A 103,026-nucleotide genomic window follows, 5' to 3' on the forward strand; every position below is an offset into this window, starting at 1 on the left:
CATAATTTAGCAGAACAGTTTTATTTGTGTATCAGGTTATTTTAAACGTCAGCTGAGGTTATATTCTTATCTTCAGTTGCTGCTGGGTGTTGCTTCAAAGTCATTCTGAGTCACTGCTCTCCATCTTCATCTGCTGATGGGCCCCCAGGTAGTGATGGAAACATAACTTCCCTTGACATGGATAACCTCCAATAAAGGAGTGACTTCCCTTTTGACACACTGATTAGAATGAACGAGGGGAGGCGGAAGGGAAGAGGAAGGTGACTGTAGCTCTTGAAAAGCAAAGACAGTGGGCCACATCCTGCTCCTTGACTCTGTGCCATCAGATTCACTGCAAGTTATTTGCACAACGGCAAGAAACTCACTAGATTGCTGCTAGGACTATTGATGGAAATGCAAATCTTTACCTACAGGACCTTATTCCACAGCAAATTAACAGCAGGCTGGGGAAAACCAAAAATCTCAGGTAATCCCAGGGCTGAGAGTCTGTCAGAACAAGATATAATTTCTGTTTCTCAGATACCAATCAAAAAAAATAAACAAAACCAAGGTCTAACTTCATTCAGACTTTCCATTGGTTGCATCAACATTGACTTAAAAGAAATTCTTCCATGTTTCCATGAGCCTGAATAAGGTGAGGATCAGAGCCTGAGAGTTCCATAAATTAGCCTGGCAAAATATGAAAGGGCTGTGCTCAGAGACACAGCCTGGCTGGCAATTTAGAGGACCAAGGGAAGTCTACTCCAGAATCAAGTTTTGTTTTGGCTTGATAAGATTTTACCAGAGCCTTTATTTCTTTCCATTTTCTCCCATGGGCTTCGGATTAGTCTCCTTATAGTGAATTCAGCTTTGGCTACCCAATGTGACACCTCAAGAGATCATCTAGCTGAAAAAACAGGTAGAGGGTTTTCAGAAAAATCCTGTCCTGGTCTTCCAAGGGATCCTGCTAAGATGGCAACTGAGCCTTTGCATTGTTCCCAGTAAGGCTACCTGCAACAGGATCACACAGCCAGGGGCTTCAGCTCTCTAAGAAAGAGCATGAACACCCCCCACCTCGACCCCTCAGTAGTGCCTGTACTTGCTGTCACAAGCTCATTTTCCACAGAGAGCCAAACATTGTCATTTACACCAATAAAAAGCTGAATTCAGCACTCTTTCCATAAAACGGATCGTGAACCCTTAACACCACTTGCCTCTCCTTGGAATAATAAATTATGAGGACAAATGGCAGAATCATTATCAGTTTCAATATCCAGTCATAAATAGTCTTGTAAGAACACTCAAATGATGGTGTTTTATTGCATTACATATCACTTGCCATTAATTACAGCATGAAACTTTTGTACTTTGATGAAAAGCATTTTAGCCAGCTCAGTTGTAAATTTAAAAGAGTCTTAAAACAAAAGTCACCCCAAATTGTGAGGTTTTTTTAATCTATAGATCTGAACACAAAATAGCATTTTTGTATTGGAATGACACAAAAGACAGGTTTTATAAAAGCTATTTTATTGCCCACTCATTCAGCTTCAGTGCTTACAGCAAACTAACAGTACCCATGACTATGTTTTACAATAACATTTTTGGCAGTCAGACTTCACTGCTACAGATACTTCATAGTTCATTTGGTTTAGTGGGGATTTTCTTCCTAATGATCAAGTGGTGTCGTGAATCAATGTGATCTAGTTTACATTTCTGCCCTGTTTCTTTTGTTTGGATCATTTCTCCCTCCTTCTGTTACCATAACCCTCCATGCAGGACAGAATCACAGCTGGCTGTAGAGCAAGCCTGGCACCACCAGCAGCTGCTGGGACAGTCCCCAGAAAATCTGGGATACACACAAAATCTCACAGAGAGAGAAAAATCTCATGACTTCAGCCTAAGAGCTAAATTTTCAAGCAATTGTGGGATCTGCCTTCGAATTTCCAGTTCAGAGAGATTCAGGCCGAAGCAATTTACATTACTGCTCCACGGCATTGATCACAATTTGCATTCGTTTGCAAAAGGGATTAAAGGGATTATCCCAGCCCGACTCTGGGCATGGAAACCTTGCAGCCACCACAGCCAAATTCCCCAGAGGATTCAGAGCCTCTGCTCAGGTGAACAATAGTTTATCTATTGTAACAACCCCTCTGAATTCAAACAACTATACATGAATGCACAGTCCCAAATCCAGGTGCTCTGCAGCAGTTTTACTGAATCCCATAAATTTCTCAGTAGATATGGAGAGGACATTTTGTTTTCCTTTCCAGCCTGGGAATTCTGGGAGGAATTATGAGTTGCCCAGTATTTAAATTATTCTCATGAGACCTGGGAGACCAAGGTTTGGCTCTTGTCCTACCAAAGGTTCCTGTTTTGCCCAGGGACACAGAAAAACACTCAGTTTCTCAGAGGTATGGTGGGAATCTGCTCAAGCTGAAGAGAGCTAAGCTTAGGAGTCAAAATCCTGTGACAGTCAATGGAGATCAGGTCCCTGCAATCCAGTGACTTCTTGCCCTTTCCATGTCTGGAAATGGTCCCCAAGGAGATTTGTTCTGTGACCTTCATGGAGACAAAGGTAAAGCTGACCAGTCTGCAGTTTTCTTAGGCCCTCCTTGCTTGAGGATGACCTCGACATCAGCCTCTTCCCAGTCACTGGGGACCTTCCACAACCACCCCCACCTTTCAGAGATCACAGTGAACAGTCTTGCAATGGCATCCACCATCTTCCTCAGCACCCTTGAACACATCCCACCAGGTCCCATGCACCCATGTGTGCCCATTTTGCTTCACCAGTCCCTAAACTGATCCTCCCCTACAAGAGGTGGCACCTGCCTCTCCTAAATCCTGTTGCTAGGTATGAAAATGAAGAGGTTTGATGGCAGACCTTGCCAGTAATGACAAAGGCAGAGAACCTCAGCTTTCCCCATGCCCTTTGTCACTAGGTTGGCCAACACATTCAGCAGCAAATCAGCATGTTCCCATTTTCCCTTTCCTGGTGACTTACTTATAGAAATCCTTATTCCTGCCCTTCACACCCTCACCAGTTTCATCTCACTTTTGGCTTTTTGAATTTCATCCATGTTAGAGCATATCTGAGATCTGAGGACAAGTGACATTGGCCAAGACTCATCAGCACCTGTAAAAACAGATGTCATTGTCGCAACTTGACTGCTTCTTGAAAGGGTGACCATTTGCTTTTTGACACAAAAGTAAGAAATTGAAGAAAAACATCCTAACTGCTCATTTAAGGCAGCCTGTTCTTTCCCTTCTGCTTAGCTAGTTAAAACTCATTTGACAATCTGAGAGTTTAGCTCCCAGTGCTCTTGCTTAAAATATAACAGATGGCCTCTAATAAGTAAATTGAAAAGTGCAAATAAGGTTAAAACAATTTTTCTTTATTGAATATCATTAACTTCAAGGCTGTCCACTTTGAAATGCTAATTAAACCTCACTTCCTTTTGCAGGGTTCCAGTGAAGAAAGATTGCCGTGGGGTAAATTCCTCTTGTTTGTAGAGGACCAGCCCAGAAAACCGATAGCAAACTGGGCTATTACATGCCCAAAGATTAAGGAGTTGGAAGCTTTCCATTATTTGTGCCTTCCTTACTTGTTCCTTCCCACAAACCAAACACAGTCAAGAAGAGGTCAAGTGTGAAACCCTGCTCTGTCCACACAGCAAACAGTTTCTCTAAAGGTCACTGTTGGTCCAAACCAGTTTTCACACAGGATTTCTAACACCTTGTTACCACCCTACAGCATGTTGTGCTGCAGGTGTGGAGCTCTGTATTCCTGGCACCACACACAGAGTACAAGAGGTCCTCAAGCACCTCGCCCCCCACCTTGCGCCTAATTTCCAGTGCAAATTTATTCCCAATCAGTATGTGTCATTTCCTCATGTGCCAACACTGTTCTTTGGCTTGAAGAGCTTTCTCCAACCTGAAGGATTTTTACTGAATAACCCAGTAAAATATTTTTACTGAATAACCCAACTTCTTTGTGCTTCTGGCAAAGCAAGTTAAACTTCCAGCCTCCTCTCCTAGGACAGCCCTTCTTTTCCCCTGACCAAGATACCAGCCCCTCCTTCACCTGTTCCAGTTTTAATTCTTCTTTCTTCAGCACAAGAGAGCAGATCTGGCTGTGTCTTACCAAAGTTCTGCATGAGGCAATGCTCCATCTGAACTGGAAAGGCACACAGGTGAAGTCAAGGATAACATTCACCCTCTTCATGGCCAGGTCATACTCACAGTTTTTAGTCATCATGAAAAAAATTATTATGCTTTTTACCTTTCACCTCCTTTACTCCTGCTGAAGGTTGAACTCCCAGTCAAAGGCAGATCCAAGAGGCACCACAGCTCAGCCTCCAAAGAGAGCCTTGTGTCCAGCTGATGCAAAGTAGCCAGCTTTTTTGGACAACAGCCTCAGGATGAGGGCTTTTCACCGTGAGCAGGGAGCTCTGGGTGCTCCCCCTGCCTGCTGGATTTGACCCCAGGTGCCAGTTTGCAGGCCACCTTTGGTAGGCTGCAGGAAGCTCAGGGAGGGAGAAGTTTCCATGTCTGCTGTAAACCTGAGCTGCTGTAGAGGAAAAGGTTGGGATGCATCAGGCCAGAAAAAAGAGAGCCTCTGCATGCCTGGGTCCCCTCATCAAGAATTCCCAAGTCCAGATGAATTCTCCCTCCCCCTCTAAACATGGTTCTCAGTCATCTGAGAAAGTTAATTTACTTTGTAATTTAAAGATTTGGAGTATAAATTACAAAATGCAGAACTTGATACAAATTGTCTGCCCAGTCTCACCTCAGTGATTTCTCATCCAGACAATCTGGCTGAACATTAGCATCCTTCCCTTCAAACTACTCATACTACAGATAATGCAACACTGCCTGTCCAGCAAACCTGAGTTACAACAAAGTTTCTGTGCCAAGAGGGAAGGGAAAAGAGCCTCTTGACATTTACTCTGGTCTTTATTGGAAGCCCTCTGTCCCACAGAGGCTCATCTTTCTTGCTGTGGAAGCCCATGAACAAGGAGGGTTGACAACAGGCAGGGACAGTTGTAGCAACACTTGTTTAACCAGTCCATTTATAAATCATTCCAAAACCACACACAATGCAGATCAAAACAAAAAAAAAATCTGTATTCACTGGACAAACAGCAAAATTATTCTGTGCTGAAAGGTGTTTGGGAGAGTCTGCCAAACAGAGTCACAGAATGGTTTGGGTAAGAAGGGACCTTGAGATCATCTAGTTCCAATTCCCCTGCCACAGGCAGGGACACCTTCCACAAATGAAAAACAACAGCTGTATTTTCTGAGCCAAGAATCACTCTGAGGAAAATAAAACAATTTCACAGCAAGGGAGGGCTTGAAATGCAGCTTATTTGCTTATACACTCAGTTGATCTCTCTGACTAAATCACATATTGGATTAGCAGCATTCAATGTCTTCTCTTTCCTGTGCTTGAGTAGGTGTTCCTTCTAAGGGACAAAATTATGGGGACCCAAATAATTTAACTGAGAAATGGAAATTGGGAAAATATATTGTTGCTTTTTGACAACATCTTTCTTGATGGAAAGGATGTTTCTGCTATGTGCAGCTGTCCTCAAGCAGAGCAGTAACCCAGCAAAGAAATTATTCCAGGAGTGACAGGGGAATGTCCCATCCTAACCTAACAAGCTGTGACAGCCATGTGAAGAGATGCTCCCAGGTGGCATAAACTGTGATATCAAAGTTGTGTGACTCCTTTGCCTCTCACTTGATTTCTGCAAGATGTTTTATTTTAAGATAAAAGTCCTCACCTAAGAAACAACTCCATTTCTGCTCCACGTCCTTCTGTTACACAGCATGGCTTGGACTACTTTTTAAAGAGAAATCCATCTTCCAAAACACCAGTATTTATCAGATCTGGAAGAGAGTTGAGGTTCCAGGAGGGTAGTGCATACATGTCAATCAGAGAGTAAATAGTGTCCTCAAACAGCAAGTTGAGCAGACCTTTGTTTTCCTGTGCAAAGCTTGTCTCAGTCTTAAGGGAGCTGTCTTTCACTGAACCAGGGTTCTGAGCTTGCAGGCATAACACAAATGCCTGAGAGAGTCCAGCTTGAAGGGATACACACGAGCAAGGGCACGCAACTAAAGGACAAAAAGCAAGAATGTAAGTAACAAATCAAACAGTGTCTGCTGGGTACCTCAATGCAGGTATGTGGAGAGGCAGCCTGAGAGGAGCTGGGGAGGTCAGTCTCACAGATTTGACAGTAAAAACAGAGCAGTCCTGGAACAAGAAAGCTTTCCAGCTGTACAGTGGTAGCTGGGGACAAATCTTGTCTCCAAAGTTGAGACAAGCTTTCAATCAAGTCTTCAGGAGTTTTGGCACAAAAAGAGAAATTGGCTTTTTCTGTCCTCTTCTCCACACCACTGCCTTTCTACTCAGTAGGGAGAAACTGCTCACTCAGGAGACAAATCACCTGATCTGTTGTAGACATCTGCCACAAGGTAAGATGAACAACAGCCAGAAACTCCTCTCCCTCGTGGTCTTCTCCTTTGATTGCTGAAGGAGCCCATATGACAGCAGACAGAGATGTCTGCACTGGTCAGATGAATCCCACACCTGAATGACCAGACTCATATTTGGCTGATGAGATGCTAAAAGAGGAATGACAACCAGATGGATGCATCACAGAGTGCTCTGCCAAAATATACCAAATAAAAGTCTCTTAAGAATGTGTCACAAATACCTGTCATCTAAAGATGTTAGAGCAAAAAACACTGCAGGCAGTTAGTAATATCCCCAAAGTAGTCAGGCTGGTGATTGAACATGATATCTAATGGGCTAATGGGCAGGCTGACACATCAGAGCATGAGGTAACTCAGTGAAAGACTGGAACCAGAGATTGCAGCAGTATCCATAGGCTGTGATAGCTGCTCCTTCACCCTTCCCCTCAGGGTATGTGCTTCAAGAACACTGAACAAAGTCACTGAGTTCCCACTGTGGTTGAGACGTTCCCAGATGTCTGGGATCACCACAGAAACATTGTTCTGTTTGTTGAGGCCAACTTTTCAAAGCAGCAGAGAAGCAGAAGAACAAGAAATGAAAAATTACTCTTGGGATTGGATTTCAGCAAAGTGTCATGTAAGAGAACCTCTCAGCATCCCTCAGAAGTGGAAACAGCCAACAAGGTAAATCATCTACAAGAAAAGGTAGTTATCTGCTGCAAAAGAGGAAAAAAAGTGGTTCTGGGGGAAAAAATAATCTAAAAATATTACATTCTGGCAATGAAAGCTGTGATGCCTGAAAGGTAAACCACTTGAACTGACCAACCAAAGAGGCTTGATCCAGACTGCAAAGTATGGAAGGTGAGCAGGGGTTACCTGAAGAATTCATTCAGACTTCTTTTGCCTTGCACATTACATAGTGCTTTTGACATGCATAAAATGAGCTTAAAGTAATAAAGAGGTAAGATTCTTTGGTGCAGACATGATTTTGCACCCAATTTGCACAGGAGTATAAAATTTCCAGCCACATGGAATCAGGATTACAGTCACTTTCAGAGAAGCTTGTTAGGGAAATGCTCCTCACAAAACAGTGATGCCCTGGTATGAGATGAGTGAATGTTCTGCCTGTTTTCCTTTGCCATTTGTTTGGCAATTTCAGTCCATTTAACATGAGGGTCAAAATTTCACCAAAACCAAAATCCAAGAGACTACATGAAAAATCATCAGCTGAGGAGAAGAGAAATCCAAAGTATTCCCTTTCTCCTAAGAAGGAGGTTCTAAACTGGCCTTGCATTGATGACAACACCAGGATCAGACAGTTTAGTTCCCTAAAACATTGAGTTTTTTCCACTTAGCCCCTAACCTGCACGCAGCAGTCTGGGGACCAAGGTAATAGAAATGAGGATAAAACAAATTATTTGTTCAAAGTCCTGCTTTGGCTTTTAGTGGCTTTAGATACACATCCTTCACTGCACTGCTCTGTGATCTGTGGTGGTAGCTCAACTCCAAAGGAAAAGCAAGCTGAAAAACAAAAAGGTCCCCCTGGGATCACACACGGTGGTATTCAGCTCAATTACTTATTAAAGCACCGACACAGCATGGATTTTTTTTTCACTACATTACTTATTCAATCAGAGCTCCAACTCTCTCAGACTGATCCCTTAAGAAAAAGCAAACATCTTTCCCTGTTTGTTTCCAGCTGCATCACAAAAGACTTTAAAGACTTCAGGCTGCAAAAAAAATCTGTTTGTCTTTGGGTTGTTGTACAGCAAGAGCTTGTGGGTGAATCCAGTCAAACTCTGATTGACTGGCAAGAGCACAGGGCCATCGAGCTAGGGAAGGTGCTTGGATTTTTCCATGTAACTCCATGACCCACATCCACCCCACAGTAGCTTTGCTTGTGCAGGACAGGAGCTACAGGCAAGACAGCAGTGAATAATCTCTTTATGGCAATCAAGGGTTGTTGTTTTTTTTTTCACAGGAGGTGAGATCAATTTTCCATCAAGTTATTCTAGACTGGGAATAGTTCATCAGATATTTAAACACAGAAGCTGACCTTCCATCTAGGCAAGATGGGCATGCCATGTTGCTCACTTTGAAGAACAGTAGGATCCCCTGTGGAGGAGGGAGGGAATCAACCTCGATAAAATATTTAGAGGTAGAAGATATTGCCTTGCCTTTAGATTTCTCTTAGCTGAGCTGTTGATTAAGTTGTAGAGTCACTGAGATAGGAAAACAGCTCCAAGATCATTGAGTCCAGTTGACACCATAAGATTTCTCTGCTCCAGATAACCACAGTACCATAAGGTAGACAAGCTGGCAAAAAGCCCACATGGTTTTGGAAACCAAAGGGCACCAGATCCCATCAAAGGGGACTTTTATAAAGGGATGTGCACATGAGAGCAGGAAGCCTGTGTTTCCTTGGTAAGCTAATGTGATTTCCTAGAAGGACAAAAATAAAAGAGTAGTAGAAGTCTTACAGCAGAATTTCTTCAAAGGACCTTTCAAAGGGGAGATTTATTGAGTCTTATTCTATCAGACACTAGTCAGTGAACATGTGCAACTTGGGTGAGCTGGAAAAAAACGGAGCTTGTCTATAAATTCTTGTACTCCAGACACTGCTCCTCAGAGGACAGCCCTAATAAACCCATCAGCACAGCAATACTATAATTCAGTGGTGGCTCACTCTTCAGAGCCCTGCATCCGAGTCTTTTCTCAGGGACTCCTGCAGCAAACACACAGTGCATCAGCTGCCCTGAGGACACAGTGCTCTAATGCTAATGTGGAACATGTCAGAGAGCCCCAGCCCAGCCCAGCAGACAAGGAAGTGTCTCCTCTCCCTATTCAGAGAAGAATTCAGGCCCAGAAAGTAGTTAAATCATCCAAACAAAATCCTACTAGCACCACATAATACTTTGCTAGAAGCCAAGATATTAACTAGAAATGTTCTACAATGTGCTATGAGCTGGGAAATGTGAGCTTTAATCTTCCTCAGCTGAATAAGAAACTGATCCTGATCTTGAGCCTCCCATCTCACAAGCAAATAAAGCCAGAAAGCTACAAGAGACAATAATCATCTCACCCTGACAAAACAAATGAGCTACTCAAGAAATTGTCACCAAAACTGCGCAAAGCTGAAAGATGTAGAGAAAGCAGAGTTATTGAATGCCTTCTTTTCATCAGTCTTTGCCAATAAGACTGATGAATCTCTGACCCAGGAGACCAAGTTAAATGAATGTCAGAAGAAAGACCTTCCTTTGGTCAACAGGGGTCTGGAGAATCTCTTTTACTAGGAAAGGGTGAGGGAGCTGGGGCTGTTCAGCCTCGACATAGACCAGGCTCTGCTCAGTGACCCCCAGCAATGGGACAAGAGGAATGGGCAGAAATTGATGCCCAGAAAGTTCCACCTGAACATGAGGAAGAACCTCTTTACTGGGCAGTGACCAAGACTGGAACAGATCACTCAGAGAGGATGTGGAGTCTCCATCACTGGAGATGTTCTAGAACCATCTGGACACAAACCTGTGCTGTGTGCTCTGGGATAACCCTCTTGGAGCAGGGACATGGCATCAAATGACCCCTGTGGCCCCTTCCAACCTGACCCATTCTGTGATTGTGACCTCTCCAAACCCCATCCCTGTGTTGTTAACTTTGACAGTAACCTGGCAGAACTTCAGGCTACTGATGATGGTAATGCTACTTAAACTAGCAGGCATTGTTTAATTGTATAAATTAATCCTTCTGCATTTCTCTACAGCCTTGCTCAATGACAAAGCAAGTGCTGACAGTGGAGGCCTGCAAGAAATATTATATGTTCTAGCACGGTACCTTTGGACCTAGAGTAATAAGCACATAAAAGAGATAGATGTGTATTTCTAATGCCACCTTTTAAAGCAATTGCTTAAAAGAAGCCTGCTTTAGCAACTTGGAAATGTAATTCTTGACCTTCCTGAGTAATCATGCTAATATCAGGAGAAGCTGGAATTATTCAGTTGTGAACAAAAAAAGGTACTGTTCATACTTAAAAGAGAAGCACTTAAATGTAAAAGTGAGTCCAAAGGAGCAATGTGAGTATTCCCTGGCCACTCCAGAGGTGAGTCATGGCAAGGGCTTCCCACTCTCAGCAGAGATGTGGCAGGGGTAGAGAGAGTGTTCCTATGCCCCCAAAATATGAAGAATATGAATTTGAGTCACCCAGCTCCAGCAGGGGCACAATCCAGCTCTCAGTCAATAAAGAGATCCTCTACTCTCTACAATTCCCTGGCTTATTTCCAAGACACATTGCAACTTCTACATACAGGAAGGGAAGAAAGGCTTCAGTCACTTCCATTAAACAATCTGCTTTATTCCCAGAAGAAATTTTATCCTAAGGGAAAAAATATCAGCTCCACAGAATGCAGTAAAGTGTTCCCACTTGCACAGGGATGTTCATTCAAATTCTGCAACTTCCACACCTCTTTGCAGAAAGATCTCTTGGCTCACATTTTCTAAGATTTTTTCAGCTAGAGGCTACTTAATCTGGACTAAAACATTTGAGGTGAAACAGTAGCAACAGAGCAAAACAATCAGGCTGTTCTATTCAAGATCTCCAAGAAAGAAATGGGATATTGGAGGTGTAAGAAAAAGATTTACCTTCCTGCCCTGTTGAGAGCAGAGCATGACAGAATTTCACAGCCAAGACAAGAAGGACAAAGGAAGAGAGTAACCCCAAGCTGGTATGCAGATGAACTGACTGCTTTTTGAAGCAGAAAGGGGACATATAAAACTTCTCATGTTTGGTCTCTTATTTTTTTACAAAACTGATGTCAAGTAAAACAATGCACAGTGGTGTCTGTATCACATAAAATCTCTGTGCTTTCCACAATCTATAAACCCCTGCCATATCATGTTTTATCACAAAACAGCCTTTCCACAGTGTCATGTGGCTAGAATTTCCCATCTCAGAGGATCCCAGGGAGTCTTTATAAACTTTAATCAGCCTCCCCCACATATTAAAGAAAGATGGAATTAAGTCAGTGTGCTTATGCTTTCTGTGTAGACAAATATATAAACATCTCCAAGTTACAGATGAGCAGAAAGGTAGTCTCAAAATATTTAAGCAAGAGAAGCTGAATAATTAAAATACTTTACTAGACAGGTATGCAGAGGCTGGCATGCCAAACACATGGATAAAAGCTGACAGAGATGGGTAGAGTGACTCACATACACAAGGAACTTGACTTTGTCACCCAGCTCTTCCAAAACAGCAAGTGCATTCTGAAAAGTACCTAAGAAAAATTGAGGCCACAAACACACAGAGCAATATGATGCTTTTTTAATCAGGTTTTCGATCACAATGTAATTTTTTTCCCCACCAACACACTCAAACACAGACATTTAAAAATTATTTGTCTACAAAGAGGAACAAAATGATTTAAACAGCTCCAGTAAATTCTGAGCAAATCTCTTCTGATCTTCTCCTTGGGAGCCCACTCAGCCGACATATAAATTTTGTTTGCTTCTATTTCACAAGACAAGATGAGGCTGGGTTGTAGATAACCTTCTGTTCAAGCTCAGCATATCTTTTCAGAAGTGGACGATAGAGCTAAAAAGGAAAAAGAAATAAATATGTCTCATTGAAAAATTAGATTTTTAAATTACACTACAGTTACAAAACATCTTCAGACATGAAAAATGTGATATCTTCACAGGTACCTGAAGGTTTGGGGTGGTTTTTCCTCAATTTGCTCATGAAAGCACTGCAGAGCTTTCCCTCTTTAAATGTCACAGTCCTTCTTACCATCACCTTTACAGCTTAATTTTATGACATGCACAGGTTGTTCTTATTGTGACTGTGTTCTTGCTATAAGCAGAAGCCATTACTTCCAGCAGAAGCAGCTCAGCTAAAGTCACCTCTCCTGGTGTGACATGCCCCCTCAGTAATAGCTGTGCTAATCACCCAGGCAGAACTCCTGTCCTTGCCTCCCTCCACTGCCCCAGGATGGATCACTGCCTCTGTCTCCTCCTCCTCAGCCTCACTAATCACCCCACTGCCGCCCTCCAGCACAGTCTGATAGGTCCTCCTTGGCCAATGTGCTGACCAGGGCCTTCTAAAATGCACTTCACACTCCCTCTCAAGACTCCTGTACCTTTTTGAGCTGCTTCTCTAATCCACGTCTTTCACAGCTACAGCTTTTCCCATCCACAGTCTGCCCAAATGGTCCTTGCTCCCCAGCCCAAGGACAAATGCAGACCCAGTTTCTATCCACAACTACACCAAGTATCTGAGTTGCTTTTTTTTCTAGCTAGAATTTTCCAGGAGTTTTAGACACAGTATTGTTACAAACATAAAAAGAAGAATCAAGACTCAAATGTATTCAAAACCCCAGACCCAGACATGTCCTGCACTTTTGGATATAGGTGAGATCCATGAAACCCTGATAAAATCTCTGCTCTGGCTCCAACCAAAAACTGTACTTCATCCAGATCTTGGAGATGCATCTTTCCCCTTATCTCCTCCCTCTGGTGTTAACTGTGCCTCTAATAAAATCAGTACCATGACAAGCCATACCAGGACAGCTTTGCACATTTGCTGGCTCCAGCACAAAGCAGGGACTGCCAGGAGCCAGTGCAGGGTCTGGTACAGGCTCAAGCAGTCCTTAGGAGGATGCAATAAGGTCATATCCCTGCCACAGTGAATCCTAGAGGCTGCCAGTCTGGTCTACAAGGCCTCTGCACTGACTCATAATCAGGGCAGCCTCGCTCCTGGCTCCAGGTTCAGAGAGGTTATAGAGCCATAATGAATCATACCCAGCAAACTGAATTACTGCTCTCATCAGTAAGCAAGATCTAGCATTTCAGTGCATTTCGTCCTTCTCAGGACAACAAACAACAGTGTGTGCACACACAGGAAAAATTCAGGAGGAAAATGCTTCAGGTGTAAACTCTGGGGATGTAATAGGAGATGAGCTTGTTCTTGTGCAGGTCTCTGTACAGTCCTGAAGTGGTCTCAGTGTCAGTAACAGCCATACTTTCCCAGATTAAATATATATACATATATACATATATACATATATATACACACACACACACATATATATATATATAAAGAAATCACAATGTTTTCTCACCTAGGAAATAAAAACAATGGGTTTTTGTTTTGTCTTTCAACAGATGGCAAAATACCCAGTTTTTATGTTTCATTTCTCCTGAATGATAGTTTAAGCCTGACCAGTAAAAACTGGATTTATCTGTTTATTTCCATTTCCACCTTCCACAACAGCAGGTGGAAGTGACTTAATGGACACATTCTGCAGATGGATCTAGTTTTGATCAACTCCTCCCTTTTTACAAACCAGATGTTACAGAAATTAAAGTTTCATTTCTGTATTTCTATAACAGATTAAGTATATGAAGAAGTATAGAAGAGAAGGAGCATCCACAGCAAGTGGAAAGAGACACCGTTCGTTAGCCAAGACTTCATAAAATAGTTTTTAAAGCCATCTCACAGTGACTGAGTCTTACAGTGTCTTCTACTGATTAAAGCAGAGAATCCTACTCACTCCTGCCTCTGCAGCAGAATCATTCAGTGACCCCAGGCCAGGCATTTAACACGTGTGTGCCCCAGCTCCTCTTCTCCACAGGACAGTGAAACTGAGATCCTGGAGGTTTATGCAGATTTATGGGGTTAGAAAATAAAATGCACCACTATTATGAAATGTCACATTACTCAGCATGGTATTTTTAACTAACTACATGAGGGCCTGGAGGGCTCAGAGAAGTACATATATATAAATTCTTTTCATGTTCCCAGAGAATATTATTGCTCCCATTTCTGGTAAATATGCACATCAGAGTAAACAAAACATTGAGCAGGCAGCTATGGCTATACTGGGAGTATCAGTATTTCAAGCAAAACCAGCTCCTCTATTCACTGAAGCATCTGTAATGAAGACTGGTTATTTCTTACTTCACTATTCTGTAAATTTGATAAACCCTAAGTGCTCCTCAGCAAAGATTCAGCACAGCAAAGCTGCATTGGTGAGTGAGCTCAGGCACTGAGAAACAGGCTGCATATTATTTGCCCATCAGTATTTTTTACAAAATACACACAATGCATTTACCAGAAGGCTGGGAATTATTATTGTTAATACATCACTCTAAATTAAAATGTGTCAAAATAAATGAACAACCACATTTACTGACACAGTTTCTTTTTCCTGTTTATTGGACTTAAGCACTTAGTTTGCTAATTGAGAATATTCAGGCATTTGCAATAAGATTTTAGTCATTAGTGTAAATGAATCCTGCATTATGGACCATATGAAAAAAAATTGCAAACAAATAATTAAGAATATTTCCTGTACTCTACTCCTGTTGTTTGGGGTAAAAAGCTGTGCAGCTCAGAGAGACAAGCAAAGCCTTAAATTCCTCCTCCTCAGGGAATTTGGCTGCAATACCACCAGTACATCATAGCTGATAAGTGCAGCAGTACCACAGGCTTTTCACAAGCAATATTTTTCATGCCAGCTGAGGTTTGGGGCTGGAGCAGTGCAGCTCCCATGGAACACAAAGACCCAGAGCATGGCCTGAACTGCACTCAGGGGTGTCTGTGGAAGGTGATTCTCCACATCTGTCATGATTGAAGTGCCTCCACAGAATCTTGGGCAACTCCTCCTGTGTGATTTTAGGAGTGTCTCTCCTGAGGCAATTATATAGATGTATTTTTATAATTGAGGTCCAAAGGGAATAAAGGACTCTCAATAATGCATAAAAAACCCAAGGACATAAATTCCCTCTCTGCCATAGCCTCAAACCCAATCTATCAAACCATGATATTTAACAAAAGTAATTACATGTATCACAACACAAACCTTATTATTGTCCATAATTTAATTGTCCTTGCTTAATTATGGCCCTTTCTCCAGCTTATCTTTATACCCTATTCCACAACACTGACAATACTCTGACTGCTTCATTTACAAACCCTAAACTTCTCTCCTGGGACAATTTGGTCACATTCTGACAGTCTCACGACTAAAGAAAATGCTAATGATAAATAATACATTATAACAGGGAATGATTTAACCTGCCCTCTCTGAAAAATGCATTTGTACAATGATACCTTGTTCTCTAGAAGAAATCAAATGTGTCATCCTGTTACTACATCTCCACATTAGCAGCCTATGTGCTCAACAGGCCTTTCACTGTTTACATTGTCCCTGCCACCTTCTAATAGCAAAAGCAGCTAAAAACTATTACTACAAGTGACAATCCACATGGATCCTCCTATCTCCTGCAATGCTCCATTAGCCAATCACTGGAGCAGTTCAAAATTTACAAATTACAAAGATGATGTTGATGATTATCTCATTTTAATCTACCCGAGTACATTTAATCTACCCTGAATAGATTAAAATTAATCAGTCTCTCACAAACACTTGTAACTTCTGATAGGTTCCTTTTTTTTAAACCAAAGTCAAATTTCTCATAGAGATTTGCTTAAGAAATCAAGAGTTGTTTTGTTTTTCATATCATAGCAGTTGTTCACCTTTCTTAACAGAGAAAGAATAAAGCAGAAACAATAAAACAGAATTTTGAAATACTCTGAAGACTTCTCCAAGGAACCACACCTGAAACAATTACATTCTTTACTTCAGCCATTCTGCAAGCCTATCTTAATCAGTTTAACAGGTTAAAAAATTATTGGCTACACAAATCACCTTAATCAAACTTCTATCAATAGCTATTATATGTTTGTGGTTGTATTATTATTACCTACTTTGCACTAAATTACCAACCTAAACCAATTCTAGAAAAACAACCTCCCCCCTCCAAAATCTAACTCAACAAAATATAATTATTTTAAATCAATAAATAGGTCATTATAACCTTCCTGGGTAATAGGGTCACTTCTACAAATCCACCCACTTACAAGGCAATTCACCAAAGTCACAAAAAACTGTTAGGTTTACATTTTCCCTTCCTGAATTTTTGCAAGATTAATAATAATCTCAGCAGAGTCAATAATGCAATCAAAAATCACACATCCAGAGGCAGTGAGCTGCTCTATGCCTTCTCCCTACAAAACCCCACAGGACAATATCACAACCAATCTGGCACTCTGTCACAGGCACACGGCTTCTATAAACACAAGTGACCAACTCCCAGAAAATTGTGTTCTCTCTCATGTTTTATTTTTGCATAATTAACCAACTAGCCAACCATCCCTGTTTTAATGGATCACTCAAATAGATCTGAATTCTAATGATGAAATAACAGATTATTTCTGTCTGTTAACATATATTTATTGCTCTAGAATCTCCTGGTTATTTTTGTCATGCTTAGTGGTTCTGATTAATCTTTTTCCTCTGGGAAGAGAGGAGGCCCCAAAGAGGTGAGATGACTCTTTCATTTTTGCTGTTCTGAAAAAAAAAAAAAAAGGAAGAAGGATTCATCCCACTGATTAACCCACAGATGACTGACTTGAGCTAGTCTGGTTGAGTGAGTGACCAAGGACCATCACCACAGTGGTTTCCACCAGAACACCTCATGACCCATTTGGGTATTGACAGAATTAGAAATAAATTCAGATTAATACTCATATCCTACAAAAATACTGGGAAATCAGGTTCAGCTAAGAGACTTGGGGTCATACCCACAGAGAGGGATTGATCCTCTTTGAAATGGTCTCTTCAAGGCAGGCTGGTCTGCTACAGGACAAAGTCACATTGTTGCCAGACAAGTTGGAACTTTTGAGACTTCAGTTTCCACTAACAACTGATTCATCGCCCGCCACAAGCTCTATGTTCCCCATCTCGTGACTTTCTTCTATTTTACCTGCCCATCAGTTTAATTGTTCCATAAGAGCTGCTCTGTGTGCTCTGCCCCTGCTTTTTTAAATCACATTCATTATCACAAATGATCCCTTAGAAATCAAAGAAAGGCTTTTTGCATTTTTGGTTCCTGGAAACCCCTGCTGTGGGCATAGGCCTTGGCAATGAAGGAGAAGCTACATCAAACTGTCCCATTTGACCTCTGTCTACAGGAGGTTTTCCTCTCTCCAATGATCTAACACCTTGTCTCCAAACTATACCCAGAAGAAAGGATGAAACCAGAGCAGATTGCTGTGTTATGACCTGTTTTTTCTCCACCCTGCCAAGATCTAGCTGTAGCCGTCCAAAAAATGCAAAGAAGTGGTTGGGGGAATTTCACATTGGTGAGCCAGACTCTTTCAGAAGAGCTCCTCAGCAAGACAGGACCTAACCTCGGGATGACTTTGAAGTTTATAAAAAGAACTATAATTTAAGTGAAAGGCTCTAACCTCAACAGAATGAAATTGGATGGACAGGGAGATGCAGCTCTGTATAAAACAGAATCAAACTGACTCATTGCATTATGAATTTTTACTGCACTGTTCATGCTAACACACTGTATTACTGACAGGCCCTCTGGCTTTCTGCAGTTTCACAGCCATGAAACTAGCCAGGGAATCCACCATCAACTGCAAAATTATGAGGCAGGAAGAAAAAAGAAATGGTGTGGAATATGTAATTGCAAGAAGCTGATTTAAATGGAATGAAGCTGGAAAGCTAAGCTAAAGAGCAGGAATGGTTATTCCTTCCCATGCTGTTTGGCCACTGCCTCCCTGTCATTCATTCCTATCTACTGGGGCAACAATTCACTACTGTACAATCATTTAAAACCAATAAAAAAGATGTGCAAGGAGAGCCAGGTCTAACCATGTGGAAAAGGAAAGTATTGAGAAGGAGATAATCAACTCTTTTAGCTTCCAGGCCATTTTATGCAGAGAGCAAAAGAGAAAGAGGTACTGAATTCCCCAGTGATCTCTCCAGTCAGGTTTGCTTGGCCCCTGCAGGGGTACAAGGTGCTTGCAAGGCCCCTGTGAGTGACAGCTGTATTCTCTGCCCTTGAGTTTTATAGCTGAAGCAGCACCAGGGGGTCAAAATCAGGTCTCTGAGCACTTCCCACCTCCACCCCAGCCAGGCTGGCAGATTTTCAGCACACAGCATTTTGGGGGGGACAGGGCAGCAACGTGAGTTTGAATCAGACACCAGGGAGCTGCTCCTGTGGTGTGTTCCCTGCAGAGAGCTTCAGCTGCAACACACGTGGCACAGGCCACTGTTGTTAATTATTTTATCTTTTAAAATGAGGGGGGAAGGTTGAGTAAATGAGATCAGATCAATCAAGTTTAAATTATTCAATGTCTTAATATTTCTGAACGGGACTTCTATTCGATTACTGAGCTCCTCCATCTCAGTTAATAATTAAATAATACGCTGGCAGGCACAATGCAGCATGATCATTTCTGTTATTGCTCATGATGATATCTGGTGCTCCTCTACACATGTAGCTGGGAGTTAGTAGTTTTGGCAGATCATTAATTTCCCAGTTTAAATAAAAGCTTTAAAACCTTGTTGCCTGTAGTTAGGCCACTTCCAAATCTCATAAATGGTGGAGTGTGTGAGGCTGTGCTGATGTAAAAGAAGTTTTTGCACAGCTGAAGACCTTGGTGAGATTCACCTTTGTTATTTAAACATGTGCTCTGCAGGAACCTTGCTATATTGTATTGTTTATTTATTACCACGCATTATATTTCAAAAGCTGTTGTAAACTAAAGCCTTTGGCTGAGAGTGAGACGTGCAGGGCTGCACTGGAGAGCCTGAGACAATGATTCCTTCCTTGGTTTTACAAGAGCTGGAATCACATAGTTACCAACAATGACTATGTCTTCTGCTTTGTCTACGTGGGCCATAAAGCACAAGCCTCACCTTCAGACGTGCTGAAATTCACAGGAGGGGCACAGAACCAAAGATCTGTGCCTACTGATTCCTCCCAGCTGGCATGGTTTCCAAGTGGGAGCTACCACTTGATTATATACAATTGTATACAATTGCTGACCACTCCTTACAGACAAGAAGGATTTTTGGAGGTGTTTTCCAAGAAGATAGAAAGCACAGTCACCACACTTTTCCATGCTGCTTGCTGCAAACAAGTCCAGATTATTTTGTCAAGATTATTAGTTACAACCTGACTGGCCTGTATCCATATTCAACCTATTTTATAACTTTTTCTGTCCCTTAACAAAGAGATTTTTTTCTCTGATCACATCTTGTTTGGAAAATTCATTCTCACAGACCTGGATGGTGGGATCAGGTTATTGTGCCATTACAACACCAAAAATCTCTCAAAATCAAATCTGTCTTTAGAGCAAGGAATAAGAGCTGTGTAACCAAGTGTTTCCTAAATCAATCAGTTTTACCAGAAGAATTAGCAAACCACTACATTTAGAAGCAGATGGGAAATGAAAAGAAAAATGGTATTCCCAAACTTGCTCACCTCCTCAGCCCCTGGGGTGGGTGTAACAGCCAACCTGGGCTCCGGTGCTAATTTCACAACATCAGCCAAGGACACATTCCTCTCAGCTACAAGTCCTGCAATGAGAATCACAATCCTGATCAATGCAAAGAAACACCATGAGGGATGTGCCTCGACTCCCTGGCAAATTAATACATTATATTGATCTTCCCTGGTCAGGTCAGCATTCAGGATTGAAGGATAAATGGCAGAAGGTCTTACATTCCTATGAGCTAGCCTGGGAAGTGGGGACTCTGTGATTGAGTTTTTGCCAATCACTCAATTCATACCCTGGGGAAGAGGTAAGGAGCAGAAATGCTACTCAACAATATCAGTAATTATTTATGGTTACAACAATTCAGTAAACAGCACTGAAAATATGAGGAAACAAAGGATTCAAGGACAAAATGTGACTAAACATAAAAATGAAGAGAAATTAAAACACAAGAAAATATTCTACGAATTATTTATATATTTATATGTAAGGAAGCAGAAAAATAGAGGAGTTCTGCTACGACAGCATTTTGCTTTGTGAGCAAATCACAGCATTTCAGGAGCTCCCTGCACACCTGCTAAGAACCCCAGGCTAACTGTGAAACACCCCAGGTGCACACTGTAATATTTATTAAAGAGCCCTTGCTATCAGTATTTCATTTATATTAGCAAGTCCTCACTCTTCCTCAATTCCTTTGCCTGGCCAAGAGTGAGGCAGCTGAAAGCATCAATCAAAAATGCCATTTAGGAGCACACACAGCAAACCCCCTGGGGCTTGGCTGGCAGAGGATGTGAATCGAGGAGTCCCTCCGTCAGCACGGCTTCCGAAATCCTCGCTCAAACGCTCTGCCAGCCAAGCCTCCACACCTCATGTGCCAAACTGGCAGAGGGAATACCCATCTCCCACAGACACAAAATATCCACATGGCTCCACATTTCACATGCCATTGATGATGGCTCCACATTTCACATGCATTCAAGGACAAGGAATTTGCCTGCAGGATTAGGTGCTGGGAGGCTTCTGAAGCAGAAGGCAAAGTTTGAGTATAAAGAAAAACTGTTTGGAAACTCAACCCATGAGGTACAAAAGTGGTCCCATTGTGGCTTCAAATATACAGATAACCCAAGTGTTTCCACTGTCCTGCAAAAGCCTATTTGGCCTGACAGAAGCCTTTTGCCTTTTCTGGAGTTAAAGAGAGCATGCTGTGTGCATTAAACACACCAGGTTTTGGTTGTGCAATTTTCTGTGCTGTTTTCACATGCAAGAGATCATGTAGTCTTTAGATGCTATAATGTGACAGCAGAATTTGCTTCTAAAATTAAAACTTGGCTGATTTCTTCTGATGGGTGATGCTATCTTTTCCATGCTTGTTGCAATCCCATGGTCTTACATGAACTTGTAGAAAAGTTACCCATATCTTAAAGCCCAAGTCCTAAAGATGCAAATCAAAAAAAAACAAAAACTGAGGCTAACTACAGTTGACCTAAACAAGGAATTCCACACTCCTTGAATTGTTTAGTTGTACTATATTAGAAACCATTTTAAAATACATGGATAAAAATTCAAGGTTGGGATTCAAGTCTTAAATAGCTGACAGCCGACCCTCAACACACACCCACATGCATTAATAGATATAAGTTAATTAACATGTAAATCTTGGGGCTTGGACTGTTATATTACAGTGAGTGATGTAGTACAGCAAGCAAGATGACTGGTCAGCCTAAGAGTATCCCAAGATTCATACTCTTATAAGAGAAAGTGCATGGAGCCTAGGAAACCTTGCATATCTTTCAACTTGATGTTTAAAAGCTGGAAGATAAATAAAGGTTTAATACTGGACAGAAGAATTATAGGTCTTCTTGTCCCTTCTCTCTTTGATCTTCTTTGCTGGGATCAACCTCTTGTTTGGTTTGGCCATTTCATCAGCCCAGTTTACAGCCCAGTCCACAAACTGGGGTGGCAGGCTGCTCCAGCACCTTCAGCTGGCTGTATTCTTCCGTGGATGTAGCAACTCAACATGTGAAGGGCTCAGACACTCCCCAGACAGTACCAACACTTCCCACACCCCATCCCTTGGTTGAGAAGCAGTCACCAGGCTTGGAATTACAATGTAAATTATATTATCTGGCCTAATCCCAGTGTACTAAGAGCAAAAATCCCTCTTTGACCTGTGCGACCTTCCAGTCAGATGTGCACAGCTTTACTCCCCGCTCATGCCCTGTAACGTTAATCCCAAGTATTAACCAAGTGAAATTAAATTCCCTGACTGCTCCCAAGTGTCTCCTGGCAGCCTTACCGTGGATTGCTCTGTAAGCACTTCCCAGACAAGCAGAGTTGGCCGTGTCAATGGTGAACACGGGCGCGTTGAACACATCAGACAGGACCTGAAGAGCATCAAAGCATCCATGAAACACAAAGGGCAAAGAAATCCTTCATCACTGCTCAGGAAAACAGGCAGCTGTCCCAAGCCCCAGCCAAGCACTCAGGAACCTGTGGAAAGAAGCACTGCAGGCAACAATGAGGCCTGAACTTGTCACACAACAGGGTATTGGTAATTCTGAGCTACAGATGTAACTCTAGGCAGGAAATAAAGTCCCATTTCTCTCCAGATCTCTTGGTTACAGTTCAGAGGAGCCTCGGTTCAAGTGTCATCCCTCAAAAGCTCACACAATCAGCCCATGCTGATGTCAGGGCAAGGAGACCTGCTCAGGAACCCACAACTGGAGCCTGTTTTCTTCCATCATATTAAGGCTGATTCAAGTGGGAAGGAAAGAGAGAAGAACCAGTCACGGCTCCTCAATTCTCAGCTTGGATAAAAATAAAACTCCAGCAATATGAAGGCCTGCTAAGCCTTTCTTCTTCATCTCCACCATTCCCATCCTATTAGGATCAGTAGGGAGAGTGACACAGAAGCTGATTACATGGTCTCTAAATTTACCAGTTCTCCTTTTTTTAAGGGAACCTTAGCTATGAAGAAATATTGAGATACTTGGCTTGAATAATACAAATAAAATTTTACAGGCAAAGAATTTATTATGGTATCCAACAGGTACTAAAGTTATTCAACCACTCATCATTCAGCATTGAAATCAACGCCATCAACACCTCACTTGCAGTTAGTACATGTGCTCTTCCCCACAGTTTAGGTTTAGAAAAACAATACAGAAGGGGAAAAATTAAGACATATTTGGATAGGGACATAGGAGGTTCAATAACTCCTTCCCAAAAACATGGTCAACAAATGCTTTCCATTTTGGTTTCATCACTTCTAGGACTGCAGGTGCCCCTCAGGCTGAGTAAGGCAAGAAGCAGGAAACAATTGAGATATAATCTGTGCAGGTTTTATTACTTTTGCCAAAGGGAAAAGTGTCTTACCTGACTTAAATCCATGCAATTGAGTCTAAAATATAGCCAGATTGTCCAGCATTCCAAACCATTTGGATTAGTGCAAGGCAACCCTGATCCTGGAATTTATAACCCTGCTGTAGATGGACCCCAGGGCTTCATAAAAGATGACTAAGTATAGAAATATATTATACATGAAATTTCTAAAGGATTTTTCTTTCTCTGAAGTTTTATGGAGAATCTTCAAATCAAAACCTTTGAAAATCACTGATTTTCACAATGTAAATGAAAGTGGCTGTTTGCTGACTAGAACTCAATGGAAGCCTGAGTTTATACAGTTAAAACTCTGTCTTCTGGTAAGACAGAGAAGTCAGGATTGGCTAATTTCATTTGCAAGCAAGCACTGAGCAACACATGAGCTTCAATGCTAGAGAACAAATGAAAAATTAATCATGGTTATCTTTTAAAAAGTCCTCTGGAAGTCATAAGGTCATGGAGCTCTAGTCCCACTGCCCATCCTGCCTGCCAATGCTACCACTTTGTTTCAACACATTCCCCATCTGCATCTTCACCTCATCTCTAGTAGGTATTTCTTGTCTTAAGTTTAAATTGTACAATCTTTTGGACAACAATTTTTTATTTTTTTTTTCATCTCTGAAGAGCCTCATACAATGCAGCTCTATACTGATTGTTAAGAAGAGCTATAATACTACAAATAACATTTTATCAATTTAACAAATAACATTATTTTTACCACGATGATAAAATGAAAATTATTCAAAATTCATATATTTGGTAAGTCATTTGGAGCTGTGTAATCTCTCACAAATAATTTAAAAAGAAACTGTTAAAGGCTCTACTGCTGAAGATAATTCACTGTGTTCCATGTGGTCATTAATCAAGCAGCACATATGTTATAAAAAGCTTCCTGGAACTGTGGAGAAAGCTGCCCTACTAAATTTTTTTTAACAGATTTTACTAAGTTGTCTCCTTTGTGGTGTAAAATATAGGAGTTCCTGAATGTTGATTAATTAAATGATAGTCTTTTGTAGCCCTGGAACAAATTATCCAAAATTGACCATGATAAGGGTGGAAGCTGTTATTCTTTATGCAAGTGATATGGTTTCTGAGGTTTTGATTAAATTAAAAAGAAAGATCCAATTAACCAGTGATTGAATTAAGTGAATGACACTGTATTGATCATATTATTTTAAGGCACTTCTAATGAGTTTTAAAACCAGCTGAATTGTTATACGTGAAGAGCAAGCACCCAGCCCCCACTCTCCCAATCCCATGATTTTTCAGCTGTGTATGTTACCAAATTACACATTTTAACAACATTTGTTTCTCTGCCTTCATTCTACAGCAAAGAAATCCTCCTAGCACCCTAACTGGAAATACAACTTTAAAAACAAACTCATCTATGAATACAATCTTTCCTGATGTACCCTTAGCAGAATTACTACTGTAAAGACCAATGTTTCAAGCAATTAACCAATCAGTTAATTTTCCAGTGTCACATTCTTAGGCAAAGTAACCAAAGCAGGTGAAGAGAAGTGACATCTGCAGGCAAAACATGCCAAATTTGCTGCTCCCCAATCAGCTGTACAACCAGCAGTTACAGACACACGTGCTTTAGATGCCTTAGGAGAAAACAGCTTTTTGCTTTTTTGCTCTTCGACCTCCATTTAATCCAGCTCAGGTTTTGTGGAGCAGAGAATTGACTGCAATTGTCAAAGAGAATGGTGTGCAGCTGAGGCTGGCCTCGACTCTCTGGAGCTGCTGGGAAGGGATTGGAATCCCCAGAAAACATTTCACCTTGTGCTCAGTGATAAGACCTGGCCCAAGATTAGGACTTCTGGTGCACATGCCTACCTCCAGGTGAGTGTTGGAGGCTGTGGTTAAAGGGGAGCTTGTCAAGGCAGCCCTTGGAGCCCAGAAAGCTCCTCGGATCACCCAGAGGGAGACATTTACATTTGTTAAGTTAAAACACCATCCGCTTTCCTCTGCTCTGCAACAGACAGGATCCCCCCTGACTATTACAGGGTTGACAGATCATGAGCAGACATCACACCACAGATGACTGGGTTTGGGCAGGATGAATCCCAATCCAGATGTCTCGCTCCACGCTGTCGAAAGCCAGGTGAGAGGCCTCTCACCATTTGTGAGCGAGGCTTTGCCAAGTCTCAGTGGGCAGAAACAGAGAGCACACGGTTCTCTGATGGATGAAGGATCTTACCCAGGCTGGATGTGCAGCAGCAGCAGCAAAAGAGGAGGCTGGGAAGAGGAAAGGAATGACCCTACAGAAGTGTAGCCTCCTCCCAGCAAATGCAACAATGCTAATAAATAACACAAAGGCAGGGGGTTGATGTTTGTATGGGGGTGGTTGTTTGTTCATTTGTTTGTTTGTTGTTGGGTTTTTTCAGTGTTTAACACCAGCATGATTCCCCTTCAGTTTAAAGAAACCAATGGTTCAACTTCAACCTGAATGACAAAAAAAAAATTTTAGGTATTATATAAGAAGTTTCTTTGTGATTTCTTTGCTGATTGATTTAAGTGATGAGACCTGGAAATCACCAGTGCTTCAGATACACATTCATAAAACCAGTCAAGTGTGAAAAAACCTCTAAGTTCAATGTAAAATTAGCACTAGGGCAAAGGTTTTCACATAAAAACTGAAGAAGAGCCCCAAAGACCTGAAGCAGATTCACAATTCCATATCCATACCTTCCTGTGCAGCTGCAGTGATTTTGGATTCAGTACAGCAAAATAAAAATGGAAATGTAATTGCAAATTCAGTTCAGGATTTAATTTCCTACTTACCTGTAAGATCTTTTTATTGTGGGATGCACCACCAGTAGCCAAAATCCTTGTTTTAGGCACTGCAATGCAATAAAAAGTACAAATCAGACTGACAGTGCATATGGTCAAGATTTGTGCTACTGAACCAAGCACAGTGAGAAGAAGGAGGTGGGAGTCAGGGATCTCTCTCTGTACCTTTAATTTACCTTCTGTAGAAAAGGAGATAACACTAATTACCCACTTTTCCAAGGCACATTAGAACTCTTCCTCAGAAGAGGCAACATAAATATTGCAGATCTATTATTATTGTAGTGCTATCAATGTCAGGGAGATTTGCAAAGGAGATACAGAGTAAGAAAGGCAGTGTTATTATATTACAGCTCTGGTTTGAGGTCAGATTGGTTTGGCTCATAGCTGTATATATACAAACTGACAGATAACCTTTAAAATCAGCAGTATTTTCCAAACTTATCTCCTCATGACGTTCACAGCCAGAGTTCACTGAAACCTGGGCAATCCCTATGTGCTTGAATGGCAAGGAAGTGTGTCAAAAGGCAATTACAGATGGCCTAAATCACTGCACTAAAGTAAAAAATACATCTGAATCTTCATCCAGTGCAAACCCACAGCTTTGGGGGAGTTAAAAAACGTATCCTGTGTTCTTTAGGCTTACAGAAACCCATCCTTTCTTCCACATTCCTGAATGTCTGCCTCACCATTTATTTGTGTGCATGCAACAAGCCACACATCTATCCATAATCACAATTCAGCAAGGCATAACAAACATAAATAGTCCAAATGGTCTCACTGAAGTTCTTCAAAGGCTTAAAACAAAATAAATGCATAAACACTTTGATAGCATACATTTTAAAAAATCTAAGCACTTAATTAACCTGATTTATGACAATAATAAGTGATACCATCATATACCCTCCCAAAAGGGAAATTTCACAGTGGTTATTGTTTTGTTATCTTAACTTCCTTTTTAATAAAAGCTAAAGATAATTTATTTCTCACAAGGCGAAGTTGGGCAACTTACACTGATGCCCTAAATAACTTATTGTAATTTATCCTTTCAAGTGTCTTAATGACAAAAGCCCCAAAGACAGAATTAGAAATAATCAGAAGATGCAGCTCAGCACACCATTTCCAGACCCCCATCTGGGTGCTCAGGTGGAGCCCAAGACCCAGACAAAGAATTGCATGGGAGACCCTATTTTACTGATAAATTTAATTTTATTTTCTTCTTTGGAGGATATTCAGTGATGCACAAATTGGGTTTTAAAAGCCATTAGGATCTCTGTCAATGTCAGTAAACAAATAAAACAAACAGCAGAGTGATTCCTCAGGGAAAACAAGTTTCAATTATACCAACACAGAGTGACAGATTCCTGCCAAGATTATCACAACAACATAATAGCACAGAAACCAGTAAAAAATAACTAGTAAGCCTCTGTTCCTAGAAACCAAACCAAACTCTAAATTATTTGCCTGGTAGTCACAATCCTGTCTTGCTAAACCTTGTTGCAAATATAAATTCTTGCAGAACTACCACATCCAACATAAAAACACCACATTTCAGAGACAGACAGCAAGGCAGGATAAGAAACAAACACACTGGCTACACTTTTCAGCATTTCAAACCAAAGAATAAGTCAGTCTTTCTCTCCAGTACCTCTGGAAAAGGGCTGAACCCACCACCAGGAAAGAACAGTGGGCAACATAAAAGGGCCAAAGCCAAACAGGAACCAGCCCTGTGAGAACAGCAAACACATCTTAGCTCAGCTGCCTCCTCCACTGTCATCACCATGCCAGCTCTCTGCCTCAGCACTTCTGCTCCACAGCTTCCCAAATGTTTGCATTTGGAATCCAGGAATGGATGGGAGACTTACTCCTTGCTGGGTCAGAACCTTCATGTTTTGACTGCATTATAAATTCATGCCATTGCTGTAATTCAAGCCATTTCTATATCAATAAGTTATCAGAATCATAGGGGTGAATTTACAGTGCATTTGCTATTTAATACAGACCATACACAAGTAAGCATTTACCCCACTATCAGTTGGGTTAGGTGTCTTCCAAGAGGACAAGCCAGATCTCAAGTCTAAAATTGTTTAACATGCTGCCATCTGCACAATCATCTTAATCCAGACCAAGTCTTTTGTGGTAAAATATTAAGAATTATTTCAGAATGCATCTACTTGATAAAAGAAACTAACTTAATTTACACTGTGAAGTTTCTAACATTGGTTAGACAGCTCACATTCTAAATGGGATCCACTCATGAGTACAAACACTCACAGACACACAGCAAAAGCACCCAAAAACCTATGCTGAAGCTACATGAAGGGCAAACCCATTCATTCTACTCCTCTTTGAGTAAATAAGATGTCTCATTTCACTGAAACACATCCCAGCAGGTTATAGCCAAGTGAGCTCTAGCCATCGCTGTGGGATGACAGACTCTGAGCTGCTGTACAGGTGGGACTGATCCATCCAGGCAAAAGCAAAATCTCAGGTGAATGTGGTGCTCTGCAAGTGGCCAGAGCAGAGAGAACGTCATCCCTCATTGAGTTTCAGTCACTTATTACAGACAAGGATTAGGTCCCTAAAGAACTACTTGAATTTGCTGAATTTTAGGTTTGCTTCTTATTTCAGTCTCTCTCCAGAGAATGAGGAAAATACATTGATCACTGATTTCAGGGATTGTCTTTTTAATGCCAATATTGTGTGCTTTACTGAACAGTGGACATTTGCTCTGAGATGTGTAATTGGATACATCTTATAAATAAATAAAGCAAGCCCATCATTTATGTATAAAAGGCATTAACAGAGACATTGTTCATCCATCACCAGCAGTGTTCTCAGCCAGCTGTGTTTGAATCTGTCAGGAGCTACCATCCATCCCCTACAGCACTGCACAAAGAGAACTTCACAGTGTTACTAAAAAAAACCCAACAGCAACTGTAGCAAACATAATTCAAGAATTCAATTCTTTGACAGTTGAGAGAATCAGGTTTAAACATCTTTTAATTAAAAGCTCGCTGCATAGTACCTAACCAACCAGTTTATTTCTTTCTTATTGAAAAACTAATTATTTTTTAGAGAGCTGATGCTGAATTTTAACCCTATGTAGAAAGTTTTTGCAGCTGCACATGGCACAGTGTTGTTCTGCCGTATGCACATCTTCTGGAGATCTCTTCTGTGGAACATGGTGATTGACCTAACAAAACAGAGTTAAAATAATGGTTCCAAGTGGACAGGAGGAGGGAGGAAGACCCAAATAAAGAAGTTTGTTTATGTGGGAAGTCTGAGCAAAAGGCACTTTCCCACACAATGCTGAGAAGGCAGCACACTCTGTGCACATCACTGTGCACACAAAAATACCCCTTGTGCCTTCCACAGAGATCTAGCAAGAACTGAGTGATGTTAAAGTTCATCTCCTGTCTCTCACTTTCAGCCAAAATACTGCTTTCATGGAAAGGTACATAGGGAGAAGAAAAAAATCTGTCACTGAGAAGAGAGGGAAATTACAATTATATATGTCAGCATTATATATTATTATATATTGTTTAGGAATATATATATATACTATATATATTATATATCAGCATTGTCAGTGGTCTCAAAAAGACTGCAGTCTTGCATCACTATGTGTTCACAAACACAGAGGAGGGGCAGACACTGATCTCTGCTCTCTGGTGATAGTGACAGAACCTGAGGGAATGGCCTGAAGTTGTGTCAGGGGAGGTTTATGTTGGGTATTTGAGAAAGGTTCTTCACCCAGAGGGTGGTTGGGCACTGAACAGGCTCCCCAGGGCACTGTCACAGCATCAAACCTGACAGAGTTCAAGAAGTGTTTGGATAACGCTCCTGGTCACATGGAGTGACATCTGGGGATTGGTCCTGTACAGGGCCAAGAGTTGGACTCAATCATCCTTGGGGGTCCCTTCCAACTGAGGGCATTCTATGATTCTATGATGATAAACGTAGATTTTAACTAAAATAATTATATCAGCAAACTCACACCAGTCAGAAGGGCAATGCTAATAATTATCACCAAAAGCCTTCTGCCACATTTGTGCAAGGAGACTGGAGGTAGAAATTCAGCCTCCTGTTCCACCAGGAAGATAAAGGACAGATAAGACTGGTAACAGATCCAGATGCTGAAATTGGTGGGATGACTCCTGACCTCAGGGCTTTTAGATCTTGCTGTATTTCAACTGGACAGAAACATGTGTCTATGTCACTGTGTCACTACAGAATTTTGCTGGCTCATGCACCTCTAAGTCCAAAACTAGAATTTGACTTTCCATTTTGAGGCTGAAAACCCTTCAACTTTTTCACCTAAATTTTCAGTGCTACCCACAGTCCTTGTTTGTACCCAAACTCCAGGCACTCACTGACTTTCAAAACTCTTAAAAGATAATTCCAAGAATTCATCCAAACAGCTTCATAACATCTTTCTCATCACAAATGAATCCATGAATAAAACAGAACAATAGAACATGTATTCAAAAAGCAGCTGATTATGCACATGAACCCATGCCAGTTATAAGCATGATTGCAAATAACTGCAATTTACAATTTGCAAGCAACAAGAAAAGCCCCTCCTTTATTTCTCTGATTAACTTCAAACACTGTAATTTAAAAAAAAAAAAGTATTTGCTAGCTTTCCTTTCAAGGAAAAAAAACCAAAACAAAACAGAACAAAAAATATATGGTTATTTTGTCCCATTTATCAAACAAATATTCCAAAATCATCCTCCTTGCTTATTAACTCTTCCAAAATTCATGCTAATTTTCTTTATTCATATAAAGACACTGAAATCTAACTCCCACTATGGTAAAATATTTCTCTTTTCTAAACCCTTTTGATTATGGCCTTTTATGTCCCTGAGACTTCTCAGACTGGGTCCTAAACAATATCTACATGAATGAGGCAAAAGTAATGGAAACTGGAATATACCCTTTTTATTCTTTTATTTTTATTTTTTTTTTAGATAAATACAACTGCCCAAGTAAAAGCCACTCAAAGACTATTTTTTAGAAGTGTTTCTGACTTTCACTTCACTGAGGCATCAGCTAATTTATTACTGACAAAAACAAGCCAGTTTTGCCATAGAGGATGGTTGTTTTCTAACTGGCAATTGAAGTTTTCACATATTTTGTAACATACTTTAATTTCACTGAGGGTTGCTCAGACGTTTGTTAGGAATTTTCCAGACACAAAATTTAGTCTTATTTTTTAAATGCAGTGCCTGGGGAAGAAAAACAACTTTTACAGATAGAATTGATCATCAGCCTCTAAGGCCGCTGTAGCTGAGCTACCATTAAATCAGCTGTAATTCAACAGAGAGGGGGGGAAGCCTGGATTTTCTCAGCAGCAATGACAAATATGCCTAATATTCTCAACATTTATGCTACTTACATAGATAAAGTCTCTACAATGATGTGGGGGTGACTAGGCATGCTGCTACTTGCTCACACTGATGCAAGGCAAGAACAACACCACTAAAATGAGCAGAGGAGCAACAACTAAGTTGGAACAGAGTAGGAAGAGTTGAGTAACCAAGGCTCAAGTACCACTGATAGTCACAGGCCACCTTATGTTGTCAAGAAATTGTTTTTCATCAAGATGTCAAATTTAGCTTTCCTAAGACCTTATTTCAATCAAGACAAAACTTAGGATTTCAGAACCTGAAGCTTGAAAACACCAAATCACCTTATTGAAAATCCTCCTGGTCTAGCTCAGCTCAGAGATGAATTTAAAATTTAATGTTGACTCAAAGCCTTCACCTTCTTGATGGATTTCAGAAAGAAATAAACAAAGAAAAATATGGACATAAATTATCTCTTAACAGCTGTTTAAATTACTGCAGATCACCCCCCAAAAAAAACACACAGCCCAAGAGGTACTACAGAGAAAACAAAATCTACTCAAGATAAAATTCAACTTCATTGACTGCAGCAGAATTATACTGCAGGGAAAACTTTGGTACATGAGTGGTAAAGACTTCTTTGGGAACAAGCAGATCAATAGTCATAACATTGTTATAACATATACATTGATACGCTCACAACAAGGCCTCTGAAATATCTGCAATTCTTGTAGAAATATTGCAGAGCTGCAACTGCTCATCAATTCAGAGTGATTTTTTAATTTTTCCTTTTTGTTTTTTTTTGAGAAACAGATCTCTATTTGACAGAATATTACAATGAAGCCTGGGGCAAATTTCAAAGGTAAGGTATTAAAAAAAATAATATCTACAACTCAGCACTAGAGCTTATGACAAGGAGGCGAGGAGGAAAGCAGCAGATTCAGACAAATATCTTTTGTAGATAAAGGTTGAATATTTTGGAAACATATCCCACTGAAGCTTTTAAGGAAAGAGATGGAAGAAACAGCAGAGGGATTGGAACTAGATGATCTTTAAGGTCACTTCCAAACCAAGGCTTTCTGTGATTCTATGAACACTCAAAATCTGTTTGGTCAACACTGAAAATGTATTGAGGGAAGTCCTCTCCTGAAGACTTTATTGCTAGAAGCAATTTATTGAACTGTGTTATCTCTTACTCATCTAACTTTTAGGTTCTGAATCAATTCATTAAAGAAAAAGCAGGTAACATGTTTCATGAAGTAGCATGATAAAAAGGATTCATGTACCAATGTAACTGCTTACATCAAGTTTTTGGGTTTTTTTTCTTTGGCCACTCAGTTTTCCTCTTTTGTTACATAAAGGTTGGATATTATAAGAACTGTTTGTTGAGGAAAATACTAATAACCACAAAAACTATTCAGCAGTTGTTCAAACATCAATAAAGTAGCCAAGGCTCCAATTAAAGGCTTAACCTAACAAGGAACAATCTGCTTTGATTTTCCCTGTGTTGCCACATTATCCATAAGACTCTTGGCAACACCTCTACCTTCACCTTCCACTTCAGAATTCCTGTCATTCAGCAAATAAACAAGAGATCTGGAACCAATGTGACAAATTAACTGATCTCAAAAAATGTTCTGAAGCAGGTGGTACCAGTGTGAAAACAAAACCTAGAAGAGATACAAACCAGGCATTTTAAATCTGGCCATCACATCCAGTTTTTTAATAACATACCTGCAGACATCTCCAAAATAGTAAAAGATCAGAGTGGACTATTTGCCTAAACGAGATCACACAGCTTCCACACAGTGATCCCAGAGTCCAGGTCTGTAAGCACTAAACTACAGTGACCTCAGAAAGACACAGAAACTCAGCTAAAATGACTGAGAATTTACTGTGTCTACTGTTTTCATTTTTAATACCTTTAAATAGTTGCACTCTTCCTATAATTTATATTTTTATTCTTTAAACTTCTAGTCACTTGATCTTTGTGGCTTTAGCCTTCCAGTTAAAACGTTATTATTAAAATTAGGTTTTCCTTTCACATGTTGGCACTTTACAGACCACAATTAAATTACATCTTGTATTTCTTTTTAGTAAGCTAAGGATATTATGTTCTGCCACTCATTAAAAGGCATAATTTCAAGACCACAAACCACTGATGCTTGGTGCTGCTGGTCTAATACCATTGGCTTGCAGAAATGTCTTCACTTCTGAAACCATTATCAGAAAAAAGAGCAGAGTTGGTAAGAGCACTAAAAATGCCTGTCCCAGAAGTGTCTGACTGCATGTTGTCAGTTTGCCTATCCAGCTATTTACCAGTCTATAAAAACTCCTGATAAATCACAGAGGACCTTGCACTGGAAAATTGCCTGGAAGAAGTTTTTTGGAGAGAATGTTCTGGCTCTGAATGTCTGGAGCTCCAGCAGGCACATGCCCTGCAGTGCCATGTGAGAGGAGGTCAGGTGTCCTGTGGTCCCCATCACAGTGAGCACAGGGTTTTGGGGAGCTCTGCATGAGCTACATTCCAGTGCCTCTGGCAACCCTGACAATTCCTGCTGCTCAGTTCCCAGGCTAAGGTGAGACATTCACCCAGAGACTGGCACATGCAAGGCATGCTCAAAAATTAGTTTTTATAAAAAGGTCACTGCTACTTTAGGCATTCTCCTCTGACTATAACCAACTTTTTTCAATTGCTCTGTAGACAGCATTGCAGCACAGTTCAGTATCTCCTCAAAGCATTCTGACACATGAGAAACTTGTGCTTGAAACTCAGCAAAATATGCATCCTCCCATGCCTATCACAATTCTGATGTGTATAAGTACCACATGTGGCTTTACAGATGACACATCAGTAAATAATGCTTGTTACTGAGTTATTTAGGATGACAAAAAACACAGTTTTTAACAAAGATTTGTCCTCAAACACCAATACTCAGCCTTGCAAATCTTCTAAGGGAAATAGAAAATTACATTGGCAAATCAACATATGACACCATCCACTGAAGGTTAAAATGAGAAAAGCAAGCAAGGAGATAAATGAGCCACCCAAGGTCACACAAAATCAGAAGAACAACCAAGAATAGAACAAAGGCCTCTTCATTACTTAGATCACAAATGCATTCGATTCTGCATTAGTTAATCTGCAGAGTATGAGCATCAGTAGCAAGACATGTCCACAGGAGAAAATATAATAATAATGAGCTGCAAGTTCAGCACCACCTAAAGCCACAGGATATAATTAAAAGGCACAGGGTGTGATGACCTGACCTTGAATGCTACTCAAGTGATGAGAAAAAAGAACATGCTATCAAGTATTTTGATTCTAGAGAAACCCAAAGTACAACAAACCTGGGGGGAAAATCAATTTGGGATCTGGATTTGCAAAGCAGATCTCTACCAGATCTCAGGTCTGCTCTGCTTCCCTCCACACCAGCCTTTGTGTCCTACCAACAACAGCAATAAAAGCCTCTGGAAATGCAACAGAAAAGAGACAAGCCCAAGCAATTATTTTATTTTTGCACGGATAAGCCTGATAAAAAACAGAAAAGAACTCCCAAATCAAGGGAATTTGGATGTTCTCTTTAAACATTTTTTTAAAAGAAGTATTACAACTGTTTTGACATCCACAAATATTGCCTGTAGCTTTTCATCTCCTAGTCCAGGAAGACTGGTTTGTGTTCATTCAGTGTCTGGTAAAGAATTTTTCTTCCTGATTTTTTTCTTTCATACCTCCTACTCTTCTCAATAGAAATAACCTACAGGTTGAAAAGTACTTCACAAGAATAAAATTAATTGATAGGAGGGTGTAACTGCTCGCCAAACACTAGCTGAGGTAGCAGAAAATCTGTTTATTTTGTTTGTTCAGTTAAGTTCTATATATCAAGAAGAGAAGAAAATGAATTGAGGTGGTAACATTTTTCTCCCTAAAAACTATGTACCAGACTTACTCACAGAAAAAAATCATGCTGACCTGCTCTATGTGACTATGCTGAGTTACTTCACTCCTCTGAACTCATTCTTTCTGTACCTAAAGAACACAGCACTGGGGATCACTTGAACCAGTTTGGTCTCTGAGCAGCACTAAAGCCTTCTGTTATTAATAAACCTTCTCCTTTCCAAGTGGATTATTTATAAATGAATTGTGTGACCTCTGGCAGGCTAGAACTAAACAGAGAATATAGTTTGGTCCCCTTTAACTGAAAAACAAAGGCTGTGGAAAGATGAATAGAGAGAAGCAATTAATATTTCCTAATAATTGTCACAGTGAATGGGAGAACTGCCACGTTTCTCAGGGTTTCTGCACAGAAAGGTTCCAGGTAACTATTCATCCACGGGGCTGGGTTCATGTAAATCAGATGTTGTTGCCAAGCAACTATAGGTGCTAAGGAATGAAATACAGTCTGCAGAAACCTAATAGCCTGGAGAGAAAAAGGACTACAATCAGAGATTTATGGCATATATAAAAGGAAAAGAGTCATTCTCCCACACACAAAGAACACACATACTTTATTATAAATGTCCTAAACATGTTTTTCTAAGGCATAATTAAGCAATAAAATTCCCACTACACCTCAAATCAAACAGGTAAATTCTTCTTTTTTTCTTTTTTTAATGTTTTGCTCGTTAAGTTTTCTAGAAATAGATCTTGGGAAATTAGCTACCAAGACAAAAGGTAAAATTTAACCCAAAGATCTTTCTTTTGCCCAAGGAAAGTGTTAGGTATACAGACAGCACTGCAACTGCCAATCAGCTTTACACTTTACCTTCTTATGTTTTTATACCATGCTCATTAACATTGCATCTGATCATCAGAAATTCTCTTTAAGCTTATTAAGATTTTAAAATATTTTTAGCAAGTTAATTAGAATACATTAACAGAGCTCATCTGTGTTCACCCATCATGCATATTTTATTTCATTCAGGCAAATTACTTTTAAATGAAATATTAGATCTAGGAAGGGTACACTGCTGGGTACTGAACAATACAACCCCTCAGTACAAACATGCTCTCTCTCATACCCTAATAGCTTCATGCCACTGAAAAGTGGGGACTTTCTGATGACAAAGGGTTGTTTTAATTCCTTTTCTTATTACAATCCCCTGCAGCTGTGTAGTGCACACATGGGCCTGGTGTATCATCCTTGTACCTGAACCATTCTCTGCTGCCCTCATGTTCCCATACAATCAATAAAAGTAAAAGACTAAGAGTCCATTGCAACAGGAACCAAAGGTCCAGCTGAGGAGAAGGAGAAAACATTTTCAGCCCCTCACACTGTAATTCAAAGGCTTTTACAAATCCATGGTGTGGGTGGGTTTGTTTTACTCCTGCTGATGGTGTCTGAGGATATCACTTGATCTAAGGGCAGGAGCCCAGTCAGGAGCCCTGGCACGGCATGGCACAGGTTTCTGACAGGCAGGGGTGCACATGGGTTTGGCAGAACAAGAAGCTCACAAAGGATGAACCTGAAATACCCTTGGTTTAGCACTCCTTGTAAATGCCGGCCTCTAATGTGCACTCAATGTCACCAAGTATAATAAAATAATAATTTCTGAAGAAAAAGGAGATAACAAAAATTACCTTGGTACATTTTTGGCTTGCCACTTGCAGAATTTTACTCAAGTCAGATGAAGTCCATCACTGGCCACTGAAACTTAACTATAATTCTACTAATAATATTTTCCTCAAACACCTGACATACCTTCACTCAATCCAGCCAAATAAGACATCTTTGAAATTATTCCTTTATGGCCCAAATACTTCTTATCTGAGGAAGGATGGAAAATCACGCTAATTTCACCAACAGTTCTCAAGTTAGGCAGTTACTTTTAGAGATCTGCAAAAATAAAAGGATAAACAAAATTTGCCAACCTCATGCTTGATTCAGATTTTGCACTCTCACTGCATTTCAATTAACCTGCCACAGATTGCAGAGCTGACATATTTGATTCAGATAGTAAAGAAAACACTCTTGAAAAAAAAAAAAACAGGTCTGAATCCTTTGATGAGTGATCATACAATCCCTATCAAAATACACATTAAAGTCTCAGTCACCACACATTTCATGATCTGCATCATTAACACTGTCTGCTTTGAGGGATTTTGATAATCTCTTTGACAATCTATAGCAGTTCTTTATCTCCAAGGCACTGATGCCTTTTAACCAATGATCATTATTTAGGTATGCTTTGTGCCTGTAGCCTTCCCTGAGATGTTAATCTCCATAATTCAAGAAGCTGGTCTTTTATAAATTGCTGCCATACTCCCCATGTTTTCTTCCACTGATGAACCCCAAAATCAGGTGTTTTTCATTTACTGTTTGGCTGAACACACCAGCCATGTTGACATGGGGATATTTTAAGCACAGATTAACAGTTTTTTGGAAAGTTCTTCCAAAGGCCAAGAGAAGAGAATTGTATCAATGGAGGGAGTCCCTTTTCTGTGGATAAATCACTATTGATTGCACTGAACCCAAACCCACCCTGACATAACCTTTTCCTCTTATTTCTACATTTATTAATCAGATCACACATCAAAAGCATAAGCTGCAGTCTGCACTTTTTTCTCAAGCTTGACCAAGCAGAAGTTTTATGTTTTAAAGGAATTCTCAGCCTTTGACAGCTGGAGAAGAGATTTCACATCCCTGCCATGGAGCTGAAGTCCAGCAGCTGCCTTGGCCACAGGGATCAGCTGGGATCTCTCCCCAGGTCTCTCAGCACGCTGAGTAACGAGGCACACAATCCCAAAAACCTATCTGCTGGCATTAAAAACAAAAACTGGCTTGGTTTATTTTGTAGCATTTAAGCAGAGATATGTCCTATCCTAAGGAAAAAAAAAACCACATAGAAATCAATATAAATTTCTAGTAGCACTCTAATTGCAAAGAGTAGGGCTTGAATGAGCAATGAAGGCAAACCAACATTTAAATGTCATTGAGAGTGACCAAATACACTGAAATATGTTTACAATTAAGAGTATTCTCTAGATAAAGGAGGGGGTAAAGTAAAGCATGACTATGAGACAATAGCAAAATAAAATGCAATTTAGCAAAGCACATTTTTTCATTGGCCTACCCAGGCACACACTCCTTGTTCCTACAACAGGAACAGTGACTCATTTATCCAAGCCAGCACCATTTTAACAAATCCCTACATTATCACTGCTAGAGCTGCATCTGTAGCACAGCTATGCCCAAGCTCACCTGCCTCAGGATTTTAATGGCAACCTGGAGCTCTCCACTGCTTTCAGAAACTTCCCTGTTAACCCAGCCTTCCCCAGAGCATCTCAGTTATCCACCCCAATCCCCTACCTCTCTCATCCCTCCAGAGAAGTCTCATCTATCTCCATTAAAGAAAAACTGAAAAACTCCTCCTGTCCATTCCCTCTCTCTTCCCCTTCTCCCAAAAACACAGCACAGAGGATTCACAGCCAATTCTTTTCTTTGAATTTTCTTCTCCAAAGGCCAAAATCTTCCACTACCTAAAACCCAGCCCCAGATAAGTATGGGACATGAATAGCCACTGAATCTATCAGTCAATTTTATTTTTATTTTTTTAAATTATCATTATTGTTGTTGTTATTTTAAAGTAAGAGGGTGCTCACATTTTCCTTTCAAATGCAAAAGGATAAGGTTTTCCTTTCTGGGTACATCTTCTGGGTACATGAGATGTGGTTCACCAAAATCCAGCATACTCTCTGAGTCCCTTTCACTGCACCACATCCAACCCTCACATAAAACAGCAGTCAACAAAAATGTACAACATCTTTTCCCAATTCCTCACAGTTAACACATTAAGTGGCAATAAAGGGTGCAATGACTTTCCAAGGGCATGTACCTGTTTAATTATTCAAAAGAAAATTGACTCAGGCACCATGGTATGAAACACTAAAATATGCAAACGAAGTAAATTATGGGGGAAAGCAACAAAAGAGAAAAAAAGGGATCATGGTGAGAGGAACATATGGGGGCAGATTCTGATCATCTTGTGTTTCTGAGTTTCTCTATATATGTGTGTTTAAGAAGGAAAACTTGTGAAGTGACAGAGAAATTAATATTTACTCATCTCAGTACTCTGACCAGGGTCTTGAAACAATCTAACCATGCCTAGAATTTCCTAAGAGAGTGTTATTTTCACCTATATACATGAAGCAATTTCAGAAAAAGGAATGTTTACACCTTTCTAGACAATCAAATCTTACTGCTGGGAAAACACTTGTTTCAACACAGGCTGTATAGAATAGAGGAAAATATGCAGGACCTGATCCATGAGTAGATCTCATTTATTCTAAATTAAGGGTCTGAAATAACTCAGTAAAATAATAAGACCAGGTTAACAGAAAGGTATCATAACACCAATTCTAGCTATTTGTCCATAAAACATGAATATCCCATTAAAACAAAGAGCATTTGATTTTATCTTGGACCAGAGCAAATGTCTTTCCAATCAAGACATCCAGTGAATTGAATGTCTCTTGTAAGCAGGTGCTACTGTGTTATATTTTCATCCAAACTGCTGAGAATAAGCTGGAAGAAAATGACAAAGTAAATTGAACAAGAAAGTGTCTGATCTTGATGAATAATTCAATGATACAATGCAACAAATACTGATTTTTTTTTTTTTCCTGGTAAAGGCAGTTTACAACTGTCCTTTGCTTAGAAAAATGACCTTCTGATGGTAATTATACTTTTGTCTTTAGGCACTGGATGACAGTCTTAGTAATGCTCATAATTCCAGTTCGCAGCTCTGCTGCTGATCTCAAAGCACCCCATTCCTGCTACATCATCTAATCCTTTTTTAATAACATAATCCAACTGCTGAAGAACTTCAGCTATAATATCAGGCACACTGGTCACTGACCGTTCTCTCACTATTCTGGTCACTTTTCTGAAGTCCTAAAAGGCACCAGAGAGCCACAGAGCCACAACCACCATTCCCATTCCCCGAGGAACTGCTCGAATGCAGGGCTAACATTCGAGGGCAGACAACAAAGGCATCACTCTGCCACTCCACAGCCAGCACAGGCAGAAGGGAACCCAGCAGTATTAAGCTGTGGCACACAAAAGTTGGGCTTGCTGCAAGGTTTCAAGATAGCAAGACATAGGAAGAGGTTAACCACCATTCCCATTCCCTGAGGAGCTCCTTGACTGTGTGGATGATGATGGTGTGGACACAGAAAACCTTCACTCTGCACAACAGAAAAGTCACTCTGCAGCCAGGATTGCCAGAGACACAGGTGCAGGATAACCACAGCTACACAATGAAAAGAGAATTCACCAGGAAAGGGCTGAGCTGGATACCAGTCTCTGTTCCCAGAAGTATGTTTTTTATTACCAACAATTAAAAAAGGCAAATAAGAATTCACCTGTAGCATCCAGAATAAAGACTACATTGGAAGAGCCCCATCACTGGGGAGATGAACTCAGCCTGGTGATAACCAGAGAGCCAGAGAAATCTTCCCTAGGGCTGTGGAACAGCACAGTGTATTCAGGTCTTTCTGTAAGCCATTCTTCACATATCAATATTAAAAAGGGACTTATTCACTAGAAGATCATGACTGAGAAAGGCTCATTTTGCCTTTTCTCATTTATTCTCCGCTCATTGGGCTCTACATCTCTTCCTTGGTGCACAGTCTTATTATGACAAAAACATACAGCAAATAATACATTCTGCAGTAGGTTATCAATACAGCCAGAAAAAAAAACAAAATTATGAAAAAATTAACCCCACTAAAATCTGTCACACTTGACATAACCAGGACTGTCTTAAATACAAGTAAGGACACAGGCACTCAGGTGCTTCTTTTCTGTCCCCTGCAATATTTCAACATTTCTTGCTCATGAATACTCAATTACATTTGGCAAGTTGGCAGCACTTCTTAACACCTAACAACCTAATAAAAATATTTTTTTCTCTGTGCTAGACAAATCTACCCACCTTCAACCTCTGCTTCCCATAAAACAATTTATTCAAGTACCTTTACTCTGAGCACAGTTAACCTTTGCAATGTGCAAAAGCTTCTGTGCCTCATAAATGAGCAAAGAGCTCCTAATGAACAAAAAATACTTTCCTGACTTAAACTTTAATATTAATTCTGGGAATAGAAGGTATAATATTACTACCCATATATTGTACATAATACAGTATATAGCTCATGCATCTTCTTTTAAAAGGTTTCTCTTTTCAAAATACCATTGTATAAGATTTCTATACACCACAAGGATACTTTAGGTTACTGCAGATTTGCACTGGGAATCAGAAAAAGAATGATTATGAAAAGGGAAAAGCCCACTTGCACTAGTTAAAAAGCCAAGGGATGAATGAAAGAGGAAAACAAGATTAGTTTTGTTTTCTTCATTTTAAGGTTAAACTTCAAGGAACCTTAACATCTCAAACATTGGTGTAAGTTTTCAGTGCATGGTCCATGAACTCCTGGCAGACCATAATGTAAGAGAAGCACATTGGTTGCCAAGGAGACTTGAACTTACCACTCAAGAAGTCCAGTCCCATACTGAAAAATGTAGGGACCCTTGAAGTCTTAAGTTTGAAATCAATGATCAAGAGGAAAGAAAGTGGCATGGGAGCAGTTTTCATCCTCCTTTCCCCGATTTACAGGGATGAGGGATCAGAAGTGGACTGGAAGGCTTGAATTCACCAGTGTCACACTTCTCTGTAGAGACATTTTACATTAAAGCAAATGCTGGCTTTAGTTCTGTATTTTTAGCTGTATTTTAAATGAAAAACTGCACTGAATTCTGCTGTAACACAACTGTTGATCACACTCTGTTTTGTAACAGAAGTCCTGTCAGATATTTAGCCTTAGTTACTAAAAACTATCTTCAGGGAGTACAAACATTTCCCCTCTGGCATCCTGTCAGTCACAGCAAATCTGTAAATAAACTGTCAAACTCCATTCCAATCATTCCTGAATCTACAAGGGAAAAAAGTAGTAAAATTGGTGCAGCTGGTTGTAGTCCCTGTAGAGCAGGGCTGATTTCACAGCTTTAATATGGTTCACTACTTCACAGCCAGTCCAATCTGATATACAGCATGCAGAAATGAGTGACACCTTTGCTAATCATTTTCTTAAACTTATCACATGTGGAGGTAATAACAGATGCAATGACTTTTCAAGGGCATGGACTGGTTAATTTTTCAACAGCAAATCGACTCAAGTTCTGCAAAATTAAAAATCCACTAAGACACACTGTCAAGCTATCTAAATTATGGAAATTCACACAAAAAGGGAAAAACAAAGGTCTGGTCATGAGAAAGAAAGTGTTAGACCCTCTCCTTGTATGGTCTTATGCAAAGTAGGAATATAGCAGCAGCAAACTGCCAAAAATCTAAAGAGAGGCGCTGACTTCAGCAAAGACTGACTAAATAAAATGGGAAACCCTATGTACTTTTACCTGGAACATATTAGCACCTTTGTTCCATAATTCATAATTTATTAAGTAATCCTGAAGGAGCTGGTCAAGAATTTTTCTGCCAGATACATTTTGTTGGACCAGAACTGAGGAGTTTCTGAAGGCCACATTGGAAAATGTGCAACTGAAGAAAGATCAGAAAGGCAGCAAATAAACACTGTCACCTTGCTGCCTATGGACTCAGTTAGGACATAAATACCCTGATTTAGAGCAAGGACAGAACCTGAATCAGGATCCACTTTATCCTGCAGATTTTCCTTCACCATCAAGTTATACAAAGTCACACTGTCTCTCTGGATTGGTGAATATTTCATAAGAGGCAGAATAGCCCCAAGCAGGAGACAGACTGACTCAAAATCCAATAGCAAAGACAATGGCTTGATTTATGTTAAATTTAAGTTCAAGACTCATTTCTGTTATCACTCAAAAAATGGATCTCAGTCTCCAAAGGAGATGTATCCTTCATGTTTCCTCACAAAAAACCCCTAAAATGTGACTTTGAGACAGTTTGAACAGAAATTTTGAAAGAACATCACTTCTTATGAAACAAAACCACAAGTGTTTGATTGTAAATTCTCCCTCAGTCTCCCTGCTCAGGAAAGCAAACTTTTCATGCTGAAATGTACCATAGGAAAGCAAAGAGCACTGAGGTCACCATGACTGCAGTGAGTTTGAAGGTGGCAAAAATTAACATCACCCCCTTAATTAGGGTTGCCATATGGTCAGATTTCTGCTTTCACATTTCCTTTCTTAAGCTCAGATTTTGACTGGCTGGAAAGGGAGGAATACAAAATGCATCAAGGTTTACCATATGGGCCCTGGTCTCCAGTGCACTACGTGTGTCAGAGATCTGACATATTGAAGACATCATGCTCACCATGCAAAGGCTACATGGCCTATCAGCTACTATTTCCTTCCACAAATTCCCAGAAGAAACCATGGGAGCCCTACCAAACATCTTCCATTTTCCTACCATACAGAAATCCAAACCATATGCTTCAAAGTTTGCAGAAGCAGCAACTGCTGCTCTCCAGAGCTGAGTGTCAGCCTGGTTTACTCTCCTCTGTTTGTACACAAACATCCAAGCTGCAAATAACCCTTTGTGAACCTGAAAATTTCAGTGATTCAGGTCTGGAATCTTGTACATGTTGATGTTCAGGGTCCTTAGTAAAGTTTTCATCTGAGAATTAAACATCAAAATAGAAAAAATTTAAAAAAAAAAAAAAGACAGGTCTGAATCTCATTTCCCATTTAACAACTGAGGGAGTGGATAATCCCAGTCTAAAAATAGTCAATTCATGCTCAGAACACCCTTAAAAGACAGGAATTATCAGCATCCTGATTTCAAATGTGAGAAAAATAGAGAACACTCATTTAGATAAGCTAGGACTGCAGGCCAAGTCTCCTGAGGTCAAAGCAGCACTGAAATCAGCCCATATTTTCACTGTGAACTGCAGCCATGGCTCTGCTTGACAATCAATGAGACATAAAAAATCCAGCCTGTAAACTTCTTTTCATTCAAAAAAAGCAACATTATTTCAATTTCCAATAAAAAAGAAAATGGTTTATTGGATTGTCCTTCCAGTATTAAAAAAAAAAAAAAAAAAAGAATTTACTTTGCATACAGAAGTTTCAGCCCTAGAAAAGTCCACAGTGAAATACATCCCTCTCTGGCAGCACAGCATAACACAGCAACTCCTGACATGAAATGAACCCTAAGATAACACCTGACAAAAAAGGGGACTTTAAGTAAAAAAAATGCAATTATCCCAATGGGAGTTGCTCCAGGGCACCTGTGTTAAACCCCCTGCCAAAAGTATTTTGAATCCTTTAATGGCTACAGATGATAAGAAAAGTTATGATGAGGGAAAGTCTGTGAGGCAACACCTGCAAAGTGAAGCATTTTTAAGAAAAATGCTTCAGACACAGAGACGGAAGTAATTAAAAACCCAAAGAAAAACGTGTACTGCTGTCTTTGTTTTCACCCAAGCTGAACTTCCCCTGGAATTGAATCGCTGGCTCACTGGGGCAGCTGGCTGACATCCTGAGCCACGAACAGGAAAAGCTTGTCTGGGAAATCAGCACAAAACTCAGGATTGTTTGTTTGGAAAGGAGCCCACAAGTAAACACACACACACAGACACAGACCAAGGTCTGCAGCACAGACAGCTAGGGAATAGGACGGGGTGATCAAGGACCAAAATCCTTCATGTTGACTTTGCATCAATCTGATTTGCTTTCAGGAATGGCAGGTCCATGAGGCCAGGAGGGAAATCCAGAGCAGAGAAAACTCTCAATGGAACAGAGCAGGTTAGGGAACATTTATATAAACTGAATGCACAGAAGTGTGTGGGACCTCACAGGATGCACCCCTGAATGCTGAAGTGGTTGGCTGACATAACTGTGAGACCACTCTTTCATCTTCAAAAGGTCATGGACATTCAGGGAGGCCCCTCAGGACTGGAGGAAAGCAAATGTCTCTTTTGTCTTCAGTAATGGCAAAGGAGAGGACACCAGAAATTACAGGTCAGTCAGGCTCACCTTGATCCTTGGGAAGATAGAGAAAAACCTCCTGGAAACCATTTCCAAACATATGAAGGATAGAAACATGACTGGCATTAGTCAGCATAGCCTTCTAAGATGACTGGTTTGATGGATGAGGAGAAAGCAGGGGATGCTATCTCTATTTTAGCAAGCCTTTTGACACTGTCTCCCACAAGATCTCCACTGACAAGCTGATCAGTATGGACTAGATACATGGACAGTGAGGACTGAAAAGTGGCTGAACTGCTGGACTTAAAGGTTGTGAACAGTGGAACAAAGTCCAGCTGGAGGAAACTCCCTAGTGGTGTATCCCAAGGGTCAGCACTGTTCTGATATTGTTCAATATTAACAATTTGGGACAAAGTGTATCCTCAGCAAGATTGCAGGTGACACAAAACTGAGGAGACAAGATGGTTTTGCTGCCATCAGCAGGACCTCAGCAGGCTGGAGGAACAGACCAGGAGCCTCAACAGCAACCTCATTCAGTTTAATAAATGGAAGTGAAAAGTTCTGAAACCGGGGAGGAAATACGCCATGTCCCAACTGGCTGAAGATTGGCTGGGAAGCAGCTTAGCAGAAAATGATCTGAGGATCCTGGAGTACAGCAAGGCAAACAAGATCCAGCCATGTGTCCTTGCAGAAAAGGCAGCCAACAGCATCCTGGGTGGCACTAGAAAGAACAGGATGAGGAGCTGCCCAGCACATGGGACACACATCAGCAGTGCTGGGTCCAGGCTGGGTGAGGGAGTGCAAGGACATGGTCACACTTCAGTGGGTCCCAGGAAGGAATGTGCAGATGATTAAGGGACTTCCAACATCTGGCATCCAAGGAGAGGCTGAGAGAGCTGGGACTGCTCAGTCTGGAGAAGACTCACAGGGAATCTTATCAGTGAGCATAAATACTTGATGAGGGAGAGTAAAACCAGGGATTTTTTTCTGTGCTGTCCAGTAATAGAAAAAGAGGCAAAGGGCACAAACAGAAATAGAAAAAAAATCTTTTCAATGATTTATTTTTTTTTAAATTGCACAGGTGATCAAATACTGCAGAGAGGCTCTGGAACCTCCACCTTTGTCTCTTTTGAGACAAAGAGTAGGTTTAGATTAGCTGTGAAGGAAATATGCTTTACTGTGAGGGTGCTTCGACACCCTCTGGTTGCCCAGAAAACTTGAGTGCCCCATCCCTGGAAGTGATCAAGGCCAGGTTGGCTGGGGCTTGGAGCAGCCTGGGATAGTGAAAGGTGCCCTGCCCATGGCAGTGGGGTGGAATGAGATGACATTTAAGATCCTTTCCAACCCAAACCATTCCATGATTCTGTGATTAGAACCCAAACTGGACACAGTCCTGGGCCATCTGCTCCAACTGGCCCAGCTCTGACTAGGCAAGCTCCAGAGATCATTTCCACCATCTTCCACACTGTGATTTGAATTACTCTTAGTATAACACTATATGTAGCTGCAAACAGTGCAAAGTATCCTGAAAGACTACTTTGCAAAATCAGTCTGGGTAAGATATTAATGTATAAAGATCCATTTTTCCTCATCATATGCTTCAGTCTGTACTAAACTGCATGTAAGGATAGACTTTGAAATATATAGAAACTAAATAGCTGGGAAGCAGGGAGTTAGAACAAAACAGAAATGTGGTCATATGCCTCTAATTTAAAGTGCATCTTCAGTAGACTTAATGAAATCAGGGCAGAACAAGCTCAAGATGACAAAATTACTTAAGAAAGCACCATTATGAAGGTAATTTTTTTGACTAGTAAGTAATGACACTCTTGAGGACATCACAGCTATTTTGGAGAGCAAAAGTTTGTGAAAGTAGTCATCTTTGCTTTGTAGGAGCCTTTGACTCCAAAGCAAGCCAACTGATTTCAGTGGGAATTGGGCAGGACCACAGCAGCACAGTGCAACTCTTCAAGCTGTGATGATCATGTCCTAAAGACTTCAAGAACCAAACACATTTAGACCTGAAGACCTTGAAGACAGATAATTTACATTTTGAGATAATATAATTGAGACAATTTTTTGTCCTCCATTATAAGCAGGGAACTCGTCTTCATTTTCAAGGTCCTCATACATTTCATCAGAAAAACAAGTGGTACATCCAAGCATGCATAATACTATGGTTTTTAGGTGAGTAAAAAGGACAGAAAATGTATAAAAGACATGACTAAATTAATTTTCAGATCCTCCTGACTTTGAAGTGCCTGGAATTTAACACTGTGATAGCTCCAGGGAGAAGAGTGGTCCATAACTTTGTAAGGAGGAAACAAAAGGAAGCACTTGGATGCTGCACAGAAACAGACAGTGGACACATTTACTTGACATGCTCCCTAAAAGCCCTGCAGGCTTCATCAGCTGTACTTGTAAGGCCTTTGAAGTGTGGCTGTTGCACAGCTTGTAAGTCACTTCCTCTGGAGCTCAGGAGCTTGTGGTGTTATAAGCTACTTAAGCTCCTTAGTCCAGATCTAAGCAAACAGCTTGACGCACTTACAAGCTTCACTCCCTCTTATTCTGAAGATGTTAAGCTGCTTAACTTACTGTCTTCAACTTTCAAATTCCTACAACCAAATCCTAGCCATATACCATGAATCTGCCTTTATTAGCCTGATTTTCCTCTCTGCTGAGGATTCCGAATGTCTTTTGCCAAGTCACCAGTAGAACAAAATGTTCATTTATAGCTTAGTTCTTCCAAAGTCATAGCCAACACCTGAATGCCCATTGCTTTGGTAACTACCACACTGCATTTCCAGTATCCACAGATTACTGTGTATCAACCATATTCACCTGTTCCAACAAATATTTTTCCATTAATAAAGTCTGTCAAATGTTTCAGTTAGTATTTTAAAAAAAACAAAACTCCATACTGGTGTAACTCTCTCCTTGTTTTTACTATAAACTTTTGTTTCAGTTGGAACTGTAGAAATTTTTGGAAGAAATTCTGCTTATACATAAAAGACGGTTTTCATCCAAATCAAACTGGTATCAAACTACCTGCATTTACAATTAATAATCTTGCAAGAGAATCCTTAAACTTAGAAGCGCAGTAAGGCTGGCACAAATGGACATGATACATTTTCTAGGGCTGAAATCATTAAAGCTTTGTATCTATAAATAAAAGATAGGGCAGACATTAATAAATCTTAACAAGTAACCACAAAGAAGACACAATTCCATTTTAATCATAGCACAAAAAATAAGCTACTGAACCAAGTGTGGAAGTGCTGTTATATTGACACTAGAAATGTAAAAAATAAGATGGAAAGGCTTAAAATGCCTAGTTTTCACTGAGAATATTGATAGAAGCAACACACTGGTGAAAGGCAGGCAATCATTACATGCTGTAAAATAAAAGAACAAATTATATTGCAAAGATATAGGAAAACCACAGCAGTGAGTGTTGCTATACACTAATGAAAACCTGAAGCCAGAGCAGACAAAGCAGTTATTTGTACCAACTTGTAACATAATCCATACGGTCTGAATATCACATCAATACCAGGACCATACTACAGCCCCCTTGCCCAGGATGATGGCAATGATCAAAACACACACAAGGAGACCTCACAGACTGCCTGGACAGGCAATACAGGAACCATAACTACAGTTATCCCTGTATTAGCATAAACTAATCAACTAATAAATGTTAAGCTAAACATCATGTTCACATCTGCTTTATGCTACTTCTCAAGAACCCTAGGGAAAAAATCCCCAAGCAACTTCTGGCTTAAGCACAAAATCCATGATTTCAGGATATCAACATGGGATGTTTAGAACAAATCATATGTTACCCATGCAAAAGTTGTGTTCAAATGGGCCAACTATTATAATGCTACCTGTAGAAAATAAATGCTTTACACAAGCATAAACATAGATTTCCAATTGGTAATTAGATGAGGGCCTTCACCAAAGTTTCTTGTAGAAAGAAGACTGCCACAGGACAAGAATGAAAGTGGTCTCACAAATGAATAATCATTTTTTAAGAAGACATGACACAAAGAGTAGAAGTAAGTGATCAGTTTTCACAGCTGCTCTGTTTTTTCAGATGCTTTGGAAAAGCAGAGAATTAGACAATAATCCCAACATTGAAGAGACACACAACAGGTATTTGCACACCCAAGAGGCTCTGAAGTATTATCTTTGAGTAAAGCACAGTAAATTTTAAAAATTTCATAAAAATACCAGATCAATACTCAGAAAATGGAAAAAGCAAGTACATTAAAAACTTTTATAAAAGGAATAAAGCCAGAAACAGCAGTATCCCATTGGTTAAATAGAAGCTGAGTCTCTGAATACTCAGTGCAGCACCACTCTTACATCTCAAAAAGAACATAGCAGAAATGGAAACAATATAGAGAGACACAACAAGGCTGACCAGAGGTGGGACAGCTTACTCATGAGACATAAGTCCTGATTACAATTGTTCAACCAAGAAAAGAAATGGCTAAGGGAATACCAGGAGGAGGCCAACAGAGCACAGGAAGTCAGAGACAATAAATACAGAATAACTATTCCCTATTTCTCATAGTGCAAATCCTACCAAGGTGCAAATGAAGTTATCAAGTGACATGCTTAACACAAACAAAAAACAGAGACATCTCAGACAATGCACAGCTCAGGTGAAGCTCTCAGCGCTGCAGGATACCATGGGTATCCTGCATCCAAAAACCTACATGCTTTTAAAAAGTTATTAAAGAAATCATGGGGAAAAAAGTCCATCAACAAATGTTACATTAAAAAAACCCTGAGGTTTGGGAAGTTGCTAAGCTGCAGACCAGGAGGATGTTCAAGCTTTGCTTAGTGTGTCACAGACTGGCCACTGTCAGAGGAAGACTTTGGCCCAGCTGTGCCTTTAGCAGCAGCAAAACTATTTCATCTTTGAGCACTCTTGGAAGAACTTCTCCTTAATTCTCTTTTGAACAAAAGCTTGCAAATCAGGTCAAGCCAGAGATGATCCAAAAGATTTTTCGGCTGGGAAGACACAGCTTGCACAATTTTCCTTTCACTGTTACAAAATACATGAAAATATTTTATATTGGGTGCTTAAAAATTTCACTATCAAGCCAACAAATAAAGCACCTTCAAATCTTGCAAAGAAATATTTGATTCTACGAGCCCCAAATGTCCAAGTGTAGCCATTCCCCCCTCAATAATTTTATTTCAAAAGTTATAAAAAGACAAAAGTCTTCCAACCTTAATTACATTTATCGTAATTCTGGAGATTGCAACAATCTTGACCTTTTTACCCACTTGCTAATGAAACTTCACATTAATCTTCTCTGTTTAGCAAGAGTTATCAAATGCCATATAGCATGTGAACTATATCTTGATTGCTGAGAAAACATCTCTTTGCTGAACATTATTTAGGCAGGCACTGAAGTTTCACTGACTTGAGAGGTACCTAAGCACCTTCTTGCATCAGAAATATCTAATCCTGACAGCACTGAGCCAAATGGAGCCAAAACTCTGGACTTCAGCCCCAAAACATTAGTCCATAATACCCCACCCAAAGGGTGGCTGGTCAAGATTCTGCTTTGCCTTCTTCCACTATCATGAAGAGTATTACACAACACAGATAGAAGAGAAAGCATTCTCTGTTTGTCAGAAATAATTAAACTTGTCACTGACTTTCTGTAAAACTCAAAAGCCATCTGGGAAAAGAGCAGTATGTCTCCACATCCATGTGAGTGACAAGGTCAGAGCACCCCTCACTTCCTTGGTTGCATCTCCATCACTGACTCTGTTCATCATGCTGTAAATCAATCCATAAAAATTTGGATGGAGTACCTACTGTAATTAGTTCTATCTGTCCAAAGAATGCAAAACGAGATGGGGTGGCAGCTGAAGGATCCAATTGGCTCATGGCTGCAGAGTGACAGAACTAGGTCAATATACCAACTTTATTCAGAAGGAGGACAACATAAAATTAGCCTTGTCGTGTTCCATTTCCCAGACAAGGTTTCAAGACCTTCAGTTAGCAAGAGCTCACTAATAAAATGTTTTTTGTTTATACCCCTCCGTGTGATCTTTTTTTTTATACATCCCATTAGAAACTCTCCTCTATAAGTGTATAGACATTGTCTCACCTTTGTCTGCTGTGTCCCTCAAACAAGAGCACCTCAATATGCTGACATTAGGCCCCCCGAGAGCCTCCTTCAGGCTGAGCAAGCCCAGCTCCTCTCTGCCCAAAGCAGGTCCTCCAGCCCCAAGGCATTTTGGTGGTTCCCCACTGCACTAGGGGTGCAGTGCAGTGGGGAACCACCACCAATTTATTGACAAACCCAATTGGGTTTGTCAATAAATTTCTTACATTACATTAACAAACCTGGCACAGCACTCCAGATGTCATCTGCTGGGCTGCTCAATTAAAGGACAATAATTCTTCACCCTCAACTGCCTGGCTGTGCTTCTGTTGGTACAGCCTGCTTGTTCTCAGCCTTCCTTGCTGCAAGAACACACTGCTGGCTCATTTTTAGCTAGATCTCCCACATCCTTTTCAGCTGAGCTTTCCCCCAGATCCTTATCAAGGCAGGGAGTCTATGTGTCCCAGGTGAAAGACTTGACATTTTTCCTTGTTGAATTTGATGAGGCTCCCAACAGACCATTCCTCTGTTTAACATGCAACTTACATGATTTATTCAAGTCACAAGCATGAGCTTCTCATCATCACAGCAGAGGATAAGCCTGGAGATAGAGCTGAATGTGTAAGACAGGATTAGGTGTACGCTGGATGGAGAAGTGTGTTGCACAGCTCACCTCTTCAGCCTTTTCTCATTATATCACAAGACCTCTCTCAATGTTTATACTCACAGTGACTGACACACTGGGGGGTCTCACTGCTGAAACTTCTCTGTTCTGAGAGACCCTTTTTGAGGGATTTCTGCCAGGAATTGCTAAGCACACACTTGGTCACAAATGACATGACTCAGTTTTCTCAGGGGCTTTCAGGAGGAGGTGAAAAATTAAAGTCCTGAACTTAGGAAACTGCTTCAGAACATTCTTAAACACAAATAGCATCATTAGTATCAACAAGTCAATGAGATGATAATGTCTGTATTTAAATCTAGGCTCATAAAAAAACCTAAAAAAATGGCCAGACTAGAGGTAAAGTCCATTTTTATAAAAATATGTACCTTTTCTTCTGAAGATGCTTCCTTAAGTCACAGCTGCAATTGAAGTGTAGGGAAGCTTTCACTGATACTGGCTCCACATAACCTATTCTGCAGCTGAAGAAGCAGCTGAATTTCCACCAATGATCCTGTAGAAAGTGTGTTCCCTCTTGGTTTTGCCTTCTAAATTTTCAGTGAACTTTGAAAACATCTCCAGGAGTGGCCATCTGAAATTGTAATGGCAAAGGAAAGGAGACCCACATAATTAAGTGTGAGGGAGAAGCTTCCACTACACTGACAAGTCAAGAAGTTCATGCATTTTTATTTATGTAAACCCATGGATACTTAGGGTATCAACCAAATGTGTCTCAAGGTAAAATAATTTCTGCCACTAGGATCAGGATAGCGGGACACCTGTGTAATTTTAAAAACAGCTTCAGAAGATTTAAAGACTGCCTTTTCACCAAAATACACATCACTAAATAACTTCCAAGGACAGTTTACTAAAATTATTGATAACATTCATACACCTGGGCATTTCCTTCACATCATTGTCAGGACTAACACATCAGATAACTGCTGTGCTTGCAACCTAGAAGCACTTGGGCATTTCATGCATGAGCAGCACTAGGTCAGGAAGAGGTTAATGTGTGGAAACACAAAGTGGATTTGGCAAGAAGGAAGAGGAGGAAACAGTGCACTTCAGCAGAAGAATATGACATTTCAGCACACGAGGATATTAAAACATCAGCTATTTTCTTTGTAGGTAACAAGGGATGTGCACCACTATATGCTCCATATCTTGGCAAACTGAGGGTTACAATTTTCAGAGAACATGGAAGGGAATAACAGAATAATTTCTCAACACAGTGTGGGATTTGGATGAGGTGGTATCCACTAAGGATCTGGGAATGTCCTTTTTATCTCTCAGTCACAAAACAATTTGAAACCTGGTGGGGAGGAAACAGTTATTCCCTTCCTGCTCTGTAGCTGAACCTAAATCAAGACCTGAAGTGTCAATTTACCCTCTAGAATCTTTTGTTGCAGTTTAATTTACTTTTCCTCCAATGTAATCCTGGTGTCACCTTACTGTTTAATATTGAAAGTTATTGACAAAAGAAATGCTGATTCATGAAAGTGAGATTTTGCTCTAATGTATTCATGTGAAAACAAATGAGCCTCTACTGCTACATGGTTTTTTCTCTTGCTCACATTTCATTTCAGCCCTGATAGAATTTCAGATGGGGTGAGTGGATCCTTCACAAATGCTGCAGCAAGTTTTTCTCAGCTGTAGGCCAACAAAGCAGAGCACTGGAACAGCTGCCCAAGGAGGTCATGGAGTCTCTCCCTGGAGACATTCCAAACCCACCTGAACACGTTCCTGTGTCACCTGCTCCAGGTGACCCTGCCTTGGCAGGGAAGTCAGACTGGATGATCTCCAGAGGTCCCTTCCAACCCAAACAGTTCTGTGATTCTGTGAACAAATTTGATTTCAAAGAAAAGCCTCACATCAGTGCAATAAGAATGCTCCTTGGGGTGTAAAAGTGCACAACCACTCACACACTGAAGCAGAGCTGTCTCTGAACTTACTGGATCTGTTTATCTAGCTTGTTCCCTACTCACACAGCACATTCTGCTTCATGATACATATTTGCTGAGGCTTAATCCTGATTAAGATTTATATTCTAATCCAGCACTACTTATTCTCACTATTCATAGCAGCTGCACTATTCATAACCCAGTGCTTTCATTGATACTGTTTTGCAGGAGGAAGCAGCACAAGCTCCTGTTGTGCAGCATGGTCAAACCTTAAAGGTCAACACCAACCATTCTTCCTCTCTGCCAGTGCTTCCAGGGCTTCTCCATAATTGATTCCCATTTAACAATATGCATTGAAAATAACCACTGTTTGCTCTGCCTGGGTGCCAAGATCCTCATTCTTTGCAGGTTGCTGGTGCCACACCATTCAATTCAGTTCAAGTAAAAAATACAACATGGTCCTAGAAGGCCAGATGATCATTCTGGAAGTCTAGTTATCCTCTGACAGCAGTGTGGCAAAAAGGCCCCTAAACCTGGAAGAAGTACCTGAAAACACCTATGCAAGAGGATATTCAAAAATCTTCAAGAGGAATAGCCCAAGAAATGTCAACTTCAAAACCACAAGACATCTCCTGGAAGGTAAAGACCTGTCTCCAATCCAGAAACTCCTCTCTACACACCACCACTGTGAGGAGACACTCAATAGCTGCCACCACCCTCAGCAACAAAGCCAGCAAAACATCCAGGAGGTTTTTCAGCCAGAATGGTCTCATTTCTATTCCCAGCACAGATCAGGGATGACCATGGGAATGGAGTGGGATGAACAGACTACACTGACAGAAAAAAGCACTTCAGAGTCTCATTCTGCAGCCACACTCCAAATATTTGTGCAATGAGAAGCATTGGAGAAAACCAAGAAAGACAAGGATTTTGCTAATTGTATGGTAGCAGTTATTGAGCATTCAAATGCATGAAACAAAGCAACAGCAAATATCCTTAGGGTTCTCATCATGATGCAGAAAACGGGATTTTTAATTCTTTCCTGTAATAAAACATTTTTGGTGTCTTTCAGTGCCTTCACAGAACCATTTTCAATGGCTCTGGATGCAGGATGATTCAGAATTCTGAGAAACTGAAACAAGCAGAGGAAGACAGAGACAGTATTGGAAAAGGGTTGGGTTTCAATATTTGAAGTACAATGGGAAAAAATTTCTCTGGTAACTGGAAAGAAGGACGAAGGCTCACAAAACATGCTCAGTGCTCATTGTCATGTCCTACTCTGCCACATGCCCCCAGTGTAGACACAGACATTGCAAACAACTTAATTCCAGCAGTGGAATCCTGCTTCCTGAAGCCAACAAGCGCTGTGGATACACTAGCCATGCCCACCACATTAAGCTAAATAGAGCAGCAACCACCTCACAAGCCTCTATCACATCAATTCCAGCAGTTATTCTGCCAGGAAAAGGTTAACCATGGGCTGAAGCAGAATCAGTTGTCACATGATTATGGAGCTACTTGCACTGCTTACCTCTTACACTGGGAGAAAAAAGGATCTATGAGCAGTGAAACCAGAGCAACTGCTGCAAACATCAGCTGTCACCACTGCTCTGCCAGCATCCTGCCTGCATGGATTCCCAAATGCAAGTGCCTTCCAGAAGGTTGAAAAACAGTGATGAGGTCTCATGGTTTTTGTCTCTACACCCTGCTGTCAATGCAGAGCAGCCAGATCAGAGGCAGCTCCTCCACTTGGGCTGGACACATGCCTTGACACCACCAGAATAAATTGAACTGAGGAGCACGCTGAGCTGAAAGTATTTTTTATCACTATCCTGACAAGCTAAGAACACTTCTGCACAGAGGCTCAACAGGACAGGCAAGTTCTTCCACAGTGTATAATAATGATTCTTCTCTCAGCTCAAACAGGAGTTCTAGAGAACACCTGAGAAGCCCCACCACCTGATCCAGAGCCATGCAGCACCTGGATGGATGCAGAGGCACAGGCACAAGCCTGGCACAGCTTGGGAATGTTGGTCCCACCACGTGTGCCCAGCTCTCCCAGTCATGCAGACAGACCTAGCCCTGTTGTGGCATCCTCCCTCCACATGGGACCATCACAGGGTAGCCACAGGGAGGTTTGGCAGCTGGTGTGCTCCATTTCACCTTCCTGAACAGCTTCCAAGGAAAACAGCAGCTTAAAAATGAAAAATGAGCTTTTACACAGGCGAGTACCTTGGCTGTGCACAAAGCAGGCAAGCCCAAAATGGCACACATATTTTCCTCTTTCCTCCCTGGATTTCTACTGATTCCAGTCAGTGTTTTATAAATACCAAAATTATAAAAAAAATATAAACCAAATGATAAAGAACAACTCAGATCAATCCAGTTCTGATACGCTGAGGCACGCTTCATTTATTTTGGATGTTTTAATCATAGAGAGAGATATATCATGTGAAACGAGTATTTTCCTCGCTAGCTACCAGTATTTAAAGTTAGCAAAACAGAAGCCACTGAACATTTATTCAGGTGAACTCATGTATGTAATGGAGTTGCCTTCAGCAACTCTCCCTCGCTCCTGGGCCTCCTGTGACTGTACTACCTACATTTATCTTCCTCTGATGATCACAGCTGGGCAGGATTTTCAAACTTTAAACCAGAAAGCCTTGAAGCCTGCATTATACACAGTGCTAACAGCCCAAACAAAGAGGCTAGAGCAGCAAGAGGTTTATTGTAATACTGGTATTTTCCAAGCTCTTATCGAACAAAGCATTTAATCTAATGTATTACACTTAATGAAGAGTCAGGAACTTGTACTGCAAATAACAGATCAGATATAATTGGAATTTGCTCCGCACCACTAGCCTACATATATCAATAAAAACAATAACCACATTGGATTTTGGGCTCACTTCATTTGCATTTCTTAATTTAGTGTTTAACTAATTTAACAATAGTAATGATTTCATTCAAATTAAAATCTAAGGAAAATAATTTTTAAAAGGCATTAAAGATTTCATTAAGTTCCATCTAAATTAATATTAGCTTTCTTAATATTTTCAGTGAATTATTTTTTTCTCTCACCACTGAAACAAACATGAAGTTTTCTCTGTGCAGTGAAGCTTTAGACAAACCTTGTTAGATTTATTGGTATTATTTCAAGCAATTAATTAATATACATTAGAGTTATTTAGAGAAAAAGCACAAAAAAATGGCAGGAAAATAGATGAAGCTGTTTTTAAAACACTGCATTCAACTTAGATAATTGTTCTTTGAGCCTTTTATGTGAAGCTCTTAGGTACACACCATTCATCAGATCACTTTTTCCCTACTTTTGGGGCATTGCTCCAAAGCATCAGATGCACGTGATTATTAAAGGATTTATTGCAGTTCACCTATAAACAGAGTTCCACATTTTCAAACTGATATGCCAGCAATTTCTTATTCTAATTCTCATACTTAAAAGCAATGGTTTCAGATGTTCACCTTCCATTTCAGTGGATACCAGGCCTTTGTGTTCACAAAATTAAGTACCCAATATGAGCTTTGTTTCACTTTCTCTACAGAAAAACCATTCATTTTCAGGTAACCTTAAGTCATTTAACTAGAAGTGCACTTAATTTGAAGAGATTAGTCAAGCAGCTCTTCACTTGTACATTTGTATTGCCATTATAATTAGGACTACTTCAAAATAACAAAAAGTTAATTTTTGACCAGAACAAACACAGGGAAAAAAACAGATCAAGAGCACCTTAAGTGAAGAGATTGGATGCTTTTGAAAATATCCTTCAGAATCCCTCTGGGTCCGTGATCAGTGACCACCTTCATTCCAACACTACTCCCAGGGCTGCTGCCACACAGGATAAAATATACAACATTTCTGTATGTTTTAAGCTGGCCACCAAGAAAATGGTTATGTGCAGATAAATTCTGACTATCTGACCATCTACCCTTCTCTGTAACATATATTGGCAGTGGAGAGGGAAGGAGCTGAGTGATCCAGTCCTGGAAATACAAAGAAGGCAGCCAGGGATGCGCTGGAATGGAGTTCCCAGGAGCCTTCCCTCAGCACGTGGACACCTCCAGGATACAAAGCCCTCTGCCAACAAAGCCCATATTTGAAATGCAACAAAAGTGATACTAGCCTGTTGAAAGGAAGACATAAGAACACCCTGAGGGAAGCTGCTAAATGATGGAGTACCTTGGCAAGATAGACAAGCACGCTGAAACTTTGGCTACCAACTTTAGAAGCTGAATGTGTTTACAAGTCAGTTAATTTCTTAGTGTTACTGCAAAAGTGGAAATAGAAGATTTATATCTGAGCAAGATGCAGCCAATTTCTATAACCAGGAGCTAATTGAACTTTCATCCACCAGAACTTCTGAAAATGTTTAATAAATATGCATTTCAGAAGAATCCACAGAAACAGGCACAGGCAGAGGTGAAACATTAAGTGCTAAGCCACGCTTTAGGAACATTTCAGATAAATATTGACAAGTGCATTTATCTGCAGTAGAGGTATCCTCTAAAGAACTTATTCACTTTGAGACACTATGAAAAATAAAACTATCACAAACCCTCCCTTTGCTTGTATGTATATACATACTTCTATTTTTAATTTCAAATTTCCAGCTTTCAGAGATTTCTTGACATTTCTTATTAATCTTCAGATATTGTCAAATGGAACACAAATACTTTAAAACCAACAAAAGTGGTAGAGAAGTGGCTGTTTTTAAACTCACTTTCTACTTGAGTAGTAATTGATGTACAGTGCTCAGCAGGTACTCCTGAGTTTAGTTTCACTTTGTCTGATGCTTTACAATCACTCTAACTGCAGTCAGTAAAGACAATTTCAGAATCAAGCAAACTTTATTTGTGTTTTTTCATCCATTCTTTAGATTTTCCAGCTAGGAAAGTTATAGCACTGACAAGCTGGAGGTCACTGCAAAACACTGTCAAGTACAGCCTTTTGAATATCAAAGAGAAAAGTTGTATCACTGTCCAGAGGCTGGGATCAGGAATTTCATGTCACCCACCATATCATCAAGGCACTTAATTTTGTGGATGTTCTAATCTCACTCATGCACACACCTGATTTTCTTTCCTTGGGTCTGTCCTGTCACTGATCCCAAACTCCTCCAAGTGCCAAGGTAACACATTTCTGTTCTGACCTCACAGAGACAACAGGAAAAGTACACACTGCACTTGAAGGTTGTTTTTCATTAACTTTCCACCTTTTGCCACCTTTTGCACTTGGACTAAACTGAGGTTGTGAAAGCCTTGGGGTTGAGACCTGTCATTTTACATGCCCCACACACACCTTGCTAGTGCATGTTAGACACATCACATACAAGTTAAATAACATTATAGTTTAAAGAATATTCTTCATGTGTGTTATTGAAAACTACAGGCCAAAAATAAGAAAAAAGAAAAGTTGCCCAAATTAATTCCTCATGTCTGAAGAGAACTGAAGTTATGCAAGTAGAAAGCAAAATAACTATTGTCCACAACTGTGTGAACTTCATTAGGGTCTTACTTAAGAAGTGAGAGAGCTGGTTGGCTATTTTCTTTCTTGAGATAATCTAGGTAAGAACTGAGTAGCTGTCCCCTGGAAATCAAAGTCTGGATGGAAACAAAGCTTTAGATATCCAAAACTGTTTTTACAATTTAGGCAGTTATCTCTTTTTAAGTAAGGGAAAATTGCCTTGCCTAATTTCTTGCAGCCAACAATCACAGCTAAAAATCACTGTATGTGTAAGGAATTGGAGGAAGCAGGGAAAGAATGACTTGTCTAGTAGGAACCCCTGTTAACACTGAAAACCTCAAGTGTGGGTTGATGCAGCTGAAAGCATTGAAACAGTCAATGCTCAGGAGTGATGCATAACCTGAGATGTGTTTAAGAAGCTGAATAACCTTAAACCAGAAAAAAAGAAAAAAGCTGGAAGGACTAGGGAAGTCTTGGGAGAGCTGATTAGATTCACTAACAGGACTGTCACATTTAAGCAACAAAAATTAAAATACAGGAACACACCAGAAGAAAGATTTTTAAGTAATACACATGTAGCATTTCACTAAGTGTCAAAATGTAGTATTTTACAAGCAGAATGAATGTGAAAACAGAGCTTCATTTAAGTGATACCAGAAGCTGCTATAGGTATAAAAGATTGCTACACAGCAATGTTATATAGCTGTGAATCAGATGAACTTCCTAGCAATGGAATTTCTTACAGATTCCAATGTGTCTGAGATGGAATGGACAGCTCTCATCTTTCAAACTCATTCTTCTATAACATAAATTATCTGTTTAGACCAGAGCACCTAGTTTTAGGGAGGGAAAAAAAAAATCATGTTTTAAAACTGCCAGTGCTAAAGAATCCACTACACCACTGTCAATTGCTGCAGTTTGATTTCAGTTTCTGTTAAAAATCTGCACCTTCTTTGTCATTTGAGGCTTGCCTGCTTTCAGCTTCTACTTATTGAACCATAATGTTTCTGCCTGTAAGGCTCAAGAGTCCTATACTATCAAGTTTCCTTTCCCCAAGAAGGTACTTATAGACTGCAGTCATGTCATTCCCTTGCTAATCTAATTGGATTTTAAACTGTAGATCAGTCTCAAAAAACAAGCAATAAAAAGAGATTTAGTAGATAACCCAACTGATCTCCGGGTCCCCAGCTTCCAGAGATCCACAGAGCTCTAACAACCCCAGCAAACTGACAACTTGACTATTTTTCTGGTACTGCCTGAACAGTACATCCACTGACAGAGGCATAAACAATCTCTCCTAACATCAGGGCACAGGAATTGAACCATTTACATATTTGGTCTTTTGCTGACCAAACATTAAAAGCAATTGTTCAAACAATGACAACATTTTATCATTGTGTCAGAAAAGAAAGACAGATAGTACCCTTTCCAATCTTTTTATTAACTCTTCAGATTTTCTGTCCTCATTGTGTTTCCTGTATATGTATGACAACAATAAAGTAAAATAAAAGCAAGACAATAGCCACTGCATGAAAAATTCTAGAGCACGTAAGCAGCTTCCTTATAGCACATGAAGTCATTTCCTTCAGAGACATTTTGTGTAACTCTTTAAAAAATTAGTTAAACTAATATTTTACTCTCCTGAGCCAAGCAATAATAAAGAGCCATTTTTTGTGAAATACTTGGACAGGGAATTGGTAATAAGCTAACCAACCTTTCCAGATCACTGGCTTAAAACCAAGCCTTGCTTGATCGTGCCTTGAAGGCTCAGCTACGTGATAAAAGTCTGATGCTCTGTGAAAAATAAAAGGGGATAGAGTCAAGTTCTTGGCAAGCTATTGCCCATCTCACACTGGCACTCTTATCAGCCAGGAGTTTCATCAGAAAATACAAATATCCTCTGCAGCAGAATGACTGGCTTATCTGGGAGGAAGATCCTGCCTCTGATGAATTTCAAAGTACTTCTTGAGCCAACACTCCTCTCTCAAAATATAGGTTTAAGATATAATGGCAAGGCATTTCTGAGTTCTGTTTGTACTGCATGCCAAGCAGCACACTCTACTCCATCTCTGTTCCACGTTTCAATCTGGCTGTTACTTCTATTCACTATTGTTTCAAAAAGAAAACTTCAATCTGCCACTGTCCTCTAATAATTTTTAAACTGTTTTCACAAGCTTGCTGAAGCGAAAGGCCCCTAACAAAGCCAGCACCCTCATGCTGCTGAAACACCATCAGCACTCTCAGCAGCAAACAGCAAGAGACAAGCACGAAGCCAACACAACATTTTAGTATTGATTTCTCTAAGAAATTTCAATCCCGCAGGGCATAAACATCAATTTAATCTGTATGCAACTACAAAATGGCCTCACTCCCAGTGTTCCTTATTTCAGCCAAAACACTGCTACAACTGGAGTAAACACACACCCAGCAGTGCAGGCAAAGGCTGACAGAACAAGTATCCCCACATTCCCAATAATTCGCAAGAGTTTTGGAGAGCACTGTCACAAACACCAGACAGTCAAGGACACCCACCAGCAGGAAAATTTGTCTCACAGCCAGACACAAAGGCACCCCTGAAGCATCCTGAGGACCAACCTGAGTGGTTTCCAGCCCTGTTAAGCAGAAGAGCCAGTTCATCTTCCAATGAACTCAACGTTTTGTGGTGGAGTAACAGCCTCACCTCTCACCTTTGGGTTTCTGTGCCTCCACGTGACAACAGGAACAATGAAACACAACTGCTCCATGTTGTACTTACTGATAGTTTGGAACAAGCTCCCAGGGAACTTCACTATCCCTGGAAGTGTTCAAAAACATGTAGGTGTGCTATTTCATGACATGTCTTAGTCAGCATGGTGGTGTCAGGTCAAATGTTGGATGTGATGATCTTGGCGGTCTTTTCCAACCTTAATGACTCCTTGAATCTATTTTCTGAGCATCCCTGACTCCATCAGACTACCTTCCCTGCAAACAAAAAGCCACACATTACTGCTACCTCCAGCCTGCTGAGAAGAGCATCAGAAGAAAACACCACCTGAAGAAAAAAAAAATTTATCACCTTGAAGTTTGCCCTCATAATCTTAAACTGAGTTCTTCAGAAATGTAAATCCCCCCTCTAATCACTGAGAAATCCAGGCCAGCATGCTCTGACATTCCTGTTTTTTCTTCTTAGCACTGCAGGACTGCTATTTTTTTCAAGAATGCACCCCACTGAAAAAAAATCAGCTCATTCTTGCAGCAGTGCAAAGCCCCAGGCATGTCAGTGTCACCCTAGCCTGCACTTGAGCACCAATACAGTCACTAGAATTCAAGGCACCAACATTATTTGTGAGTGATGGATTTATGTATGTAAGAAACTATAAATAACACAATAATCACAGACACAGGGTTTTATGGACAAAGCCTGCACTCATAAAATGTGGCACCTTCTATCCACCTGCCCCTGCTGATGACAGGTGGCAGAATCAGATTCCTAAAGGTATAAAGGTGACAGAACAGCACATTGGGAATTGGAGTATTATGAACTCATTGATAGGCATGGAAAGCCCTGTCCAAAGTTAGTAGCTTCAACACAGACCCCATCCCAGATAACAGCCTTCCTACATGGCAGGATTTATTAATTGCTGCTGCAGTGACACAAAAGCTTAATAAACACAACTCTAGCACACTCCTGACCCAACATGTATTGACTCAGGGCTCAGGTTACCATTGACATTAAGGTTCTACACTCTAGAGCAGAATATAATTTAAATATCTATTGACTACATGTGTGATCAACACAGAAACCCTACCTGTGTGCTATTTTCCTTCAGCATATGTGACATACATCATGGCATGTTTACTTCACCTGTCAGTAAGGTGGGGAATAGATTTTGCTCCCAAAATTAATCAGTTTTGTGGGTCTTCACCAGGACAGCCTAACTAGGTCCAAGCAAGGACCATGGCAACATTCTCCAGCCAGTGGCAATTTTAGGATGAATTTTAGGATTGCTTGGTCTGGAATAGGAGCAGCTCTGAAGTGATCATCAAGATTATTGAAGTACATACTGGCAGGTCAGTCTGTACCACTGACAGCTTTATAGCTGCTGTGATCACCTGTGTCACTGAGCTGCAGACACTGTCTTTCCTCCACAAAGTTACCATGGTTTTGACTTCAGAGAGACCCATAACCATGCAGTAAGAATGGCTGTGAGTCCAGCCTGTGATCTCCAGTTGTGAGCTTGGCTTTCCAAGGGGGATGGCTGTAAGCAGTAAAAGGAAGTGAAAAAATAGAATGTTTATGATACAATCAAAATTCAGGAAAATAAAGGCAGTACAGCAAACCTTCAGCTTATCTTCATGAATCTCTGAATGGGAGGATGTAAACAAAAGGGACAGACCAAACTTCACTTGTTTGTTTCTAGATTCAACACTCAGTCCAGCCCTTAAGCACATAAGCAAAACAGGATACAGGGTGTTACTGAATGATTTCCTCTGAAACCTGATTGAGAAAGATTAGAGCAATTAGAACACGGTGACACACACTTTGAAAGCCCTTAAATCACAATTAATATAAGGTTTAACCTTTCTCCTAAGGATCATCTGGTGACTGTGTGCCATTTTCAGAGCAAGGCTGACACGTCCCAGCCTCAGAGACAAAATTCATGAGACAGAATCCCCTGCCCTCTACTGGCGCCAAAGCCTCACTGAAATCTGAGCTCATGTCACAGGCAGCACAAACAGCACCTGAGGAGCTTTTCAGAGGGTATTTTAAACTATTATTTGTAATTTATATCAGATCTATAATGTGCCGGACACATCCAACTGGGAACAAAACCTCACATATAAAAAGCTCTTTCAGCATCACTGCACTCCTTCCCACAGCACCAGCTAGACTGAGGATTCAAAATACTGCTCCTTGCAAGATAATATATTCATTAACTAGAAGCTAATTCTAAGGGATTATCTAATGTTTGTCATGTTCACAGTGCATAACCAAGAACTCTATATGGCAGGTTTTTATTTGTTTATTTTTCCAAAATTCTCTCTCACGTACGCTGTTGCTTTTCTGATTACAGCCATCCAAACTGTATTTGGCCCAAGAACAGAGAGGCAGGTTCATAGCTGCCAAAATCATTTTCCAGCACCTTGGTGCCAGAGCTAGGGAAATTCTTAGCCAGGTTTCTGACTCATAGGCACCACTGTGACAGCACCACACAAACCCCAGGGCACCCCAGCGAGGCATTTGTTGTGACTGACCGTGTCATGTACGTTTCTCTTACACACTGATTTATTAGGTGTCATCACAGAACCTTCCAGATCTTGTGAGCACTTCCTACTGTGTTCTCCCATCAGTGCAAACAACAGCAATAAGAAAAAAAGAAGCCAAGATTTACCCTGCTGTGATTATATTTCTGAATGTAAATCAGCTTGATTCCTGGAAATATCAAAGTAAATCCCCCGTGTAGGCAAGGCCTAAAAGGAATTGAATAAACACAAGGGTCCTGACTGCATATTTAATCCAAAAAATAAATAAGCTTTTAAATCACATTAAAAGGAAAAAAAAAAAAAAAGTAGCCTGAAAAACAGCAGCTATTAAACAAGAGAAAGTCTGGCAATGCTGGAGTAATTCCCACAATGTTCATCCATACCCTGAAACACATTGAGAACACACCCTGTTTTCAGAGCTGTCACACAACAAATGCAGATGTGAGCCTGCCATCACTACACAAACAACAGAGTATGACATTTAAATAATACCACTAAGCAGAAGTGGGAGATGCACACAGCCTACACAATGTACAGCAGTTCTTTTTTAAAGCAACTCATCTGTTAAGCTACCAAATATCTAAAAGGCCCTAGGGATGCAACAAAACAAAAGTATACAATATTCTAAGGAATCCATGGGAATATAATCTAATCACACCTGTCTTCTTTTCATTGTAGGCATCTACAGTATTTTAAAAAATACTAATGAATTCTTAAAGCTTATTAAGCCACATCCTAAAACTATTTGAATTTTTGGCTGTACTACTCAGCCTAAATGTATTTACAGATAATTTATCCCCATTTGTTCCTGTGTCAGGATTGTCTGATATCTCAAATAGTTCTTCTCACACTCTGGTGCTTGTCTAACCCCTGACATTTACAGAGTGCAAAAGTGTCCTCAGCCATGAGCTTTCTAGGCTATATAAGCCAAGATTCTGGTGCAGCAGAATCTAAGAATGAAGGATAAACAGGTATTTTAAACACAGTCTATTTGAAATTCTGCCTGTCTCCATAAATAACCTCTACAAATAAATACAGTTTCAACTATATAAGAAAATATATAACACAGAAACCTTTACAGCGTAAATTTATGAGGTGGTGTTGTCAAGCCTTGTGATTTGTTCCAGCATCTCAGCATTTTCTCAACTTTCAACTCCTGGAGTTCTCTCTTAAAAATAAACAATAAAAATATTCTGTCCTTCATGATTATTGATAAAAGCCTGAGGGTAGGAGTCAAACAATGACTTGTGAAGAAGGAGGTCAGGATGTAAATAAAAATAATATGACTTTTAAAAATAGAATATGTATTAAAAATCTTCCAGAAGAGTTAATTCAGTATGTTTAAGGTACCACTGGCTGATAAACTGACAGAAAACGTCAATAAAATCTTACAGGCTTGCCTGTATTATTTTTGTAGAACTATACACCTAGTAATGAGATGAACCCACCCCTCTAGGTAAAATACTGGCTGACTTTGCTGTTCCAATGTGCTAAAAACTATTAATATCATAAACAGGATATCATAAACAAATAAATATTATAACATCAGTAATAATACCATATAATATCAAGAAATACCATGTATATCTAGGAAGCTGGATCTCTCACTTTCTAAATCACAAGACAGAGAAAGGGCTTCTGCCTTATTAATAGAAAACTGAGGTAAAGAGGTACGTGACCAGCTTATGGCAGATCCAAGAACTGAACATAGATTTCAGATTTTCTGAGTTACAGTCTTGTGCTTCAGGCAGAAGGCTGGTCTCCTTTTCACTAACAAGCTATTGAAGGCCAAACTCTAAAAATGGACAATGAAGCTCAGAAACAATGAAACAGCAAGAATACTTGAAAAAGAAGTCTTCTTAAAGTTAAGCCTCCTTGGTCCTTCTAATGTTAACATCTGCAAAAGCTTGCACCCAGCACAGCATCAATAGTTTTTCCAAAAGACCAAATTCAGAACTCATACCAGTCTCTGTATCCATCAGGCAGGACAGGAATCACAGTACAGACATTACTGCCTTTGGCTTCTAGTGCCATTAGCTCTCATCCTACTTACAGACTTTATATCCCAGCTTTTCAGCATGAATCCTCTTGGCCATGAACTGCCCTTCAATCAATGCTCGTATTTCTACTTCCTTTGGAAAGCTTGAAACCTGCACCAAAGAGGGAATGAATTAACAACACCATACCCAGCATACAGGGCCAAGCTACAGGGTGGTTAAAAACACAAGACAGATTTATTGACAAGACAATTGACTATCTTTGCCTTCACCCTGAAGTCTGCTCTCATCTAGGCCCAGTTCTTCACTCATGCACGCAAGATGGACCTAAAGACTCATGACAGAGAACTCAAGCCATATCCTAAATGCTGTTGGCAAACACATCAAACCTAAAGTTTATTCACAATAGGAAGAAGTTTAAGGCAAGTTGCAAACTTTTTCCTAAGCATTTCCCATCACCAAGAGCGGCTCAGGAATCAATATCTCAAAAATAAAAGCAATTAGATAAAATTCGGATGAATTAAACAATGTCACGGGAGTTTAAATCTGTTTCTGTCTGCACAAAAGTGAAACCATGTAATCTTTTCATTAATTTATTTAGCTTCTACCTGTAACATTTTTCTGTCCTTTCATCAATGAGACAGGCAACAGAAGCAAGAGAACATTGAACTGCAAACAAGTAGAAGGAATCCTTCACATGAAGTTGAGTTTCTCCATGCACTGCAGTAAGTGCCCACATTTGTGTAACAGCTAGAAGTGATTAAGCATTCATTTAACAGCCAACACTTAAGAGAGTAGAGCTGCACTGCAAACACCAGATAGCATCAATCTCTGTTCACCTACGTGAGGTCTAATCGACTGGGAGTCATGATTGATCAAAGGCATCTCCTGAGTTTCAGTACCCCCCAGGCATTTAAACAACATCCATTCCATCCATTCCTCAAAAAAAAAAAAAAAGGGGGGAAAAAGATACAAAGAACTTCCTGCAACTTAATTTCTATTTCATTCTACTTGGACTTGAGCCTGTGCTTACTTACATACCACTATGTGGCTTGTAGGTTACTCCAAGTCATGCAGGACAGCAAAATGAGGTTTTTAGTTCACACATTATATATATATAGACAAAATACTACGGCCCAAAGTTTCAACACACCTTTATCTATTGTCTCTTATACACATCTAATTATATATATATAGACAAAATACTACGGCCCAAAGTTTCAACACACCTTTATCTATGCGTCTAAAAACTTAAAAAACAAGGACTAAGTCATGTACATGTACTAAGTTCTCAGTGAGCTTAAAGTAAATCCTGTCTCAAAGACTGTTGGTTTCAGCAAATCCAAATTTTCCAGTAAAGAAAGTATATCATAAAAAATACTATATAAATTCTAGTTCAGACATTGCTCTGTAGATGCTCTCAAGCTACAGACCAAATACTTCCTTATGAAAATCGTCCCAGGGACTTGCATTAATAAATGAAACTGGAAAGCAAGTATTTCAGACAGAAAGAAAATATATATATATATATAATAGCAAAGATTTGAAGCCTTGACGGCACTCCTTCAAAGTTTGAGATATTAACCAGATTATGACTACCTTCTGGTTGTCTCTGTTGAATCTGTGAATCCCAACTGCTTCAGGAGTAATTTCCATCACATCAAAGTAGAAACCTGTATCAAGAAACATTAAAGACCGTCATGTTTGCTCCCAGGCCCAAAGTTGAATCCTATTTTTGCACACAGCTAAAATGATAATAGATGTTTATCATGTATTGGGACAGATGAGTCACCACACAACCTGTTTCTTTACCAATTTCAGTCCACACATCAACTTCTTAACAGTGTTCTGAGCCATGTGGTTGGGTTCTTGGGGCTCTCCTGTAAAGAGTTGGACTTTAATGATCCCAGTGGGTCCCTTCCAACTCAGGATATTCTATAATCCTATGATTCTCCCAGTTTACAAAATGTGGATCTTAAACATGCCAAATGATGTAATAAACACCAAGCCTACAGAAGAGGATACATCCACCACCATACACACATTTGCAAGTAACACAGATAATACATTGCACATACAAGAAATAGTCTGAGTAAGTAATATGCAAGGGTGAACGGAGAAAAAAAAACAAACACAGAAAAAAATGGCAAGTTGGTAAGAAGAGTACAGGAATATTGGAACATTTCATACCCTGGATTAAATTTCATGAGCCTATTAGAGAACATCAGATATTTTAAGTCACGAAGCAGAGCTGATCTCTGAATAGTTTTGATGAGATCTGAGGAAATGCTGTAATGCTTTGTAGACAGCTAGACAAAGATTCCTCTGGGTTGGTCAGAAAAGATATTTAAGAAAGAAGACCAGAAAAAATGAGGTCAGAAAAACTGAACAGAACAGTTAACAAACTAAGGAGAGTTTTTGTGGTTCTAACATTGTTAGAGCAAAACTGTGCTCCCCTATCAGACCTGTGATTACTGGCAAAATAAAATCCAAAATAATATTGTGCTTTAGCACACATAGCCTTTCTGGTTAAACATTCTGCAAAGTTGCCAGTAAGCAGCTCTGTGTGTCACAGACCTGCAGGCCCTGCCAGGGATGCACATCCCAACCTTCCAATCCTGACCTCCAAACCTCTGCAGAGGCACCTCCCCACACCACAAGGAGTAAAAGGGGGGGAATTTAACCAGCTATGCCTTTGCTTTGTTGCCCCCAGGTACCCAAATTATGGAGATTACTGCATTGTTACAGATCTACCCAGAGGTTATTCTAGTATATAGACTATTGAGGATGATTTCCATCAAACACCCATTTTATAGAGGAGTAAGATATTCAAGTGAATATACTATAACACAAACTTTAAAACTTTATGGCACTGTCCTGGTTCAGTAAAAATATTTTCATCAACTTCCAATTTTTTTAATATTGTCTAAACTGGCTGTCTTTGGGGTTTTAGAATAATTTCTTCCCATTTTCTAAAACACTAGAATTGATTTGTCTTCTAGTGAAAAGAGATTCCCGGTCATTTTAATACCCCACAGAGACTGGATTTGACAGACAACATAACACAGCTTCTAAAAATGAAAAATCTAATCTCACAGTGTCAAGAGGCCCTATCTTAAATTCACTTTTCTAAGGAGTGAAGTCTTCTATAGCTTAAATATCTACCTTTAAAAACTTTGCTGCCTATAATTTTACATTAATTTTACTCATATCAATTCACACCTGAGATGATGGTGATGATTTCAAACCCTGCTCTGCAATGGATCCATTTTAATCTTGATTAGACATGTGCTCACTTTTCAACAGCTTATTTCAGAGCTACGTATTAGACTTGTAAAATGTTAAACTGTGGGAGAGAAAATAATGTAAAATTTCAAATCTGTGAGTTTAATGGAATTTTTAAAATATTTCTACCATCAGAATTTTGTTACATTTCATTCACTAACCATAACATGGGGGAAAAAAGAGGGACGAAATTATTCTGTGACACACACTGGGGAAAATGCAGGAAATAAGGGCATCCCTTGACATCATTGCTTTGTACACATGCATGAGAAAGATTCTAGAGTAATGACTGAGAAAGAAATAATATGGAGCTACTTCATTCACTTGGTTTGAGTCTTCAGAAAAAGAAATAAACTTTAATGAAAGCCTCCTTCAGAAATTACTAGTTTTAAACATTCTATAGCTAAGATGTTACTAAAACCCTTCCAACGACCAAAGGAGATCCATAAATATGATTTTCTTACTCAGTGAATATTCAAGGAAAACACTGTGATGACACTTAGGCTGTCAACACAGCATTTCCAAGTACACATCAGGAATTTCTCTTGCTCTAGTTAACTTAATTCTTGACCTTTATGATGACCCAAGTAAAGCAGGTACAACACCCACTGCAGTATGTGTCTAATCAAACCCTCAAAGTCCCAGCCCTGCTAAGGTTCATACCCAAGTTTCCACTGTTTCCAGCAGCAGTTGATGATAAGGCTTTGGAGAATTCATCCCAGGAGCCTGAAGCACATTCATCTCTGATCCTCTCTCTCATCAGAGAACCATTCTTAAAACTGAAACACACAAACACACCATATGTGTTTTCCAAAACCTTTAGCTCTAGATTTTTAAAGCATTTTGTTCCTTTACTTGCTATTGTTATTCAGCCAAATAAAGCTGGCCAAGTTAAAAGATATAATCACTTCATCATGGAAAGAGATAGAGAAAGAAGAGCAAGATAAGAGAAAACAACTTTTACAGGAGGTGCTGGGGAACACATTGCAGTCATTTCTCCAGTGAGTGGGATTAGACCCAGGCTGGCCATGCCAAACCCAGGCTAGCTCTGAACAGCTGGGACATCTCCTCAGAGAAGTGCCCTGCCACCACTCACTCTGAGATGACTCTGCAAGGAGCAGCAGGAGTGTCTGCACATTGCATTTATGATTTCAGGACCATGGTACCTGCATGGAACCTGCTTAGGTCCAACAAGACTTTATGAGGTCTGGTTCTGTGCCAGGATCTGGCAAAGGAAAGCACCACAGCCAGTAAACAAACCATGCAGTAAAATATGCATCTCTTCATTTTTTATGGTCTTTGCACACCTCATGCTGTCACCTTCTTTGTGAATATCACACTCCTGCAAAATACTGCAGCACTGGACTTTTATCCAGGGGAAAGCAGTTTGAACACTCTCCAGCACAAAGTTATCAGAGCAACTCAGCAGGAGAGGCACAGAAATATCAAAAATTAGGTCAAGGAAATCGTTGAACTTTCATTCAGTAGCACCAACTGAAGTTATTTGTTTTTTCTATGCAAATACTCTGTCTGGTATATCAGGCATTTTTTTTCAAGTGAGAGTCCCCTATTAACTCTAATATTCCAGAAATAAAAAGGCCTTGGTGCCAAAGGGGAAGTGTCAGCTCAGAAATGACTAAACAGGAGGAACAGGAAGGATTAAGTCAGCACTTCCAAGGCCACCACCAAACCACATGTTAGGCTGCAGTGAAAGAACAGCAGTGAAACATTTATTCAGAAAAATACCTCAGTATCTGCTTTCCTATTATGAACAGGTTGTTTATATAGCTCTTTTACACAGCAAAAGTAAAGAAAACATCAAGTAGAAGAAAAACTCAAATGTAAGTTAAAAACAAAAGCAAACAAACAAACAAGAAAAACCCCACAAAACAAAACAAACAAAACCTCCTGGGAAATCACTGAATAAAATTCAGTATCTTGCAATTGACATCATTTTTTTGAACTCAACTTCATGAACACTGTTCCCACTGTCGTCTACTACTGTACAGGTGGGATTCAACACTACAGCTCCAGAGCAGACTTGAGAAGTTCTGAGTTTTAAGCATATAAAATCCAAGGGATTTAGGCACAAAATTTATCTGTATATTACTTACAAATATTTTCCAAAACACTATGACCTGGACTGGAAATTTTAATCCAGAATACAGTGGTTCAGTGAGGGCAAACACAGCTCCAATGCACCAACTTGGCTGGCAAGGGGCCAAACAATTCCCAAATCACAGCAGCCAAAAGCTATCAGGAGGATCATCTTCTCAGCTGGGTTTCTTGAGAGCTCAATATTTTCCTCAAGCACAGCCCTATTACACCCCTGAACAGCCCTGATTACACTCCTCTCTGGAAAGGGAATCCTCACCTACTCCATTATGACCCTGCTGGACCACTAGAGGAGCACAGAAGTTGCAGAGCCTGGTCAGGCTTCACACATCTCACATCCTGTCTCAGCAGGTTTGTTATTCCTGTACATTAAATGCATTACCTGAGATACACACACTGAACAGGCTCTATCTGTATGCCGAAATAATTTCAGCTTTTATTGCCATGAGAATTTATCCCCCACAACTCTGCAGTTTCAGTTCCTCAAATTAAACAATAGGAATGCTATAATGTTGATGGAAATGTTTCAGCAGTAGATTGCCATATACCGTAGAGAATGCTGAATGTTCTATTCATTATCATTTCACAAAAGAAATAAAAAGCACTAACACAAAGGCAAAGAAATATATGTTATCGATCCCAGATGAAAAAAAAATAAATTATATTACCATAAAAGTGCCATATATGTTTGAGAATCAACAGGATTGCAGAGGATATGACCTTCTAAGGCAGGAGTTGGCTCTTGGATCCACAGGAACAATGTGTCACTTGTGCCAAGGCTAATCTGGAGGGGAAAAAAATAATTGAAGCCTTATCACAATGTGCACGGAAAGCAATACAGAAATTAAATTAAAACCATTTGTTATTACCACTAATTGTTTTTAAATTACACATTAAGTCAATTGGATTTGTGTTGAAGCTAGCTCTGACTTAGGCTGTCATGCCAGTGAAATACATACTAGATGGAGACTTGGGTTTTAATGTCTGGAGTATTAGTTAAAAATAGTCACAAGAGTTTACTTAAAATCTTTCAGGCAGCTTACAGATTGATAGAAATAGAACAAACATAAATCCAATAAGCAAATCAACACTAGCAGGTACATATAACTGGCGACCTGCAGCTATTTATATTTCAAGTATTTCAAGCATCCAAGGACACGGACTGTTTTCAGGAGAGTGTTTTGACTTACTGCAATGTCTCCTTCTTGAAGTCTCATCCCTGCCAGTGATGCTGAAAGCAAAAAGAATACCAGGTACAAAGGTAGCTCTTTGACTCAATTACAGACTGTTGTCCAAGACATCATAGGACATTACAAACACCATCTCAAAGTACAATACAAATGGCAAATATGCTCCTGATGGCCTTGGGCTATCCACCAGAAAAGATGGGCAAAGCATTTGGGTGAGGGAGGGATTTTTAATAAAATCAAAATGCTCAAGACAAAGGACTACAGAACAGCATGATTTTTCTAATGGTTTATGTATTCAGGTTTTATATACAGTGGACCCTTGGTTAACAACACACTTTAAAGGAGGAACATTCCCACTTCTACCAGATTAATCACATATTTATTGGACTAAGTTGAATTTGGGTCTCTAGAAGAAAAAATTTGACTTTTGGGAAATGCAGAGTTTACCCAACTCCCAGAATAAGAATGCAAAATATATCATAATGAAGCTTCTATCATTAATCAAACCTGCAAAAGCTACTGTAATAATGGAAGTATTTTATTTTCACAGTCTTGAGAAACATAAATGTTTGCTTTACACTGAAACAGTCTCCAGGATTCAAAAAGCTGACCCTAAATTAACACCTTCCCTAGTACTGAGATCTATCAGTCTGATGAAAGGACAGCTCTAATTCGTAGAGAAAGCCAACAAGGTTCATCTCCAAATTTTTATCTGAGAAGATACAAAAGCATTTTTTAAGTTCATGTTTTCTAAGGGAAAATGTTAGCAGTTCATAGTAGGGATAATTTCTCATAGGCAGGTGAACAAAAACTGAAGCTATCAAGAGGCAAATGAATTCACCTCTGATTACTTGGCAAAAGAGAATTAATTTGTCATAAACAGCCTATCCAAGATAACTCTATCTCAGAAGAACTGGTGATGGAAGGGTGTTGGAAAGAGGAATTAATGCTGATAAAAACAATATTCTTTCATTTTATAGGCAGCACCTGAGAACCAGTAAGATAGATTTAGAATTTCAGTACATACATAATCATATCCACTGAATCTTGCACAGTTAATCATCTCACCTGGATTGTCTCCTGTAAATGCTACTATTTTACAGTCTGGGCTAAACCCATAACGCTGACTATAATATGGAGAAATGGGCCCCTAAGGAAAGAAAGAAAGAGAGGGAAAAAGCTCAAAACAAATGGAATGCAGTCTTGCAATATATGACATAATGTATTGTAACACAGAACTGAAAAACCCTAGAGCAGCTACAAGAATAATTTCTGAACATTTAAGGTATAAATGAATATTTTAAAAAAATTTAATGCACTTTTTTTGTTGTAGTTGATGAGAACCTCACAGAAATACCCTCAGATTAGATTTGGAAATAGGCTAGTAAATAGCAGCATTTTAGCTTTGGGTCTTTCTTCAGTTATTCACATCAAGTAACATAAACACATCTATCTGTTTTGCACATATACATGAATATTAATAGCTACAAATTAGAAATTCAATGCAAACATAAGAGGAAACACAACATTAATATACATCACAGCATCAAATGCTGGAATATGACCCTTATTATTTTAGAGGTCAAGAACTGTATTCTTTTAAGCCACATTTGATAGCCAAAGAGAAAAAAAACAGAGGAAAACTATCCATAAAAAATACAAGGACATCTATAAGGATTTTTTTATATGTTCCTCTCCATTAAAGATCAGTGAATTCAGAGGGCTCAGGTGATGGGTATCTCCACTGCCTCACATGTGCACAGCTAAAGAATAGCTGGTTTTGTGCTGGGTAGGAAGATTAAACTCATTTACTCAGGAGATGTGAGGCTTGATTTGATTTCCCCATTATGCTACGTGAACTGAGGAGCTTTAAATATCCCAAATTATTCACAAAGATTACCTCATTAACTCTACAAACAGCTTAAAACAAGATCTCTGTTGAGAAATGCAAATGTTGGGTTCTGATTCTGCAGCAATAAACACCGTGTGCATCTCTGCAGTGACCAGGTGCTCTGAGGCATGGGAGAGGACCCCAAAAATTCTTATCATTGGAGCATCTACCAAAAAATCTCTCACACAGCCCAGGGCATGCAAGAATCCAAGGAGACCCAAGCTATGATGGGTGTCAGTCTCCAAAGATGTCTGTATTTGCTCTGAAAAACACCTTCAGAATACAGCTGGAAATACTAAACCAGCAGCATTGCACACACAAATGCACTCCAAATGCCATTAGCAAACTCCCAGAAAAGCCCCAGTTGTTATTTACAACTCTTCTGGCCAGGCACATACCAGGACTGAGTGGGATGGCACAGGACATCCTAGCCTCTCCTCTAATCCAGGGGCACAAGCATCAAGGCAGGATTTTGACCATGCCTTTTCCCAAATCTGCAGCAAGTTCATACCAGAACCTACAAGACAGATCAAAAAAGGAAGTGCATAGGGTTAAGCAAAGACAAGTCCAGCAACAGAAAAATTTACAGATGTTTTACATTTAAAAAGGATGGTTTCAGCTCTTCTAAGAATAAAGGATACTGATAATTTAGCCTCTGGAGAGCTTTCACCTGCAAAAGTAGCAGAAAATGCTTCTCTGATGTACAGTGCACTAGGAAATTCAGTCATTCACAAATTATGAGTAATAATAAGAATATCATCCCCATCAACTCCCCCCCAAATCTCCCACCCTAGACAAGGACTTCATACAAGTAACTAAAGGTGAAGGGCAATATCTTGAAGATGTGCTGTGCTCAGAAGAGACCTAAAAGTGAAGAATTTCCCCCCTCACTGGGATGGCTTTACATTACTCCTACCTTTGAGCAGAGTATCCTATGAGCATCTAAATCCACACTGACTAATTTTTCTCCATATCAGTGTTTCCCTTTTCAACTTTTCAAATAAACCCTCTAATTCTGAGGATAATTTGGTATCCAGTTTTGAATACCAAAGCCATGATTTTCAGGAATGCTGAGCAGCCCAACTGAAATCTGCAACACCTGCGAGTGTGCAAACCTCTTAAGGCCAGGTTCTGTGAACTGATTTACAGGATGCAAAAAAACTAAATAACTGATTTGGTCACCTGTTTTGTCACCAGAACTATCAGTAGATCTGAAAAAGGCCTGTGCAATTTTGGTTTGGATTCTCATTGCTCTTTCCTCACTGCTTTATTGCTTGTTTAAAAGTTAATTGAAGTTGATTAGTGGCCAAATCTATATAACCTACTGAGCATTCCACACCCCTGGCTTCTGATTCTAAGATGCCTTTAATTGCACATTTCATTAGACTTCAAAATCTGTATTTTTTTTTGGTTAGTGCTGCTCAGGGACATAGTAGTCTTACTCTAGATTTAGTTTTATTTCAGTTTTATTTCAAATACTGTTTGTCCCACGATTTATGTATCTCAGAAACACAGCCACATCATCAGTTGAGCACAGTGAAAAACCTGGTATTTCCTTTAATTCAGTACATTTTTATGCTTTTTAAATCATAAAGATGGTGAAGTTGATGCCCCATGCAGTGCCTGTGGAACAGGACTTTGCTTGCAGTGCTAGGATGCAGAGGAAGAAAAGGATTCAAGCCCCAGACAGCACATCACAAGGCTCCAGCAGTGCTTCTACACTGAGAAAGGGCCTTTAACACACTCCACACACACTTTGCTGCTGGTTACACAAGCACAAATGAGCTCACCCTACCAACTCCCAGCAGAGTTTTTCATACAGGCTTAAAAACGGGTTTAATAGCATTTATAAACAAACTTTCTATTTATCGGTACAATCCCAAGTGCCACCAGTGTGGTCTGGACCTAGTGCTCCACACGGTGTTGTAAACAGAAAGTGCTGCACACTCAAGCTGAGACACTGGAAAAACTCAAGCCAAACAGCAGGATATTTGGATTATTCTTAATAACATAAAAACAGAATTAATTTTATCCAACTCAATCAATCCCATTTCAGGCAAATTAAACAGATTTAACATATTTGCCCTTTGATGCAACAGCAGGAATTTGACAGAGCATGAAGTGCAACAATCCTCCCACAGGCAAAGGATGCAAATCCCTTTTCTGCCATCAAAATCACAACTACACACCCAGAAAAGGAAAGATGGCAAGATTTACTCCATCTCATCTCAGTTCCCTATGAGACACCACTTTTAAATCCAGCCATCTCCTCCTTCCCAGGGTAAACTGTGTCCTGACAAGGTAAACTCAGCCCAGAGTCACCACCTGCACTTTTCAGAGGTGGAGGGTGTGAGCAGCCACATGTCCCATGCTCTCAGGCAAAACAGGGCTTTCTACAAACATATCCACAGATTTTCCTGGAAAAGTCCATGATTTAAAAGGCCAAAAACTTCTTCACTAAACTAAAGCAGTGAGGAACAGAATCTTTAAATTCACAGGAATTTTCTACAGAAAGGTTAGCTTTGTCGTTTTCTGCATTTTTTTATTGGTTTGGGTTTTTTTAATCTTTCTTGGTCCATACCCCACAAGCCCAAAGAAACATTTCACCAGAATCCTCCAATGCAATTTTACAAGACATTAGGGCAGCCTTCAATCTTTCCTGCTTAAAGCAGAAAAGCCTCTAATCTTTATAACTGAATGTTTACATTATACAGAAACAACTTCAATTTATTAACTGGCAGATGTAGTGGCACAAAGACTTTCATGTGCCCTGAGAAAAGAGAGATGAGGCAATTTGCCCCAGCCTCAGAAGCTCATTTAAAAAATGTGAAACAACAGTTTTAGAAGAACTATTAATCTGTTGAGCTGGATTCATCCTATCCAGCTGTGGGCATGGGAATCTCTAGTCAGTGGAAAATAAAAAACATAGTTGAATGCTCCTCTGATTATATGAGGAGTGATGCACACAGAGTTTCTAACACCTCTGCTCTTGATCTACTTCACAAAGTTTAATATACAAAATGAGTAATAATCTGATGAGTAAGGGGAGAAAACAAACAAAAATCAAAGGCAGCCCTTGTACTCATCACCCCATCAGCAGTGAAGGTCAACAGCCAAGGCCACAGCACAGTAAGAACTGAGGAAAGGGTCAAAACATGGATTAATAGATTTTCATATTTCACTACAACCACTGACTTTTAGCACAGAATGACCAGGAGCATGATCAGGACTTGCTAATATTTATTACAAATACAAAAGTGTGAGTGCTTGAACGCTTAGGGGGGAAAGGGGAGAATACAAACATTTCCATTACAATGGCCCAACGATGCAGACTAACTGGTTTTATTAATCAACAAAGTAAAGATCAATATTTGCATATATTTATAAACAGGTAAGTGCATCTGTTTCTGCATTACAGCACTCTGGATTGCCTTTTCAGTGAGCTAAAGCCATGGGAAGTGTAACCACACAAGCTTCAGGAGGAGTAAATTCAGCCCACCACACTCCTTTTGAAATGGCTTCAGTCCAAAACATCCTTTTTTGATAGAACAACAAAAAACAAGTATGCTAAGCTACAATTTGCCTAAGGCACTTAGTAAAGCATTTCAAAAGATAAAGCTTCTGCAGGTCAAGAGCTGAATTGCTGTTCTTTAAGGTGTCTTCTAAAAGAAACAATGCCCCAAGTGTTCAACTTCTTTAGGCCCCAGATGTATCTTACTTTTAACATCTGCACAATATAAATGAAAATCATTCTTCATTCCACTAGAAGGTAATTTCAGGTTTTTTAAATCAATCATTCAGGGTGCTCAGCCATTCACAAGTGATTTGAACCTTAAAAGATTGGACCTTTAAGAAGAAAAGGAAAAAATCCTGAAACTGAATAGCATATTTCCCACAATGACCTGCAAATTTAGAGAGATAAGTTATTGTGTAGAGCTAAACAATATGACAGGGTCTTTAAAAGACAATATGACCTGAAGTTAAACCTACAGAAATGAAGAATAGGTCTATTATCTGAATATTATTTTGAGAGATGCATTTTAAACTACAATACACAGGTGCTAAGTAAAAGATCAGGTGAATAGAAAGAAATTGTAAATGACAAGAAAACAAGTTTTTCAGCTGCATCCAAATAACTACTGCATCTACTATACTTACATTTTATTACTGGGATTAGAATTTTCTCTCATTACATTAACAGCAGAAAGGAATGAATGAGGCAAAATATAGCTTGCAAAGCCAAAAAATCTTTTGTCTTGTAAAGAGAACAGTAACATCCTGCTTAGTCCTCTTATCTTTTTTTCACACAAAGATTTAATAATCTTACATGCTCTGAACAGCACATAACATTTATTCAGGTTCTGCAAATACCCATAGGTCTAACAGAACAGGCTTTCCTGGAGCTGTTTGAAAAATGTTACTCATTTTCTAAGAAAATTTTCCAATTAAGGAAATTTTAATTTTCTTTACTTTAAAATACTTTGTTTTCCAACATTTTTTCATGTTCTGAAATTGGAGAAGAATGGCTTTCCTACACTTTCTTCCAAGCAGAAAAGGTAAAGTTACATTATTAAAAAAAATAAAAAATGAACACAAATTGAAAATACTTTAAATGCTTATAATTTTAAACATTCAAATCAAAATTAACACTTCACTCTCACTGAAAAATAAAAAAATCAGTATGTTTCTTTATAAGAAAAAGCACCTAAAGATCTCACTATCTCTCTTTGAAATACAATATGTGGCTGAGCAGCTCCAGTGCTCAGTATTTGGACCTGCTGAGGAGCAAAGTGCAAATCTCCAAAGAGTTATTGTTGCCAATAATACACAAAAAAAATAAAATTCAGCTGTGGAAATAGCTGGCTAAAAGGACAGGACCAGAAAACAGATATAATAATCTCACAAGTGTTATGAAATAAGCATGGATTGCTTTGCCATTTCTGAGGTCTCGAGTATAACTGGAAGCTCTGATAGCAAGTAAGTTGTCCATTAGCTAAAATTGATGTGTCTTGTCTTTTCCTGTAAGATTTGATGGAATAACAAAGGAGAAAAAATGAATTGGTTTTAACTCAGGGGTGTGAACCACATCTCTATAATGCAAAAAATTCCACAGAGAGCCTTGTTATCTAACCTTTCAGCTCTGAAATATATCTTCTCTTAGTTTCAGAGCAGAAATCAGAAAAGCTATTTAGAAATAACAGCAGAGCTCCCAGGAAAATGCTTTCCTTTGTAACTGCCATTTAAAATTGTCATTTAAAAGCTGGATAACTGAGATAATATACAACAGAAAAGACAGTAGTCTTGTCACTTTTTTGTCTTTGTTATGATGAATGGAGATATATAGAAGATTTCTTTTTTTTTAACTGGGTTTAGTACATTTTGCTTTATTTATGCTTTTTTTTCCTGGTTCATTTTGAAAATATATTTCTGTTGTAGATCCACACTCCAGTTAGGTGGGGAAAAAAATCATCACAGTATATATCATGTTCACATCCTGTGCTCCTCTGAGCTAAACCAGCAAAACCAAAGAAATATCAGAACTCTGAAGTTTAGTTTAATATTCCACAACTTTCTTATGCTTCTAAACAAACTTTCACCACTCCTGTACACATCACAAAATAATGAAAAAAGCTGTAATTACTTTTAGGAAGCTTTTCTGTGGATCCATTTGATGGGAAGTGGGAATCAGTATGATGGGGATAGATAAACCTAGCAAACAACAAACCCAAAGAAGTAATAAACTTGTCATTAAAATTTAAAGATTGAAAACAAATTCCAGAGACCTTGTCCCCCATCTACATAATGCAGGGATGGAAAGGAAAATTTCCTTGTTAAACTGTTATTATGAAAAAAGCCCACACTTACCATCACTGTAATCAATGGGTGCATAAGTTCCTAGGAAAAGGGAAGCTGCAAAGCTACTGACCAAAGAGATTCTCTGAAAAAGAAAAAAAATTGGGAAATAGTGAGTCACATCAGTATTCACTTCAAAGAAAATAAGTGGAAAGCAAATAAAGTAATTGGAAGCAGCAAATGTTAATAGATGCCTAAGGTTAGGCCCAGAAAGCACTCAAAAATACACCTAGAAGGATTATTCAGCTCTGACCATCACAGTAATACAGTTCATATCAATCTGAAAGTAAACCCATGATAAAAGCTGTTAATAGCTCTGCCTTCTGAAACATGCAAAACACACCTAGTATGTTTGCATATTCTGTTAGCATGAATCCACAACTTCAGTATATCACAGAATCTCATTTTCAAAGAAAAATACTTTCTAAAAAAAAACCACACGCATGCAAAAAAAAAAAAGAAAAAACCCACCTGTGTCTTGATGACAGGGGAAATGCTCAGAACCATGCTCTGCCCCACCCACAGCACAGGTCTGTAAGCTTTTAGAAGCTCTGGCAAAGCTCAGAGAGCACCTTTAGCACCTCTTCATGACCCCTTGCCTTCCTTCCAGCTGAGCCCCAGACCTCCCAGGAGTTTCTCCCAGGAGCTGGTAATAATCAGTTTTGAACTGAGCCACTGCCTGCAGCTCTGCCTCAGGGCATGCTCCAACTGCCTGAAATCCAGCTGTAGGGCTGGCCAAAAAATGCCCCATGTGACACAAGACACTGATCCACCATGAACCTGCTTCCTCTTCACATCTGCTGTGTGAACTATGAAGTTAACCAGCCACCACCAGGCTTTCTGCATGATCAAGTATTGTCTGTTCCCAAGAAGCTAGCACAAAAGCAGACAAATTTCTCATTCTGTGCTATGACTTGCTCAGAAGAAATATGGTTGTCACCCAATAACTAAACAGAATCAAACCTCTACTGGTGGAGTGAGCCAGAAGTGACAGGTTTTTTTATTAATGATCACAAAACCACTGCTTCACACAGCATTCAAGGGCAGCCTATAGCTAGAGCTCTAAGAGGTGATTGTAATGGCCAGGAAATTTAATGATGCACTTGCTCTTCATGCATCTCTCCTCAAGAATATATCACATTGTGCTCAGATAACAAAGGCTACCTTCTGTGGTGCCCCAGTGGGTAGTAGCTGCCTGAAATGGAAGGAAAAAAGGATGAAGTTAAACTGTAAATCAGCCAGTCAGTTTAGCAAGCTGACCTACAGAAGCAAAAACATCCACCTTCCACATGTCATTGAGACTGCCAAGCTGTTAAGTGCTCCTTGAGGGTCCCCAAGACCAGCTGTGGCAGAGAGATATTTTGTGTTTGAACACACCTTGCATAAGCTTTATTGCTAAAATTTGCCATCAGTTCAAACAGGCCCCAAGGTCCGAAATCGATCTAACCAGTTCTCAGTTCCATGGACCCATGAAATGAACTGCTTCATACAGAGGTGAGATTTTAAAAAAATAAAACACAAAAAAAAATTATTAATGCTATCAAGAACTGAAGGAATGGAAAACCATGTCTCCCTTATTTCCTTACTTACTTCTCTTTGTACAAAAGGGGTCTATGTTTCTCCTTTTCCAGTCAATGGGAACTTCACCAGACTGTCACAACTTCTCAAATACGATGGATAGTGGCTTAGCCACTTCATCCATCAGTTCCCTCAGGACCCATGGAAGTATCTCATCAGGTTCCATGGACTTGTACATCTTCAGGTTCCTTAGATGGTCTTGATCTTCTCCTACACTGGGTGGTTCTCAATTGTCCCAGCCCCTGCCTTTGCCTGCTGTGACAGGTGATGTGGCTGGAACTCTTGCCAGTGAAGGCCAAGGCAAAAAAGCCATTGAGTGCCTGGCCTTCCTCACAGCCTGGGTAACCGGATCTCCCATTTCCTTTTGGAGAGGGCCAACATTTTTCAAAGTCTTCCTTTCACCACTGACATACCTATAAATGCTTTTCTTGTTGCCCTTGATGTCCCTGGCCAGATTTAATTTTGTCAGGGTTTTAGCTTTCCCAACCTGATCCCTGACTGCTCAAACAACCTCTCAGTATTCCTGCCAGGCTACTGCCTTTATTTCCACCTACTGTAGGCTTCCTTTTTGTGTTTGAATCTGTCCAGAAGCAATTTGTTCATCCACACAGGCCTCCTAATGTTTTTGCCTGACTTAATCTTAGTTGGGATGCATCACTCAAGAGCTTGGAGAAGGTGATCCTTGAATATTAACCAGGTTAAGAGAGCCTGTATCCTTCCATTCCAACACTCCAGGAGGCATCCCACCACATCTCCATGATGCCAAAAGGATCATAACCCTCTAACTTCTGTTTATTCCCTGGTCCATGTGTGTTTGCCCAGATATTTAATCTGGATTGCCAATGAAGGTGACTTTACTGGCTGCTGCTGTCCTTCAGGGGCTCTCCTGCTGACTTGTCATCCCTCTCCAGGCTTTGGGTATATCTCTTTCTGGTACTGGCATCAAACTGGTAGGAGTGGATTGGTCTGAGGTTCTCCTCCCCCAACAACTTCAGTTTAAAGCTCTATTCACCAGCTTGAGAAATCTAACACTCAAAGTAGAATTGATGTCTGATTTTTATCTGCCTAACTACTAATAATTTAACAAAATTAAAAAATAAAAAATTCAATTTTCATCTTAAATTCAAACACAAGGAGCAGAATAATCTTTAGCAAAAGGTCTGTAAAAACATCTGTACAAAATTAATTTTAAAAGATTTTCAACCGTGTTTTCCAATAAGGGAATTGAAGTTAAGCCAACCTCAGTTTGCTTGTAGACCTCAGGATTCTGGCTGTAAATCTTTGCTATCTGGTTTCCTGTAAAACGCTGAGAAAGAAATGCAAATGCTTAGAAACACAAACCCTAAATGGAGTCAATAATCATTAACTCTGTGTAATGAGTTCAGAACATTGCACTTTGGATATTTAATTTGCCTGATGCATGATGAAAGTCAGTGCACAGCAGGCAATCTGCACTAAACAGGGTATAACACATAGTCTCATTATGAGAATTTTGTTCACCTTTTGAAAAAAAGGCATGTGGAAAAGCATTACTATCCATAATTTACATTTCAGAAATGACAGTTCAATGGAATGAATCACACTTATTCTGTGCACAGGAACCAGCACAATTCAAATGCTGCCTTCAAATCCTTGAAAAGGTTTAAGCTACACAATCTATGTACCTGCCTGTGAAGCAGGTGAATTGAAATTAAAGCAAGAAGTTTCATACTCAAAGCAGAAACTCCAGCACAGGCTAAAAACAGCTGTGAGAATATTTATTTTTCATCCACGTATTATGTCAAAAAATAAAAAAAAAATCTTGTATTGAAACCTTAACATTTAACAAGTAAAAAATAAACTGTTAGTGGTACACAAAGTCTGATTTTAACAGCGACCATAAACTTTGCATGATGATTGAGAAACAGAAACATCAGTTTGGGAGGTTAAAGCATTATTCTGTTGAACCAAGAGTATGAGCAGCCAGGTGCTGAGATGCCTGGAGAGCAGCCCTGCTCCCACTCCACAAGGCATTGCCACAGTTACAAGAAGTGAAGACTCAGGCAGAGGAAACAAGTAACAATGTACCTCTGACAGTGTCCCAAACTTCCTAATCACTTCCCTTAGGTCAACAGCTGCTTGTTGGCCTCCAGGTACTATTAAAAGACCAATATTTTAATTGCAGAAGTTTCCTAGAGCAGCGATGCACAAATAGGTGGAAGGATTTACCCTAAACAAATCTGTAACACAAACTGGGTTTCCATCCCCATAGAAATGTGGCTACACAAGCTGTTCCCAGGGAACAACCAGCCCTGAGACATTAAGCATGGTCACCCAACCACTGGCCAAATGCTCACTCCAACTGCCTCCTGCTTCAAAATTTCCAGTGTTTGGTTCATTTCACCATAAAATTTCCATATCTTCCTTTGTGAGACTAATGCAAAGCAATGTTTGGAGTTTCTTCAAAAGCTCTGTCTTTCATAGTTAATGGCTTATGGTTACCTGCTGCAGTTCCCTGTGAGGATAGAATTGTTTCTATCACAAGATTCTGCTGGGAACTTTCTCCCCATCCATTCCTTACCTCATAGGCCCGGGAGCCAGTGACACTCGCCAGGGGCTGGGCTCCCCCCATGGCTTTCTCCAGCGCTCTGCACTGGGAGGTTGTGCTGGAATCCATCCAGATGGGACTGTTACTGACTGAGAAACAGCCCTGTCATAAAGAACACCCTTTATTAGGAAGTCTGATCTCTGAGAAGTCCCTGCTAGAGCAATAAAAATACAGCAGCCCTATGTATCAGCTCCCAGCTCAGTTCTCTGACATGCCTTCTGCCATTCTCTCAGCAATTACAGAAATCAGATATCAGATATTGGGTAGAATGTTGGCCAGTGATGAAAAGTTCAGCCCATATTTTACCTCAGTGGGAAACAACATTCTTTTTCTGCTGTCACTTCACAGACCCTGCAGCATGATGTCTCAGTACATCCTCTGGTAGCCAAAACCCCAGCCCCTTTTAGAACTCTGCAAACCATCAGATTATCTTCCTACAGCTCTACTAACACATTTGTCTTTAATGCATAGCCACCTGGAAATACAACTGAGGCTTAATATGCCATTTATTCCCTCATTTTAATGCTATTTCCATGAGTTTTGCACAGATGAGATGGTTACAAAACCAATGATTTAACACATCAGTTACACAAAAGTCTCCCTTTCAACATAAATCTGTCCTTTCTGACCCTGAAGTAAGGAAAAAAGGGTCTTCCAGAAGAAAGCTAAGTCCTCACAGGCTTTTTTTTTTGAATAACAGCTTGTCAAGTGTGTGTTCAAAGCTCAGCAATCAGACACATACAAAATGCTGAGGTTCAACAAGGTACTTGGTTAGGATTTTAAGTCCACACAACATTACCCTTACATTTTTCAGAGGTAAATGTAAACTGGTCTTTTTAAAATAGATATATTTTCTTATGAAATCATTTGCACATCCTCCAAGGAAACTCAGTTACAGTGTGGTCTTTTCCACCACAATTTTTTTGTTAATATCAATATATTAAAAATGTAAAATATTTACAGATTGTTTACAAAAATATTACATTTTCTAGAAGAACAAAGAGACTGTTACTTTGACACAGAAAGATTCTGTGGGGATACCCACTGGCACCTGCAAGCCTTTAAAGCAGAACATACTGTCATTCAGGAAAAAATAAAATGTCAAAAGCCCTGCAACTGAAGGAATAACTACTACACTTCATTTATGCTGGAGGAGCTTGCAGCCCAGACAAATAAGAGGAAGAAGAAAAACAATGTGTAAGGATCAGAAAAAGGACAATGTAGCCCTCCCTTCAGAGCTTTTGTGCATCTTACCTTTAGTGATTGATGTAAAGGCAGTTCAGATGATGCATTCTTTAAAATCTGGATGCTTCCTTTTTTCCAGTACACACTCCCATGTTGCTGTAGGAAATACAGAAACAGGGGATGGAGATGCCCTCCCAAGCCTCAAAGTTCATACCCTGATCTTACACTCTAGGGAACAAAAGAACTTTCTCCAAACTAGCACCAAAAAATGGCCCATTTCAAATCAAGGGTCTCATTAAAAACTCTTATGTAAGACTGAGCAAAGCAGACACTAAACCAGAACATTATTTTGAACTACAGAATTTTCTAGTGGGAACAATTATTGTACTGCTAATGGCATTAGATAGTTATTTGAGGGTTCTTTGAGCTGCAGCCAGGGCTCCACAGTCAAGGTTTAGTTCTGTGCTATTACAAGCCTGCCCCCCTTGCTGGAGGAAGGCAAAATAAAGGGAATAGGGGAAGTCTGGAAATGTGCTCCCTTTTTTCACTGGAGTAAGGTGGGGTTACTTGGCAGTCCCCAGCTTGTGCTCCACTGAAGAATACCAGCTCTGATTTTCAGACACTTTGTTCAGACTTTCAACTGCAATCAATGAAACATGGAGATAAAAGCAAGGGTTTTGATTAATTAGTCACAGATACATCAAGATGAATAACCTAAACCTCGTACATCAGAATTAGCTATTGCTTTGGTGCTGTCTTCACCCTGAATATCATCTGTGAAAGTTATAAAAGCTTTAGTTGATTCATTGGAGTACCAGGAGGAGACCAGACAACTGACTAAAAGTCAGGGTGGGTTTTATAAATCTCAAAAAAAGGCATTATGCACTACAGGCTAAATCACAACAGCATTTTTGTAATTTCTGCATAATTTTTGCTGTTTCTGGGCAGATGCCTGTCCTAGCCAACAAGAAACTGCTCAGTAGGATGTTACTGTGCTTTTAGCAAACTGCTCCTTGCTGTTTCTCCTACCCCATTTTCCACAAGCACCTGGATCCACTAAAATTCAAAATGAACAAAGAATTAAAACAAAGTGAAGCCAAGCAGTTCTGCACTATGCTGATCTAAATAATTGCACAGCAATAAACCTCATCCTCCACTCCCACAATCTTCTAGTGATTGTTGTGTGTGCTTCAGGTATCTGGTTCCCCTGAGGAATGTCAGTGGATGCTTATGTAGAAGTTGAGATCTTATTTTATGCCTTTACAGTCTTCTGCCATACAATTGTTTAAATTTATCACTCTACCTTATACTTTGTCAAATAAATGCAGTAAAACTGAACTTTTCTGTACAAACTAACCTGGCCAGCACCAGACAAAGCTCTGATCTGAGAGAAGTTAAAGCCTGAAGACTTCATCTTTTCCAAGATCATATCCAGAGCCTACAACAACAAACAGAATCACGAATGACAGTAACGAGCTATCAAATTATGCATACTCACAATCTGGAATTAAACAGTAAATTCATGTCATCACTGATAAGAGTTCATTGGCAGATAATGAAAAATTAGTTAATGACTATGGACTTCTCAAAAATCTGCATAAATTAATTTATTAAGTGAGAGTCCATAAAAGAAAAGTTGAGTCACACAGGAAAAATAAGATCTTTAAAGAAACTGAATCACAAAGATCCATTCTTTAAATCCTAAATAAGAGGCAAAAAATTTAAGAATTCCAATTAATTAAAAAGCACTTTAAGAGCGCTAGACACAAAGCAAGATTATATTTTTCTGTTCTTACTTTTGAAAATCCATGAAATCTTAATAGGGTACACCCTTCACCCCATCCTACAAGATGACAAGCTCAATATCAGTGCCTCCAGTGTCAACAAATTCACAGATTGTTTAACAGACAGATAATTCAAGTGATTTTAGCATGTGATTTCAAGCATCTAGGTAAATTTTGTTCTTTACACATTTTCCTGAAGTTTAAAACCATATCTTTAAATAGTTTAATTTAGATCAGCATTTCCCAGACTCTCTTGACAAATGAACCACTGCAAGACTTCCAAAGAAACATCATATATACCTATCTCATCATATTATTAATTTAATAATTACAACAGTTCCTCTTCATTATGGTTCAAAAAACCAGCTGCAAGCAAATTTACCAAACCTTTGTCAGCTACTGTGGATCACCAACTGGGGGTTCTGTGACCTTTCAAATATTTTAACAATTCAAATCCCTCTAGTGAGACAAATTTACATAGTACCATGTAAGTGTTGCAGAATCTGCACAGAAGTAAGGAAGGCCTTATTTTAAAATAGAAAAAAATTGGTACTTCAAAATAAACATCAGTCAAACTTACTGTGGATCAGTGAATAAATTGCCCTTTTACCACTTACCAGTTGTAACATCAACTGGTGAGCAAAGCTTATTCTAAACAAAATAGTTTAAGTAACCTGGGAGCTACAAAAACACAGATTTCAGGAAGGCAAAGTGACAGCTGCCCTATTTGTGTATGGGGGGAAAAAAACAGTCTTTATATCAAATGAAGAAAAGTCAGGAAGGAATATCTCACACATAGAATGCTGTAATAGTAGTGAGTGAAGAAACAAACAAAAAAAACCCATCAAAATGTTAGCAATTTCTACTATGTTTGTTGATAGCATTACTATTTGCATACCAAAGACATAGAACAACACTTCAAAGAAACAGAATGTAAGCAAAAGGACTATATTGATTTGAGTGATGGGTTCCACTATTCTCACAATAAACTTTCATTTCTGTAACAGCAAGGAAAAATTTGATCCATATAAAGGCTATTCATACCTTGACCCACATAAGCACTGGTGAAGTGACTGTCAGTCTGTCACTGTGAATATAGACTCCACCTTGAGTCCTACAGAAAAACAGGATTTTCTCTTGGTAAATTCAGCAATTTTTTTTTTCCCTTGCCAAGCACAGTTCTTCAAGTTCATTAATGACCAAAGAGAATTTGCAATGCTTTTATGTTAAGAGCACAGATCGGTGTTTGAAACATGAAAAAGTAAAAGCCAGCTCCTAGGAGGTGACATATTTGACCCAATTGCAAAATAAGTGATTTTCAAGGAAAGGCCCTGATCCTGAAGATCTGGGATAAAATCCATTGCTGATACTGCTCATTGGCTCCATGTAATTCATAGTTTTTTCTGTCACAATTAGTGACTTGAACCTCAAAGATGAAGTTCAATTTTTGCTGTTAAACCATCAAGTAAATAAATGTGTATTATAGAAACTCGTGACTGGAGGATGACATTTGTCAATTCTAGCCTATTGTTTAAGTAAGCAAATACTGTCATCCTATATCTTAACAACTGAATTTATCTCCAAATGCCTTTTATATGTTCCCCTCATGCAATTTACCTGCTGTTCTGAGAGCATCCCACACACACATGTCCACAAGTCTGAAGTTCCAAAAGAAAATTAATGGTTTATTTATACATAATATTTTGGGGTATATTTTCTTAATTTATTTCCTATTGGGAGCTCTTGTTACATTTAAATGCAAGGAAGGCAAGAGCATATACTACCCTTGCAGAGTGAGAAACAGGAACTGGCATGACTTTTTCTATTCCTCCACACATATCAGTGAGACCAAATAGGGTAACAGTCCCCTCACCCCAATCTCCAAAGCTTTATTATTACCCAAGTAAAATATAAAATGTAAAAAGCCTTACTTAAATTCTGGAAGGTCTTTATCAAAATGAACATTATCCTCGTAAATGACCCTCAGCTGTTCATCAATAGCAATGACTTTCAACTAGAAGAGATAAAACAGGAAGTTAACAAAATCTAGCAATAATTGAATAGCACTGATGACTCATTTATAATAATTTAATTCCCACAGACAAAATGAAAAGAAAAAAAAATCACCCCAATCCATACAACTCACTGAAAGTAGGGCATAATTTTACATTAAACAAGTTATTATGTTATTTTCCAGCATGTCACCTACTCAGAAACATGTGGGGTTTTTTGTATTTTCTTTCTCCTGCAATGCACAAGATTGGGCTACAGGCATGTGTTAAAGAACAAACATATTACCAGGTTCATAGCTTGCATCACAGTAGCCAGTTTTTCCAATTCCTCCAAAGAATACAGTATCTCAGATTAAAGGCGTCATACACCCTCCTTTTTTGTCACCTCCTTTTTTTGCCTCATCTTACCAAGGAACCTTACAGACCCTTTAGGGTATCTTGAACACTTTTTCTGCTCCCCAGATGGTGAGTAAATCAAACTCTGCCCATTTGGCAAAGCTCAGAGGGCATTACACAAATGTATTTTGAGCTACTGCAACAGAAAGCAACATGGCCAGCTCCATAAAGCTGAGCCCTCTTGTAAGCATGAATTAGAAGGGTACCACAACCTTTCCTCATCTGTCTTTATTTAAGTTCACCTAGTTCTGAAGAAAGACAGTAAGAGCTGAGAAGAAAAGCAAGAGGGAAGCTCACATTCTGTGCCTATTTCAACCAGGGGGAAAGTGCAAACTGCTGCTAAAGGAATTGATAAAAAAAACCCTACAAAGGCTGTCATTTCAAGGAGCTGCATTCAAATAACAAGGCCATCCCCATTTTTACCACAGTAGCGTAGAGCCATTATCTATGCCCTGGCACAACTCATTACCAACCTGCACTAGCTTAAAAATGGCTCTGACCCACTGCAGCCTAATTGGCTCTCTGCTTGCAGCACGTCCCCGTGAAAACACTTGATCAACCTAACCTGGATGTGTCTTTTCAAGCTCCTAAACTTCAGCACAACCATAATGGTGATTTATGCTTGAGCACCTATTTTTAACATATTCAGACCTCTGCACAACTTGGGCAGAGTTTCTATTTGCAGTGCAGCAATACCCAGCTGTGCCAACAAATCAGAATTTCAAGCAGAAACCTGAGCATCCGTGTTCATAGTCTTGATTAGCACAAGGACATTGGGAAGCCAGGTTTGGGTGGGAATCCCAGCTCCCAAAGCAGCAGGCAGAGGGGTCTTTATGCAGCCTGCACATAGAGAAGGGCCACAGCACTATTCTCCAGGATTTAACCAATCCCTAGCAGGATGGGGAAGCAGGACACGTTTGGACATACAACCCACTGCTTCAGATGGCAAACAGAAAGGGACAAAGGTGAAGGGGATATGGGAACCAGGTACATGCACTGTGTGGAGGTCATGGACTTCTTAAAACACACAAATAGCTTGGAATTATTATGGCCAAAAGCTAAAACACAGGAAGTTCCACTTCAAAATGAGGAAGAACTTTGTTACATTGACTGTGGCAGAGCATTGGAACAGGATAGCCAGGAACGACATGAAGTCTCCCCCTCTGGAGACATTTCAAACCCACGTGGACATATTCTTGTGTCACCTGCTCCAGGTGACTCTGCCTTGGCAGGAGGTTTGAACTGATTATCTGCAGAGATAATCACAGACTCACGGAATCGGTCAGGTTGGAGGGACCACAGTGGATCGTCTGCTCCAACCTCCCTGCCTTAGGAGGCTCGTCCCTAAGCACACGGCACATGATTCTGCACAGACATCTATCTCCAGTGGCGGAGACTCCACAACGTCTCCGGGCAATCCAACCCTAAGGATTGTGTGATCCTGTGAATAATTTGGCATCAGCCGTGTCGGGCTGCAGCGGGTGCGAGCCCCGGGCGGGGGGCACGGCCCGGGGACCGCGAGCAGCCGGGCACGGCAACCCCGCGGCGAGAAGCAGGAGAGCGGGGACGGAAGGCGCGGGGAGGGGACGGAAGCGGCCGAGAGAAGGAAGGCCTGGCCCAGATCTTGCTCGGCGGCGCCGGTGGCGGGGGGAGCGCCGAGCGCATCCCCGCATCCCGCCGGAGCAGCCCCGTGCCCGCAGCCCGGGTGCGTTCGGAGCCGGAGCGGGCAGCGCAGCCCCGCAGCGGGCAGGGTCCGCAGCAGCCGGGGCGCCCCCGGCCCCGCCGCCCGGCCGAGGGAGGAGAGAGCACGGGAGGGGCGGGGGAGGTGCGCGGTACCTGCTGCGTGCTGAAATCCCAGCCCAGGTAGCAGGGAGCGGCCATGGCACGGCACGGCCCTCGCCGGAGAGCTGGGGCAGGGACCGGGAAGGAACCGGGAAGGGGGCGGCTCTGCCGGCCCGGCCTCCCCGGGCAGGAGCCGCCGGCCCAGCCCAGCGGAGCGGCAGCACCGCGGTTAATGAGTGCTCAGGGAGCAGGGAGCGGGACGAGCGCTCCATCCCTCGCACGGAGGGGCCGGGAAGAGCTCGGGGGCCATGTGGTGGTGGATCGAGGCCATGGTGGGGTGATGCTGCCATGGGATTGTCCCGAACGCGGGCCCGTTCCCTGCTGCGCAGCCCCAATTCACACACCGGGGAGAGGTGATGCTGTCCCTTCGTTATGGTTTGCGCAGAGCCAGGAGCTGCGTGCTAACCCGCAAAAGGCTGGCGCACAGGTCGTTAAAACTTTACACTGAGTATACATTTTAACAAAGGCGGCAGCTTTCATTGGTTACAAATTACGGGACTTTTCCCTGCATCCGAGTTTGGCGTCCGTTTTGAGCAAGTGGTCCATGAGTTGATGGTCACAATTACCCACTGCTGTAATCACTTTTCCCTCAGTTACTGCTCAGTTCTGCTGAATTCACTTTTGGTGGCTCTTGTCCAGCCCATTAATCTTGGGACTGTCTTCCCTTTCCTTAAAACAACAGATTAGCCAAGCATACGGAATTCACAATGCAGTTGCTTAATCATAACTGTCCAGCTACAGCTATGGCTAGCAACTCAAAAAAAAAAACAAAACAAAACAAAACAAAACAAAACAAAAAAATCTGCAAAGTTTGACACAAATCCTTGTTCAAATCTTGAGGGGCTTGGGATCAGGTCGATGGGATGGTGGGATGATGTGATTCTGGGTCACACCAGGGTGCCAGGGTAGTGCATGGGGCAGCTGAGCACAGATAACCAGCACCAATACACGGGGACCCCCAATGGAAGCACCCAGACCAGTGAGAGAACACCAGAGCTGCCATGCAGGAATCACCCAGGAACCAGAAACAAATCAAAATGAGCAACATCAAGCCACAGTCCCAAGGAATTAATTAAATTTTAATATCCCATTACTGCAATTAATATCCCACAGCCCTGTTGTGGTATCACACTCTAATCAGCACAAACACACACAGCATTCCATTAGAAAGCACAGTATTGTTACTTTGGCTGAAGTATTGTTTTCTAGTTTGCCTTTTTTCACTTGGGAGGGTTGGGGAGGTTTTAGGATTTTGCATTATCTGCCGTAGCATGTGACAAGCAAAGTGGCATTCCTAAATCAAAAGAAGACTCATCTGAAATACACTTCCATTCCGCAGTCAAGGCAGTATCTCAGCAGAGCCTTAATGAAGTCAAATAGGTTTTGCATGCCCAGGATCTTAAACAATTTTTACAGTACAAACACTTAATTTGAGATAGCTCAGGTGGTCAGAGCATGGTGCTAATAATGCCAAGGTTGTGGCTTTGATCCCTGTATGAGCCATTCACTTAAGAGTTGGACTTGATGATCCACGTGGGTCTCTTTCAACTCAGAACATTCTGTGATTCTAATTATAAAATATTATAAAATTTTGTCATGGACTGAGCATTTAAAAATATATTCAGTGATTTCCAAAGCCCTATCACCCACAGACTTATACTTTCAATATTTCTAGTTATTGTTGTGAAGAACAACCTTTAGAACAATGGCCCACCATGTAGTGGTGGAATTTGCCTGCCCCTGAAGAGCTCACGCTGGATGAACCTGTCCTGAACAAAGGTCTCACTTAACCAGTGGCTGTGAAGGAAATAAGGTTTTTGAAATGTTACCAAGAACTGTTTCCTCAGTGTAATTTATACCAGAATAAAGGATCAAATAACACACAGAAGCTGGGTTTTTTATTAATGCTGAATGTGGCTGGTGAGCCAGAGAGGAGAGGTTTGCTCAGCCCTTTCATTGGCTGCAGTCCCTGTAAACAATAACAGATTCAAAGGCTGAGGCTTGAAGGGCTTCAATTTTCAAAAGATTTGAAAAAACAAATAGAAATTTAAGTCTGTAAGTCTGAATATAAAGAACAATGAATGACTTCTGAAAAAGAGAAATTTGTGGATTTTAATTTTTTTAAAGGGGGTATTGGCTAGTAGAAAGGGAACCAGAGTTTATAAATTAAAAAAAACCCCAAACTTTTGAGGATGTAAGAATTAGTTATATTCTTCAGCAATCAGATCAGAATACTCCCAAAAAAACAACAAATTGCTTGACTTAAACAGCACAGAAAAGCTGGGGCTGGAATAACCTCCCTTGTATCATCAGTCTCCTTGATTAGGAACAAGGGGCCAAGACAAGTCAGGAGGAGAATCCACTGAAGGACAACTTGGAAATGTTATTTTTGCTGCTTTCACTTTTCATGTTTCTCAAAAGAAAGTAAGGAAGTTTGGAGAATCAATGCCTTACTCAGTCAGTCTGTTGCCCATCTTTTTATCAAGGCAGCATTGTCTCAAATTTATTTTGAGTTTGGAATTATTTGAAATTTATTGTTTGAGTATGGAAAATGTTCATTGCTGCTGTTCTTTCTGGACTTAAATTCATGCCTACAGATACTGCCATAGCTTCCAAAAATGATTCCTGAAAGCAAAGAAGGTTTAGCTGTGCATTTATCAGTGAAGTTGCATTCATGTACTAGTGATGTTTTAGCACTGACAAATCCAGAATTTCCAGAGGGGATGGACAAAATCCCGTTTATAATTGAAATGTCACCACTGCAGATTAACAGCTTGAGGCAAAGCACAGATTAATCACTCAAGACACATGGAGCAGAGTAAAGGGAAAAGCAAGTTATTCCCCTTTTCCTATTAACTAGTTTCTGACCTGATGGAGAAGCAATATTTCCATGCTTTCCTAGGCCCCTGGCTGTTTAGATAAGTTACAACTAGAACGTCAATTAAAGCTATTTTTTCTTACCTCACTGTCAAGTTAACTGCAACTGCACATTTATATCAATTCATTGCAAACTATAAATTAACTGTATTCTAGATTCCTACATACTGAGATTTTTCACTTTTTATTCTCACTTCCAGTATCAAAACCTGCTTCTGATCTCAGCTGCACCCTGATACAAACTTAGATTTAACTGCACTCTTCAGCTTTGCACAGGGGAACTCCTTCGAAAACAGTGATAGCCTAAATTCCAGGCTTCATTATCATCACATCATCTGAGACATGCCAAGCTAAAGAGCAGATAGACCAGACCTTTGCTATAAATTAGGATGACTGTATTGACAGCAGTCCAGCTAATCTGATTTATACCAGCTACATAATTTAATGGGATGTGGAAGGACTCACACCTCCACAAGAAGCCCATAGGTAACTACAAAGCTAACAATCTTTCCGCTTCCAGAAGTAGATTTTGGGCACTTAACTAGTTATTTTAAGTAGCAGGACAGCCAAGTGTTTCCAAGCCCCAAGCAGGTATTCCACACTGGGGGATCAGCATAGGTGGGCCCAGCAGAAACAATGGGACAGGCAAGAGTCAGTGCAAATAGAGACTTAAGTAATGAACGTGCAATAAACCAGAGCAGCCCATGTTAGTACAGGCATTGTTAAGTCTGCCAGCACAATTATCCTTTTCCCAACAAGAAATCTTGTGGCTCTTTAATTAGCCTCAGAAACATTAAACACAGTTAGCTGGGTCAGATGCAAGCCAGCCTTTTTGCCAAGTAACCTGAGTCACCTGCACTGCTGCTAATGAGGTGGGAGATGTTTGCAATGTTAAGCTCCAAGTAACACAACAATAACATATTAACACATCACGTTAAAAAAATAAATAATCTCTGAGCCTGAGCACTAGAACTACCTGCTAGAACAAAATCTGAACAATGGCAATGCTCTAAAGGTCATTGCCTTTCTACTCAGCATTGCAAGTACTCTTATCACAAAATCCCCAGCAATGTTTAACCAAGTACTGAGAATAAAAAATACCACCGGACCAAAAATTAATAGATGAAATTTCTGCTTTATTGAGATGTCCTTGTAACACCAAAAGTGTTTTTCTTTCCCTAAATATGTGTTTATCTGTTGAAGTTATTTTTGCACATGATCTTGTGGTAAACATTATCTTTGTCCGTACCTCCAAATGCAGTGGAAAGTCTCATTATTCACTCTGTAAGAATAAGAACTTGATGCTTAAAAGCAATGTATTGAGGTGGGTGGTTCTTTACTGACTGTACTGTGAGCACCTGAATGTAAGGCAGAACTTTGTTGCTGTGCAGGCTGCTCAGAGTGGTTGTGGAGTTTCCCTCACTGGAGACATTCCAGGACCATCTGAACACAGTTCTGTGCAATGTGACTTAGGGCAACCCTTGACCAGGGATGTTGGCCCAGATGACCCACTGTGGTCCCTTCCAACCTGACCCACTCTGTGATTCTCTGAAGGCACATACAAAGATCCAGCAAAATCCCTGTGAATGAGTTCCACAAAACGAAGCCCAGAGCACAGTTGTTGCACAGAGACTAAAAATGTAGATTATTTAAGTATAGTAATTACTCCACAAACTCACTGGCTGATTTAGTTTTTTGACATGTGCATATTCAATATGCCAGGTGTGGTACTGCATTAACCAGTTAAGGCCCTTTACAGAAAACTCACGAGGAACTGGTGCAGGATTCCATATAAAAGCACACACGAGCACACAAATAATGGGTAGGTAGAAGAGAAGAATTTAAATGATGGCTCAACTACACAATCTCAACAATACCATCAGTTTCATGGGCATTGGTCAATTTGCAGCTTCTGTTTGATCATGTACTGAAAATACTCCAGTTTCCCTTCCATTGAATTCAGCAGATGTTTTGATTTCAGTGGGTACTGAATCAGGCACTGTGGAATTGTATCTGGTTTTATATACTCTAGTTTTACAGATGTAATTTCCTTGACTCAATTAGGCTACCAGTGATTATGAAGTGCAGTACAAAGTCCTCATGAGATTTCTGCATGGAAGAGAAGGAAAGGATGCTTCTGAATAACAAATTATTTTTAGGATACTTTCCTCCTCTGCACAGACTTCAAGCCCATATTCATTCTCACAATAGTAACAGTCCTCTTTGGAGGACTATCCTAACCACAGCCATTTGCAAGGCTTATTAAAGTTAACTTATGCACCCAGTAGAGTTTCTTGACAATGAATACCAAAGTAGTTTGTGTTATAGTGCTCAAAAGCAAATATCTCAGAAGCAAGATGGTGTCATCCAGATAAAACTTTTCATTAACAACAGATTAACCACTTCTTTCACCCTGTACTTGATTCTTATCAAACTTCACTTACAGATAAGTACATCTTATTGATTAAAAGCAATCAAAGATAAACTCGTTCCTCCTCAAACAATGGCTGAATTGGAAACTAATAAGGGACAAACCTTGCTCTTTTCAGCACCATCCTGCAACGACCAAAAATCTTCTTGCAGTCAAAGTGAGTCAAAATCCTGTAGTTTTTAGGTGAAAAAATCAAGGAAGAAAATTTATATAGCTTATACAATTTGTTTTAGAAACTGCTTGAAATTCCCACAGAATTCCTATATGCCTATTATGTCTCCTGGGAGAACAAATAACCACAGGCTGTTTTCACATCCCAGAACTGTAGCCTTCATAGCTCCATGGATAGAAAACAGTCAGAAAAGTAGTTGGTATAGAAGAGTAACACATGGGCTGGAGTTAATCTGTCTCTGTCACTTCAGCCCACACCAGGAGTGGGTCACTCACATCCCCGGGAGCAGGATGACCCAAGGTGTGACTAGAGCACCTGCTCTACGGCTTTTTGGCTGTCAGTCTGAGCTCTGAGGAGACAAGGATGAGAGGGAGGTCTTTTTCATGGGGTAATAGAGGATTTATTGCTCTGGGGAATCTTGGGGGCAAAAGAGAAAATGCAAGTGTGCAACAGCTGAAATATGGACGTGGTTCAAAGGGAGGGTACAAATCATCAGCTAATTGGGAGATATCCTGGGGAGGGTAAAAGGCAAGGTTCACAAAATCATCTTCCAATTTGGGAGGTAGGGGAGGAAATCGGGTCATATGGACTAATGAAATGTTGAAATTTAGGAGATTTCACAAGTGGAATCCCAAGCATGTGGTGGCCCTAAGATAGGATTGACAGGAGACTCAGGGTAGATTGACAACATGGGGTGTGAGGGTCTGGGCAGGACAGTAATTTGGATCAAACCATCAACTTGGGCAACAACAGAACATACCATTAACAAGAAACACACTACAATAGAAGAGAAGAATGCCAGGGGAAATGTGTGGGAAAATTTCAAAAGTTTATTTGTTTAAAATCTCTAACTGGTAAATATGTTCAGTCTCTTCTTAAACTTGCCTCTGCACATCATCACTTCTAAAAGGGAATTTCAGAAATTCTTGGTGGGCAGGGATAACAGAGCTGTGAAATGAAGAGTTCTTGACCCTCGATTTTGGAGGCTGGTTGTTTGCCCAGGAGAGTTTCCAGTCCTATCAATGAGACAACCAACAGAGGGAGCAGCCTTCTAACAAAGCAAATTTCAGCATTTTAGTTTACTTTCTGTAGCAACTAACACTCCAAAGGAATATAATTTAATCCTCAGCAAGTGAAGACAGAGGAAAGGGGGTTTTAAATGTTACTTATGTCAGGTACAAAAAACACATACAGAACATCTGCTGCATTTAACTCCTCATGAGCAGCACAACTGAATTTGACATGCAGGAATACAGTAACTTCTGTTTGACCACATTTACCATTCACAAAATGAAAAAAAAACAACAAAGAATGTGGTTCTGCAAAGGAGACTGGACAGCACCAAGCTCCTCACACCTGTAAAGCCAGATGAGTGAGTACTAAATCATAGACTCACAGGATACAACGTTGGAAGGGACCTCAAAGATCAGCTGGTCCAACCTTTCTTGGCAAAAGCATGTTAAGTACAAGATATTTGGTATGAAACCTTCAGTGTTAACTTGGTTCAAGACTTTAGAGACACTCAGGCAGAGTGCAGGATCAGAGATATTTGGTATATGCCTTCCTACACACATTACCTAATTATATTTACCTAAAGACACAAGGAATAAAAAGGGGTATTTAGAATCCTATCTAGGAAATGTCAAGATGGACTACATGCAACCCAAGCTCACCAAACCTTCAGAGGTACGTGAACAACAGCTGGTCCCTTCCTTTGACATGAACCCTTTAGGTCTGAAAACACAAGAAAGATCAGATAATAGGAAACATCTCAAAATAATTTTGAAAAGTTTCATCATGGGATCCTTCACCCCATTAGCAAGGACATGATGAGAGCACCAGAAATAATCTTGCACCATCAGAAAGTCTTGTGCTCTACTCACAACAGCCATAACTGGGGCATGCTTTAAGGCTGTGCTTTCAAACAATAGAAATGTGTGTGCTCTTATCAAAAATCTCACTAAAAAGTAAACAATTACTATTGATTCTACTAATACTTTCTGGAATCCAAATAATAGCAGCCACCTTGTTTCTATCTTTCTTTGTGTTATTACATTTTCTAACAATAAAACAGTCACTTTCTTACACTCCAAGACTGCACTTATATAAAAATTTTAAAGGCACTGTAGAAAGCTAGAGAAGGGGGATTATCACAGTTACTTTGATTTTCCTTTTCAGTGCCAGTTAAAATCTATAGACATTTGTATTCTTTTTAACCTCCATGAACAGTGCTGAACATGTCTATAATTCAGCACACGAATATTATGAATAATATACCTCTAGTCTCAGGTGTGCAGTAAAACCCAATGTTACAGGAAGTGCATTCAGTCAGTTAACCATTGTGAGCACTTTTAATTATCTTTAAATCAACAATTATTCCTAAAAGGTCCTCCAAACAATTTTTAATAAAAAACTAATTTACTACACAGAAATTAATTAGTATGAGATAAAATTAGTTGCATCTTTTTAAATGAGATTTTGCAACCAAGGTCAAGGGCAGTAAACATCTACTTCAGGTTCTAAAAGCCACAGCTTTTGGATTATGAAGTATTCTCAAATTTTTTATTGCCTCAAGGAAATGAAGAATTGGTTCCATTGTGATGGAAAGAAAAGACTTAAGGGAATTAGGGCACTTCAGAATTCAGTGGATAATCAAGTGAAAACCACTCAGATGATGTTTTGATCAAGAATTTGTTCAATTAAAAATGAACAAGTTTTGACACAAACCTAATCATGGCAATAAATTTTCAGAACCTATAGTGCTGTTCAGAAATACATGTGTCTGTGCTAGAAAATGGCTTGGCAGCTTAAACTCCTCAGCAACATAGAGCAACCCAAATGGAGATCTCTAACATTTCAGTCTCACTCCAATAGTGCCACCTGCTGCGTACTGGGAAAGTGTACAGGGCTCTGGAGCTTCAGGGAACTCAGTTTAAAGATTGACTGGCTGATTTAAAAAGAAATCACATGGTGTGCATGCATGACAATAGGAATTTATTTTTATTTATGAGTAATACCTAAACAGGCAATACCTAAAAGGAAGTTGTTCCACTATCATGTAAGAACAGAACCTGTGGGTAATCTGTTTTCAAGTTTATACCAGTGGCATAATAAGGATTAACTACAGCAGCTCACTACACATCAAAGTCACAATTAACCTCATGTACTTTCTGATGTCATGCAGATTAGAGCTGCAATTCATTTTATTAATCATATCCTGTTTGCAAATTATTCACAAAAAAACCACACACACATATATATATGTGTGTGTGTGCATGCAGACACAGAGACATGCCCTGGTGGCAAAGTGTACCTGCACATACACACACACAAACCCATACACACCTCCAGAGACTGATTCAATCACATCCCAAATCCTGTGGGCAGTTTTGGGCCTGTCATGACAAGAAAGACATTGCTGGAGCGTGTCCAGAGAAGAGCAACTGAGCTGGGAATGGGCCTGAAATGGGGGCTCAGTCTGGAGAAAAAGAGGCTCAGGGGGGCCTTCTCACCCTCTACAACTCCCTGACAGGAGCTCTTAGTGAGGTGGGGGTCAGTCTCTTCTCTTGGGTAACAAGGATGAGAGGAAATGACCCCCAGTTGCACCAGGAGAGGTTCAAAATGGATTTTAGGAAAACTTTTTCATGGAAATGGTTATAAACCATTGAAATAGGCTGCCCAGGGAAGTGGTGGAGTCACCATCCCCAGCAGTATTTACAAAACACTTGGGGAATGGCACCTGAGAACATGGTTTAATGGTGAATGTGGTGGTGCTGGGTTGACTTGCAGATTTCTTCCAGCCTTAACAATTCTGAGAAGACTGTTCACAAGTTTTCCCTGAAAAGCAAACAAACTGAAATGTATATGGGATTGGCTGAGCTAATCCTGTTTACAGTTCCTGTGTTCTGCTGTACCACCTGGACTCATTCCCTTCGTTTCACCAGCCATCTGGCTCCTTTACCTGGTTTGTGGCTCTGCAGCTTACCTGTGCTTGGGAGGAGACTGACTTGTATAAACCATTCATGTGACTACATGTGATGGCTTCTCCGTGATCCTGAGGGAATGGCGCAGCACAAATAATTAATAGTAATTTCTGATCTAATACAAACTCGTTACATGTTAAATGCTCTTCTAATGAGAAGCGAAGCTCACATCCCTGAAGACAGAGCTTATGTCTCAGGTTTAAGGATGCTATCCCAGTAATTCCTCCTGCCACACACAGGAAGGCTGCACAAGTCACTTTCACAGGAGGTCAGAGAGTCAAATAGTGTGACTGGAATTTTAAAAAGGTTGGGTAACTTTTATGACCATTAATAATGTTTGTATTGAATGCCAGCTCAAACTGTAATGAAGTTAATTGAATCTCCTGTCCCAATGTATAAGGCAACCGCCTGAAGGTCCAGAGGCAGACTCCATGTGACAGCAACTCAGAGCCCTGGACAAACAAGGCAATTGAGGCACAGCTTGCTAGTAGCAGGTGTTTGTCACTGCTGAAGGCAGAGTTTCAAAGTATATCTAACAAAGCCAATTGTTCTGTACATCAGAACAATTCTAACATGATACATGCTTTTTCTGAGGTACAGAGAAGCCAACTTCAAGACTATCCACAGGGTTTGACAGAGTACTGTGTTTACTGTTCTCTCCCTGGCTAAGGCAGGAAAGGACTGAGCTGAGGCAGGTAACACAACTGTAAGACACAAGCATATTGGGAAGGCAGGAGTAATTATTAGCAAGTCAGGTACAGCAGACTTACACATGTGAGCCTGCTAAGCCTTCCCAGAACTCTGTGCACTGCATATCTGGAGTCTTGTCACCTGCAGACACAGAACTTCCAAGGGGATTCCCAGGATCTGCAGGATTTCAGCCTGATTCAGTCACTCATTTACGATGCAATCCAAGGAGCATGAAGGAACAAGTGAACTGTCTCAGCTCAGGCAACTGGGAAACTCAAGTGTGTTGAACAGTCTCGGCTGCAATGTGTCAAGTTCCTGCCAAAAGCCTCCTCTGAAATCAGCCACTGCAGCACTTTGGGCACATCAGCAGATTGCTGCTATAAAATGCACACCAGCCTGCAACAAACTGAACTTTTACCCTTTCCCAAACAGGAAAGGGCCCAGAATTTCTGAAGCAGCAAGGAGGCTTGGTT

At 40.1% G+C, this 103,026-nt stretch overlaps 1 protein-coding gene across 2 annotated transcripts; it reads right to left on the reverse strand.

Annotated features, from left to right (window-relative positions):
• Window positions 1-11,748: 11,748 nt before the first annotated feature.
• On the reverse strand, window positions 11,749-92,526 carry XYLB (xylulokinase). 2 transcript variants are annotated; one of them, XM_015619853.3, is made up of 20 exons: window positions 92,395-92,526; window positions 90,082-90,164; window positions 89,195-89,264; window positions 87,724-87,804; window positions 86,436-86,522; window positions 85,155-85,283; window positions 83,835-83,900; window positions 81,029-81,101; window positions 75,562-75,680; window positions 74,341-74,422; window positions 73,273-73,313; window positions 72,751-72,866; window positions 70,631-70,746; window positions 68,282-68,355; window positions 66,739-66,835; window positions 25,976-26,034; window positions 22,104-22,191; window positions 19,795-19,889; window positions 13,998-14,096; window positions 11,749-12,040 (listed from the first exon to the last, which is right to left on the reverse strand). In XM_015619853.3, the coding sequence occupies exons 1-19, from the start codon at window positions 92,437-92,439 to the stop codon at window positions 14,043-14,045; spliced, it is 1,575 nt and encodes a 524-aa protein (XP_015475339.1). In that variant the 5' UTR covers window positions 92,440-92,526; the 3' UTR covers window positions 11,749-12,040; window positions 13,998-14,042. The 2 variants fall into 2 exon arrangements, with proteins under 2 accessions (XP_015475339.1, XP_015475338.1); XM_015619852.3 differs by lacking the exon at window positions 13,998-14,096 and having other exon boundaries at window positions 92,395-92,518.
• Window positions 92,527-103,026: the final 10,500 nt, after the last annotated feature.

Source organism: Parus major, chromosome 2, assembly GCF_001522545.3.
Source record: "Parus major isolate Abel chromosome 2, Parus_major1.1, whole genome shotgun sequence".
NCBI lineage: Eukaryota > Metazoa > Chordata > Aves > Passeriformes > Paridae > Parus > Parus major.

Bases quoted from the DNA above. Each gene is read 5' to 3' on its own strand.
- XYLB (XM_015619852.3), bottom strand. From the start codon at position 92,439: ATGGCCGCTCCCTGCTACCTGGGCTGGGATTTCAGCACGCAGCAG. The intron at 66,836-68,281 runs GTAGTCATAATC...TCTTTGGTGCAG, and splicing joins TCAACAGAGACAACCAGAAG to GTTTCAAGCTTTCCAAAGGA. The intron at 19,890-22,103 runs GTAAGGCTGCCA...TTCTCATTGCAG, and splicing joins TGCTTACAGAGCAATCCACG to GACTTGTAGCTGAGAGGAAT.